This window comes from Haliotis asinina, chromosome 1 (genome assembly GCF_037392515.1).
Source record: "Haliotis asinina isolate JCU_RB_2024 chromosome 1, JCU_Hal_asi_v2, whole genome shotgun sequence".
In the NCBI taxonomy this organism is placed as follows: domain Eukaryota; kingdom Metazoa; phylum Mollusca; class Gastropoda; order Lepetellida; family Haliotidae; genus Haliotis; species Haliotis asinina.
The window spans coordinates 57,451,948-57,596,126 of NC_090280.1; the positions used below are offsets into that span (position 1 = coordinate 57,451,948).

Sequence of the window (144,179 nt, forward strand, 5' to 3'; positions counted from 1 at the left end):
CGCTCAACGTGTGACAGATTATATGAGCACTATTACGCTGCGCATGAATGACATCAAATCAGTCTATCTAAAGATTCCATGGCAACGTTTAGTACATTCCAGCGCTATGGAAATGTGAGCAGTAAGAACCATAGCGACCGCACGCTGACTTTTTCTTGTTACAGTTAACAATGATGAGGGTGCCCATGGAAATATTTGAAAGAAATAATACATTTTAAAAACCGGGAAAAAAAAGCAGTCAAACGTCAATCGTCATACTGTTCATTCCTATATTTTGATCTGAAAATAAAGAACGAGTGCATAGACACATGAAATATGTTTATTGCAAGTACATATTACACTTGCAGGCATAGAAAGTGGTACATAAGTGCTGCTAATGAAATATTAATCATTTCACGTTACCTTCGTCTATAATAGTAATTATTGTTTATTTGCCTATTTCACCCCTGGTATGTCAACATTTCCCTGAAAGATGTATTTCATGTCGTATTCTGAATATACAAGAACGTGTAGGTTAGTATCTTAGTTTAGAGATTTGAACTCGATACTAAACGTTTCGATAAAAAATCCATCATTTCATAAGTATTGACGAGTTACTTCCCTTTCAAATTCCCCCGGCAAGTGTGAAGATTGTGAAATGTGTCTGATCCCGTGATCATGTATGCACGTTTATCCTGGTGTGGCATGCTGTCGTCGACGATTGTACCCTGAGGTGAGACTGTCATACAACGTCTAGATGACTGTTTTTCCACTTGTTACAGTATTCCTGACAAAAACATGAAACTGTGAGTTTGGGTGGATACGTCCGGATTTGAGGCCCTGTTAGGGTTACGTTGTTGTTTTGCGATGCAAGGTATTCGCGTTAACGGTGAAGCTGAACTATTCGGGAAACAATGTCTTCCAAACGGTTACTGCTGACGGTGATGCCTCGCTACTCCGAACCCTTTAAATCAGGAAACACTTCTTTCCGGACTTTTGTGAGTGCGAGAAACTTACAGAAGTTCCTTCGAGCCGCTTCGACGAACATCATTTGAAATACTGCAGTTAATTTTAAACCAGAAATGTTTTCTTTGGGTTCAACGGAAACGGTGTCCTACGGCGCTCTTTGAGTCAACGCCATGTAATTCCTCTACGTTTTTCTCCCTGCGAGTTGCCCTTCAATTACTGATGCAGCGTTCTGCATTACTTACTGTCTAGGTTTCTGTGGCTGTAGTAGGCTTAACTACAAAGTGATTTTGTGACATGTACTCTATACAAAAAGCTCACGTGAAGTATCTGTAACTATGGTTTATGACTCCCTTAGACGATTCATGATAGTTATTGTCTACAGTCATGGGGTGATGGGAGCCTAATGGTTAAAGCGTCCGCTCACGGCTCGTCAATCCGAAAACCCGGGTTCGATTCCCCACATGGGTAGAATGGGTGCAGCCCATTTCTGGTGTCCCCCACCTTGATATTGATGGAATATTGATGGAATATTGATGGAATATTGCTAACAGAGGCGTAAAACTAAAGGCGTTTACGGTACATTTGCCTTGTGCACTTAAAAGACCCCATCATGATAACTGACTAGTTGACCATATAAACCATGCATATTCCAGGATTCAGTTGATTAAAAAGGCTAGCCTGTCAGATGATATTGTGACACGTACCGGTTTACACAAATCCGTAAATCAGTTATTAAGAGACCCCACCCCAACCCCCCAAGCCCCCTTTCCCTAAATCTTCAATTGCCTGATCATCGCATTACAAAGAGTAAGTGGATATTATATGAGTACCTATGTCATAGCGAGAAACGTGAAAAAGAAACGTGACGTCACACCATTGTTCATAATCACTACGACACGACATGACCACGACACTAGTTCATAAATATCGGTATACCCTGCTCTCGCTCGGGAAATACCAAAATTTAAGCACTCGTGTCGTAAACACAGTATGACATGGACCCTCATATGATGTTCTCTTTTCAACCACTTTTTGATAACTAAATAACAACATCGTAAGTTAAACGGTCCTACCATTCTCAACATTCCATATGTAAACAGTGTTTTTTTATTGGGTGACGGTGAACTGGCATAGCATAGGCAGTTTAACCTAGAATAACAGATTTCCAAGTTATGTACTTGTATATCTAGTAACACAGACAATTACAAAGGTTGGGGATATTGTATTTACAAAATTGATAAATTGCCAATGATGACGCCAAGGAGACTGATGATGAAGAGAATTTTAGGGAAATGTGACAATTTATTCCATTCCTTTGGAAATGTTTCATCTGTATGGGTAATTATACTTTACGTTTTCTCATATGCATCGGCATTGGCTAGTGGTATGCTCGCAAAATGGAATATCCCATACGTTTTTGAATGGTGTATATATAAACACTTTGGTGTATCTCGAAATAAATGCATTCGTTTTTTCTAAGGTTCAGTTTACATTTTCTTATTTTAAATGAAAGAGAAGCGTTCTTAGTAGATCCTTTAAAAGCACCCATGAACGGCTTTAGTGGGAACTATGCACTATGACTTTCACCACAAGCATGCAATTCCTACATCCACAAAATATCTATATGACAATATCATCCACATTTCAGATGTCAGAATATGTCCTATGGAACTGTGAGGACTTGCTGGTGTTCAGGACTCAACTGGCGTTGGGAGCAACGATAGATGGTGATAATTCCATCCACGAAACGGAAGACACATCTCTGTGTAAATATAGAATCCTGATTCATTTCGTCAGGATTCTTCGATACCTGTTGATTAGGATTCACCAAATGTTCTGGAACCAAACCTCTTGGTACAGCTAATGTATTGCATATATATATATATAACTTTGGGCCCATCTTTCTTTGATATCCGTATCACAAGTCTCATGTTCAACAGTTTTAAAATATTTATGAATTCTTCAAATGTTCATCCATGGAACATCCATCTCAAGACCTTAAGGACCCTCCAGTCTGCGCTGGAACTAGACGTCATCCAGTGCATCTCCAGGAACTACCCACAGAGCTGTTGGAATCCATCTTCCTCTATCTGACACCCGAGACTCTATTGTCCTGTTATCGTACTGCAGTACACTTCAGTCAAGTCATCAACTCTAGTGGCTTTTTGGACCTGTATTGCAAGAACACACTTCAAGCACCATGGGTGACATCAGACATGGTTCTGCTGACAAAGGAGGTGTTCCACAAGGTTCTCCAAATGTGGTATTTACAGAACAGTGCTCTGCATCACCCGAGTGTGATTTTCAAAAGCTGCGACAAGCTTCTTTCGATAGGAATTCTCAAATATGCAATACGAATGTGGCTGATTTCCAATTTGTCCACCTCGCATCAATTCTCCTTTGTAGATGACCACAGATCAGTCTTTCAGACAGCTGATATATACGACGAAGACGCTAAGGCTTTATTCATTAAGTTAGCAGTGCTTTTTCCTAGGTTCATTGAAATGACATTGTTTAATGTGCGAACTGTATCATGTGGTGTAGGAAATCCCTTCATTTCAGATTTTACAATGTTTAAAAATATTCTTGAAGCGGGTTATCTTGATGATTTTGATTGTAAATATCACTTTGTGATTGTGGCTAGATATCCTACAGAACACTGCAGCTGGCACCGACCATCTGTAGTGATCCTTGTGGGGAAGGATTCGTGGATAGGCTGGTGCGGTAGTTTTGATAAATTCGGATATAGATTTAATAGTACATGGGGAAGATGCAAGTTACCATTGAATGCACCAATCACTGACATCCAAAAGGCTTTCAGGGACACCTTCACGCGATTTGTCGAAATTCCTGAGAATGTTGATCTAAGTGATTATCTGTACGATTGCTTCAATGTTAACGTCAGTCTTACTCTGAATGCACTACTGGGATCTTTTGCGCAGGATGTATCACTGTGGGAGAGACAAAGATACCTAATGGAGGACCTTGCACGGAAGATTGAAAGGAAAGCTGAGAAGCTGAAACTTCCTAAAGACAGGATGATCCTATTACAAGACTACTTGGATAGCTGTTTGCAACAGGAGGCTGTCTCAAATTACAGCACAGAAAGGAAACCATCAAAGACTTGCTTCGTGGCAGTACTACGTTATCTTCACAGGATCCTGAATAACGTATTCTACCCAGAATGCATGTGGTACCTTTCTAATGTTCAGTGCTGTAGATACCTGGCACTTACGAGAACAGGAGACAGACTCATCCCAAACATCAGAAGGACACCTGCAGATACAGCTGCTAATGTTATTGAGGATTACTGTGGAGGATTTTCTGTGCATCACCTTCCCCCTAAGTTGTGGCCGACTCATCTTCTAAGTCATGCCATACAAGCAGCACCTGTATGTGCCAAATTAGTGCAGATTGATATCATGTTGTGGACGAAGGGACTTCAGCGCAGTCCCCTCACATATAATATATTACGCTTTGTTGCCGAGCAAGCGGAGGCATGTGGGCTGGAACCGCAACACTACCGTCAGCAGCTACAACATCAACAGAGTCAACAACGTCCTCCTTTGGGTGGCCTTATCAGATACTGTCACGATAGCGGCTATGGCGTATATCGGCGGCTATAATTATAACTTTGTAATGATTTGTGTGCCACAGTAATTGCTGTAACCTTATGGCAGTGATCTGTATGTAATATCCTGTGGTTGACATCATGAGTATCGGCCTACACAATTGGTATAGGGGCGGTCTTCGTCACACGGAAGACATTAGTTCGATTCCCCAGATGGGTTCAATGCGTTAAGTCCAGTTCTGGTGCCCTCCGGGGTGATACTGCTGACATTTTGCTTTAAGCGGCATATAAATACTTTCCCATCATGCTTTTGTTTGTCTCGGGATACAGACAGACAGGAAAACGGCTTTAGTTGCTGAGTTGCTGCATCGCCGTGAATATCCCGGTTAGAATTACTAACGGAATCGTGTGGTCAGGCTAGCTGACTTGGTTATCTCGTCAACATATACCTGCTGCGTAGATCGATGCTCATGATATTGCTCACTGGATTGCCTGGACCAGATTTGGTTATTTACTGGCCGCCGTCAGATAGCTGGAATACTGCTTAGTACATGTCTATTGTACATGTCCAAGAATGTCGTACATCGTTTCTCCTATACTGGGACGGTGGGGTAGCCTTGTGGTTAAAGCGTTCACTCATCACACCGAAAACTCAGGCTTCATTCCCGATATTGATACAATGTATGAAGCCCATCTGTAGTGTTCCCCGCCGTGATATTGCTGAAATATTGCTTACTGTGGCGTAAAACTAAACTCACGCACTTTCTATTTCTTTGTGGTTTTATTTGAATTTGAATTATTCAAAGGCCGCTTTTATTCATTCCCCTGAATTGTCACTGATTGTACCTTACAAAGTTGAAATGATATCCCTCACAGATGTAATTGTTCCCATTGCCCCTATGGTGTGTATACCCATGTACAATAATAAAGGGGCTACTGACATACTCATAGATATTGAGCTTTTCCATGCGACAGGGTAAGTTTATGAGTTTGTTTTCATTTCATATAACCGGTAAAATATATATTTATAAATTTACAACTTTCATAGTCACGATATGGCTCAAGTACTGCCCCAATGACTTTAAATTTAAAACTCACTCACTCCATGCTACAGAATATATACTTATGTTGGTCCGCACTAATCAGGCCTCAAATAACGTCATCATTACATGTCGTCAGGGATGAATTGCTTCATCAAAGAACTTGTTAAACTGTGGATTTGAGAGTTTCCTTTCAGTTCGTTTTACTTATTAGAAGACGTTCAACACCCAGTGAACAAGTATTTTCTTGCTTTTCAGAGGTAAATTAATTTTCTGAAAATGCTCCGAATCTAAATGTTTTTGTCACAGAGTTACCATACATATTCTCCATAGGCGCACATTCAACAGCTGTTCTCCCAAGATTATGATCAAAGTCGGTTATTGGCCCGAGCGCATAACAAAACGATGATTTGATGGCACTCTTTTCAATACCATGCAATCAGTACGTTCTAGCTGCAGATAATTCATTGTTGAAACAATCAATACAAACATTTATAGCATCAAACCGACTCAGAAATGTTTAACGCCTGGCATGATATATGTGTAGTACAATGGCTACGCATTCAGCTGTTGGATGCTCTGAATCGGAAGGTCTGGTGATTAACGATCGTTACATCGATTGCTAGCGGACATTTGTATGCTGTTTCCAACTGCAGCTATACACAGCATAGGTGTACCATCACACATGTAGTTTGGAATGAAATTAATTATTTCTATAAAACTTTGCGTCTGTTCACTGATAGCTCTTAGTGCTTACATTGTGTTCACTAATGTCGGATTGTTGGGAAGTGTTACCGAAACGAAGGTCCATCAACATTGTCCAAGTGTAAAGGTGGATGCAAGTCACAGTAGGAGACCGGTACCTTCAACGTTATATCCTGCGACATTTGAAACTGGGTTTCTTCTTTACGACAAGGAGGCCTGTTCTCGCGCAAAGAGCATATCGCTGTTGTACGCGGTAAATAGCGCACCGGGTCACTTTAAACAGAGACAATTACTCAGATCGGCATTTGCGAACGGACGTTCCTTCCTGCCAGTGACAGTGAAGACAGTTTTCTTAATTGGCCGCGCCACCAACACAACTGTAACCCGGAGGATAGTTTCGGAATTCGCCGAATTCAAGGACATCATTCAAGGGACCTTCTTGGACGACTACCGCAATTTGACATTGAAAATAACAATGGGATTGAAATGGATTTCACTATATTGTCGCAATGTGAAACTAGTGGGTAAAATTGACGATGATGTTTTTGTTAATACATATCGACTCCTGGATATGAAACATGGAATACATACACGGGAGCCTATTCACTGCGACATCGCTAATGAATCTGTTGGAAAGATTCATCGAGGTACGTCTAAATGGGCTGTCCATGGTGACGTGTTCAAATTCTATCGTCATTTCCCCTGGATATATTGTGGAGGTTATGCAGTCTTCGTCCTCGGAGAACTTATTCCTAATTTATATAAAGCTTCCCTTATATCTCCTTTTATATGGATCGATGACGTGTATTTCACTGGAATCGTCGTTTCACGGCTGATCAACGTGGAGCCCCACCAGGGGTCGTTCGTGAGAAGTGATTTTTTAATGCAGCCAAAGAAAGGGATGGAGTGCTTTCGTAAACGTGATTGCCCTGTATTAGCAACTACTGTTGAGTGTGATTATATTCCTGAGTATTGGAGACTTGTACAGGAGGCGTGGAAGGTTGTAAAAACATCATCTGGTGTAGTACACGTTTTGTGATGTCTAATGTAGTAGTTGGGATAGAGGTATGTTCATCTGTCAACCAAGTCAGCGAGCCTGATCATCCGATCCCGTCGAAGTTCGAACATATTTATTTTAGACTGTTCCAGTTTCATCACTGCCTAAGAGATGTAAAATTCAAATTTCTTCTCAGTATTCTGTTCGAGAGAAAGAAGGTTTATTGGCACCGGTTGGCAACTGTGTAGACTTAATTTGTGGACATCGTTACATGGGTTCACCTTTGTCAGTTCCACCAGCTCTTCGACATGTGCACCATGAAACAACAAGCCTGTGACAGTAAGAGCTTTGTTTAGAACATCCATTATCGACAGAGCTAAACTGAAACACATTGCAGCAAACCAATCAAATGAATATCTGTAACAGCGGGTGTATTGATAGTTAGGTATGACCTTGTAATGCAGTTTTGTTTGATTCACATCATTGAAGATACGAGTTGGTGTTGGTCGTTTAGCACCCCATGCTTGTCGCAAGAGTCAGCTACCGCAGTCAGGTGATCAGACTCAGAATAGTTACCGTCAGTTGAGTGCAGCGTTAAACAAATAAACTCACACATGTACCTTCGATGTTCGTTGAGTTCCCTCAACTCATGGGCCCCATGGGACCATTAAACAACGTATTTATCTTACCTAACACCCCAATGTTAATGTTATATTGTCTGAAGCACGGGTAGAAATAATTTTGTAGCCATCTCTAGATGTTGCAGACGACAAGAAAAACAGTTTGAGTTAACATCGATTTGCATTAACAAAACATCGGTATTTTCCGTACATCATACATGATTCAATGTTATTCGAGATAAAGAATAACTGCCACGAAGTAACAAATGAATTCCCAGCGGGGTACATATATATGCTATTGGCTTTTAAACAGGGATACTTGTAAACAATAGAAGAGCATTCAGCCAATCAGAAATCATACATTTATGTGTGAGACAAGAAAATGTATACACGTAGTTACAATGTATTTACCGGTATTTGAGTTAAAACTTTCATGCAGCATGTACTTGGAACTGTTATAGACTTGAAACTTGTATTATATGTAACTGTTGTTTACACATGAACAACACGATATGGCTGAAATATTGCCGATGTCACGTTAAATAATAACTCACTTAACTTACACATGAACAAAGAATAGAACATGTCTATGAATGTATTGATATGTCTGTAATTGTGATTTCTACCGCTTCGGTGGCAGCCTAATGCGTTGGGAGAACCAGAACAGACGCAATTGCTGTGTGTTTGTTGGAACCCTCAAGCACGTGTAAGTTCTTCAGTCACAGCCACGGTGACCCGTTAGTTTCGCCTCCTCAGTCACAGATATTGGCAAGCCCTTATAACACGTTTCGGGCAGGTGTGGGAGCCTACAGCTTAAGGCGTTCGCGCGTCACGCCGAAGCCCCAGGTTCGATTCCCCACATGGGTCCAATGTATGAAGCCTATTTCTCGTGTCCCACTCAAGATACTGCTGGAATATTGCTAAAGGCGCCGTTAACCTATATTGCTAAAGGCGTCGTTAATCTATATTGCTAAAGGCGTCGTTAACCTAGACTCACTCACTCGTTCACTCACAACAACATAGTTGTCAATTCGGCCACACGAGAGATTTCACACACATACTGCACACCCGGATCAACTATGACATCCATATGCAAGCACACAAATAAGTTGGTTGACATTCAATATACCATCAGAACGTGTCTAATATGGCAAAAATATATGGAAAACAGCGTTTCCATAATCAGAGGAAATATCTTTTCAAAGCTATTGCACGATCCAAACGCACATCATGGTAAGACAACTGCAAAATATGAGGGTGAATTCACAACTGAGTTGGATCAGATATTTCCTCCATGCAAGATTTCAATGTGTCAGAGTTAAAGGGCAATGTATCGGACATGAAGGTTATAAATACAGGAGGACCGCAAGGTTGTGCTATGTCACCAGTCCTGTTCACTCTATACACCGCTGCACTAGCGTAGAAAATAGCTGTGTTAATGTGGGGCTTGCTGATGATACAGCCATTGTTGGTCAGATGTATGATTACGAATCAGAGCGACGATACAGAGTTAGGGTAAAGAATTTCATATCATGGTGTACAGAGAATCAATGGGATTTAAATGTGAAAAAGACTGCGTAATAATTTCAGGACTAACTCCCCCAACAGTACCACCCTTGTTAGTAGTAAAGAACCAATTTAGACAATCATTGAGTACAAGTACCTTGGAACGTTAATTGATAGCAGGTTAACATGGAATAACAACACAGAAACCCTATACAGTAAATGTCAACAACGCCTCCATCTACTGCGCAAACTGCAGTCTTTTAATGTTTCCCGAACTGTTATGAGGTTGTTTTAAATCACCTTTGTTCAGGGTATGCTCACTTTTTCTTCTCAGTGCTGGTTCGGGTCTCTATCAGCAAAAACATAAAGAAACTTGCGGGGTCACTTGCGAAGATCTTTCATTTCTCTATGTGCGGCAAGTACTATCAACGTCTGAAAAAAATTATTAATGACCCAAACTGTTTTTAATACCATACTGTTTTTAAGAGTATAAGTTTTTACCATCTGGCCGCCACACTTTACCAATCACCAGTACTAAACGAGCTCGAACTTCTTTTGAACCTGAAATTATTGCAATTTTGAAGACATATTATCATCTTATTTATTTAATTATTTAAAATACATATTTATCTCTTTTTATGTTTTAGTAATGGTCAAATCGCGCGTGTCGCATGTACCTTTTTGGCATACTCGCAACTGACAAAAATTCTAATTTCATTCACTCGAGCTCAGTTCATGTACAATTTCAATGTCAGACACAAACACGTGGAGATGTGCCAGGAAGTGCCTTTGGGTTATAGAGAACACGATCCAACTGTGCCATTTTACCACGATGCAATCAGCTCAACAAGGTTGTACCGTGATAGATTATGACCCTTTCAAGTGTGCGAAATAGTATTCAAATGTTCCTATCAAGTCGGGCTAGCTACAGTATGCATAAAAGTTACTAGCCCAGAAAATAATTCACTCGCCCGAACTTTGAGTGTAGAAACTAAGCAAAGATAACAAACACAGATAAAAGATAAGACTAAGATATATGTTGACATGTCATGGGGTTTCATCAGTAAATGTCTAATCTGGTGATGTTCAAAACTTGCACAATTTTAAAGTGTATTATAACTTAAAAAGTCGGAGAGAGTAAATGTATTTACAAAATAACCCCATGACAAATTCACAAATCCTTTTAGTGACTGTGGAGATTTACTGGGCCTAATGGAATTTTACAAGCTACAGACTAGCGGTCCAGTGGCTGTTCGCACATTACCCCTTTCTACTACTATAGTTTCTTAAGGCTCCTTCATACGTATCTCGAATTGACGGGAATCAAGCAGAATCAGCTAGAAAAAAAAATATGCTTTCAAAATTCGAACCGCATTCGGGAGAGAATGTCAATATAAGCATTGTTTCCAGCTTTGTAAGAATACCGGTATTGGCTTCTCCCAGATCCTATCTGACGTTTCAGTGACAGGTGACCATGTTTTTATACTATTCGGCGGTATGCAAGGCTCATTTGAAGATCATTCGGGACGTGCTAACTGTATATGAGGTGCATTCGAGCTGTATTCCAGCTGCACTCGAAATAACCTGTTTCATTAGAAGGTTTCTCCACCTGAATTCCAGCAGCACATTTCCACTCATTCGAGGTGCATTCGAGACAGTCTGACAGGATTTGAAGTGCCTTGCCTTTTTCGTGATTCGCCATTGGATATGTTCAGAATGAACGAAGTAAGAATATATAGAATGCAGTAAAAATACGTAAATGCTCTTAGAATGCAGTAAGAATACTTAAAATGCTCTTAGAATACCCCTCAATAACGTTGTTCAGTATTTTCCCACTTCGAATGTACCTCGAAAGATTTTAACATGTCCAAAACATTCGTGCATGATGCAACAATTGACCTGAATAGTAAGAATGCATTCGGAATGCAGTAAGAAACTTCAAAGTCGAGTTTGAATTTCCTGGAATCCCTAGGAAGTTTTATTCCGACAGCATTCCGGCTCATTCTCTTTAGTGTGAATGAATATTTTATGAACAATTAACGTTGGTCGCTGACATATTGGACATATTCCACTGGAGAGTCGGTTTCCGGTCGGACCGTCTTTACTGATGCTTACAGTAATAAAAGGTTTATGGAGTAGCAACTGATCCCATTCACTGCTCATCCATCCCAACAACGCTTACTCCTATGTGAGTGACATAGAGAAACCAGGAGACATTCGGCGTGAACTGGCTTTCTGAAAACCACATTATATATTTCGATAGGTTTTGTGGTGCCCAAGGGACGCAAATCTGTACAACGGATATGCTGCTCTTGTTTGAATACCAACTTGAATAGCGTACCTTATTCTAAATCCATGACTTGCATAAACAGCCTTGATAAAACGGTGACAGTTTGACTATTATAGCTGTGAGATAGCGTCTCGTGGATCTAGCCTCAACATCCTCGCATGAACCTGTTTTGCCCTACTGCCCTAGAATCAATACTTACACAGTCGCCACGAGCAATTTTGCTTATTAATACGCTGTCGACATTGGTTGTCGTGATTTCTTCTTCAGTTTCGTAGCAAGGTCGTTTTGTTTATTACACGGAGCGTACGCGGTTGTGTGTCCAAGAAAGTCCACCACAAGCGGTGATCGCATGTACTGATCAAAATGGAAGGTCAGGGGTAAGTACGTCTTTCCCTTATTCCGGGTCAGTGCAGAGTTTTTTTCCGTGGCCATCCTTTTTGTCTAATGAGATCAAAGTGACGAGTATACGCGTGTATACCGTCAGCTACAGAAAAGTGATAGTTAAACTAAACTTGCAGAGAAATTGCAACAGCAACATGTCTTTCACTATTGCATTCATTTAATTTATCACATGCGACTATCACTCAACTAAAGACACATTGCTGCGTCTCTTTTGAGGATCCAGGGTGTCGAAACCAGGTTCGAGAAGAATATCTATACTTGCTTCGTGTGCAGAATAGTCAATTTTGTAGGTAACACTAAGAAGGGTTCTCACACAAATGAATCCAAACCGTCAAAAAATGGCGGTAAATCATCCCCAAACGGTGATTTATTTGTAGGAATCCAAAGATTCTGGACTACCGCAATGAGAATGGTCATGGATGGTCATTCTATGAAAAAGACGGTCTTCTTCTCACAATTGTTACAACCCTTGAAGATGACATGGAAATGATCAGAAATATTCAAAAACTGGAACTTAGGGACGATGACGTTTTGATTGCGGCATATCCCAAATGTGGTAAGAACTTTCACCATTTTCTGTATAAAGTAGTAATCAGTTATTTCAATGAATTTGTTTGAACATTGCAATAAGCGCACAAAAATAAAATGATGACTAAAAAAAGAGATCAGTTTGTAAAGTTCATGTTTACAAAAGATGATATTTTAACAAAGATTGTAAATCCTGTTCCCAAGGATCCCAGGTGTATTCTCTGTCACTTCAGTTGGCTATAAGTGGATTTTGATTAACAGTTCAGTGCTTGCAAACTTATAGTCTGTTCGAGTAAGTGGAGTTCACTCACCACAGTTCACTCACTGACCATACTCGACACAGTTCATAGTTATTTATTTATTTTGGTGTCATGTGTATAAATATATATAAATACATATAAAGTTATTATCAACACACCGGGCCATTACTGGCCCAAAAGACAACTAGATATGGAGTTACAGACAAATATTCTTTTGAAAGGGCACATTCAAGAAACTGAATTTCTCCTTTCACACCTTTCGCATCATCCAACTACAGATATACCAACTCCAACAGTCAGCCCAGCCGCTTTCTCTACTCGGTTATCTACATTATCCGCAATCACAATGGCTAATACACAATATCTTCTCATCCTGCCATATAGCGTGGACCAGTAAGGGGTTACATATGAAACCCAACATATCATAACCAAATATAATTAGGGGTAGGATTGCAGTCTTATAGTACACATTAAAAACAAACACAAAAAGAACCAAAACACAACAAACAAACAAACAAAACCAAACACAAAACACACATTGGAGATTCAAAACAGGTTGGACGTAGCTATCAAAGGACTTAGTGAACACATTGTGCCTTAAACCACTCATGTTATTGAACTTGGCTGTCACTGCCCCAAGGGTTCATTCTGCTGCTTTGCAAACTTCAGCCAGGGATTTCTTATAGTTGTAGTTTTCCTTCAACCACATGCCGAAATATTTATATTCTACTCAATAATCAACATCACGAAAATGACATGTAAACTGGTAGGTTCCCATAGAAGTGGATACAGTTTTCTCTTGATTTAAGGAAAGTTTCCAATATTTTGACCAATCTGAGAGACAGTTTAGAAGTTACCGCATTCTGTGCACAATATCATCCGCCTATATAAGTGATGTGATGTTCGTGTTATCTATATCAACACAACAATTCAGTTCACTGAGCGTGTCTACTAGGTCATTGATATACATTGAGAATAGAGTTGGTGAAAGGTAGCATCCTTGTTTCACACCAGTTGAGACGTCAAACCAGTCAGTTGTTACTGTATTTACTTTTTACACAGCATCGAACAGTACAGTGACTGAATGGCATTAAGAATCAACCCTTGAATTCCAAATTGTTGCTACTGAGCCACTGTAAAATTCTCTCTGCAGAGTGAAATACCTACTTCATATCAACAAAGCACAAACATGTTGATAACCTGGATATCTTTCTGTTTTATGGTATTTGTGTTAAGGACTGTACGTGACTTGGCGTGAGCGTCCGTTGCGAATTCCATTCTGCAGTTCTGTTGGATAATTATTGCCTTCTAACAGTTACTTAGTCTTCAAGGATTTCAGCGTATATTTTGTATGGGACACACAGCAAAATAATACCTCTGTAATTTGTAGGTACTGTTTGATCACCTTTTCCAGATTTGGGGATAGGATTTTATGTTCCCACTTTTCCATAGTTCCGGCACCAGCTAAACAGTTTCTGTACATCATTAACACTCATGGGATTCTTATCAATTCCAGGTGATTTTTACAGTTTAGTAAGGAGAACCGCTCTATAAACTTCTTCTCCTATGGGTTGATTAAGAACTCAGCAGTAATACTCGTGTAGTCATTGTATTTCCAGGTCAACATCCCGCTCAACAATGTAATGTGTGAATGAGTAAGAAACTCATGATCTGGAGTGAACCGATCCATCTACCAACATTGCGTAACCTAAACCGATTTGTGAGCATACACTGTGTGGGTCATGCTGATTGAAGCACAAATATCAATCAACCAGGTGTAAACCCCAAATCACTCACACTTTTCTGTCTATGCTGATCTCCCCAGGTACCCATTGGTTGTGGGAAATCGTCAACATGCTCAGGGCAGGTAACTCTAAGTACAACAAGAAGGGAAAGCAAATCGCCATGTTGGGGATGCCAAAGTTTTCGCGGCCTGATGAACTCCCCTCCCCGAGAGTTCTAAATTCCCACCAATATTTCCGTCATCTGCCAGAAACGCTGGCGGAGAAGAAAATTAAAACAATCTTCATCATGCGAAATCCCAAAGATGTCAGCGTATCGTATTATAACCACGTGAATGGACTAAAACTGAGCATTGGGTTTGATGGGACGTATTCCGAGTTTCTGGATCTGTTTCTAGATGGAAAAGGTGAGTACACAGATGTCATACGTCATATCAAGCCTCATTTATTATAACAAAGTCGGCTGGTATGGTGCTCTCACGGATCATGCCCGCCTAGCCCAAAACTGGCTGTAACTACTCTGGAGATATCAGTGTGGGCCAAGATTTTCTCAAGTGCTACTGAGTGAATGTTGGATCAGATGCCCTGAGATACTACTGTTTGAATATAAGTGCATATGACCTGAAGTGCAACTGTTCGAATGTAGACCCTGTTGCCCTGAAGTGCAATTGTTTGAATGTGGACCCATGTTCCCGGAAGTGCAACTGTGTGAATGTGGACCCGGGTGCCAGGAAGTGCAACAGTGTGAATGTGGACCCGGGTGCCAGGAAGTGCAACTGTGTGAATGTGGACCCATGTGCCCTGAAGTGCAACTGTGTGAATGTAGACTCATATACCGGAGAGTGCAACTGTGTAAAGGTTTGTTAAGATGCCCTGATGTGTCACAGTGTGAATGTCGATTCAAATGCCCTGATCTGGTGTTGCAGTCTGTGTCCTGGTTCAGATGCTCTGATCTGGTACGGTGCGTGTGAATGGGTATATACGTGCTTTCAAATGCTGATGTCACAGGGGCTACTTTGCTTCTGTCACAGTGTAATCTCATGTGCTTCAGAATGCTGGCTTGAAATGTTGCGGTGTCAGATCGTTGCTTGAACTTTGCTTTAATTTTTACAGACACATCCGTATATATACATACATGCCACATAGCTATGTATAGCATCTCTCCCATGTTCCAGTTCCCTGGGGTGATTACGTTGACTACGTGAAGGATTGGTTGCAAGTGAAACAGGTCCACCCGGAACTACCTATGCTGACATTGTTTTATGAAAACTTGAAAAAGGTTTGTAGTTGACCTGGGTACTCCGAAATGGTGTGCTGGGTGCACACTTTGAAGAATTGAATGTAAACGCTGACGATCAGCTAGAACATCCAATTCGCAGATAAATGCGTCTTGTGTACTGTTGAGTTGCTCGTTGATATGATGCGCGTGATACTGATGATAATGCCAGCACCAAGAGCATCAACATCGATCATCAATGTCTTGCTCATTTTAAATACCATGAAACATAAGTGCCTAAGTCCGCCTATGTATCAGTTGCAAGGTGCTGCTGTCACAGAGTTTAAAGGAAATGGGCGAGAGTTTTGTTAGTTGGCATTTCTTGTTTAACAATCTTGTGATATATGGAAGTTCCCTAGGTGTATCATTATATATATTTAGTCAACTACGACGGAGCTTATTTGTTATTTAAACGTGCATTTACCTTTAGTATACTGGACTCTCCATGATTTTCTATAACATTTTGTTGGTATTTTGGTTGGTTGATGTTAGGATCCTGTTAAAAACATCAGAGTGGTTGCCGACTTCATTGGAGTCTCCGTCAGCGATGAACTATGTGAGGAAATAGCAGAAGCGTGCAGCTTTAAGAAGATGCGGACGGCAGACAAGGACAAAGAGCACGTCAGAAAACGGTCCGAGTTGTGGAAGGATGGTCACCAAGGAATCTATAGAAAAGGTGAGATTGGCCTTTGGTCCTCTTGGTCATTGTTGGTCACGAGTGTTTCATTTCAGTGACGACCGGGTAGAGCGTAGGTCCAAGTACTAATGCGGCTAGTTGTTGAGAGACACACGTGGGTTAGAGTAGGTCCATTTATGATTTTACCTGCTGTGAGGCACACGTGGGTTGCTGTAGACCATTTTTTTTGTCTCTGGAGCCTTGTGCTTATGGGTCCAACCAACAACCTCGCTCTTGCATCCTCCTTGTCGAAAGGATTACGAGCATGCATAATAACATTTTCAGAACGTTCAACGGCGAGGTTAACGTGATGCCTGCTCCGCATCCCGGTAGTTACTCGTGAACCTCCTGGTCTTTGTTCATACAGTTCCGGCGGTTTGGTACAACTGCATTAGCCGCCCAACATCAGAGTGATGGAGATTAAAGTGAACCATTTTTTTGTCTGTGGAGCCTTGTGCATATGGGTCTTGCACATGGTATATGCTGTTGCATCCTCCTTGTCGAAAGGGATTATGAGCAAGCATAATAACATTTTCAGAACGTTCAATGGCGTGGTTAGCGTGATTCTCGCTCTGCATCCGGGTAGTTACTCGTGAACCTCCCGGTCTCTGTGTATACAGTTCCGGCCGTTGGTTTCATACAATTGCGTTAGCCGCCCAACACCATAGTTATGGAGATTAAAGTGAACCTCACGAATGACATACTTTAGGAGGTAATCAAGTATTACCTACTGTACTGACCTTATCGTGCTTAACTGATCTTTGGACCTCGGAACTTATGTGCTGTTGTTGTTTCAGGTGACGTTGGGGATTGGAAAAACTGGATAACAGTTGCCCAGAGCGAAAAAATTGATGACGTGATTGGGCGTCGATTTGAAGGAACGGGCATTGTGTTCACGTATGAATAACGGGTGTTATAGTGATCGCGTGGTTGTGGACGAAATATTATCCAGAATATATCTATGAACTTTTACCGTTGTTTTGTATGTTCATTTCAAACCACACAGTTTAACCTCGGGCCCTGTCACATTATATTGTTGACACTGAAACCCAAGTTTGGATGAATCAATCAATGTGATTCAAGATAGACGGTTGTAAAGGCGTAAGCCAGGGAGAAACTTATCACCCTTCCTTTCGTCACTATTTATTAATGACATTGAATGCTTTTAGCGACTAATACCTGCGAGGGTGTAAACATGATGATATATTTGGATTTGTAAAGATCTTTGTACTGATCTATGCTGATAACATGGTCTTATTTGCTGAAAGTCCGACTGAGTTACAGAGTAGTATTGTGTAAAGTGGAAGCTAAAATTCAATACCGAAATGAATAAAGTGGTCGTATTTAGCTCTGGAACTCTAAGGATGATTTTTCAAAAATCTTATTTTGGTGACGTACCTTTGAACATTCCTGACACTTATACCTAACATGGAATAAATTAATTTTTTTTTTTCATAAGAATTGGTAGTACAATACTACCATTAAAAGAGAACAAGGCCTGGAAGTAATGTTTTCTTCGTTAGCTAAAGCAAGTAATTTGACCGCCAGTATGTTTGTGTAGTTGTGAGATATGGGGTCCTACGTTTGAAAAGTTAGAATTAGTTCATAGGTTATTATTAAAGTGTTTCATCTACGTAAATGTACCCTGGCTTTTATACTCTTAAAAAAGTAGGGGAACCTCAACTTTGGAGTCAAGTAGAAAGAAAACCCATTGATGAACGTTACAATGACATTCATCTTGTGCATGCAGCATCATTTCACGTTATCACCACACGCAAACCCAATGCATGGGAAACATATGCACAACGTGGGACCCTCCTACACGTGCATCATGTGTCATTATGAATCTTGACGTTTTTCAGGCAGGTCAATAAATAACTGCAAACCATTTTTTTCCGATAAATAATCTTCCAAAACCCTGAGCATGTTCAGGGTTTTCAGGATGAAATCACACACTACTGACTGAAAATTGTAAACGTGAAATTTTCATATGATACTCCAGTCACCTAACAAGGGGGATAACTGAACGACCAGCTTTGCTTCGAATGAAATCCATGTGGTGATGCATTCTCAAAACATCCATTATTATTATATCAACATTAATTCGATACCATATATTTCCCTATTTCGACGATCGTACATTGAAAGTACAGTTCCCGTACTTTTTTTGGAACAGTGTATGTTATCCGGCAAAACGGGAAGGCTGTCTTTAAGTATTATTGTTAAAAGGGGACATAGAGAAGCTAGGAGACATTGGCTTTCTGAAAACCACATTATATATTTGGATAGGTTTTGTGGTGTCCAAGGGACGCAACTCTGTACAACGAATATGTTACTCTTGTTTGAATACCAACTTGAATAGCGTACCTTATTCTAAATCCATGACTTGCATAAACAGCCTTGATAACAGCGTGACAGTTTGACTATTATAGTTGTGAGATACCCTTTCGTGGATCTAGCCTCAACACCCTTGCGCACCCCTGTCTTTGCCCTACTGCCCTAGAGTCAACACTTACACAGTCGCCACGAGCAAAATTGCTTATTAATACGCTGTCGACATTGGTTGTCGTGATTTCTTCTTCAGTTTCGTAGCAAGGTCGTTTTGTTTATTACACGGAGCGTACACGATTGTGTGTCCAAGAAAGTCCACCACAAGCGTTGATCGCATGTACTGATCAAAATGGAAGGTCAGGGGTAAGTACGTCTTTCCCTTATTCTGGGTCAGTGCAGAGTTTTTTTCCGTGGCCATCTTTTTTTTGTCTAATGAGGTCAATGTGACGAATATACGCGTGTATACCGTCAGCTACAGAAAAGTGATCGTTAAACTAAACTTGCAGAGAAATTGCAACAGCAACTTGCCTTTCACTATTGCATTCATTTAATTTATCACATGCGACTATCACTCAACTAAAGACACATTGCTGCGTCTCTTTCGAGGTCTAGAATCCAGCATGTCGAAACCAGGTTTGAGAACACTATTTATACATGGTTCGTGTGCAGAATAGTCAATTTTGTAGGTAACACTAAGAAGTGTTCTCACACAAATGAATCCAAACCGTCAAAAAATGGCGGTAAATCAACCCCAACCGGTGATTTCTTTGTAGGAATCCAAAGATTCTGGACTACCGCAATGAGAATGGTCATGGATGGTCATTCTATGAAAAAGACGGTCTTCTTCTCACAATTGTTACAACCCTTGAAGATGACATGGAAATGATAAGAAAAGTTCAGAAACTGGAACTTAGGGACGATGACGTTTTGATTGCGGCATATCCCAAATGTGGTAAGAACTTTCACCATTTTCTGTATAAAGCAGTAATCAGTTGTTTCAATGAATGCATTGAATCGTGACTGGGGAATTGGCTCGCTTGGCAAGAGGTATGACTATACCAACCCATGCACAACACAACAACTGAGTAAAACAAACGAGGAGTTTAATGCACTGCAGTCACAGGGTCATTTTACACGATAATTCAATAGTAATATGTTACAATTATAGCTACTACTCAGCTTTCAAAGAGTACAAACATCATACGTAGATTCGTTATACATACTACGCCACGGCACACATTCAAACGTATACAACGTAATGTCATCGTTAAATACTCTACACATCAAGCCAGATAGTGTTTTCACAATCTACATAGTACACAGTTACAAAACAGCATAGTATTCACAACGTAATACAATAGATAAAAGTTACTAGACAGCCACACCCTGATTTGTGACTGTCGTCCGTATTATATACCTATATCAGCTATCGCGGATTATCGCATTTACAGATAAAACTCACGATAATGTTGTTATTGTGAACCTGGGATTATGTCATTTAGATGGACCAAGGCACCGATGGTCAGTCGTGAGTATACCACGAAGGTATGCGTGGCACGCACGTGATTTGACCAGCGTAGAGACAGATACATGCATTGCACCTTGGTTCTGTTAGCTTTAGAGATGTCGATCACGGATTCAGTCCGATACTCGTTATCACTGTGACCCTTGACAGGTTTAAGATTGAGGACCGTGGTCAGCTGGTCTGTAGATTTCTAGTTTTCAATAACACATGCCGTTATAAAATATTGCTAAAATTTTGTCCCATTTTCCCGTGTTGATAAATGCGTTTGAACTCTGCAATGAGCACACTAAAATAAAATGATGATTAAAAAGGAGATCAGTTTGTAAAGTTCATGTTTACAAATTTTGTAAAAATGATATTTTAACAAAGATTGTAAAGCCTGTTCCCAAGGATCCCAGGTGTATTCTCTGTCACTTCAGTTGGCTATAAGCGGAGTTCACTCACTGACCATACTGGACACAGTACATAGTATGTATTTATTTTGGTGTCATGTATATAAATAAAAAAATAATACATGTATAGTTATTATCAACACACCGGACCATTACTGGCCAAAAAGACATCTAGATATGGAGTTACAGACAAATATTCTTTTGAAAGGGCTCATTCAAGAAACTGAACTTCTCCTTTCACACCTTTCGCATCATCCAACTATAGATATACCAACTCCAACAGTCAGCCCAGCCGCTTTCTCTACTCGGTTATCTACATTATCCGCAATCACAATGGCTAATACATAATATTTTCTCATCCTGGCATACCAGTAAGAGGTTACATATGAAATCCAACATATCATAAACAAATGTAATTAGGGGTAGGATTGCTTTAGCAGTTTCATAGTACACATTAAAAAACCCAAACAAACAAGAAAATAAACACAAAAAAACCCAAAAACAGAAAAAAACGACCACCCGCAAAAAAAACCCCACAAAACAAAAAACAAAGCAAACACACACAATATAAAAGAAGAAAAAAAACCCAGCAACCACCCGCCCACCCCCTCCGCCCCCCCCCAAAACCAAACCAAACAAAAACAAAAACAAAACAACCACAAACAAAGCACACACTGGCGATGTAATTTAAAACAGGTTGGACGTAGCTATCAAAGAACTTATTGAACACATTGTACCTTAAACCACTCGTGTTATTGAACTTTGTTACATTTACCCCAAGGGCTCGGTTTGCAATTGCTTCTTTACAAATTTCAGCCACAGATTTCTTATAGTTGCAGTGTTCGTTTAACCAGATGCCGAAATATTTATGTTCTAATAATTAAATTTTTATTGTGTTCATTTAAATTCTGGCAATCTGACTGGTTAACTGGGAACATTTCTTTTGATTTCATTTCCCAATGAATCTGAAAAAAATAAGCCACACCCACCGAACCGGACTACTTTCGGACCTGAGGAATGTCGGGGGAATTCCCTTGCAGTCGGGTACCTTAATGAACTTTGGGTAAACATTGAAGTGATACATTGTGGTTAACATAAACAAACAACTCAAAATTATCCGTGAACGTTAATAAGGTTGCAACGCCTCGACAAGAGCATGCGCACGTTGGAACATCAGTTCATGGCATCCCAGTCACATCACAGCCTCTTTCTACTTGCGCAAATACTACAATCTCAGTTCCACTAACTTCATATCATCGGGTTTCATTTCCATTTCTCACTTTTCAAACTGTCTCTTTCAGTTCGCAGGTAGGAATTCAAACGTTTGAACTTGAAACTTTGCCGATACCGGGACGCGTCACGTTGAGTTGTTCCACTCTGATTCGCCGACCGATGTTAGCTTGGTTGATTGACAGCTGTTTGGGGGTGCTCTATGCTGATTGGCTAATGGCTTGGCAGGCGTGTCATTTTATGTAAATGAGTCACCTGAGTCATGTCACGCCATTACCGAATTCTTACACCGAAAATGTTAATCGGTGGTAGCAAAGATATCTGTTTCGATGAATTTGATTATGTTTAAAGACAATATTGTTGACAGGGTATAGTATTCGTTGCTGAATTTAATTATAAGGATTGACTGTGTATTTCTTTCTTTGCATTGAAGTATGAAACTAAAAACCAATATTCTACACAATAATTCAACATTAAGACCGTGGCATGTAAACTGGTAGGTTCCTGTAGGAGTGGATACAGTTTTTCTCTTGATTTACCAAAAGTTTCCAATATTTTGACCATTCTGAGAGACAGTTTAGAAGTTACCGCATTCTGTGCACAATATCATCCGTCTATATAAGTGATGTGATGTTCGTGTTATCTATATCAACACCACACTTCAGTTCTCTGAGCGTGTCTACTAGGTCATTGATATACATTGAGAATAGAGTTGGTGAAAGGTAGCATCCTTGTTTCACACCAACTGAGACGTCAAACTAGTCAGTTCTTTCTGTACTTACTTTTACACAGCATCGAACAGTACATTGACTGAATGGCATTAAATATCAGCCCTTGAAATCCAAAGTGTTGCTTCAGTTTGAGCCACAGTAAATTTCTCTGCCTTCTTCATATCAACAGAACCGCTTTATAAACTTCTTCTTCCCTTATAGGTTGATTAAGAACTCAGCAGTAATATTCGTGTAGTCATTGTATTTCCAGGTCAACACCCCACTCAACAATGTAATGTGTGAATGAGTAAGAAACTCATGATCTGGAGTGAACCCATCCATCTACCAACATTGCTTAACCTAAACCGATTTGTGAGCTATACACTGTGTGGGTCATTCTGATCGAAGCACAAATACCAGTCAACCAGGTGTAAACCCCATTCATTCACTCACACTTTTCTGTGTATTCTGATCCCTCCAGGTACCCATTGGTTGTGGGAAATCGTCAACATGCTCAGGGCAGGTAACTCTAAGTACAACAAGAAAGGAAAGGAAATCGCCATGTTGGGGATGCCAAAGTTTTCGCGGCCTGATGAACTCCCCTCCCCGAGAGTTCTAAATTCCCACCAATATTTCCGTCATCTGCCAGAAACGCTGGCGGAGAAGAAAATTAAAACAATCTTCATCATGCGAAATCCCAAAGATGTCAGCGTATCCTATTATAATCATGTCAACGGTCTAAAGCTGAGCGTCGGGTTTGATGGGACGTATTCCGAGTTTTTGGATCTGTTTCTAGATGGAAAAGGTAAGTACACAGATGTCATACGTCATACCAAACCTCATGATCATGACGAGCATAACCGTATCTTTAGCCTTCCCGTTACCTCCCTCATTAGCTCTCTTGGGAGAACCGAAATTTACATTTTAGCCTTTCCGGGACTTCTGAAAAATAGATTTTAGCTTTCCGGGTACGACACCATCATAACAGAGTCGGATGGTATGGTGTTCTCACACACGAATCACATCCCATAAGAACCGACAGCTTAAAACAACACATAATATGATCCACTGCACAAGTTGTTTTCACCTGCGGCTGCTGAATGGTTTTGCCCACTTTGCCCACCGCTTTAAGCCTTACGTGTGTCAGAGGAAAACAACACTGAAGACAATTGCCCTATAAAAATGATGTCAGGATGTCAAACTCTATCAATGTTTATACGCAAATTGTTTTGAAATATATAGCCATCTGATGATGTAATTTGGACAAACTTTACAACAACATTCTAATAGTGCCCAATCAAAAAAGTGTCTTTTCGCATGTTTCATTGCATACTTATCAATGTAAATAAGAAACAGTCATTAAGAAAATTCCTAAAATATATTTGAGTATTCTCATTTTTTTCTCTTTTTCCGTTAACTTTATGCCAAACAGGTTCGCGTGTTGCTCACAATAACAAAGTTAGATTCTGACCCAGAGACCGCGACGTTTTATACAATTAATGGAAATTAGGTGAGATATATGCGAATCAGCATACATATGTCATTTATTCCGATTTAGCAAAAAGCATAAAACAAGCCAAGACATGAACTAAAATCTTGAAACCATATTTTAGTTAGCTGACGCCGTCGGTTCCAAATGCATTCCCGTACTTCAAATACTCAATAACACCCGGAAATTGGCCAACACATGATGTTTATCGATATTGTAAACAAAAAAGTAAACCAAAGGGGTTTTACTGTCTGCACTCGTTTACGTCGAGTATGAGTACAGCAGTAAAGTGTCATCAGCTAGCCGTTTCAGCTGGTTCCCATGGTAGCATCTGGAGTTGCTCATTTGTGACGTCATTCTAACTTTACGTCACAATATGATTTAAATGACGTCACCACTGTTGATGACACAACAAAACAATTGTTTACGTGTAAATACGCAGTGAATAGTCTTGCAGTTTCCGTGAATCTAATACCATTTGATCATGTTTTTCAACCAATCAGATTACAGAACACAGTGACTTTTGGTTTACAATATTCCGTAAATAAAGATGCAACATTTGTAGGCAAATAGGAAAATATCAAGCATCAAGCTACTGTACAATTGTCAGTTTAAGCATGTAGTTCTTTTGGGAAAGCTGGTGTTCTGTGCTTATTCCATGCCATGCATCTGCTCAGATTATTAATCCCCAATTAATCTCTGTGGTGAATATGGGATGTAGTTCTAATGTTAGTAGACTGAATGTATAATATGTTGATTATCATATATTGTTAAAGCATATTTGTATTCCGTCAAAGCAAAACAAGCTCCAAATAAGCGCCTTATCGGCGTATTATAGATACAAATTATGCAAGATATGGTATGAAAAACACAGCAGATACGCGCTACAGCAATGGCGTACATTCATAGAAACATTTGCAGATGTACTCATCTGTGAAAATAATGGTATATTGTTTATTGACCCGTTTACACAAGAGTAGTAATGTTGTGGTACACATATAAAAACGAATCACAATATTACTTGTTCTCTATTAAAGTTAATTCAGCACTCACAATGTAATTTAAAGTTTTCCAGGACTCCTATATAGAAACAGTAAGGAATACGTAGTCCTGATGTTCTAAAGTGCTACTGTGTGAATGGTGGATCAGATGCCCTGAGATGCTACTGTTTGAATATAAGTGCATATGACCTGAAGTGCAACTCTTTGAATGTGGACCCGGTTTCCCTGAAGCGCAACTGTGTGAATGTGGACCCGGGTGGCCGGAAGTGCCACTGTGTGAATGTGGACCCATGTGTCCTGAAGTGCAACTGTGTGAATATGAACATGGGAACCTTGAAGTGCAACTGTGTAAATGTATGTTAAGATGATCTGATGTGCCACTGTGTGAATGTAGATTCAAATGCCCTGATCTGATGTTGCATTCTATGTCCTGGTTCAGATGCTCTCATCTGGTACGGTGTGTCTGAAAGGGTATGTACATGCTGTGTAAATGCTGACGTTACGGGAACTACTTTACTCCTGTCACAATCTAATCTCATATGCTTCAAAATGCTGGCTTGAAATGTTGCCACGTCAGATCGTTGCTTCACCTGTGACATTATTTTACAGACACATCCGTATACATACATCTCTCCCATGTTCCAGTTCCCTGGGGTGATTACGTTGACTACGTGAAAGATTGGTTGCAAGTGAAACAGGTCCACCCGGAACTACCTATGCTGACATTGTTTTATGAAAACTTGAAAAAGGTTTGTAGTTGACCTAGGTACTCCGAAATGGTTTGCTGGGTGCACACTTTGAAGAATTGAATGTAAACGCTGACGATCAGCTAGAACATCCAATTCGCAGATAAATTCGTCTTGTGTACTGTTGAGTTGCTCGTTGATATGATGCGTGTGATACTGATGATAATGCCAGCGCCAAGGCATCAGCGTCGATCGTCAATTTCTTGCTCATTTTAAATACCATGAAACATAAGTGCCTAAGTCTGTGTATCAGTTGCAAGGTGCTGCTGTCACAGAGTTTGATGAAATGGGCTAGTGTTTTGTTAGTTGGCATTTCTTGTTTTACAATCTTGTGATATATGGAAGTTCCCTAGGTGTATCATTACATATCTTAACTGTAATGGAGCTTATTTGTTATTTAAACGTGCATTTACCTTTAGTACACTGGACTATCCATAATTTTCTATAACATTTTGTTGGTATTTTGGTTGGTTGATGTTAGGATCCTGTTAAAAACATCAGAATGGTTGCCGACTTCATTGGGGTCTCCGTCAGTGATGAACTATGTGAGGAAATAGCAGAAGCGTGCAGCTTTAAGAAGATGAGGACGACGGACAAGGACAAAGAGCACGCCAGACCACAGCCCGACTTGTGGAAGGATGGTCACCAAGGAATCTATAGAAAAGGCGAGATTGGCATTTGGCCCTGTCGGTCATTGTTTTCTACGTGTGTTTCATTTCAGTGACCACCGGGTAGAGCGTAGGTCCAAGTAATGCGGCTAGTTGTTGAGAGACGTGGGTTGTTATAGACCATTTTGTTTTGTCTGTTGAGCCTTGTGCATATGGGTCTTGCACATGGTATATGCTGTTGCATCCTCCTTGTCGAAAGGGATTATGAGCAAGCATAATAACATTTTCAGAACGTTCAATGGCGTGGTTAGCGTGATTCTCGCTCTGCATCCGGGTAGTTACTCGTGAACCTCCCGGTTTCTGTGTATACAGTTCCGGCCGTTGGTTTGATACAATTGCATTAGCCGCCTAACACCATAGTTATGGAGATTAAAGTGAACCTCACGAATGACATACTTTAGGAGGTAATCAAGTATTACCTACTGTACTGACCTTATCGTGCTTAACTGATCTTTGGACCTCGGAACTTATGTGCTGTTGTTGTTTCAGGTGACGTTGGGGATTGGAAAAACTGGATAACAGTTGCCCAAAGCGAAAAAATTGATGACGTGATTGGGCGTCGATTTGAAGGAACGGGCATTGTGTTCACGTATGAATAACGGGTGTTATAGTGATCGCGTGGTTGTGGACAATGTACACGAAATATTATCCAGAATATATCTGAGAACATTTATCGTTATGCTGTATGTTCATGTCAAACCACACACTTAATCATCGGACCCTGTCACATTATATTGGTGACACTGAAACCCAAGTTTGGATGAATCAGTTGAATGTGGTTGACTGAGTTGTGTTTTACGCCGTCATGAGCTGTCTTCCACATTGTCCAGAAAAACGAAGGGAAGTCTAAATAGCTGATTATTTACGATGTATTATGTATTGCTGTTTATGATAAATGAACGAAGAATAAATCATATTCATAACATGCATATTTACTCTATTGCGTTGTCGCATGGTGCAAGTTAAAAAATGTTAAACTTCTTCACAAAAGTTAGTTTGGAACTATAAATACAATGGGTATTGTGTGTTAATTTATTATTACCATCCTCATCACAACAATATGTAAAACATCACATTTTAGTTAAAACGTGCATATGTACTGACAAGCAAAGGAAAAGCGACTTTTCAAAACTAAATGCAAAATTTTCTTCTGACAGTGTGTTATGTTGTTTTCATTGTATCCTTTTGTTAACATGTTTTTCTCTCCAAATTGACGGTTATTACAATATCAGTGTGTTAATAATGCATATATGGACCAAATTTGCCTAAAAAGTCGTTTTCCTTTTATTTGTTTGTTTTGATACAATCGCCATGGTTCGAACCACGAGAGATCAGACTGAGGATTCAAGTCTTGGGACTTCGGTAGTCAGTCATTGTAATGTTATGAGAACCTACCTACTGTATGCGTGGTATCAAGTTACCAGCAGCATCATTCCACTTTCAGTAACATCACACATGTTTTGATACTGTATGGCGTGTGGGAGTTTGGCAAACGTTATAAAACCAGGAATTACTGAGAAAGTTATAAAGGTCATTTATAGATATGCATGATTATACCACGTCATGTGATTCAACAAGGTGGAAATGATTCTACCTATTTTGACGGTTGTAAAGGCGTTTGCCAAGGAGAAAGTTTATCATCCCTCCTTTTGTCACTATTTATTAATGACATTGAATGCTTTTTAGCGACTAGTACCTGCGATGGTGTAAAAATGATGTTATATTTGGATTTGTAAAGACCTTTGTACTGATCTATGCTGAAAACATGGTATTATTTGCTGAAAGTCCAGACGTTACAGATTAGTATCAATGTCTTTAGAGAATATTGTGTAAAGTGGAAGCTAAAATTCAATATCGAAAAGAGTAAGGTAGTCGTATTTAGCTCTGGGACTGTAAGGGTGACTTTTCAAAATCTTATTTTGGTGACGTACCTTTGGACGTGCCTGACACTTAGACTTACCATAAAATAAATTAAAAATTGTTTTTTTTTCATAAGAATCGGAAGTATGATACTGCCATTAAAACTTAAAGAAAACAAGGCCTGAAAGTAGTGTTTTGTTTATTAGCTAACACAAGAAATTATTTTAAGCATTCGACCAAATGGTCGTAACAGTATTATTGTGTAGTTGTGAGATATGGATTTCTGAGTTTGTAAAGTTAGACTGGTTCACAGGCTATTATTAAAGTGTTTCATTTACGTAAATGTGCCCCTGCTTATATGTTATCCTGCAATACGAGAAACCTGCCTTTAAGTATTATTGTCAAAAAGGGACATTATCGTTTTGGTGTAAGATTTTAGATAATGAAAATCTGTATCAACCGGCTATTTCATTCAATGCACGGTCGATGCAACGTGTGTATCGATGTCCATGAAGGCCATACAGACTGTGGGTTATCTTAATGGTACCCTTATGGGTGAATTTATTGGTGTGAACACTAAATGTGATTCCCAAAACTCTCTTAATCATAATATTCAAGTTTTAACTCATTCACAATCATTCGATTTGATTGTTAATTAGAGTGAATTAAAGTGTGTGCTTTAAGAAACCGCTATCGGTGCGACATTTCTTTGTGGTTCAGTGCACTGCGGGACTGTATCCTTTTTAAGTAGGAATAAAGATTGATTGAAATGAGTGGGTGAGGCAGTGACTTTCGCTTGACGCCGCTTTTAGCAATATCCCAGCAATATTATGACGGGAGGGACCAGAAATGGGCTTCACACATTGTATCTATATGGGGAATCGAACTTGGATTCACGACGTGACTAGTGAATTATTTAACCACCAGGCTACACCAATACCAGAACTTGATTGTAAAATACACACAGCTTTATTATTTTCTCCAACAGACAATGCTATTGAGATCACCACACCACCAATTGAAATACAAAAAAAACCGTTTTAATTCGATTGTTAGTCTTAGAACTGAATAAAGGTTATTTCATTCTAAGTTTTCAAAATATTAAAATAATAATAATAATAAATAAAAAGTAGTTCAATAATATTCATAAGAGGGTTATTCAGGATTTCTTCATCTTCATGCAGTCTGAAGAATTGGTTATCAAAACCGTTTCACTGCTGATGACATTGTGTCATTGTCATCAATATGTCCACTTCTATGGATACGTGACGACACAGCACGTGCAATCAGTACAATACAGAGGAGAATGAGGATAGAGAGTGCTACTGCCATGGCAACCATAGCTGCAGATATCTTCCCCGACATCGAACATTCTGAATACACAACGCCTTTGTCATCTGAAAGTAAAATAAGTTTACATTACTGTCGTGTAAGGGAAAAGGACCTCCTTTCACGAAGCACTAAGAATGGAAGTTGAGGTTAACTTTAGTAAAGGTTGCTTTGTGAAAGGAGCCCCTGGTCTTCATTAACCACGGTAACCCATCATTATTTATAACGTGTGGTCATTAAGGTCTTAAGATAGTTTATTCAATAAATCGAGTCGCTTTCTTTATGGAATTATTTGATAAAATAGATGTGGATAACAATGTCAGACTGGCCAGCATGTGCAAGAGCAAGATAATCATTGTGACACATCAGGACATAAATGTCCACAGCTATGGGGAAAATGAGACAAGAAAGGCTTTGGAGGAAGAACACAGAGGAAGTATGTGCAGCCGTTCATACAGAACAGACCTTCCGCTAAACCTTATCCTCAATCTAGACTTTAGCGTAAAACTAGACCGGGACCTTAACCTTAACCTAGTCTTGGACCTAGGCCTAGACCTAGACCTTCACCTACACTTTGACCTTCACCTACACCTTGACCTTCACCCACATTTTGACCTTCACCTACGTCTAGGCCCAGATGTAGGCCTACAGACCAGGTACTGACCTAGTTTGGTAATGGAACGTGGGTCCCGGATGCTGATTATCCTCTCAACTATGGTCTCATCAGAGGAAGCTCTTCTTCTCCGACCAAAGCCATTAGCACTTCCGGGTGGGCAGTTAACCTGTAAACACAGAGTACTGCAATGTTCTGTGACAATTTCTGACTGCCACAACTGTGTCATAACTATTGCTAAAGGGATTGTTTCGTTATCAATGCAGCAATTTGTGATGGAATTTCTAACCAAGAAACAGTCTAAATATTATTAGGGGGACGGGTGGTACAGTGGCTAAGCAATGATCATCAGGTGAAGACTTGGCTTGGTTCTTGACATAGGTGCAGTGTTTCTGGTGTCACTCGCCCAAGATAGAATGTTACTTTCAATGGCTTTATGTACATAACAAATGCTTGTCTATTCTACCCGTGAAGATCCGGGTTAAAGGCCTTCAGTAAACCATGCTTGTTACATGAAGCGACTAACTGAATCGGGTGATCAGGCCCTCTGACTTCACACATGACATCTTATCCTTTTGCGTAGACTGATGTTCATGATGTCGATATCACTGCCTGGTCCTCGATTATTTACATACCGCCGTCAAATAGTATTAATACTAATGTTGTCGAGTGCGGCGTTACACTATATACCGACCGACCGACCAACGAAACTATCCTGCAAGTTTCCAGAAGTTTCGTTTTAGGTGTATGAAAGTGGGTTTATGTTTGTTTGCTTGTTTGTTGTTAAACGCCACACTCAGAAATATTCCTTGTCTGGCCAGACAACCCAGTGATCAACATCTCGAGCATCAATCTCTTTCCATGAGTCAAACATATTGATGGGGGTTTCCTTAAGAAAAGTCCCTAGCTAAATCTAAATCAAGCAATCCAATCTTTGGCTTTCGATTATGACGGGAACACATTCTATACAATTCTGAACATATTCTTTATGATATTATCGAGGACATCCCTTTACACACCAAAAGGTACCAAAATGACATATCGTTTTCATTTTCTGCAACTATCTTACAAATAATATACCACACTGTGTTGTGATGATTCCCATCCCATGAAACACGTTACCCACATATGTGAAACTTTGGATATGGCTTTGCTAATGATCTCTTCACAATAAATTGGTAAATTTACAAACATTGGACATCGAGAATATAGTTAGGCTCACTACGTTTTTACACACACAAACCCACCGGATCACAATCGGCGGCATTAGCAGTCAGGCAAACTTTGACGACGAATTTGAACCCAACTTCTGTGTTGCCGTCAAAATGAAAGGCTCGAATCTTTAGAGTTAACTCCCTTTTGTCCGTTCCCCCTGACCCACGGGCGGCCGCTTCTACAGTGACTGGGAAGGCGTCGTTGTCCATGCAACTGCGATAGAAGAAATCAGTTAATAAAATAGAAAATGAACCTCATTTTCCGAGATATTCAAAGTGGAAAAAGGTTTTACTGAGGATTAAAACAATATAACCGAGACACAATGAAAAAAGATATGAAGTGAGGCAGTGCACGCGGGGAACGTGATCTACACACACCCAAACGCGCGCGCAGGCATACTCACACGCATGCACACTTTTGCATACCTTCCAGTGATGAGATTCAGAGTCTTTGTGCCGACAGTCAGCGTGTTGTTTGCCTCCCCGGATATGATCAACATTGAGTCGTACTCTTCTCAACATGAAACATATCATATGAGAGTCAACCCCTCACAATGCACACATGAAATTCATAATAATTAACTAAATAAACACAGTGGCCTTCAGAAAAAGGAAAACTTTTCTTGCACGTGCGTATTACAAAAGCTGTATTTACACAGTCAAGTATATCAGGCATGTCAGGTCATTGGACACAACATATACATGTAATCATGTATGTCGTTCATCCGTGAAGATCTGGGTTAGAATTTGTCTTCAGCAACCCATGCTGAGGCTACTAACAGGTGGGATGGTCAGGCTCGTAGACTTGGCGGACACGTCATTGTATACCATTTTAGTAAAACGATGCATTTGATGCTAATCACAGGATTGTGTGGACCAGAGTCGTTTATTTCCAGAACACAGTTATGCGTTTTTGCTGAGTGCGGCGAATAAAACAATGCAAACACAAACACAATGCTATTGGAGGGTCTTCTACGCCATGTGCTTGGATAAAGAAGCTAAATACGTCGGACCATTTGCATGTACTGAGTTCAACATATATCCTGTTCTTGAAATATGCACAATATGTTTATATTCGTCAGCAGAATAAATAAACTTAGGCTCAGTATCATGATGTACGCTGTCACACTAACAAATCTTATTTCAAGGTCGCGTCAGCTAACCTATGACCTTCCAACCAAATACGAGAAAGGTCGAAAGGATTTAAACAGTCTGATAACGGCTACATTTTAGGGTTCGGCGGAACTTTAAAAAAACAAATCCCGTCCACTGACTCTGATTTCCCAACAAACAAAAATCAGCTTAAAACACAGATATGTGATCTGCAATATTTCGCTTGGTTAGCATTAGATAATATTTCATCAAACAGATATCCTTGAATATTGACAGAAACACTGTTTTCAGCGACTGTTTACTCACTGTTGTGGCATGCTCCACGTTCATCACTCGGAAGCGATCGTGCGAAAATAGCATTTGCAATCGTTAGGGTACGAACCTTTTTCGAGGTAAAAGTTAAAAACGGTATGCACGAATGTCAACTGTCGCTATTTGGTAAGCTGTGTTCAGGGCCCCGTTTCACAAAAGTCTCGTAAGCCTAAGATCTCGTAACCTTCCTCGTAGCACCCGTCCCTCCTATACTGTAACATAGGAAGGTACGAATGCTACGAGAAAAGTTACGAGATCTTAGGCTTACGAGGGTTTTGTGAAACGGGGCCCTGGTCATTTGAAAAGGTTACTTGGACTGTGTCAGCTAATTGCCACAAATCTTTATCGCCTCGTACAGCCTCACAATCGTCGATGGAGCAATTACTGCTCACTCTCTCGACCCCATAAGATCCCGGTTACAACTAATCTTCAGTAACCCCTGCTTATCGTAAGAGGAGACTAACGGGGTCGGGCATCAGGCTCGCTGACTTGGTAGACACATGTCATCGGTTTTCAAATGCTTAGGTCGAGGCTCGTGATGTTGACCATTGGATCGTCTGGTCCAGACGAACAGACCACCACCATATAGCTGGAATATTACTGAATTCGGCGTAAAACTCAATTCACCTCTTTCACGCACTACTTCACACAATCAGAAATTTCTATTATTTCATTTGGATAAAATGAGTTTCGACATTTCATGATCTGTGAACGAAAATGTTTTTTTATATCGTATAACCGTATAACTCGTATAACCGTATTTCGAAAAACAAGGTGTTTATAAAATATAAAATCAGGTCGGGATACTGTGTTAACCTAAGTGATCTGACCGTTTGACCGTTTTCTGGAGGATGATAGTACATACTTATTTTTCCTACACCGGTGGAAGTACTGGAACGGTGTAAACATTTTATCATGTGCAGTCATGCCCGACCTTGTATACGTGACTCGTCTGTGATAGCCATCAGCAAATAGGATTACCCGCTTTCCATTAAGCATGACCGAGTACATCACTCTGGATGTTTAACATAGACGGGGCATTTCGAAGACTTACACCATACTTTGGATATTATCTGTGTCGCAGTGTAGGCTTTAAGTGTCCTGATATTCGCAAAGGATTGGGCCCTGGTCTTGATTCGATTCTCAGATTCACGCCGATAGTGACTACGTTAATATTAGTTAACCTGGGTATCGAGAGTGTGTTTTGAGTGAAGGTGTGTGTGAGTGAGTGAGTTTGCCTTGACACAGCATTTAATACCAATTTAACACATTTGCGGACGGTGTGTGTCGCTAAATGACGTACAAGGTTGATACTGTTGATCACTGGATTAGACTGGTTTAGACTCGATTATTTTTAGACAGGCGCCATAGAGCTGGAATACTGCCGAGTACGGCGTTAAACAACAACCAGTCAACCAAACCGACGTACAATAAGACCCCCGCTTGAGTTCACTGGAGTGTTCATCATAAAGTCAATTCCGCGATAGTGAGTTTTCTTTACATGGAAACAGAAAGAATTTTTTTTACATTGAACCAATTCTGCTGTGCACAAGAAAAATGAAAAACCACTTGAGTAATATATACCACAAGTGGATGAGTAGGGCGGCTCAAAAGTCTCGTCCAAAACATTTCTGTTTGTAGCTGACTGACACTCTTACCAGGTGATATGGCGAACGTAAACAGCAGCTCGGCTCCGACATCGACAGGGGTGGTGGTGACAGCCTGACCCCCAGTTGTGAGGGCGAGGAACACGGGGCCCAGGTAATCCTCTCTCGTGATGGTGTTCAGAGGCGATCTGGAGAAAACATGGTAGTAAATGTGGCTGGTGTGTGTAGTCGTCATGACAATGTTGAGGATGTGTGGCTCTTGCCGGTAACAGCTAACACTGTAACAAGCAGTCATTTGAGTACCCCTTGTGTGCCAAAATGGCGATTATAGTACATGGGGAAAAAAGAGAGAGAAAGTGAGTGAGCGTGCGCGTGTGTCTGTGTGCGTGTGTGTCTGAGAGAGAGTTCGAGAGAGAGAGAAAGAGAGAGAGATGAGTTAATAGATAAGAGAGGAGAGATAGGAGAGAGAATAATATAGGTAGAAAGAGGGAAGTGAGATCGGTACATGGAGTTGAAGAAAGAAAGGAGAGAGATAGGTGAATAGAGAGAGACAGAGAAGATAGAGATAAGTGATGATGATGATGATGATAATGATGATAATGATGATGATGTAAATCAGATGATGCAGAAATAGATACGAAGTGGTGTAGACTGACAGGTCGGTGGTGTCGATGGGCACGATGCTGTATGACACAGGCACTCCGCTGCCGTCCAGGACGCACTTGACGGTGTATCGGTCGTCGATGTTGAGGATGTAGTCCTGGCTGTACTGGATCACCACGTCTCTTGTGTACTCCATGTTCCCTCCGTTCTGTTGAAAGTGGCAACACCGTTATCACTTAATACAAAGCAACATAATGCTCCTGAGTGCCAGACAGAATATTCTCGTAGCATACCTAGTAAACACCGGACAGTAACATACCCAGTAAACAAAGAATTGATTGTCCAGTAACACACCCAGTAAACACAGAATTGATTGTCCAGTAACATTCCCAGTAAACACAGAACTGATTGTCCAGTAACACACTTAGTGTATTGTATAGCTCCGTAACAAACTTAATGTAAGTCACACATTTCAAGAGATACTGGATACTAGTTAGGGATATTTGTAAATTTTGAAATTATTAACAATGATGTATTTATTCATGCACACGTTGATAACATATTAGTCATAAAACTACCAACATCCATAACTCATGTTGTCCAGTACACATTGTGTAGTTATGTTGTAACTACACAATCGTAACTGATATTGCAAACACTAAACAGTCCCGTCACAAAATCTGTGAACATTGACAGGTCCATAAATACCAAGTAGACACCGAATACAAAATACAAGCACACACACGCACGCACGCACGCACGCACGCACGCACACGCACATACGCACACACGTACGCGAGCACACACACCCACACACCAACCATCCCCATCACCCCTAATATACTCAGTATACATGAATAGTACCGCAAAGCACAGCAAACACAACAGAGTCCCGTAATATTCACAATAAACGCAGACTAAGCAGTGAACATGAACTAGTCATGCAATATGTACCCTAATCATTGATGTTCCGTTTCATGCACAGTGGCTACTTCCTAGTCCGGACTATAACAGACCGTAACGGAGACAATAAAACACAGTATACATAGACTAGTTCGGACTATAACAGACCGTAACAGAGACAATAAAACACAGTCAGCATTGAATAGTCCTATCACATGCGCAGTTGACTCTAAACTCGGAGCTGAACAATATCTCGATCTATATCGTATTTGACATGTTAAGCACTCTGCCCCTCTATAAGAGTCCCAACTCCCCCAAAACGTGAATACCCAATCTCATTTAGAAAGAGGTCAGATGTAGCATGTGTTATATTTGGGATTACACTTTCTTAGTAAGGTACAGATTCTACTACTTTGGTTACGGTGAGCCCCATCGAACCTGCACCCTCAGACTCGGGCACCTAATCGCCAATCCACAAGTCAGTCGTTTAACCATCTCAGCCACCGCGACTTCCCACACAATGTACATTTGCTCCTTGTTAAGTTATCCCCTGGATGCCCCTTCCATTGGCTATATCAATACAAGTGTGTGTATTGCTTTAAATTGACTTGATTCGGGAAACGTGCTGTATGATTTTTAACGCAGTTGGCTATCCTGCTTGTGTTACTTCACGACAAACCCGTGGTGCAATATTTACCTCTCTCACATAGAGTAACAACTTCATCTCCGAAGAATCTATCAGGTCGGCAGAGACCAACATTTCTTTAGTTTGACAACCACTCTCAGTGTTTCGTGCTCATATTTCACGTTTGCAAAATGCCATCGCAAATTTCAAACACACAGAAAAATGTTTGCAGATATAAGCAGTGAAACTTCACTATATCTATACATGCACATACAAATAAACAGAATCGAATCGTGTAGCTTTCATTAACTGTAGAAATCGCTGGTTTCGAGTATCTGTGTTCATATCAGACTTCACCGGCCACTAGAGGAAAATAGCCGTCTAAATCTGACCACACACTCTAACCTGAAAAGGGTATGCGACTGAGGCACTTTTTACTTCGGATTCCGTCATGAATAGCTGCACAAACTGCTGAATATTGTGTAAAGCAATAGTCACTCAATTGCTATGGCGGTGCTACGAATGTATGGCTCTTCAGCTCTTCAGCTCTTGGACCCGTGAAGGTCCCGGGGTAGAATAGGCCTTCAGCAACCCATGCTTGCCATAAAAGGTGACTATGCTTGTCGTACGAGGCGACTAACGGGATCGGGTGGTCAGGCTTGCTGACTTGGTTGACACATGTCATCGGTTCCCAAATGCACAGATCGATGCTCATGTTGTTGATCACTGGATTGTCTGGCCCAGACTCGATTATTTACAGACCACAGCCATATAGCTGGAATATTGCTGAGCTCGGCGTAAAACTAAATTCACTCACTCACTCACTCACTTCAGCTCTTCAGCTCTTCAGAAACAAACTGTTTCATCTAGCCTAGATGTCAAGAAGACAGTATTAACTTAAAAGAAACTACAGATAGAGATGATTAAGCTGCTTACTGCAGCTGGCGTGATCGTTCCACAGTCGGGGCTGGTGTGTTCCACCTCGATGTAACGTCCCTCCCAAGTGTCGGGGATATTGTCAGACGATGACACCGACGGTACGGGGAATGACTCGCATGCCGCGGTACCTCTCTTGCCTTCAATGTAGGCGACACCGCTGAATGTGCCGTAGGGGTTGATACCGATCACCATTCTGTCAGCCAGACAGGTCACAGTGACTGCAATCAAAATAATATCATGTTTTGATAACAGTATAATTGTATAACTGATTTAATTTCATTGATTTCACGCAGCCAGCAAGGACGTGGGAGTAGATATTTTTCCACTGATACATGAAGAAATTTAAAGATTCACGATTCGTGGCACAAAACAGCATCATGGTCCCGACAATATGTTTGCATACTTTTTTTTATTATTATTTGTACTCATCCTTAGCACATCTGGTCACTAGCATTCAAGCATGACGTTACACTAGTTTGATAACATTTAAGACAGTGTGATATATGACTGCATAACTAACTTGACAACACATTTTAAAACACACACACACACACACACACACACACACACAAACACACAAACCCAAAACAACTAAACATCGCAAACAAAATCATTAACCATTTCCCTACGAAAAGTAAAATCGTGTACGTTTGAAATTCCGAAACGTCTAATATATATTATAAATACTCTTATCTAAAAACATTCCCTGTTGAGATGTTGGATGTAATCATGACACAGTTTTGATTTGTTTGTTGTGAAGAGTCGAGTCTGAACCAGACAATCCAGTGATCAACTTCACAAGCAACTGATATACGATGACATGTATGAGCCGAATCAGCGAGTCATTATTACATGATCCCGATGGTACTGGTTGCTGGCGTGTCAGTTTTAACACGGATCTTTCATCCCTTCTGAAGGCGGTGGGGTAGCCTAGTGGTGAAAGCGTTCGCTCGTCACGCAGATGACCCGAGTTCGATTCCCCATATTAGTACAATGTATGAGACCCATTTCTGGTGTTTTGTACCGTGGTATTGCTGGATTGTTGCTAAAAGCGGTGTAAATCCAAATTCACTCACTCATCCCTTCAGCAAATGAATTCTCCACGGTTCGCTGTTACGTCTTACCGCGTCATCACCTACATTCATGACGTTCCATGATTCATCTTGTACCTCCATCAACTGAATCTGATGAAGATACAAGGGGCCGTCCTGAAGCGTCGTGAATTTACAACAGCTAATATCCACAATACTTGTCATGAACCTATCACCTACATCGTTGTTCAGCGCACGTAGGGCCGTAGTAGTCGCTGGAGCAGTAACACATGCCGCCTGCCCCGTCATCGTAGCAGTCACCTTGACCAGCAACGCAAGGGTCAGTTGTAACACATGATAGAGCACCTTTAGTACCTGTAAAGAAAATCGGAAAGCTGCGTGAGACAAAGGGCATGGTGAAATAAAACGATAATGTTGCCGGGTATATATGCGAATATGTAAAACATACATGATGACAGTGTTGTTACAGTTATTCGCCTCTGAATATGTTTAGTTTTTGACGACAGCAACAGAATACCCATTGACTATTCTCTGAATTCGGACAATTATTCCATCTGGCACATTATTATTATTATTTGCAACAACCCGTTCCTTCTGTGCCAATCAATAATCAGTTGTTATATTTTCTAGAATTACATAAATCCACGGTATGGAGTGGCCATAATAGGAGCATTGCATGAAACGAAGGTCAAAACAAAATGCATAATTGTCCGAATATTTTATGAATGACAAAATTTTCTAACATGCATGTATAGCCATAGTGAGCTGGAATTATGTACTGGAATCTTGTAACACGTGGGTAATTTTGAGTTTTGAGTCTTACTGATGAGCAGGCCGCAGTCATGTCCCTCGTGGGTTGGCGAGGCACCTCCGGGACAGGTGCACGTTGGGGAGACGTAAGTGCATGTTCCGCCACTCTTGCAATCCTGGGTCGGTCGCCGGCAGTCAAATGTTGCTTGACCTAGTGCGATTGTAGACTTGTTCAATACACTTAAAATAGTTCCATGTAACAGTATGTCTGGTGGTGTATACCTTCTTTGCTTTCTTTAACGCTGCACTGAGCAATACCCTAGCTATATGAAGACGATCTATAGATAATCTACAATCCAGTGATTGACTAGGCCAGATATACCCCTGAAACCTATTGCACTGGGTGAAAAGGCACCTTTAACACTTCAAGCATATCGTTATCAGTTATATACGTTGACAGATGGTGATTATTGCGACAAATATTCTGTGGGGTCTTAAGGTATTTTGTATTCAGTGTTTGATTAATCTCCTATTATGTATACATGAACTAAAATGAAATTAATATTCTTCTGTCATCACTTTTGTCTCGTTTTTCCTAAAGTAATTCTCGACCTTTATTTTTGTTTTGTTTTTCTCGAAGTGATTCTATGTTTTACCGATTCTCAAGACGAAAGAGAAGTGCGCTCACGGGAGGGCATACAGCATAAATAATTTGTTGTGTGTCGCCTCAGTCAGCTATATCACTGGATGCACTGAGAATCAATGATGACTTCATGCCTTGTTGCAGTCCGAATGGTACACTGGACTGGTTTAACGTGATGCTAATGAACCGTCAGACAGAGTGTAGCGACAACGGTGTGATATCGTCACCTCCCATGTCTTGAATGACACAAGTAAAAAAGACTCATCTTGTAACTGATGATCTAATACATACACTGAATAGCCAGCAGGACGATTCCGAAGTTACTCAACGTATGCATAGTGTAGAACCTACAAGAAAACAGACGTGATGTAATGTTAAGGAAAGCGTCAATTTCAGCTCCTTTCATCCTTACTGACACAGTTGCTGGTATCTATATCAAGCATGTGTTCGACATATGGTTAGTTAGCTCGTTGTTTAACGCCACACTCAGCAGTATTCCAGCTACATGTATATAGCGGGGGTCTTTAAATAATTGGGTCTGGATCAGACAATCCTGTGATCAGCACGAGCATCGGTCTAAGCAGTTAGGATATAATATGCGCCAAACACGTGATCGAAACATGACCGAGAACCCGTTAGTCGCCTCTTACGACAAGTATGGTTTGCTGAAGACCAATTTCGACCCGCATCTTCTCGTGTCTCGACATATGGTTAGAATATGTAATGGTTGCAGGGAAAACACAAGGAAACAGTTCAAAATATTCTACCATCAATCTGTCAAATGACCAAGGTTAATTCATCTGAGCATTCTACCACTATACTCTATACTAGAACCACTGTTAACTGAATACAGCAATCACCCAGGCTCTTGTCAGAAACATTTTAATGGAAAAAGAGTTCTTCAGTGAGCTTTGCATTTGTTGGTTAAAAAAAACCCAGCTAAACTGTCACGTATACAGTTTTAGCTTTTTTGTCATTTAAGTGACAACAGCTGATATCACCTGGGACAGTGGGAAGTCTTTTGATTAATACGTTTGAGGACCCGGGTTCGATTCCCAACATGGGTACAAAGTAACAAACCCATTTCTGTTGTCCCCGCCTTGATATTTCTGGAATGTTGCTAAACACAGTGTAAACCTTAAATCACTCGCTCTGAGATCACCTGATACATTATTTGTGTCCATACTGTTAATTATATTCTATTTTCTGAATAAACAATAACAATTAAGAAGGTTTACCTCGTGACGTGATGCTTCTGCGTTGATACCCTGGTCACAGAGACAACCATCTCAGCAAATCATATTCCGATCAAGTACATTATAGTAAGCATTTCATATACTGATCTTTTATATTCTACTAATCAAAGCGTTGGTTGTCAAACCGTAACCTTTCCACCCAATCACAGCGTAGGTAGATATACGGATATTCACCACTAGATAATGCTGTACAACCTACCATGTCCATTGGGTGAGTTTAATGCGCTATAATTACATGATGGCCAAGATATGTAGGACTGAAAACCGGTACTATTAGAGAGAGTTTTGAAGCATTGTCAATGAACCTTATGTTCATGCAATTGTCACCTAATGTAAGGATCATGCAGGTTAATGTGATGTGCCTCGGGGAAATATATTTCATCGTTTATAACATCGTAAAATGCCCGAAAAAGATGAATATCAATAAATAACTCTTTTTTCCTTCAGTATTGTGTACAGCGCGTTGTTTACGTTCTGAAAATCTTTGATACCATAACGCATTCTTAAACTTATATTAGTGAATTTGCCATTTTATTCGATTGTATCCGATTCTATACTATCTTTATCAAAATTGCGGACAATCAACATGAATTATCGTAATGAAGATTTTGGCTAACATGATCCTGTTCTTCAACCAAACATGCATGCGAGTATGCGTTGATACGTTGAAGAAATGCGCGATCGATACAAAAACTTTACATTCAAACATGTCCGTTACTGAATGATATTATGTATGTGGTATGTATGGCTTACAGATTTACAGTCACGGCGCCTGGCAGATGACTAGAAAGGGAAACTCCTTTGATAACAACCACTTTTACCGCTGCCAATAACTACTAAAAGCTAATTTGTTTTTTTTAAAAAAAAATTCAATTAACTGTTAGATCTTATAAAATTAAATTAATCATTTATTAATAACGGAACTTTTGATACAACCGACGCTTATTATAGTGAGCTTACATTAAAGAACGACACGTGAGGATAGCTCATACATAGTCTTTATTAGACATTGAAGTACGTATAAGTTTTAACCATTCTGAGGGGCTTTGAGTGAGTGAGTGAGTTTAGTTTTACGCTGCTTTGATCAATATTGCAGCAACGTTCCTGCGGCTTAGGTGCTTAGAGGGAGTTGTCCGAGCTCATGATATCATCCACTGGGTCATTTCGTCATGACTCGAGTATTTACTGATCGTCGGAATGCGGCTAAATAAAACAAACAAATAAACAAATAAACATACATACATACATACATACATACATACATACATACATACATACATACATACATACATACATACATACATACATACATACATACATACATACATACATACATACATACACAGAAGCAAGCAAACAAACAAACATATCTGGAAGATATGTACTCCAAGTGTGACGGTAAGTACAGAGCACATTATTCCCTAAACTCCCACCCGTCAGTTAACCATGATGAACGATGACGAATCGTTCAAGACGAACAGCTTGACAAACAGGTTAAAGATTGTCTTAAGTTGTCGTGAGACGCAGTAGAGACAGGATTTAATGTCCATTAACTTTAATCTATGTTGAACTACAGGTGTGCCAGGGGATTTACTCCATACAAGTAGGCGCGTGTTACGTTTTGTACTCCGATGGCTAATACAATTACGGGGCAGCTCAGAGTAGTACTAGGCGAGTATGTTTTAAGAGAGTAACGTGTTTTAGGAAAATGGGTTTGTAAACATCGCGACCAGCCGTCATGTGAAAGAATGTGGTGGGTGTGTCGGATATGTTAAAACGATCTCACGTGGAACCCACCCATGCTCAAAGCGGCGTAAAACTGTATGAGGGCTACTTCAAAATTCACGGCTAAGGGGACGGTGGAGGGAGTAGTGGTGGTGGGTGGGGGATTAATATTCATAGGAAACGGTGGTGGGACTGCAATTGATATTGTACATGACACATGGGGGTGTAACATACTATTCTATCTTAAAACTCTGACCCATGTCCAGCTGTTGCTAACTTAAAGGCACTGGCATACAAGGAAGTTGAACAACGCAGCTTAATGCAAGCCATGGAAACAATTCTCAAATGGATTCATGTTTCTGCATCTTTTTCAGAAGAATTAAATTATCCTATTTTCGACCATGCCGAATTAAACCAATACCAGTGATTAAGATGTCCGAAAGAAAGGTTCAAATAAAATTCTGCTTTGAAAAGTCACGATTTTTAACTATTAAAACAAGAAATAACTGGTTTACAGTGAGTAAAATAATAAAAGAATCATTCGCAGTGTTTCATAATATTTTCTGCTGATTTGCTTAAGTGAAAACAAGTAACACGTGTCTTTGTTATTGTGAAAAGTGTTTAGAAACTTCTGAAATTACCTTTAACATTTGTGCTTGAAAAGTAACATTTTTCCATTTTCTGTTTACACATAGCAAAATCACTCGCCAAAACGTAGCAATAGTCAAACAGTAGTCCGGGGGGAGAAAAGGGCCTAGAAACAGGATTTCGTAGCCTCCCCAGTATTCATTTGGTTTGACACTATTTTTAGTTAGTATGATGTCTTGGGCTCATGAAATGGCCTGTAATACTCTCAGATTGTGGTATCATTCTTTTTTCACAGGCCATTTTACATGGTGGGAGTCTGTGAGCATTTACATGACATTTGGTTTGCTGCCCGACAACATCTCAAAGTTAATCATGGATAGTTTTACTACTATCAGTCTGATCACTTTCATTTTGACTTTTGTGTATTGCTAAAAGGATGTAGAATTTGACAGATTTTTGCTTTTGAAAATACATGTAATTAAAATGGCCGCCATTTTGGCCACCATCTTGAATTGTGTGTTGCCTTCTCGGCAGTTAAATTTACATAAAGATTGACACCGAATGTATCCATTTACATCCAATGTTGACACTTTTGATGTTTTTTGACACTTGTCTCTTCTAGGGTGGTGGCTTGTCGTGTCGTGGTGATATAATGTTTTACAGCTTACATTATTCTTGTAACTAGAATCAGCTGTTTTTGTTGTATCTGTGGCTGTGGTGGCTATATGTAGTGGTGCATGTGGTGGTGGTGTCCCATGCATTGGTGGATGTTTTGGTGTCCCATGTAATGCCGGTGGTGGTGCGCCATGTATTGGTGAATGTGATGGTGGTGCCTCATGTTGAGATGATTTCTCACTTTAAACAAAAAGTAAACCAGACATAGTGATATTAATATTTCGAATCCACGTAATTATTTCTTGACAATTGAAAATTTAAGTCTTAGAATTTTATTCAACCTAAGTTAAAAGCTGTTTAACAAACGATCATCGATTCAAATCGTTATTACTGGTTTGTATTGCCAGGGTTTAAGCGCAGCAGTTAGAACAGTGAAGCAAGAGCACGTGCGGTACGTGATGAGGGTTACTTTAGACCAACCAAACTTCTTCTCGGCGTTTAATTTAATGTGCATACCCCCTTGTAATACAAGCAAAAAAATTGATTCGAAATTTTGAACGTTTGTTAAACAACTTTCATCCTAAGTTCAATAAAATACTGAGAATTAAATGCTGAATTGACAAGGTAAAATTATATGAATTTGCAATCTTAAGTTCACTTTTTCTGATTTAATTTTTGTTTAAAGAGACATTCAACGGTACGTTTTCACGACAAACAGACTGTAATCAAAGAGTAACACGAGTGAGTCACGAATGCGATGAGCAGTGATAAGCACATCACAATTTACAACATTCTCACCCACGAACGACTGTTTGTTTTAATTCATTTGTATTGAATGATCTATGTCACCTATGTTGCTTTGGGTTTAACTTGTAATTTTAAATTTACAATGCGTCATACCTGTATTGTATTAGCCGTTGATTATATTTTAATTATATTGTCTTACATAAATAAATCTGTAATTAAAGACAGAAACTTTTGTTTCGTTTTGTTTCAACAAAGAATATTACCAGGTCTAACTTGGCTCACACTAAATCAGAAAACATGTCTCTGTGCTAGCACTTGTGATTGGGGTGTTTTCAATAGCTTTAACCCTTTGTTTCGGGTTCGGCGACTGGGATTAGGTTGAGTATGGTGTCTGGTTTGCCCTTTGTCGTTTCCAGCTGCACACTTTAAGCAAGCGACTGAAGTTCGCTTGGAGTCTAAGCACCGACTCACAATGATGTGAAATATTCGTCGTGGGGACAGAAAGTCTTGAAATCCTGGAGAGGTAGGACGACTTCAAGGATTCTTCGGAAGGGCGACAGAGGACTAGTCAGGCAGGTGTTTCCAACTCTATTTGGAAGACAATATAAGCGTCTTCATGAATATTTGTTTAATATACAGTGCACACTCATTCTCTCATAGTATACAGCCATTTAGGTATATATGGGAAAGGTTGATACTGGTCTCTGCATGTAAACGGAGTGGTAGTGTAGCCTAGTTGTTCAAGTGTTGGCACGCCATGTTCAGTGCCAGTGTTTGAGTCCCCTCTTAAATACTATGTCTCACGCACACCTGTGAGGCCCGTCGTTGGAATATTGCCAAAGTGGCATAAAACCACACTTACTCGCTGTTGTTTAACCAATCTACATCCGCGAGAAATGTGATTCCTGATGCTTATGCATAACTCATTTCTTTCAGACGCAGGAACCCTGGCACATTCTGGATTTGGTGTTGTGTCCCTCTAAACCCTTCCACCCGGACTTTAGTACACTGGCTTTCAGAGGGACAGATGGGATGAGCTTTTGTCTCATGGTGGCTCCATCGTACATCCGCTCTCCGCGTAGCCCCCTGCCGACTGTACATGGAGTTGGTTCGGTGCTAGGGCCTGATTGTACGGTCAGGATGGTTGTTACAGCAACCAAGCTAGTTTAGGGTTGGCACACTCTGTGGCCCCAGTCTTTTCAGCATCCCCAGTAGGCCCAATGTTGACTGCACTTGACTGGTAGATTTAGGTGGTAGTGTAGATAGGGCCCCCTTCGTGCATGCCCTGTACCATGCTATCTATAAATGGCATAACTTAGTGTTAACCCACCATTCCGTCCTTCAGTAGGTAGTTCGAGACAAAGCAAGTCCCGGATGATCACTTTGAGAGTCAGTGTACTGGTACTGGTAATATGTCAGTTTAATATTTAGGTTAAAATTTGTTTTTCACGTCCCGACATATTTGTTTTGCATTTAAATCTATGGGGATCGTCGAATAACCGAATGGTTAAAGTGTTCGCTCATGACGCTCCAAAGAACCCTAATTCGATTTCCCATATAGGAAAGATGTGTGAAGCATATATTTGTTGTTTCTCACCGTGATATAGCTGGAATATTGGTAAAAGCGGTATAAAAACAACACTCATGCAGTCTTAATATGTGTGGGAAGTATAACTGATGTAGTATACTATTTACCTTTATTAGTAGAACCGTCGCACTGAAGCAACTGTGTTTTTTCAAACGATCTTTCAAAGAAAACATAAAATGCCTCCTTGTTTACAATGACGTCTACTGCAAAGTCACAACCTGAGTTTCATGTTTGAGCTGTTTTCTCGAGGAGGCATATATTTTGCATTAATACACACAGTACCAATGATGTAAAATATGTCTACCTTTGTTATCAGGAGCGTGGATGCCATCGTTCTGGGGGCGGAAATGGACCCTGAAGTCCCCCAGAGGCAGGACGACTGTCAAGAAGACATTCCATGGACAGAAGATTCTCCTGGAACGGGATATGGATGTTTTACTGTTCGGACATTTTGTGACAATGAACTATGCGGGTCTACTACTGTAAACCCTCCAGTAGAAGAGGTGGTGTTGCGTACGTTGAGGGAACACGGTTCCAGAGTTGTTGTTTTGTTTTTTTGAAAAAAAGTTTTTTTATCTCTGGTTTTACGTGTCGGGCTTCAGTTACCTTTGGCCTGGTTCAAATCCCAAATTTGAACAAGGTCAATTTAGACACATTCTGCGGCAACAATGCTGGTGTTCGAGGATTTGGTACTGTTCCCTGTTAGGACTGATGACATTAAAACACATAATCCGCCCAGCTGGTCCAATTGTACTTGTTTGTTTTGATGCTTTGTTTTTGAAAGTTGTGAACTCGAGAAGAACGGTTTTTGTCCATGGAAATCGGATGTGCCCGACTTTATCGCCGTGTAGGAGTGCTTGATTTTGCCATGCACTGCCATACATTGCCAACACAGAAACACATCCAGAAACAAGTCCGACAAAAATGCATCAGTACACGGGCGTATTATGATATCTACAAACCAGAACTTACAATACAAAAGCCTGTCAACATTACCAGGTCGCACAGACGTTCAGTTCAATGTATGTACCAAACAATCCAGTGATGCATGTACATGAGGCAAGACATTAAATGAAAAGCTCCAACCAACATCCAGCTGTCTAGAATATCACATTGAGCAAGTAAACTACCAAGTGCATGTTTGGAAACAGTATCTGCAGCCAATCACATTCCTTCACCAGTTGACCATGGTTGGAGCATTTGTGATGGCCATCTTATCCCTTTTCTGGTGTTCTGATGTCGAGAGATTCTGCTCCCCGTGGAACTGATTCTAGTTACAAGAATAATGAAAACTTTCAATAAATAAATCACCACCAAACATTTCCATGAAAGGTCGGAGAATCGCTAAAATCCCCTGTCCCAAAGAATAAGCTGTAAAACATTATATTACCACGATATGACCATACAAAGTTACTTGTTTTGTGCACAAGCCACCACCCTAGAAGAGAAAGGGTGTCAAAAAACATCAAAAGTATCAACATTGGATCTAAATGGACACATTCGGTGTCAATCTTTATGTAAATTTAATTGCCGAGAAGGCAACACACGACAATTCAAGATGGCGGCCAAAATGGCGGCCATTTTGATTATTTTCAAAAGCAAAAATATGTCAAATTCTACATCCTTTTAGCAATACACAAAAGTCAAAATGAAAGTGATCAGATTGATAGTAGTAAAACTATCCATGATTAACTTTGAGATGTTGTCGGGCAGCAAACCAAATGTCATGAAAATGCTCACAGACCTCCACCACATAGAATGGCCTGTGAAAAGAACCTGATACCACAATCTGAGAGTATTACAGGCCTTTTCATGAGCCCAAGACATCATACTGACTGAAAATAGTGTCAAACCAAATGAGTACTGGGGAGGCTACGATATCAGATTTTTCAGCTGCCTCCTCCTGGACTACAGTGTTTGTATCCGTTTCACGCGTAGAATGATTCAGCGTGGTATAAAGAGAGACTAGCTATAGAATGCATGGTATGATACAGAAGTACGAGAACTATGCATCGTTTTACAGCTGAAGAGCGAGAGAGCGCCATCGGGATGCTGCATATGGGGTTTACGTATAATGCTGTTGCTTCGCCCTCCGATGCCAACGTATACAAAACTTATTCAGCGCTGAAGAGAGACTAGGGTAAACCATAGGCAAACCACACAACGATAGCTAAGGATAGGTGCCTCCGTCATTGAAGAAGGCGGGTAAAGTTTCTATTGGCGTTTAGTGTATATTTAATCATATGCTTACGAAAAGTGTATTATTACGAAGGCTTTGTGGATAGGGTACCAGGATCCGGAGACTACGATACGTTCGAAGCGCTATGTTATTCGTAAGCCTATGATAAGCTACGATAGGTCGTAATGTTACGAACCAGGGCCTAGATTTTCGAAGCTCTCTTAGCGCTAAGATTGTCGTAAGTGCCACGCATTAACATTAACTACGATTATCTTAGCGCTAAGAGAACTTCGAAAATCAAGGCCCGGGCTGTGTGGAAAGCGTTCCATGTCTTGACCACCTGGATGAAACACGTGTGTGGTGCTGACTGACCAACAAACAAAATAGGGGCGAGGGACCAGGGACACAACTCTACACAGAGAACTGCAATACTGGGCAGTCCTTGCCCTGGCGTCAATAATACCAACTTTGATGTTGAGAGGCGAAATCGGTTCTGAAAAAATAGAGCTTTAACCTTTTCTCCTTTTGTAAACCCGTACCGTTGGTTTATTAGTCATGCATTTGTGCAGTTACTTATGCCACAGGGGAGACAGTTCAACTTCATGCCTTGAACAAATGGTCACATAAAGCAAACTCATCGCAATACCATAACACATAAATCATAATTTATTGATACTTTTTTTACTAAGTATACTTGTTTAAGATTAAAATCATTACATATTTCATTTTCATATATGTGAGGATCTGATGTTTGTATGTGTTTACAATATTGTGATCTACATCAGCGTGTAAGTGCTGCAACTCTGGGAGGCAGCCAAACCCTTGTCATGCAGTAGGTTTAGAAAGATCGCCAAATCGAAAAGGGAGATAGCTCAAAAGCGAAACTTGCGTTTCGTAGGTATGCAATGGACACAGTGCCGTGTGTGAGTTTATTTCGAAGGTGCTGAGATAAAATGTAGATTGTCGATGTGGTATATCAAAGGTGAAAATGGATACATGAGAGTGTGAGTCCCTTTATATCAATCCTCGGTAATTATTCAACATTATAGCAGAACTGGAGAAAACTACATCTTAATGCACAGAACTGGTTGACAGAAGGGGTTTCTCTGAGACTGATCTTCAACAGCTTGTCTGTTTGCAGCGACGGTGTACCACACTCCTCACCAGCATGATCGACGACATCAACATCAAAATGACGATAACTACAGCCATTGCAGTCAGTGTGGCAATTACCTCCCCTGGCAGTGAGCAATCTTTGTTGTCGCCTTTGGAAAACAATACAGAGCACGTATTTGTTTTTATCAGTGTAAGAGTTCTTTAACTGTATATTTGTTTTTTAAGGAAATAATAAGAGACAGCTATTATATCTGAAATAACATTTGATGATTTCATCGTTGCTGCTCTGTACATATTACCTTCACTCGATCGGTTTGACTGATAAATAAGTGTCAGCGAATTCTCGTGTCAGGCAAGACCATTAGTGTTTTCTTTGGATGCGATAATTATTAATCGTATCCTTATTTTCAAGAACACCTTTATCATTTGGTATCTCTTTTAGACGCTTACCAAACAGGAAGACTTCAGCATATATAAAAACAAAGTTGTGTTCAGATACAGATTTCTTTCTGCATTTTGCAGAATTAGGCAGAAACGCTATGTAACCAGTACTGTAACCACTGTAACACCCACCTCTTTCTGTAATTAATGTGGGATTACGTATCTTGATCACGCCTTCAACAGTTGTTTCATCCGGGGCATTTCGCTTCTTCCGACCGTAACCCTTTCCTTTTCCAGCAGCACAATCAACCTTCGAATACATGGCCACGTATTACAAGATACCTGACGGCTACTAAAACTTAAACGCAAAAACATAATAAAAAAATACTTAATCTGATGTGTGCTGTACAATGGTTTTAAATTAAAAAATTTTTAAAATATTTTTTGAAATAAGTAAAACATGTCATGTTACGTTTCGGTTTTCTGAAATATATCGTCGGTGTATACACTGGTGTCATTTGAAAGAAACCCTTCAAACTTCATCTAATTGTTACTATTGTATTGAGGATGTGTTTTTTTCTGATTATGTCACACTGTTTAACATTTAGTTATTAAGGGTAACAAAAGATTAAAGCGCTGGATGGGGATTCGAACTCCGTGAACTTTGCCTGTGTTTTTTTAATATGCTAAAAGTGGGGGCTGTAATAGGGATGTTTGCTAATATGTATGAGGGGACTAGTTTGGATTTACGTTCATTTGTCTGCTGACAACGACGTTTCAAGAGGCCTCGTCTACATTTAACTTTCAACAGCTGTCAACAATCTTCAGTCAGTGCATCTAAAATATTTTAGATTTGTAACCCAGTATTAGGATTTGTGATCCAAAAGTATTTGTTAAAAATATGTACAATCAGCCATTGTATTCAATGGATTATTCGATTTTCAATTCTGAGTGAGTGAGTGGCTTTGGTTTTACGCCGCTTTAAGCAATATTCCAGCAATATCACGGTGGTGTTCACCAGACATATACATGAGCTTACACATTGTACCCATGTGAAGTATCGAACCCGAGTATTCGGCGTGACGAGCGAACGCTGTAACCACTAGGCTACCCCACTTCCCCCAATATGTAATTGAATATTATCGACTCGTATGTATTTTATTTTGCTATTTTATTAAAGGGACTCACAAGCCTTTTATAATAAGTCACAGCAGTGGGTGACGCATTACCAACCGTAAACCAGGGTGGCGTCATAACGTTTCAAATGAGCAATCAGCATTGAGAGTTGCGATGAACATATATATTATTTATTTTTATTTTTATTTATATATACTTGTATAGCGCCAATATACAGATCATTTGCCCAAAGACGCTTTGATTTCCCCTCGATCATAGGATGTCACTCTCAAACAGCACAGTTATCAATCTCAACTCACTGGGGATCATACAACTCTTGCAGCCACTAGGTGCACCGTGTTAATGTGGCTGTCTCGTCCTTACGAGGTAGATATTCACAGCATTTTTTCCAAGTTTTACTACCCGTTGCTGTACCCGCAATTAGGTGTTTGCATGTATTCGTGTGGCCACCATCTGGCTATATACCAAGGAATTCGTGGGCTCTTTTTAGAGCACAGGGTTGTGACAAAACTGAAAGAATATGCACATAAAGCTGACTCCAAGGCTTTCACACCAGGTCACAGGTGGGATCGATCCCGTCACCTTAAGCCCGCTAGGCCACTAGCCTTGCGCTTTAGCCAGCTCGCCCACCATGCCCCACATATTCAAGATTTTTCTACCTTTTTTATGTTTTATCTGAATCACTCAGCAATGTGGACGATGTTAAGGTAATAAATGAGTCCTTACAGGATCGCAATCGGCTTTGTTGACGGCCACGCACACTTTGATGCTGAAGCGGAAGGAGACACTGTCGCTGCCGACAAACTTGAACGCCATCAGCTTCAAGATGATCAAACTGCTGTCGTTCTGCGTGTCTAGGTGTGGTCCTTTCTTGACCACAGAGTAGGCATCGGGATGGACACAGCTGGAGATAGAAATGTTGGCATTATCACAACTAAACCATGATGTTATGTTCATTTGTTCAATTTGATTTATAATTAACGCCGCACTCAGCAATATTCCTGATGGTAGTCTGTAACACTATCCAGTGATCACCACCACGAGCATCCATCACGGATGCGATGACATGTGTGACAGACGTCAACGAGTCTGACCATCCGACCCCATCAGTCGGTTCTTACGACAAGCGCGGGTTGCTGTAGACCGATTCTAACCCAGATCTTCATCGGCCCAGACACGTTTCTTAACAAACGTCTAGGATGACCGACTTAGGAATGGCATGAAGTAATCGAGATGCTAAGCAAAAGCAAGAATATAATTAAGTTCCCTCCGTATGTAGTATATTTGTGTTATCAAATTCTTCTCATGTTCATGAAACATTCAGCAGGTGAACGCTCATTGCTAACACTTGAGAAAGATTTTCATAATATCTTTTTTAGTAAATGGGACGTCCAACTACATGTATTGGTTTCCACTCCCTAACCTACCATTATCTGAACATCTAAGAATGTCTACTAAACGTCTTTTGTATAATTTGGTGAAAGGACAAGGTATGGTAGGGGTGGTTTTTGGCCCACTAACAGAATTGGCTGAAAACATCTTATTTGTTTAGAGACAAGTTAGCTTTGCATAAAAATGCTATATTTTATATGTTCTGAGGTGTATTTTTTCTGCAGAAGGGCCCAAAATGGGTTTTTTCAATTCCCATGAAAAATAACAAGAAGTCTGAAATATCAGTGTGCCATAATGGCTTATTTACAACTGTTATTTTATTTACATACATATTACAGCAGTTTTACGACAGGTAGTCATGCTGAAAAACATGTCAATGTCAGTCATAATGTTTTAACTTCAAGGGGCCCAATTAGGGTTGCAAAACATTGTTAATTCAATTACTTGCCAATTGTGTCCCCAAAACTCAGTCATTATTCACAGCAATCTTTCCAAATGTAATCCATGGGTCCATTGTACAACATGTAAGCATGATAACCAATCATGTTGCACTAAGAATCACAGGGGCTTGTTTTGGATGAAGCTTCATTTTGGGCACAGCTTCATTCTAACTAGTAAGTGGTACAGGTCAGCATTTACAACCAGTTTTAGCAAATATACAGTTAACATCTCAATCATCATATGTTATTACAATAGCCAACCATGTTGCACTAAAAATCACATGTCTTGACCTCAAAGGGGCCCATTTCGGGTGAAATTTCATTGTCAGTGCAGGTTCATATCAACACCATGCACATGTTAAAGTCAGTATTCAAAAGACTTCACAGAGTAATTATTCACAACTTATCCATAACGCATGCGCAGTGATTAGGTTTGCGGAGCTTGAAACAGTATGCATGCCCAGAGTCTGAGGTCGTGAGCAGTAGTCTAATCTTGGTTGTGTACACAAACAAGTACATAATCTACTCGTTACGTCAAAAACCTTGTTGATTGTGGTAAGCAGTCTCTGTCACAGAGAAAGCTCAGTGTCTGGTTTATTCACACCTATATGTCTGCCTGTCTGTCTGCTAAAGACAACATGCAATACACAGCTTCAATCATTGACCACGTGCAATTTGAACTTAACACCTATCAGACTATACGACATAAAGAAAATAAGATGATTTATGACTCGTGCACCCGAGTCCCGTGTCTGCCACATTATGTAACTAGGCACGTGTGATACACATGACATGTTTTTATGTCTGTGGGTTGCAAACAAACTACATTCATTTTTCCCGGATGACTGGATCTGACGGAAACTGGTGCAAACTCTTGTCAGCTTCAAGTCCTGCTTTGTACTTGGACGAACGACAGTTTCCAGTTCACCAACTCTGCTGAGATAATTTTTGATTGGATCGAACGAAAATTCAGAGAACATGTATTTTGCAAACCCAACATCTCTATATACATTCTTCATGGATAACGACTTGTTTTAGTGTATATGATTTTGTTTGACAACAGTATATGAATCCATATTGAAACGACGCATCAACTACACAAAAAGAAGTTGTTATCCATAAAGAATCTTACTTTCTTGTGACTGGCTATACTTCTAACATGCCCATCAAACAGATCATCTTTCTGTACACACAATGAACCCTCGGCATATCAGCAAATGAAACAGCCAATCGGAAACCGTCGTTACACTTGAGTGCATATCCACCCGCTATGACTGGGTTCGGTCTCCCGAGGGCTTCGTTTCGGGGGAAGTAAGCCCAAGTACAAAATATTGCACTTTTGAATCGCGATTGTACGCTTATAATTCTGTTTATTTGTTTTTTTAAAAGCAGCAGTGTATATTATATGTCATGAATAAGTGATAAATGTGTTTTAATTATGTTTGATTTTTTGGTTGCATGTGACCCTTAAGAAAAAAATTACAATATTTGGATTTGATGTGAAACAGTTTAGTTAAACATTGTAGGCTTGATAAACAAACTTTGAAAAAAAGAAAGAAAAGTTACATGGATTTGAACCTGCATGTCTGATAACAAAAAAGACCTACAGTCCACTATTGAAACCATTAGGCTACATATTCCTTTGCCTCCCAGTGTGAATTTAAGCTTATATATTACACTTTACAACTATGTATGACTTGACGTCTGCTTGTGTTCATCACCTGCTAGACCTTGACACAATGTTCTTATTCTAGCTAAAACATCCTTTTCATACAGTTAAGTGTAGTCATTTTGGTTAATTGAAATCTAATATGTCATTGGAAACATCAAGGTACATAAGTTCTTGGAAAATGCATATGTTTATACATGGCAATCCTGTTGAATGACAGTGTTATTTTGACAGTGACAAGTGACTCAAAGGTGTTTGATACACAGTTGATAGAAAAACTATGATCAAATTCTTACACAATAACAAAGATTTTCACCTTTACAGTACTGCTTGATCATATTTTGAAAATCTTCAGACATCTTCTTACTTTTCTAGCAGAGACCAACAACCAAACACCAATGTTTACCTCCCATAAATCTGCCTTGTGATTGCCTTATGATATAGAAAATTTTAATAACGATGTGTATTTTAGAGCACAAAACCATTCAAAATATAATGTATCATGGCACAGAAGTGTAAGTGTTATGGATTGTTTTTAAAGATGTTAGTTTATGTCAATGTTTACTTTTTGAGATGTTGTATGGGGCAATTTCATAAACCGAAAAAAATGTACTTTTTTAAAGATTTTGATGTGAGCAAAAGCGTGACCCACCACAATTTTTTAGGTGTACATTCTAATTTACTCGCTTTATATGTGGTGAAAAAATTGGGATGGGTCACGCTTTTGCTCACACTTTTCTATCACTCTGAAAATCAGAAAATGTAGGTTTCTAGAAGATATTGTAAAATATGTTAACTTTGAGGTCTTCAAAGAGGAAAACTAACAACACTAGAAACATAAAAATGCAATTAGAGGTAACTTCGACAATTAATTTAGCTCCTTTTATGCTAAAATTATCGTGTTGTAAAATTTTGATAATCATGACATGTTGTGGGCCAGTAAGGGCCTCTATCATACCTTGTCCTTTGTGGACAAAACGTTTAATTGAGCAATTTTATTTTTAAATGAAAAGTCTGTGCTCAGGTCACAGATGTGGAACAAAATGAATTTCAGGCGGTCAAGGTATCGAGCGAAGCACCAGGAAAATCTTCCTTATTTCTCTTGAAGAATGGGTCACGTGCAATCCCTTGTCACGTAATGGCTTTTGCTGGTACCCTGTCTTGCGCTGGGAATTGTGAGGCTGAAGCGAGGACCGTCAGGCTCGGTGTCACTACATACGCTAAGTCGGAGTGGGATGGCAATGTTGATCTATGGTATTGTATTTGAATGGACTGTACTATAAATCCGGCGCAAAAACATCTGACTGTTACGCACGGAATAATATCATTTGATGCCAACTCGTGCTATTCCAGAAAGAAAAGGGCGAGTGGTAACGGATGGGTTTGGTATCTAGACGCTAAGACAATAGTTTTGACTGGGGCAAGCGAGCACTCATCGTCAGTCGTAACAAGAATGATCTGTCATCACCTGATCCTACAAAGCTGGGACAGAACCTTGAACATTGCCACTATTTCATGCCGCACTCAGCAGCAGGCAAGCTTTATGGTAGCTGTCTGTAAATAATCGAGTCGGGTCCAGACAATCCAGTGATCAACAGCATCAGCAACAATCTACATATCTCTAAATTTGGATACAATGACAAGACTTAGTGTCAACCATGATCACTGATCACTCGATCTCTTTTAGGACAAGCATGGGTTGCTGAAGATCTAATTTCAAGCCATATATTTTACGTGTCTAATGTGGATAAGAGGTTGCATGGTGAGATCCAGTTAGTGTCATTTGTATTTGTTCATGCTAACTGCCATTTGTTTGTTATACAGGCTTCGATATTTCCACGACACGAATAGTGCCGTTCACTGCGGTGTTTAACAAAACTCATTCATTCCATCAATACCTGTTTTCGATCAGCTTGAGCGTTCTGCTGCCGTTGGTCAGCATGTTGTTAGCCTCCCCTGACAGGATCCGCATGGACTTGTACTCTTTAAGCGACAAGAACAGACATACTGGCAATGATTGGATGGTCATAGGTACAAAAATACTGTCAGTGACTGGTTCCTCACTACTATTCCCTGTTAAATGACTAGTCCATTCCTACCTACTTCCCGTTAAGTGACTAGTCCTTTACTACCTACTACCTACTCCCTGTTTAATGACTGACCCATGTGTGCTCACTTCATGTTTAATGACTGGTCCCTGACTATCTACTTCTTGTTACATGTCTGGTCCCTGACTACCTACCTCCCGCTATGTTGAAGTAGAGATCGAGATCCGAGCCGACCTCAATGGCCGAATTCACCTCAACCATCTCTCCATCAGCGAAAATGTAAAGGACAACCGGTTTGATGGCATCTTCTCGGACCACTGTTTTCAGGTTCCTGGAAATGTTTAGAAAAATATGACGACACATGTGCTTATTTACGCACCAATACCCATTTGTGCGGCACATGTGCTTAGTTAGGCACCAATACCAACTAGGGTCGAGAGAGGTACGTACGCACGTATTAGTACAATACTCATTCGCGCTGACTCGTTCATATCGATGAGTAAGGTATACTCACTCATCGACATTTAAAGTTACACTCTCACAAACACAAGGCACAGGCATGTATACATGTACAGGTCCAAACAAAGACACAGATACCGATGCAAACACAATCACAGACACAGACACAGACACAGACACAGACACAGACACAGATACAGATACAGAATGATACAGATACAGATATACAGACATACACGCATGCAGGTACAAACGCAGACACAAATGGAGATACAGATATACAGACATACACATGGACAGATACAAACGCAGACACAAATGGAGATGCAGATTTACAGACATACACGTGTACAGATACAAACGCAGACACAAATGGAGATACAGATATACAGACATACACATGTACAGATACAAACACAGACACAGATACAGGCTCAGACACAATCACAAACACGGGGACAGTCACAGATACACATACATACACACATACAGATAGAAACACAGACACAGATACAGGCTCAGACACAGATACAGATACGGATATACAGACATACTCACATACAGATACAAACGCAGACACAAGTGGAAATATAGATATACACACATACACACATACAGATACAAACGCAGACGCAGATACACAAACACAATCACAAACACAGACACAGTTACAGATACACACAGATACACACACATACACACATAAAGATACAAACGCAGACGCAGATACACAGTCACAATCACAAAAACAGGCACAGTTACAGATACACAGACATACACATATACAGATACAAACACATGCACAGATACAGGCGCAGACACAATCACAAACACAGACACAGTTACAGATTCACAGACATACACACATACAGATACAAAAACAGACACAGATACAGTCACAGATACAATCACAAACACAGTTACAGATAGACAGACATGCACACATACAGATGCGAACACAAACACAGACACACACATATAGATATAGATACAAACACAAACACAAACAAAGACGAAGACAGACAATGATATGACACAGACAGATGCAGATAGAAACAGATACAGACACATACATATACACAGACACAGATGACCCGTGAAGGTCCCAGGGTAGAATAGGCCTTCAGCAACCCACGCTTGCCATAAAAGGTGACCATGCTTGTCGTAAGAGGCGCCTAACGGGATCGGATGGTCATGCTCGCTGAATTGGTTGACACATATCATCGGTTCCCAAATGCGCAGATCGCAGATGTTCATACTGTTGATCACTGGATTGTCTGGTCGAGACTCGATTATTTACATATGGCTGCCATATATCTGGAATGTTGCTGAGTGCGGCGTAAAACTAAACTCACTCACTCACAAACGCAGATACAGACAAAGACACGTATACATGTACAGACACAGATACAGATACAGACACAGATACAAATAAAGATACAGACACAAACACAGACACAGATACATATACAGACACAAATACCAAAGATACAGATACAGATACAGACACATATACACAAGCACAGACACAGATAAAGACACAAACACATACATGTACAGATACAGGTACAGATAAAGACACAAAGACAGGCACAAACACAAACACCTTCACAAACACAGGCATGCGCTTACATGCTAAACATAGAGATTTTCTGGGTTATCTTTTTATTCAGACACAGACACATACGTAAACAGACACAGATACACAGATATGGACAAAGATACAGATACAGACACAGACACACATAGATGCAGACACAGATACAAGTACAGATACAGACACAAAGACACAGACTCAAACAGATACAGACACAGAAATACACACATACATAGAGACAGACACAGACACATACATGAATACACACTGATATACAGATATGGACAAAGATCCAGATACAGACACAGACACGGATAGATACAAACAAACACAGATACAGACACAGATACAGTCACAAAGACAAAAACACAGATACAGAAACAAACAAACACACAAACAGATACGAACACAGATACAGACACAGAAGCAGACATATACTTACATATCGAACATTGAGATTTTCTGGGTTACATCTTTTTAATTTTGACTACAACGTTTCAGGTCTTGTTATGACTCCATCATTAGGTAAAACTGCACAGTGACTGTTAACACTGCCTGTGAGCTTTACCTGATGATGGGGCCAGAACACGCCTTGAAACGTCTTGTACTCAAGAATAAAAAAGACGATGCAAAAAAATCACTATGTTCATCAAAAAGCATCTTCTGAAATGCCAAGTCAAACATGTACTTACATGTTGCCGGTGTTGACCTTGGAGATGGTGTTGGAGATTGAGATGTTGGAAATAGGTAGGAAGCATGTGATGGAGAACCTCTCATCCAGCGTCGTTAGGAAGTCCATATTATACTGTATAACCACCTTCCTAGTGTACTCCATCCTCGTGTCATTCTGTAGGAGAAGAAACACACATGGCCACGTCACTTTGTACTTTCCATCTGTGAAGGTCCCAACTAGAAATGACCTTCAGCAACCCATTGCTTGTCGTTAGGGCCCTTTAACGGTGTCAGGTAGTGGGGCTCGCTGTTCTTAATAGATTCTCACGCTTCTTATTCCTGGATTGAACCAGCTTCAGTTATTGGCACGCCGGTGCCATGCAGCTTGGATATTGCTGAGTGCATGCTCTTGAGAAAGTAGGGGTGCACGCTTAATTTTAACGAGACTTTCAATACTTAATTGGTAAGCTGTCAGGACATAAGTGGTTGTGCTCATTTTATTTCATTTCTGAGGGATGTGTTAAATATATTATTGCGGTGGTATCCCATGGTATGCCCTTCAAGTGAGTTATCACCAATACACCCTGGTATATACTGTTTCAATGAAAAATGTCTGATTAGTAGATACCGCTTGAGAGATATGGGCTTCACAATCACCTAGTTTTATCAGTATTTTCAGCAGTCTATTCTTTCCACAACATTGCCCTTTCTGACCAATGGACCAATGGAGTGAGTGATTGAGTATGGATTTGCGCCGCATTTATCAATATTCCAGCAAAATCACGACGGGGAACATCAGACACGGACTTCACGCATTGTACCCATGTCGGGAATCGAACTCAGATCTTCAGCGCGACGAGCGTACCCTTTAACCATTAGACAACCCCATCGCCCCGAAAGACCCTCAAGTCGCAGATACTCCGTCCAGGTCCGGAAGCGCGGGGTCCGACTAAGCGAGTACAATTACTGAAGGTAAGTTTCGTTTCACCTAAAATTCCGGATATATGGGGGTCCGAGTAAATTGGGTTCGACTGTATTTGATTATGCTTGTGAAACACAAAACCCCACAGTTTATCAATATACGCGGTATTAACTTTACCTGGACAGGTGTGATGGCCCCGCAGACAACGTTAGAGTGCTCGACGTCGATGTACCTTCCCTTCCAGTTTTTAGGGATGTGGTTGGATGCGTTAACGCTGGAGATGAGGTTGTCCCGACACTGAGCGCTGTTTGCTTTACCCTCGATGTAGGCCATGCCACTGTAGTTGTCGTTGTTGTAGGGGTTGATGCCGATGACCATGTGATCCTCTGTACACAGGATCTGAACTGCAACAGAAGGACAGTGTAGTGACTAGCGTTCGCTCATCACCTCGCAGTGTCCAGTTCGATTCCCCACATGGGTATCATGAGAGAAATTAACCATTTCTCATGTCCCATGCCGTGATATTCCAGGAAACAAAGCGTATAAAGCTATATTCACTCACCTACTCACTCACTCAGTGAATTGCAACACAAATAAAATAACTATTTAGTACATGTCGTTGTGGTTTTGTTACCAGTATATTTCATATTTTGAAATATCAAGTTTTCTTTATTGTCATATTTTTGAAACGTGGAACTCAAAAATGTTCCCAAGAATACGACGACATCCTGCAAACAACTAGTCTACCAGGCAATCCAGTGACTGATATTATGAACGACTACCCAGTTTATCTTCCTCTTAGCAATATTTCAGCTAATTTCATCTGCCTGTAGATAATCAGTCTGGGCCAACGTAGTGACGTGACGTGACGTGACGCTACATTTGCTTACTTCTTTCTTCCTCGCATTTCAAGCCGTAGAAGTTGCTGTAACAGTAGCACTTCGTTCCAGAACCGTCGTCGTAGCAGTCTCCTTGGCCCAGGATGCAGGGGCTTGCAGTAGGACAATCTCCAGCTCCTTTCATTGCTGTGAAGTGTGAAGTGAAAACAGTTTATATCAGGTAAGAGACGTGACACACGCAGTCATGGCAATATCTCTAATAATTAACAGGCCTATCCATATACCTTTTTGCTTTTTACTTGCAATGGAATCTGATTCAGCAGATAATCGAGAATGACGCTGACGTTACATAATAAAGGTATTGCGATAATTATCAACGATTGACGGGCAATAGTAATTCTTAAAGTCTGTCATGACCTCGATAAAGCTTTCAAAACTCTGTAGTAGACGTTGTAAACATTTTCAAATTTGGCATGTCATCGACAATGATTGTGTCCGATGCAATTTCCGATTTTGACTCGTACAGTTTGTCCCGGTGACCAATTAACTTGTCTCTGCGTGTATTTGTGCTCATGATTAGTTTATCGCGAACACGTGACATATTTACTCTGTGAACGAGAGTGAGTGAGTGAGTGTGGACCAGACGTGATTAACAGTGATCAATAGTATGAGTATCAATGTGCACAATTGATATCCGTAAGTCAGCGAGTCTGATCACCCGATGATTGAGTGGGTTTATTATTACGCCTCACTCAGCAATATTCCAGCATTCCAGCTATATGGTGGTGGTCTCTCAATGATGGAATCTGGACCAGACAATCCAGTGATCAACATCATGGGCATCGATCTGTGCAACTGGGAACCGATGACATGTGTCAACAAAGTCAGTGAGTCTGACCACCCGATCTCGTTAGTCGCCTCTTACGACAAGCATATAGACACCTTTTATGGCAAGCATGGGTCGCTGAAGGCTTATTCTACCCCGGACCTTCACGGGTATCCAGCAATATCAACGTGGGGGACACCAAAAACGGGCATCATGGAACGAACACCAACGTAATCCCTCACGTTCAAAACGCTTCAGTTATCTGTTAGTACCTTATCATCGAACAGAGTGATCAAGGACCAAACACGCACCTTTGTCTAACCCACAGTCAAACCCCTCATGGGTTGACGGGCAAGAACAGGACCCGCTGTCCGAACATGTTCCATTGTTAAGACACGGCTGGTTTGGACGGAGGCAGTTGTAGGACGCATCGGCTGAAATGAATCATGTTTCAAAATAACACTCTTTCGCGGTTTACCAAAGCTGAGTACTAGTACCATTAGTTTCTCAACAACTGCTCTTGTTCGTTCTAAACGCTTTCATGTTTCGTTCGTGATGTTTCATGATACATAGCACTTACATGTATTTAAAGTTTAACGATCGTGCGCTCGTGAGCTTTAGCAAAATGACCTATTCTCCATCGGATTTTGAATGTGACTGCTATTCAGATTTGTAACATTATATTTGTTAATTGGTACATTGAAGTGAATAGATATAATTCATATCAACACTTTAAAATCACAATAGGGTTTAGAAAGCTAATGTAAACTTTTTCGTCGTTGTTACGGAACAACATTCTCCTGAATCGTTATTACGTATGTTCCAGTACATTTATAAATTTTCATATCATACTCAATTCTGATAAGTAGCAGCAAATGTCAAAGTTATTTTTTTCTTGCTGATAGAACAAGTTTGGATTTTGTTCGAGATTTTATGCCGGAAGTATATTATATGGTTAAGACGAAGGGACAAGAAGTAGCCCAGAAACGTCGTGTTATTCAGTAAACGTTGCCACTTATACATTCGGTATATATATTCACTAACTTCTAACTGCTGTTCTTTATTGTATCTACCAGATTCAATCCTAATTCATAATATTTATTGCTAATTAAAACAAGGGAAATTATTACATATGGACTCCATTACCATTTATCGTACACGTACAATGATAAGTAAGCTAAAGAGATAATTACTGTCTCCTGTTTTGCTCATGGCAGAACATTCTGAATAAGCATGTACACAGATTCTTTATAGCTAATAAACGTGATGTCAAGACAAGACCGAGTCTAAGTGAATAAAGCGAAAATGCAAACATTACAAAGGATATCCTCTGGTCTCAAAACACAAATGTTGATCACAGAAACAAACACGTTGTCTTTACATGGAAGTTTGTCTCACTTCTTCACATGTTAAACAAGAATAATTGTTTAAATATTAATTATGTTTGTTGCATACCTGAAATTAGTTTCAATATCAGCAGTAGAAGGCCGAGACCAGTCATTCTGTCTCCAAATGCATCCCCAGAATATATCTGTTCGACACAGTAAACTATTCAGGTATATAAATCAATGTGAGATTCTTATAATATATATCTGTCTATTCAACATGTCTATGTTCCGTTCTCTTTGAAGACCTGATTGTCCATACAACATAGCACAAGGGGCAGCACTTTTCATTAAAGGCGGTATTCATTCCGTATGCGGCAAAGGTTTTATTTTTATTTTACAATCGTTCACTTTTAGCTTCTTTCTTGCAAGTTTATACTCTTGTTTACTCATCGTACTGTATGTGGTCCTTGTTTGTTTAGATTGGCTGACGATCTCACGAGGCGCTTTTATAATCTGGATGTGATCAAGAGCAACATATATCTGTGACTCCACTGTGAAGGTGGGCAATCCCATTGGATGATAAAGATGATTCAACCACATGTACATAAAATATGTTATTCAGAGATTCATATCAACCATCTCAGTATATAAACTGTATTTTCCACCACTTCAATTGATATCTATAATCTTCAGGTATACCACACACATTTACCGCTTCCAGTAATGACAAACATCTTCACGTAAACAACAAACCTTTCCTACTTCAACTGATGTCAGCCATCATCACACATACAAAAAATCCTTTACTGCTTCCATTAATGTCAATCATGTTCACGTAAACAACTAACGGTTACTCTATCCATTGATATCAAACATCTTTCCGTACATAACTAAGATTTATCTGTATACATCGTAATCAACCGTCTCCATGTACACAACAAACCTTTACTGCTTCAATTGACCATCCATCTTCAACCATCTTCACGTAGGCAGCAACCGTTTACTAGATCCATTGATTTCGACCATCTTCACGTATGCAACATACATTTACTAGATCCACTGATGTCAACATTGACATCAAAGTCATAGTCACATTGACATCAAATCTTTGTTGTGTCCCTTTATATTGATATCAACCATCTTTACGCACACAATAAACCTTTACTTCCTTCCTTTGATATCAACCAGCTTCAAGAACACAACAGACTTTTACTGCTTCCTTTGATAGCAAATATCGTGTCGTATCCTGGGTTCATGCTTGAAACCATTGCGACTGACTGCCTCTCCTTCCATTGTCCATCAGCCAGCTTCGCAGAAACCTTATTCTTCCTCCTTTGGTTAACAGCTATTTCTCCGTTTCCATGTGATACTTCCCAAAGCAATCTACCGTGTTCCCGCACATCATGTTATTTCCCTTGTGCTTTTCCTTCATCATCACGTGTTCCACAGGTTCCTAATGTCACATGTCACCGCGTTCTTACTTTCTTTTACATCTTTACTTTATGTGGATAAAAGTACTTCCTCCTTTGTCCCTTTCCATCTCCGTTGATACTAGATACTTCCTCCTTTGTCATCTACTATCACCATGGATGACTTATACTTTCTCCTTCGTTTATCTACCATTTCCATAGAAAACACGTACCTCCTCGTTTGTCCATCTACCATCTACAGGGATACCACCTACTTCCTCGTTTGTCCGTCTACCATCACCGTGGATACCATTTACTTCCTCCATTGTCCACCAACCATCTCCAAGGATACCACACAATTCCTTCTTTAACCATAACCCATCTCCATTGATTCCAGATACTTTCTCCTTTGTCATCTACTAGCTCCATGGACACCACATACTTTCTCCTTTGTTTATCTACTATTTCCACAGAAAACACGTACCTCGTCCTTTGCCCATCTACCATCTCCATGGATACCATTTACTTCCTCCATCGTCCACCTACCATTTACAAAGATACCATACACTTCCTCCATTGTCCACCTACCATTTACAAAGATACCATACACTTCCTCCTTTGTCCATCCACCATCTCCATGGATACTACTTACTTTGTCCATCTACTATGTCAGTGTATACCACCTACTTCCTCCTTTGCCGATCTACCATCTCCATGGATACCAAGTACTTCCTCCTTTGTCGATCTACCATCTCCATGGATACCATTTACATCCTCCTTTGTCCATTTACGGTCTCCATGGATATCACGCACTTCCTCCTTTGTCCACCCACTGTCTCTGTGGATATCACATACTCCCTCCTTTATCCACCCACTGTCTCTGTGGATATCACATACTCCCTCCTTTGTCCACCTTCACAGATACCACATATTCCGTCTTGTGACCATATACTATTTTCAATACATACAACTTACTTGCTTCAGGAGTATTTACCTGTATTTACTTCTTTCTCTCACTCCCGTTTGTTCCTTCTTCTTTTCTACAACGGTCCCCACCGACATACCAGTTTTACGCCTATCATCTGAGGTATGTTCCCAATGTGATATATTAGGCTGGTGAATACATTAACTGACATGCTTCTGACATGCTTCTGTGATGCATGTTCATGTCTGTGACTCTCACCGTCCCGCTTTCCGTCGACACTTCTGCTATTTCCTGTCCACTACCCACAAGCCATGTGAGTTAGTGAACGCATGTTATAACAGTCGTTAATTCTCTTTAGATGCATAAAAAGACGCCCCCATAAAAAGCATCAGGATTAGCATATTAATAATTACAATGTCGTTATAATATCCATATCCAGACAATTACTGAAGACAATGTTATGATAACACCGTGGTAAGATAAGAAACATTTGCATCACCTGTTTATTCTTTCAGGAAGGGTTGTGTGGTAGTCCAGTGGTTGAAGCGTTCGCTCGTCACATCAAAGACCCGGTTCGATTCCCTACATAGTACAAAGTGTGAAAGCCATTTTTGGTGGAAATGCCGTGATGTTGCTGGAATATTGTTCAAAGCGGGAAACTAACCTCACTCTTTTTTTTTGGAATAAAATAATGATAATAATTCGCGCGTTGTCTCCATTTCAATGACAGACATCTGTTATATATTATAAAGATTTTGTGTTTCTTTTTCAAAGGTGTTATTTTGATAGTTCCGTACAATGTCATTTACATATATACCGAAAGCGATGTTGTGAAAGTAAGAACATGTACATCTTTGCAAGCTAAATACATGTATGTCATCTTTTTTATGTTAGAATGATTGACACTCGCAATGAACTTCAAAGGAACAGTGCTTCGCGTCACTGGTCACAGGGATACATGTTGCTCGCCTTTACATACGTGTGCACTGATGCGTGAACGACCAAGGTCCCAGAGTATTTAAAGAGGTGTCCAACTGAGCACGCAGCGACAAATTGTATAGACATATATATACTTGGGTGCTTTTAGCAACACCGCAGCAGTACTCTCAGTTTGTTGCTGGTTTTATGTCTGTACGCACGTGTTTTTTCAAACTTATTAACGATAATTGTACGACAAAACAATCTGCAGTATGTTTACATTCATGTGCCAGATTAGTGTGGTCTAGCGGATCTGTGGCTTATACACTCTTTAAAAGCCCAAGCGATTTTAAGAATAGTTGACTGCTGCAAATAGCAATACAAAAATACTATTTCTTCCCCAAACGTCATCTTTGAGTGATCGTAAACAGCTTCCTCGCCAAAACGTGGCACTTCTAATTTTCCCCCTTGTTTTACGAGCATTTGAAGAAATATTCTCCAAAACGTCACCAAGAAAACACGCAAAGCAAAATGCGCGTGCAAGTAAGCAGAAAAGCATGCAGTATCGATATCTATAAAAAGTACACGTTGTGTTTAAACTTGTCAGTCGTTTTTGCCTGGAAAAGGCGAAATCACTGAATGCCGCTAGTCGAAACATTGTCATAGGCTGCCTTGAACCTGTGGAGCTGTCTGCAGTTGCCCGACATTTCAATGTTCATCAAAGCACCATATCTCGATACCTGTTGTCGCCCCTGTTTTCAGAGACTTCCATCAGCGTAATCGTCGAGTACGGACCGGAACCTTAAAAACTGAAGCCGAATCTAGTTCAGTGATGAATCACGATTTCTTCTTCACCGGAGATATGAAAGACAGTGTGCATACCGTCGGAAAAAAGAGTTTAACCCTGATTGCATTCGACGGATTCGGTGAAGACAGAGTCATGGTGTGGGGTAAAATATCCAGCACACAAAGGCTGGAATTGTGTTGTATGCGGCGTTGACAAAACGCAAACGCAAGCAAAACAGACACACAAACTTTCGTTTCCTCAAGCATTTCCAGAGTCAACAAAAATATTTCCCGTATGAATACAGAGCTAGTCTGTCAACAAAAGGAAATTGGAAAAGAATGAATAGGCAGAAATTTGATTCCTTGCAATACTTAAAACATAATAAAAATATATTTACACGCGTAAAGTGATGTGAAGTTAAAAGTAAGTGCATAGAAAGTAAGTACATTGCATGCTAATTGTGAAACATGCCCTATTCACCATACAAATATTTAATAATTATTTAATACATATGTATGATCCCCCCGCTGCTGTTGAATGGAATTTAAAAGTCATTTTCTTGTTACACGGAATATTTATGGGGTGAGCCAAATACCGAAGCACTGTATAAACAGTTAACCGGTCAATCCACCCAAGATGTGTGGCATGACCTGGACATTTCTGGGTGTCGTATATGTAATATGAATAAACGAACAATAAACATGACACAAGGGATCTTTGAAGTACTGTTGTGTTGAGAGCGTATTGTCAAATTGGAATTCAAAGTTTGTTTACACTCCAAAGGTTTAAAGAAAATAAGCAAATAAAGAATATCGATTTTACCACATCTTGTTCACATAAATTTAAATTCTAAATGTCCAATATCGTTACACTACATTTAAGTGTAAATTAGACATTTTGATGTTTAAAGATTTGAAGTCGGTAATGTGCAGAAGGTTATTCTTACACTCAATTAACGTGTTCAAACTGTACTAGACTAACAGCTAGTCTCTGAAATAAACATATTTTACTGAAAAAACGTTCATAGCGAAAAAAATAATGTAATGAAGTGGAGCCCTGAGACTTTCTTCATTTTCAGCCTGAAGCTATGGAAATCTAGACTTGCCACATTTTCTAGACTTGCATGGGCTTTCTTGGATATATATACTTCAGGGTCTGTACGACAGACTAAAACTGTGCGAAAATCAGAAGACCGTTATATTTCATCATCAGATATTGTTGTGGGTCAAGACGATACTGGTGTGGTGAGTGAGTATGGTTTTACGTCGCTTTGGGTCATAATCCAGCAACATCACGGCGGGGAACATCAGAAATGGGCCTCACGCATTGTATCCATGGGCCTTTGAACACTTCAACCGCTAAGCTATCCCATAGCGTCGATACTCGTGTAGACAGTTAAAACCAATGGTGTTTCGGTAGTCGTCGGGAGCACGAATTTTGGGTCAGAATGTACAGATAAAAGGTCCGAGGTCCTCTAATGGTCTCAGATCTGGGTGACTTGTGAGAAATTGTGTGTGGTGGGTGCTGCTGACAAAGCAGGACATCCTTTTCGTGAACACCTGGTGTCATCGGTGATTTTCAGTGGTTCATTCACCTGACTTTCGGAGCTATGTTGTCTTTCGCTTAAAATCGGAAAACGGAATCAAAACGGAGTGTCAAAACTGGGTATTATACATTTATTGATTTAGTTAGCATGGCACCATCCAGCTAACCGGTTGCCATGCCAATACTGGCACCGGAAGTTTTCGGGTTCAGCATACACCATGGGTGTGTGTGAGCGGATACCTTGAAAACACCGCTGTACCTTAATTTATGTTATAAGGGGGAGGGAGGAGGAGAGAGAGCGGGGAGGGAAGGCACGGAACCGACACTGAAAAGAAAATGTGTTTCCAAGTTACACACGGGCGATACTGCACGTAAACAGAATAAGCGTCTCCTGTGTTTCATGTCATTTGATTTCTTACATTGTTGTAGCCTAATGGTTAAAGCATCCGCTCGTCACACTGGAGACCAGTGTTCGATTCCCCTTATGGGTACTTGCACAAAGTGTGAAGTCCATTTCTGGTGGCCCCGGACGGATATTGCTGGAATATAGCTAAAAGCACTCATTCACTCACTAGTATTATAAACTATATAATTCGCTTCTCATTGATAACGCTGTTTTACAGAATAACGGTTGTATTCAATAAGACGCCAATGAACTAAATGTCTTAATACAGTACTTACGACTGTGAACACTGATTAACCACCGTGTATAATTACTTTTCACTTGCGCCATATGGCACCGCACCATTGATAACAAACCAGTATAGTTCAACAATTTATTGTGCACTTATAAAGCATGACCACCACTGATACATAAACATGTTAATGTCGCGAACGCTTGGTGTCGTCACTAATTAGGTTTATGCTTTTCACACATACAGTTATTTTACTGTTTGAGTCACCTGGATTTTGTTTCTCATGATAACCATGCTTGGTCAGTTTGATAAGTTCCCGTTAAGGATTCGCTGTTCAAGCATCCCGTATATTACTATGGACAAAGTTTATTACATATGTGTATGTCAACAAATTTAATCATATTTATCAAACACACACACACACACACACACACACACACACACACACACACACACACACACGTGCTCGAAGCTTTCCACACACGCGCATGCACACATGCGTGCACGCACGCCCAGACATACAGACCAGTCTATATATTTACCTATAAGGCAACACCCCGAGAAGAATATTGATATTCACAGTAAGGCTAAATAAAAAGGTGAAATGTTTTTCAGGCATCTGCGCGTACCAATTTTTGATCGCGATTAAAAAAGAATTTTGACTTGTTCGCGTCCCGCTGATCCATTTGTCCACTTTTAGAACGAGTGTTTGCAAGAACGAGCGTGGCTGAATCCACTGCTCATTAACACGTGCTGAACCTCCCAAGCTGTATTTCTGAGAGAACAAAATAAAACATGTTTTCCTCCCGCGTCACAATTTTTTTTTCTCAAAATTTTTAAAAAGTCACAGCGCTCTCATCGCTTTTAAAAAAAATGTGCCCGAGAAACATTTATTTTTTACACAGCCTAACAGTCTTGATAGTCACACTAGTATGAAGAAAATACAATTAAACACAAATTAATATACAAATATACAAATAGAATTAATCTTATATACTCTTAATTAAAATTTATTTGCTGATATCGTGTTGACATCTTGTATGCTGATATATGTTTAAATTAAAGCAAAAATAAAAGATACATGTAACGTATAAAACATCATTGGTTCCATTGATAAGACTGTCATCGTCCTCGTGTGAGTTTGCAAGCTGACTATATCAGCGGGGGCTTCTCCGCTGGGACGGACAGGGCAGACACATCAGTCTTGGATTCACTTATGTGTCGACGCTGACGTGAGAACGCAAGGACGACGATGAGGACGACGCACACGATGAGGAGGAAGAACATCGCCAAGGCCATTACAATGAGGGTAAGGGTTATCTCCCGTGGATTACATTCCGTCTCATTGGCTGGGGGATCGGCGTCGTCGTCTACAAAAAAGGGAATGGCATTACTTCCACAACTCTCGTTCATTATACTGCTAATCCACGCTTATCTAGTCCGGCTGCCATGTAAAATAAACCAATCGCGGCATGCCAAAAGTCTAAAATTCTGAAGTAAATGCGTCGGAATTTAATTTTCGTTTCCAAGATCAGAGCTGTATGCGCTAAGTGAAGGTAAACACGAAAAGAAAAATGTAAGCCTGTTTTTGGTGGTTTATAAGCTCACTGAATTAGGGTTGGGTGGATATGGTTTGATGGGGCAGGTGACCGGACTAACGAATCCTATGTCTGAAGTGTAACTTCGGTAGAAAATGGGTACCCGGTGAGATAAGTCATGTGTGACTAAAAACCTAGCGCCTCACTGGCAGGTTGGTTTATCCAGGATAATACTAGTTAGACTGATTTCTCACTGTGAGCATCCGCCTATTGAATGGAGCTTAGCGCATTTGCTTTTCATAAATGCACAATGTTTTGCATGTTTTGGCAGTCTGCTTTACAAATTAAGACGGAAATGCAGATGAGAGGTTTCGAGTGCTGGCACAGTCAAACTGGTAAGGCTCATCCTCAGCACAGGGCCCTTGCCCCGTCAGCGAATGGGACTTCTCCCAGAAAACGCTACTTTGTCGAATCCACGAAGAACTTTCCGCAGAATATGAAGGCTCCCCAAAACTGCGGCCTTCTGCAGATCACATGACATGTTTCTTTTCAGGAGGAGTCGATGTTTTTACACCAGATTCAGATTCATTCCGCCTTCGCGCAGGTGACTGACATTTGCAGTCTGTTGACTGGCTTATTCTTCTAGATTCTGTCATAGTGATTGAATTAATGTTTTTTGTTGTAGCAGTCATCACTATGCCGGCTATATCACGGCCTCCATCACAAAACATGTTCGTTAATGAGCGACCAAAATGATCGGACGCCTTAACAACAAGAATGATTAAGGACCATCCAGTGACCTTTTGTTTTAATTCCTTTTGCACTGTACACGAGGCGATGGGGGGTAGCCTTGTGGTTAAAGAGTTTCCTTTTCACGCAGAAGACCCGAGTTCTATTTCGACATGGGTACAATGAGTAAAGTCAATATCAAGTCCCTCGCCGTGATAATACGAGGATATTCCTAAATAAAAAAGTGAAATGTTTGTCGGGCATCGGCGCCGCATTTTTATGTGCGAGTGACAAGTTTTATTGCCATTAAAAAGATACTTTTGACTACGCCGCGTCCCGATCATCCATTTATCTGCTACAAGAATGAGTAAGTGAGTGAGTGAGTTTAGTTTTACGCCACACTCAACAATATTCCAGCGATATGGCAGCGGTCTCTAAATATTGAGTCTGGACCAGACAATCCAGTGATCAACAACATGAGCGTCGATCTGCGCAATTGGGAACCGAAGACATGTGCCAACCAAGTCTGCGAGCCTGACCACCTGATCCCGTTAGTCGCTTCTCATAGTCGCCTTTTATGGCAAGGATGGGTTGCTGAAGGCCTATTCTACCCCGGAACCTACAAGAATGAGTGTCTGTAAGAACGAATATGACTGAAACGTATTAACACGTGGTAAACTCCCATTTCTGAGAGAAATAACATAAATGTGTTCCTCCCTCGTCACTTTTTTCTATCAAAAATTAAAGAAAGCCTTACAGCTCTGAAAAATATGTGCCCGAGAAACATGCAGCCTAATCTCTCACACGCTCAGTCAATCTACAACACATAATTTCAAATTATCCAGCATTTACTTTTTGATATATACCAATTTTGACTATTTTTTCACACCCAAAAATAAGCAATAATCATTCAGGCATTTCCTGTAACGGAGTATTTTCTAAATTATTATCCGACCGTCCCTCTAGCCAGAGCATAATACAACATCAAGACCTTTCAAAGGAACATCGTGAATGTAAAGTTTACCCACCTTCAGTGAGGGCCGTGTCACTTATCTTGAGGACCTGCTGCAGGGTGGTGGTGGGAGTCGCATCTCGTCTCCTCCGCCCGTAACCCATTTCCCCGTCAGTGCATGTTGCCTGTAACACGGGAAAAGAAAACACTGAGGATTTGTTAACATAGAAGGGCATTGTATAGGGACGCATTATGACACGACTCCAACGAACGAACAAGAGATGCTTATGATTAAGGTTTTGCTTTCTAAGGGACGTCTTACACTCTTCCTACACTTAACGATCATGCATAGGATAATGAATAGCATGGCATCAACGAACGATTGTGGGATGGTTATAGAGAAGTTTATTGCCAGGATGCTCATAACATCGCTCCAACGAATTTTCAGGGCAGGTGTATAGAAAGGACCATGGCATAAGACTTTGTCTTATCAGAAGTAACTGGGACATAAGGAGTTCAGATGTTCTGCAAGTCCTCTACACAACCAGATGTTGTTTTACTACAGCGAGAACCTAATATAGAACGAAGCCCCAAAACACCTAACAATGTGTTAGACAGTCGTATTTCATTGGAACAGTTTGAATTATAATAACAGTAAATATTGTTTTCTGGCAATACTCTTGACATCCATAAATCACTTCTAAATGTCATTCAAAGACTCAACCTTGGTAATATTTCCATACTTATGAGTATTGCCTAATCTTAAAATATAGTTACAACGCTAATCCAGTAAGTAAGATACTGACACAGACACACAAATTGTTGTAGAGCTAAAATGTATCATGAGACTGATACAACTGTTTCAACAATGTTTGAAAAAAAACATCCCTGCAAATAAAATAGCATTTGGAATTACGTCTGCTACACAAATATAACATCGAAATTCATTTTACATCCCGAACAAGATGGCCCGCGTGCACAAACCGCCCACTGATTTCTATGTTTCATCAGAGACTCATTAATAATATTCGATAACATATTTTCACAAAAATCTTTGCCTTGAGATTTGACCAAGTAGGCTGGATCGCCTGAAACACCTTCATCACCATGACTACTTACAGGTGCGCATGCGTCAGCATCTGCCAACACACAGACTTTGATGTCGAACCTGAAGAGCACCTCATCACTGCCTTCAAACCGGAAGGCGTAGAGATCCAGTTCGGAATGGTCTGTGACGTTAACAGAATTAGGTTTGAGCTTCGTTTTAGTCACTGGCATAGCTTGAGGGGTCATGCATCTGAAAAACATGTATATTACAGGAATAAAGGCATGAATATGAATACCAGGTGAATCACAAACACGTACATTGGCAAGTCAATTATTCATATAATGGAAATAACATAGAAATGACACGATTACAACTAATTAGTGAGTATGGTTGCAATTTCAAGCAATGGTTACGACGGGATAGAATTGTGCTTCTTACACACCAGTATGACACAATTATGTCACTGATGACACCAAGTGTAACCCATGTACTGACAGCCTGGAAACAATCAGGACAAATCTGATATCGAAAAAACGACCATCTATGACCATCTATGCAACCTTGGACACTTTTTTGACGAAACATTTACAATAATAGTGAACATTGCCTCTAGGTTTCCCTCTTACCCGTTGCGTATCAAAACGAGCGTCTTATTGGTGTTTGTCCTGTTATCCGTTGCCTCGGCGTACTCGATCCTCATGTGTGTATACACTATAAAACAGAAGGTAAATAGAACAAGGTGAACGTTATTGTCTGTTTGCAGAGAAAACGTACAGATAGATTTCACTTTTAAAAAAAGTACATCAAATAAAGTGAAATTTAGATTGCAAATCCTCAGAAATTTACCTTACCGACTTTACATTTGAATTTGAGAAGTTTATTCAACTTGAGATAAACATTGTTTGACAAACCATCATAGATTCAAATCTCTATTTTTGGTTTGTAATACAAGGGGATACGTGCTGCAGTGGGAACAGTGAAACAAACGCACGTGCAGTACATGATCAGTATTTACTTAGACACACCCCACTTATTCTCGGTGTTTGATGATGTTTAACGTTCACTGCCCCCCTCCCCCTTTGAAATACAAACCAATCATAGAAACGTGAAATTATGACCGCTTCTTAAACAAATTTTGTCATAAGTTAATTAACTTCTGAGATTGAAAGGTTCAACTGACAAGGTAAAAGTATGAGAATTCGCATTCTTAATTTCACTTTATTTCATTTCCTTTTTTTTTTTTTTTGTTTAAAGTGAAATTCACCGGTACGTGTTCCCGCCAAACTCTATAACTAAGGCGACGTCGACAGCCAATAAAAAGACAGCCAATAAAACGTCAGTCAATAAAACGTCAGCCAAGAAAACGACAGCCAATAAAACGTCAGCCAATGAAACGACAGCCAATAAAATGTCAACCAATAAAACGACAGCCAATAAAACGTCAGTCAATAAAACGTCAGCCAATAAAACGACAGCCAATTAAACGTCAGGAAAACAAATTACCGAATAGTCACGAAAATTGTTTTCGATAATTATAATTATTCTTTTAAGCCCATGACGATGACATAATCTTGAAATAGCTAAATGGTGAGGGTACATACTCGCCAAGCAAAACTACTAAACAGAATACACCATACAGGCAAAGGCTTTGTCTCTGAGTGGGAGTATCTGAGTGGGAACAGGACGTATGTGCCTATCCTGAAAGAATACCACGTTACCAGTTGAGATGGTTCAACATGGTACTTGTATTAACTAAGAATGAGTGAGTTTAGTTTTACGCCGCTTTTAGCAATGTTCCAACAATATCACGAAGGGGGACACAAGAAATGGACTTCACACATTGTACCCATGTGTTGTGACGAATCCAGGTCTTCGGCGAGATGAGTGAATGCTTTATCCACTAGCCTACTCAATCCCCAAGTTTACTGAAAGGATACTCTCTTCAACTTACATATCACAAGAAGGAAAGGCAACTTGTTTACTTGGTTCCGTCCTACTGCGCAACTTAGTGCGATAACCAGTCCAGAGGTTTCAGACATTTGATTGGATGCATAAATGTTAAACTGTATGATTTGATAAGTCTAAGCACTTGTATATTGCAACACTACTCTCCTTCCAACCCTTGCAAACACGCCATACAGCGTGCACTGTCGTACAGCTAGCTATGACAAACGGAAACCTGGAAATCGTGAAAAATTCCAAACATGGTTCTGCCGCTAGAAGTTTGGTATGGAAACTTATTGTGCGTTACAGTACTACACTGAATAAGCGTAAACCCTCCACCTTCCAAACACACAACAAAATTAACATTCATTTGTCAATACCATCTTCAAATGAAACAAGGAATTGGCATTCAGTTTAACCAGAGTTGTTTGTGGTGTCTGTTTTCACTTTCGTTTTCACATTCATTGCCCGAATAGGTTAATGAAACTTATGGCTCGGTATGAAATCGGATTGAGTCGGGATTCTAGCACAAATTAGGATTATTCTGGCGTGACCAAAGAGCGCAATACTGCACAGAAAATGGCTTCATTTTACGAGACTGGGTTACCAGTGCGCAACGTTCACCTCCGCCCGATTCATTTCAAACAGTATGTATCCGTACAAACCTCCTTCAAGTCCAATGACAAAGTGTAGTTCCTCTCCAATAACAATCGGTTTGCCGTTGGCAAGGGAATTGGTGACCGGAAACCCGTTACTTATTATGTAGAGTCTGGCCACTCCAAGGGGGTTCCAAACCGGCACAGGGTTTAGACCAGCGCTGGCGAAAAGAGAAGAGGACATCTTAATTAATAATAAAAAAATCTGAATATTCAGTTTAGCAAAATCGTTACAATCCAGTTGTAAATACATAACAAGTATCCGTGATCGACATCGGGTTGGTAGGGTGACTTGACTGACACAGATCATCCTATCCCAGATCCGTAGAGCGACGCTCTTGCTGTTGACCATTGGATTGACTGGTCCAGGCTCGATTGCATACAGACCGCCACCATATAGCTAAACCAAAACAATGTTCTATTGAAGCAAACCAAAACAATGTTCTATTGAAAATACATCACATATTTTGACAAGATATTTTATTGATTAAGCTTCATTAACGTTTCTGGATCATTGCAATAATAAATATTAATGCTAAACAATAGAGTTGAAATTTGAATTGTAACTACACAATGACTGATTATTTAGCGTGCATTCATTATCACTTTTATTACTCGCCCGTGGAAGATACTGAAGTGTAATATTTTACGGCAATACTACACTAGTGTAATACCGCTAGATGTATGACGTCATAGGGGGTTCAGAGTTATGACGTCACAATGCAAATGCCGTTGTCGCAGTGGTACTGGATCTTGTTTGATTCGAGGACAACTGGGAGTCCTCACACTGTAGCTGCAGTTTCTATCAGTTTATGTTGGAAGTAATAGACAGAATACTATACTCGCTTCCGTGAAATATAATTTTCATTAAGCTCGTGAAAGATAAGCATCACACTCGCTTTCGCTCGTTTGATACCAAATCATTCACTAATAAAAATGGTATTACTCGGAATGTCGTTTAGTATGCTCTATATACTGTACTCTTCCTTGTGTATTGTGGTGTCAGATACATCGTGACGTCATAATGCATGCGCAGTCATGACATAATAGTATCGACGTCATGGTCTCAACAGTCACTGCACCCAATGGAGGGAGCTGTAATGGTCCCGGAAAGCAGTCTAAGTAAACATAGTCTGTGTATTATTCATTACACCCCTATACTGTGTCTAACAAACCCTGAAAGGAGGTCGCGTCAGGTAACCTTTGAGGGACCTATGCCCGTCCAGTCAAATGCGAGACAGCCGAATGGATTTGACCAATCAGACAACGGCTACTGTTTAAGGTTTGGGGCGACTTTCAAAATTCCCCAGTCACTGACACTGATCTCTCAACAAACGAAACTCCTCACAAAACACTGATATTTGACATGCAGTAGATACGCCTTGGACTTTCTGATGACATGGTTTTCATTAGCTAACATTTCCTCAAGCTAACATCATTTAATATTAACAAAAGCGCTATTTTCAGTGACTGTTTACTCACTGTGCTCCTTGTACATCACTTGAAAGCAAACGTACGTACGGAAAACGCTTTCAGAATTTTTCGTGTAAAAACGTTTTGGAGGTAAAAGTTCAAAAGGTATGTACGAATATCAACTTTCGCAAATTTGGTAAGCAGTGTTCTGATTGGTCAGGTGCAATGGTTAGCTGACGCGACCTTCGACTAGGGATTGGTAGACTCAGTATAAGAAGTGTAACGACTAATACTGAGCCAAAGTTTACATAGACTGTCCCAAAACGTTGAGTGGGAAAGAACAAAGAATCTTAAACTTCTAAATGCCGCTAAAAGACATCAAATGTTTCTTTCATGCCTGACTAGTACTGTCGGGTAGCCTAGTGGTTAAAGCGTTCGTTCGACACTCCGAGCACCCGGGTTCGATTCCGCACATGGGTACAAAATGTGAGGTCCATTTCCGGTGTGCACGCCGTGGTATTGCTGGATTGTTGCCATAAGCGACGTACAACTAAACTCCCTCACGTATTCATCCATAACTCTGCAATATCAAAGCTATATCTCGTCGTCCTGAAAGATATTTATTTCATCAAAACGAAATGAGCCAGTGGTGGAAAGTATGAGCACCGTCCAACGCCATGTACTACTACTGTTCAAGCAGCATATGGAGACCCGATTACTCACTGAGATGTGCTGAGTGTGATAGCTCCAGTTACAGTTATGTTGTTCTCCATCACGCATCTGACGGTGAGGAAGTCATCCACGTGGAGGATCATATCAGTGTTGTAACGAATGACGGCGTTCCTGATAAACTCCATTGTTCCATTGCCATACTGTTTGCCATGAAAAATTTTAGAAAAAACACAATGTCAAAATCAAAATGTTAACGAACAGTTGCAGACAATATACAGTGCCATACCATTGCATTTGTTACGTTTATTAGTCATGACAATATCTACACTCGTCTTCAGCTCCGTGTCATTCTCAGCTCCGTGGGAAGTATGACTTGACAATCTCACAATCACACGAATTATGTTCTTGCTGGGTGATATAGATAAATAAATAAATAAATAAATAAATAAATAAATAAATAAATAAATAAATAAATAAATATTTTTTCATCTTTTAAATGTAAAATGCATTCACTTACGTCTACAGTGACGGCAGAACCGCAATCACTGCTGTTATGCAGCACCTCAATATAACCGCCTTCGTCCCAGGTATCTGGCAGCTGATCATCTTGGGATGCATTCGCTGGTACTGGGATAGATTGGCATCCTGGCATCCCCCTCATTCCCTCAATGTAAGCAATGCCGGCGAACGTGCCGTAAGGGTTAATACCAATGACCATCAGACTCTCCGTGCAGTACACATCGACTTGAAATAAAAACGACAAACCCTGTCTATTGTATAATTCCAAGTATATCAATAATATGTGTATATTAACATGTGTATATTATATACTGTATATTAATTACAATCAAATTATAGTAATTCCAGGGGTGTAGCCTGCTCCACAAGGGTCACCTGTCACAAACACATGGAAAGGCAAAGCAATTTTTTACGTGGAAAAGTTTGACGTGGATTTTTGTTTTTAAAAAAACGTAATAACCAACTGGGCCACCAAACAACAGCATCGATATGTGCAAAGGGGATACGATGACATGTGTGAACCAAGTCAACGAGTCTGATCACCCGATTCCGTCAGTCGCCTTTTATGACAAGCATGGGCTACTGAAGACCAGTTCTAACCCCGATCTTCACGAGTCTACCGTTATAGTATCAGTGAAGGTGGACTTGACATATGCTTATTTCCACGATCACGTTTCTAATTATGTGTTTATGTGTGTCACCGTAAATATACAAGATCTCACTATTGTGTTATTTCAACACACCTAGTCACTGTAAACACTCCAAATATTTCGCTGCTACCTTAGCGAACATTTCTAAGACTGATTTTAGAACGACTGTTCCTAAATTACGCCATATTTCATGAACGTGTCACGCAAGGTTAATGTCTGCCAGTGAAGATCTGGGTTAGAATTGGTCTCAACAACCAACACTTAAATGCTTAAAAACTCAGATTCGCTGACTTGGTTGGCACATGTCAGCGAATCCCAATTGCGTAGATCGGTCCTCATGCTGTTGATCGCTGGATTGTCTGATCCACATTCGATTCTAATTTGCAGCTGAATATATCAAGTCCTTTCAGGGTGCCACTGCCATTGTCATTAGGTATAACTTACATCTCTTTCGATCGCATGATGCGCCATAGTACTCCTTGCCACAGTAGCACCTCTCTGCACCCCCGTCAGTGTAGCAGGTGCCCTGGCCGGCCGTGCAGGTGGTACAGTTGATTTTAGCACCTGGAACCGCCAGATATACATGAGAAACAAGAAGTTGTGTTCATTCATCTAAATAAATCGTCAAATTTTATTCGAGGATGAAAATAGCGAAATCGTATTGTACACGAATGCAATGATAACCTTCTCTGTGAAAATATATACTCTGGCTAAAAATAATAGTTTTACAGCTTGGAAGCAAGCTTGTATATTTAACAAATTTTTAAAAAGGTTTCTAAATTTGGATGTCCCTGTGAATAATATTAGTTTTTAAAACCATATTAGGAATATGTTAGTTTCTAGTGTTTGTTAAAAATTTGGCAAATTCATAAAAAGAGACATAAATGTACGGACTATACAGTGAAACTGGTATGATGTCTTTTTGTCTTTTGTTCACATTGGATGTTGTCAAAACATCAGCTGCAGGTATAAATATAACATGGATTACCACCTTAAGCGTATGGGCAATACATATTTACAATATGCAGATACTGGCAGAGTAAAACCATAGAGTATATATGCTTACTTGTGTTTAGGGCACAGTCGTACCCCTCGAACCCAGTCGCCTGGCAATCGCACAGGGGTTGACCAAGGGGGCACATTCCATTAACACAATTCTGAGATGCTCGTCGGCAGTCGAAGGTTGCCCCCACTAGAAATGAAGTGTTAGTTTGTCACTTCTCTTCAATATAAATTGTAACGTTCATAACGTTATAGATTTTAATGTTTCGCGGAAGTACATAAAAGTATAGTTACTACGCTTATCTCGAACACGTTCATACCGAACTAACAAATATGTCGAACTGTTTGGAGGTTTCTGCTATATTTTAGTCGGAATGCGTGTACCTTTCATAATGATCGAAAATTCAAGTCCCTTTGAGTTGGTTCTAATTGAAGTTTACTGGAATTGGATACAAATGAAGGATGATATCATTGGCATAGTTTGAAGACCATATCTCCGTGGTTACGATGTATTTATCCGTAAACTGTAATTTAGACGGAATTTTGTCCTGTGAAATACCTGTTGGGCATTACTCTGGCCTTACCCAGTACACTTGAGGAAGCTGGATCTTTACATGTTATAAAACAAAATCTGCTGATATTACACGTCACTTGATGAGAAAACTGGATCCTTACATGTTATAAAACAAAAGCTGTTGATGTTACACGTCACTTGATGAGAAAACTGGATCTTTACATGTTATAAACACAAAATCTGCTGATATTACACGTCACTTGATGAGAAAACTGGATCTTTACGTGTTATAAAACACAAAATCTGCTGATGTTACACGTCACTTGATGAGAAAACCGGATCATTACATGTTATAAAACAAAAGCTGTTGATGTTACACGTCACTTGATGAGAAAACTGGATCTTTACATGTTATAAACACAAAATCTGCTGATATTACACGTCACTTGATGAGAAAACTGGATCTTTACGTGTTATAAAACACACAATCTGCTGATGTTACACGTCACTTGATGAGAAAAATGGATCTTTACATGTTATAAACACAAAATCTGCTGATATTACACGTCACTTGATGAGAAAACTGGATCTTTACGTGTTATAAAACACAATATGCTGATATTACACGTCACTTGATGAGAAAACTGGATCTTTACATGTTATAAAACACAATCTGCTGATGTTACACGTCACTCTCATATCACATAATAACGTTAAACGTATATAACCTCACGTGATAACGATTATATAACACATCTCTTGATGAAATGCATATCACGCGTCACTTGTTTAAAACGTCACCACTCATAGTTATAACAGGTATATTGACGAAATGTTTGCTCAGGGTGTTGAGCTGGTAAAAAGAATGACAGAAAAAAGACCTTTGATCAAGGGAACACCCAAGCTAACAACTACGTGGAAATATCCTGTCTTAACATATCATCATCAGTATCAACGACGTAGTGTCATAATATCTCAATAACCCACTCACTCACTCACTCACTCACTCACTCACACACTCACTCACTGACGCATTCATTTGCATAGTCAACATATGCCGGTTCAGAAAGGTAATATTACCTGGCTGCAAAGCAAGCAACAGTATCCACGCAACCAAAGATCTCATTGTGGACAGGTTTTAACTCCCTGAAAGAAAAGCAAATCAGGTTAGTATATGAAATTGGAATAATTCTTAAGTATAAGTATCATTTATGGTAAACATCTATGACATCATGAAAGGGTAAGTGTGAAAGTATTATACTCATCGGGAAAAGAGGATACCCGAAAGCTTAAAGTTACAAAACTTAAGAAACCTGTCTCTATTAGCACTTTTATTACTGTAATGAACGCGGGGAGGTGTGTGCGTGCGTGCGTGCGTGCGTACGTGCGTGCGTGCGTGCGTTCACTATAACCGGTAATGAAGTCAGATTATGGTCTGACATCCAACGATTTTGAAGAATGACTTGTGAAAATTTGAAATTTTAAACTTAACGGTTCTTGACCAGTAGTTATAAAAGCCTTAATTTGTCAAACACGTATGCACACGAAGCAGCCTGCAAATGAATTTCAAAATGAACATTTGAAGAAGTCTGAAACACATATTTGAAGGGCTTGGTCAAGCTCAGCCAACATGCACGACGACCTGTGACAATAACACCCACGTTTCTCTATCATTAAATAGGTCTCGGTTGGAAATGACTTAGCCCATTGTTGGTAATTTAATGATACTTTATAGAGGTTAGCACGCCTGTTTAAGATTGTACATATCCTGTATTAGGAAAACCACTTATATACTGAACAGCAGAAGAAACTCGATTTTGGAAAAACAATCTCATAAAAAATAAGCGTTCATATTAATGACCTCCATTTAAAAACTTCACAAAAAACAGAGGCGGAATCTTGTGTTTTTCTGTATGTCCTATTCCTGAGGACTTGCTCAAGCCATATATATTCCAAATGAAAGACATACTAACCATAACGTACCTACGATCACTGCCTTCTCCGATCCCAAATGCTCCAACATCGCATCTCGTGGATGTTTTTATTGAGACACGACTTACAGTAAATCTGCCCTTGCTGATTGAATCTATATAACAAACTATTGAATCAAACTATTCAGCAAATAGACCTAGAAGTATGCTTGAGGTAAGCGAAGCTCGGTTGATTGTAGTGAGGTATTCCTGCTGTGACATTCATCATCATCAAACGAGATTGGAAGTATAAGAACTGCTCAGGTAGCTCTAAACGCCGCGTGTTATGAAACTGTTGCTATTGTTTGAGGCAGAGAGTGAGAACTTGAAAGCATATTATTTTGCTTGAACATTAACAGCTCTACCACTCGTAGGAAACACTCTGAAACAGTTTTGGCAAGGCTAAAATGAAACGGAATATTCATAAGTGAATCACATCAAAGACGCTAATTACAGGTGGCAAATAACATCTTTTAATAAGTGCATTTAGTTGAATACGTTATGAATATGCATATGATAATAATACCATATGTGGAGATTTGCATAGCGCCAATATCCAGATGTGCCTTCACCTATGTTATATTCAAACATGTCTTCACCGAACATCTGTAACTGTATGCAGAGCATGTCTTCACCGACGCTATATTCAAATATACCCTCAGAGACCACTGACCATTCCAAGTATTACACGTGCGTACCATGTCTTCGCCGACTCTAGTTATAACACCTGTATCCATGACTTCATAGACCCTGGTTATAACTGACCCTTGTTATGATACACGTATACCATGTCTTCACCGACCCCAGTTATAACATATGTATACCATGCCTGCCCCCAGCCAAAGTTATAACAAATGTATACCATGTTTTAACACGTACTTAGACACGAGTCCACCTGATCTCAGTTGATTGTGACATAGCTGTTATCGTGTGTTCCCGGACGTACAATTTACAAGTATATTTTACTTTTCCATTTTTATTCATCTGACGAAGGGCACAGAAAAGTTGTGTGTGAATCTGGTAGCATGTGTTCCATTCAACAGAAATATTTCTCCTAGAGTGAGTGAGTGAGCGAGTGAGTGAGTGAGAGAGTGAGTGAGTATCGTCTTAAGCAACATTCCAGCAATATCACGGCGGGTGAGGCCAGATATGATCTTTGCTGGGTGTGAGTAGGTCAATGGAAGTCTAACCAACGCCGTATTTTTAGCACTCTAACCAAAACAGCGTAACAAATATGTCATGTTTATCGAATGAGCTGTGACCCATGGTTTCCATTTTGAACAAATGGTTGACAGACAGATGACCTTGAAATGCTATCTATAAAAACAACTACCTCCAAAAATCTGACTCAACATTTCAGAGTTCAATAGGCATGTTTAAGCAACAACTCAGTGATAAGTCTCGACTGAATGGCTCTACCACTATCCTTGTCTATTTTAAAAACGTGTACCTTTTGAACCTACTCGAATCAGTACCCTACAAGAAATTGTTTTTATACTAAGCTATCGGACATATATTTAAACTATGTTTTGTCGTCAATTTCGGTGAGATTTCATGTATTTTTTAAATATTGTAATTGTTGAATGACATGAGTTAGTGAGTTTTACGCCGCACTCAACAATAATACAGTAATGTGTAACTGTAAAAAACTTACTCACGTATAAATGTAAAAGCATTTAGTGATGCATAACTTTAAAGGCATTTCTTATGTAAATGTAAAAGCATTTAGTGATACACATTTGTAAAAAAAAACATTTACTGATGAATATTGATAATATTGCAAAAGCAATGACATAATCATTTACGATTACGTGAAATTGATTATTTCCCAAACATGCTCGCCTCGTCTTTGTACATACACAATGAAAGTGCATGTGGATTATGGTACTGGATGTCAAATAATAATAAGCCCTAACAAACCCTATATTCATCAAACGAAGCAACGAAGGTCCTTTCAACACATAATATATATAAGGTTTGGTAATTCGGTATCCATTGTTCTCAAAACCACGAGAAAAGTCTTTAAATATAATAGTTATTCCTAATACAATATACCATCCCCAGACACAATCATGCAATAACCAATATTCAATATTATTTATTAGTAACGTCCGTTTTCTAAGACGTCTAACAGCTACGCAGATAATCTGACAAATTATTTCGACATTGAAACTCATTATGGACAGTTTTCCTCCAATTTCGGAAACCATCATGAAGACCGGTGTTGTGCCGTAATGGAAACAAGATTCGAACTGTTTGAGGACCAGTTTTGGTGGAAATAACTTCTCAGTAAATGTTTTACTGGTCTCCCAGAAATGGAAGGGAAAGTCTCTGTCCGTTCTCCAGTGACGGGTTACTGTAACCCGCTGGTGTCATGGACGTCAGTCTTGGACTCTGCTACGACGTCGGCGACGAGACAGGACAGTGATGACAATGAGGCCGCTAGACAGGACGATGAGGAAGAAGATGGCCACAGCCATGACGATCAGAGATATTGTCACCTGCCAAGATGTCTCGCACATTGTGATGTCAGGAATTGTTCTTGGGTTGAAGTCTTCTGTGAAAAAAGTGAGTGAGTATAGTTTTACGCCGCCTTTAGCAATACTCCTGCAATATCGCGGCGGCAACAACAGAAATGGGCTTCACATATTGCACCCATTAGGGGAATAGAATGCGGATCTTAGGCGTGACGAGTCAACGCTTAACCACTGGGCTACCCAGCGCCCCTCAGATATTGAGGTGGGCTAGGCAGCAGCAAGTAGAGCTGTGCGTCAATGAAAACGATGTTTGTGACGCAGATGCAAGCGACGTGACGTGCGAACCCTCTAACCACTAGGCTACCTCATTGCCCTTTCTTTGAAGGAGATATGTAGTGTCGGTAAACTCACTCTAATGCAGCGGCCAACATACTCTGAAATCATAGCACGTTTCTCCCTATGATACAATTTACTGATAAGACTATCGTATACAACGTTGCCATTGACATGCATATGTCAAAGTACACGCCTTGCATAGCTGAGCACATGTACGAATCTCAGCCTGTTCCTCAGTCCAGACTGTCACTATAAATTCAACCTCAAAGTTAAGCCAAATTCGAATTTGTGCGGCCATATCGTGATGTGTATAACATTTACGAAACTGTTTTTCTTTGTGAATATTGTCAGAATGAATAAGGGAGATAACTCGTATACAATGTTACATGTCCGTCACCTTCATGACGTCCTCCACCCCCACTGCGTATCTTCACCGTCTTGAAGAGCTGCACCTCACTCCCCACTTCTCTCTTCCTTCTGCCGTAGTCACCGTCAGGCGCTGTACAGTTGACCTGTCACAGATGGTGTGAAATGTGAGTTATATACTCGTAAAAAAGTTGAAGAACTTAATTTTGAATTTACTATTGAATAAAATTGAGAGTTGTGTCTTGTCAGTGTTGCTGGGATAATAACGACTGTTTTGAGCGTACACCACTACTTGCCATGACCGAAAGTATTTGCACTGTAATCGCTCTTGAAAGATGACTGGCCTATGACGTGAAATTTGCACATGTACAATTTTCATTTTCAAAAAGAAAGAAATAAAAAAAAATAAAATATAATATAAATATAAAAAATCAATAAACAGACTAAACTAAAAGAAAATAAGAAAATTAAAAAACACGAACAACTGTGCGATAGAAGAGTATTGTCAGAATTAAAGGTCCACAGTGATTTATCGACCTTCTTGAAAATTGTCAAAATCAAGAATGACACCCCATGCACGTGTATGGGGCTATCTAATTGTGCACGTGCATCCAGCTGTGTTTACGGTGGCGATAAAGAGGAAATGTGGTGCGTTCTTTAGATGTCTGTCTTTGAAAATATTGTTGCCCGTTATAGTTCCTATAAAGATTGAAAGGCCAGGTTCCCCTACTTGTTTTGAAGAGTATAATGTATAAAATTGATCCTCCTGAGAATACATTGACATCATTCGGTGAGATAATATTAGGAACAAAATATGACATTTTGGAGGCCTGTTTTAGTTCCAGTTCTGAAGATAATATGCCAGTGAATGGTATTAGGTCTTTTGGTGGTACTTCCTGGGACAAAGTAACTATCACTACGTTTGCTCGAGCTCTACACACTACAAATCACTCCGTAGGTTATAGACACTATAATGATGCTATGTTTGTCAGTATAGGCATGGAGAACAAGTAAGTGGGTGCAGTTTTACAATGTTTGTCACCATAGGCATGGAGAACAAGTGAGTGGGTGCAGTTTTACAATGTTTGTCAGCATGGGCATGGAGAACAAGTAAGTGGGTGCAGTTTTACAATGTTTGTCAGCATGGGCATGAAGAACAAGTGAGTGGGTGCAGTTTTACAATGTTTGTCAGCATGGGCATGGAGAACAAGTGAGTGGGTGCAGTTTTACAATGTTTGTCAGCATGGGCATGGAGAACAAGTGAGTGGGTGCAGTTTTACAATGTTTGTCAGCATGGGCATGAAGAACAAGTGAGTGGGTGCAATTTTACAATGTTTGTCACCATAGGCATGGAGAACAAGTGAGTGGGTGCAGTTTTACAATGTTTGTCAGCATGGGCATGGAGAACAAGTGAGTGGGTGCAGTTTTACAATGTTTGTCAGCATGGGCATGGAGAACAAGTGAGCGGGTGCAGTTTTCCACTTCTTTTGGCAATATTCCAGCAATTTCAAGGCATCAGACACCAGAATCAGGAATCACATATTGTGCTCAAGAGGGTAATGAACCCTGGTCTTCTGTGTGACAAGAGACTGTGTTAACCACTATGTTCATATCAGTTAACGGATCATTCCATTTCTTGGAGTTTTGGATGTATACTTAACAACAAAAGAAACGCTTGTTTCGAAAAGATAAAATCTCATAAAAGTAGGCGTTCATGTTTACGTCTTCTATCTCTAAACTTGACAAAAGCCAGAGTTGCATTTCTTTCGTTGTTTAGTATAGTTGTCTCGTTCAGTGTCATTGCAGTTAAATGCCATCATCCACCTACAGGGTCACAGGTTGAACTATCTGCCGCCACACAAACTCTGACCCAGAAGGAGAAAATCACTTCGTCATTTCCGTCGAAATGGAAAGCTCGTATTCTCAGAGTGAACTCCCTGCTATTGGAAGGGTCAGGGGTGACTGCTTCTGCGATGACAGGGTACCCGTCAGTGTGCATACAACTGAAACATGTAGACGAAATGAGACTATTCTTAGAGTAAAGCTCTCTGAAACAATATATATATTTACCGAAATCCAAAATTCCATGAATATTGAAATGCTTGAACAATGTATGACGTTTTGATACCCAAACCTGTAAAATACCTGCACTTACTTTATTTAGAGCCTTTGGATTACAGAAAGACTGGGTGAAGGGGGAAAGAATGTAGTTCAGGTACTTTACTGCTTGTTTATCGTTTAACGCCGTACTGTACGTCAGGGGCCGTAAGTACATGTAAAACACAATACCACGACGTGTAGTGAATGAGTGAGTTTAGTTTAACGGCGCACACATCAATATTTAAACTGTGCGATGGCGGTCTGTATATAATGGAGGTTGGCCCAGACAGCCTAGTGATCAACAACATGAGAACAATTTTAATCTTCTCACATCATTATCTTATTATCATTTATCATTTGTTGAAGTATTTCATATCGAACATCTTGTCACTTTCCTAGGTTGAGGCAGAAGACGCTACCTGCCTTGCCTCTATCAGATACAGGGTCCATGTGTCTTTGCAGACACTGCCTACCTTGCTTCTATCGCTTCAGCGTCTTTGTGTCATCGAAGAGACTGCCTGCTTTGCTTGTATCAACTTCAGTGTCTCTGTGTCCTTTAAGACACTACCTATCTTGCCTCTAACAGGTTCAGCGTCTTTGTGTTATCGAAGAGACTACCTGCTTTGCTTGTATCAGCTTCAGTGTCTCTGTGTCTTTGAAGACACACCAATTTGTTGAAGTATTTCATATCGAACATCTTGTCACTTTCCTAGGTTGAGACAGAAGACGCTACCTACCTTGCCTCTATCAGATACAGCGTCCATGTGTCCTTGAAGACACTACCTGACCAGCCTCGAACAGATTCAGCGTCTTTGTGTCATCGAAGAGATTACCTGCTTTGCTTGTATCAGCTTCGGTGTCTCTGTGTCCTTGCAGACACTACCTGCCTTCTTCTACCAGCTTCAGCGTCTTTATGTTCTTGCAGACACTACCTACCTTGCTTCTATCAGCTTCAGCGTTTTTGTATCGTTGGCGATGGTATTGTTGGCTTCTCCTTCCTCCACCCGTAACGTCGTGTATACTGTGAAAATAATGAGAGTGTGAAAAAGTGAATTTAGTTTTACGCCGCATTCAGCAATATTCCAGTTATTTGGCTGCGGTTTGTAAATCGAGTCTGGATCACAGAGTCCGCTGATAAACATCATGAACATCAACCTGCACAGTTGGGATACGATGTCATGTGTCAACCAAGTCAGCGAGCCTGACCACCACATCCCAGTTACGTAGAAAGATACTCATACCGTAGATACCTGGATATTAAAGACCGCCACCATATAGACGGAACATCACTGAGTGCGGCTTTAACAATCAACAGACAAATAAATACCAAATTACTGCGTTACGAAAGTATACCTCAGCGATAGCTGCATTCAAGTGATCAGTTCCCTGACGTGTTCAGTGAAATATTAGTGGTCGTAAACTTTGTCGTGTCTTGAACCAAAGACGATTCATGAACATTATTATCTTATACATAAGACCAAACTTTTAATATATGCATTGACTCATCGGAATATTTTCTTGGAGTATGGGGATACGATAAAATCTATAAGGCTTTGACGATTTAAAAAGACTCACTTTCTAGAGATATTGCCTGGTGAAAATGGAAACAGTACCTCCTTGCACGCCAAACACGAATTGAAGTTCTGTGCCGACATCAAGAGGATCACCGTTGTAGAGACCTCCACCAACCAATAGATAGAAGTCCACGGCCTTAGCCACGTCCTCGCGTGACACCACGTGTTGGCTATTCCTGAGAATATGCAAGTATATACTTTCCAATTACAAGTTAACACTGACAGATTCGAGTGTACATACCTACTGATTGACCAAACGACAAAAAAAAAAAAAAAAAAAATCACGTCGAAGGTGATACTATTTCGCCTCTGGTTATACGTTAACTGAACCGATACCATAAACAGTTCAAGGACATAACGATTTTATTTTACTTTTATTTTATGTTTGGAATGTCCATGTGTCATCAGAAACAAGTACCCACTATGCTCCATGAGGTTATCTCGAGATTCAAGAAGGACACAATATGTGTAAAATGGCAAGCCCAAATCTGATCATTGTTTTATAGGAGGCAATCATAAATGTATGTGATTTCAATATGAAAACGTAGAAAGGCCAGGGTGAATCAAAAGTAAATGTAGTGGAAATTGTGATATGGTGTATGTCATTATAATGGTAGCATATGCTCACCCCTTCGGTGATATACTGTATGATGACTGACATTTCATCAGATTGTCAATGAATAAATAGATCATCACTCATCATTTCACCCGTGAAGGTCCCGGGGTAGAATAGGCCTTCAACAACCCATGCTTGCCATAAAAGGCGACTGTGTTTGTCGCAAGGGGCGAGTAACGGGATCGGGTGGTCAGGCTCGCTGACTTTGGTTGACACATGTCATCGGTTCCCAAATGCGCAGATCGATGGTCATGTTGTTCATCACTGGATGGTCTGGACCAGACTCGATTATTTACAGACCACCGCCATATAGCTGGAATATTGCTGAGTGCGGGGTAAAATTAAACTCACTCATCATTTCAAAAATTTACATATATCCCTAACCACGTTTGTCCAGCATGCTTACAAGGAAATCGTAATCATTCAGTGAACTGTCCTTTAAGCCTAAATGCGTTATGAGACGTCCCGATATTTCGATCTGTTTGGTCAAATGAGTCTTTCCTGTTACAATCGTGATCTTGACAAGATTTGATTTTAGGAAACTCGACATGCTCAGGAATTTTTTAAAACCGTGCTCCTTAAATGACATCTGTACGAAACACTTGCACAGAATCATTTATATTATTACCATACCCTAGGTTGCTCGTGAGGTGACCTTGAACTCTACTTACATGCCTCAGACGCTGTATTTAACGCCCGTGACGTTGTGTTAAAAATATGCGTACACGCAAGTGACGTTATGTTAAAAACGTCCGTGGCGTTGTGTTCTGATATAGTTACACGCCCGTGACGTTGTATTCTACATGTACTTACACGCTTGTGACGTTGATCATGACGACTGTGCTATCCACGGCTACATTGTTCTCCAGGATACACTTTACGTTGAAGCGGTCGTCGATGTCGGTCAGTAGATTCGGGCTGTATTTCACCACCACTACACGGTTAAATTCCTTCTTTCTGCCGATCTATATGAAGAAGACAACAGCACACTAATTTAATTTTATCGTTGATACACACGCCAAATCAATATTCACTACTAGTATCTGGACTTTTCTCCTACCAAGATCACCTGGGGGTGTCTGAACAGTCGAGTTTGGACCAGATTATCCAATAAGTGAGTGAGTTTGGTTTTACGCCGCTTTTAGCAATATTCCAGCGATATCACGGCGGGGGGCGCCAGAAAATGGGCCTCACACATTGTACCCATGTGGGGAATCGAACCCCGGGTCTTTGGCGTGACGAGCGAACGCTTTAACCACTAGGCTACCCCACCGCCCCCTATCCAATAAGAAGCATCACAGACATTATTAGGATAATGTGACATACATGAATCAAGTCACTGAACCTCATCCATCCATTACCACAATAATAATAATAAGCCAGAAATAGTGAGTGAGTTTAGTTTTACGCCGCACTCGAAAATATTCCAGCTATATGGCAGCGGTCTGTAAATAATCGAGTCTCGACCAGACAATCCAGTGATCAACAACATGAGCATCGATCTGCGCAATTGGGAACCGATGACATGTGTCAACCAAGTCAGCGAGCCTGACGACCCGATCCCGTTAGTCGCCCCTTACGACAAGCTGAGTCGCCTTTTATGGCAAGCATGGGTTGTTGAAGGCCTATTCTACCCCGGGACCTTCACGGATCCAGAAATACAATATGATCCCTGAATAGTATTGAACACCTATTCAAATCCCATTTAAGCGTTTCAGTGTAAGAGATTGAATAAACCGTTTTATCACATACGTAGAAGATACGTAACTTTTTTTCTCCACTTATGACATTATAATCGTACGTATTGTAACTGAGACCGTTGTGTGGTGTTTTAAAGGTACCGACGTATTTGGGCTCCATTTATACAAACAAAAACGTGTACGGTACGGTATGAACTAATTTATGAAACGTAGAAGATGCGGATCACAGCAATTGTGTACGGTCTTAGAATCATTTGCAGACGCATGTATCTGAAACATGTCAAACTGATTTCCAGCAGTGTCCCATCTTTGAATTTACGTGATAGCAACACAGTTGCCTTGTTGTGATCTGGGAATCCCGGTTGCTAAGGAAACCGGTTAACGCACCGAACAATCTCTATCAAATTTGATTGGTCAAAATTGCGCACGTGTGTGCAAACATGGCGGCACAGAAACAATTTACAAGACAGTGCCTCGACGACTTGTAACTGACAAGTAATCAAGTTACTGTACAAATAATAAGCTGACTACCAACGAGGAAAAATTATGTATCTGGAGCCTTGTCTGATTTAGTTTAGATAGACGTTGGATATGGATCATTTGAACATAATGATTAAAAATGATTAAAAATGGACCTTTATGTTTCAAATACCATATCGCATATCATTATCCACCGACGACAAAACCCACGAGAAAGCGTTCTTGTTTCATTGAAGATGACCCTACATCTCTTGAGTCTCGCAGTATGTGTTGACTGACGATATAATTAACTTGGTATGGGCTCTTCTGTTGATAATGTCATGGGTTTCTCGTCAATAAATGTCTGCCCCATTGGATGCTTGTTATACGTACATGTCGTTATGTTGGGTTCAGATACGTTGATAAAGTGAGTGAGTGAGTGAGTGATCCTTTTAGCAATATTCCACTAACATCACAGCGGGGACATAAGAAATGTAACCATCTGAAGTATCGAACCCGTGTCGTCCGCATAAGGAGCGGACGCTTTACCCTTTCAGCCACCCCTTCCGACACTTTGATAACGAGATCGTTGTTGGTCATAGACATTTTGTATAATTATGTATGTTTTGTCCTTACAATCACGGGTACACTGGGGCCGCAGGCTGCATTGTCATGTTCCACTTGGATGTAATGCCCCTCCCAGCTGTCAGGGATCTTGTCGAACGTGGATACCGGATTGGGCACTGCCTGGGAGCCACAGCCAGAAACTCCCTGTTTGTCCTCCACGAAAGCCTCGTACCCAGAAGCACTGTACGGATTGATCCCGATTATCATCAAGTCCGCTACGCATGTCAGGGAGACTGAAGTGGATCAGTGTTTAGAAAATGATACCATTGTGCCATTAATTTACGAAGTGTTGTTTATATGTTTGGAAGTATCTTAAGAGGCCGTATGCCACATAGCAGTTGGCTTTGTGCTTTGAAATATTACTAAGATAACATTGGTGCGTAGCATGTTGCTACTCTTTTTGAAATGTGTTGAAATATGCTAAGGTAACGTATGCTATATAGCATGTTGTTAATCTTTTTCGAATGTGTTATGAAAACGTGTGATATGTAGCATGTTAAGTAAAAACTTTACGACATGCTTGTCAGGGATACAAAAACGTCGGATCACCTGAAAGAAATTGTTCATCCATAACATTTCTCCTTGTGGGATTCGCCAACTTGTAAGTAAGTCACTCAAAGAAGATTTTACATGTAGTTAATCTCAGCATTCGGTAGAACTCCCTCCCCTACAGACAGGGACGAGTTATTTTCAACACAACCTGCCAGATTCTCAAAATAAAACCAACCAACCAACCAACCAACCAACCAACCAACCAACCAACCAACCAACCAACCAATCAATCAATCAATCAATTTTGAAATATGCTAAGATAACTTTTGATATATAGCATGATGTTTATATGTAGTTAAATATGCCAAGATAACGTTTCATATATAGCATGACGTTTATATGTTGTTAAATATGCTAAGATAACGTATGATATATAGCATGATGTTTATATGTTGTTAAATATGCTAAGATAACGTATGCTATATAGCATGATGTTTATATGTTGTTCAATATGCTAAGATAACGTATGATATGTAGCATGGCGTTAGTTTTTGCGTAAATATGTTAAGATAACGAATCATATATAAACTGACCGGAAATGAAAGTATACCAAAAATTACCATTTCGCAAATTGTAAAGAAAGGTTTTGTGTAGTTGTATTCTACACTGAAACCTGTCGCCCCAACGTAGCAATTTGATACCTGCAGAGAAAGACACGTGCACAACGTCAATAAAACGTCGAAATGGTCAATTTATAAACCGTGATTTTTGGCCCTTCTCAGAGTTTCACATGCACTAGGGGTATAAAAGTTAGTGTACGGAAAAAATCACAACAGATGCAATGGGTGGACATACAGGTTGCTAGAGTGATGGTAGTGAGCATTTATTGTGCAGAACTCAGTGCCTGATTATCGTCTATGTGTTTGAAAACTGGTTTTCAGGACCCCAAGTGAAAATGGGCATGAGTGGCGCCGCGTGTTTCTGTAGAGTGCCCGTGATTGAGTTGTGTAAAGATATTTTAACACCACTGTATTATATATTTTTGTGTCTAGATTCTCTGGCGTAATTATAATAACCGTTTGAAAAATCTTGAAAACTTTCTTGTAACGGTCAGTTTAGTATGTTGTTCCTTTGTTATTAAATATGCTCAGATAACGTATTATACATAGCATGTTGTTAATCTATTTTAAAAACGCAAAGATAACATATGATATAGCACTACAGGCTTACATCGATCTTTTTCACACATGTCGCCGTAGTGTTCGCTGTCGCAGTAACATTTGGCTCCGGTACCGTCGTCGTAACAGGTGCTGCCACTGACACACGTTGTTGCGGTACAGTTGTTCTGATTAACTTTATCTGACAAAAACAAAAGTGACAAAATGAAACAATGGAACCTAACTGAGCATACTTCTTTGTTACATGTGCTAGTTCTTATCGTCTTCCTGAACAATGGGGCTAATTTTATTTTGCTGCGACAGTTTTTGATCCAGTAGATTTACTTATGTCTATGCATGTTAAGTTAAGTTGGTCGTTCACAACATCCGGGGGTTTTCGCATCATAAACCATATGTGTATATGTGTGCCTTTACACTGCTTCCGCCCGGTTGATGACATATCAGAGGAACATGATGTCATTGCGATATAGTAGTGATTCATAACAACATTCTTGTGATATGTAATTTAATGTTGGTGTAACAATTTGTACTTGTTAAAACTGGCAGGTCTTTTACAACATCCTGCGTCGCTGTCGAGTGAGTGAGTTTGGTTTTACACCATCTTTAGCTGTATAACAGCAATCATCACGACATGACGACACACGACAGGATTTCTGTTTGGTAGGAGGTAAATTAAAGAGTGTTTGAGCTGATATTTCATATGACCTTCAGTCATGTGAGGGCATCTGTTCGTACGACAGTAAATAACCTAAAATTATACACTGCTGAGTGAGTGAGATTGGTTTTATTTCACCTTTTGCAATATTCCAGCAATTTCACCATGAGGGACACCAGAAATGGGTTTTACACATTGTACCCACGTGAGGAATCCATCGCCGACAGACAAGGGATATGGCACTGTAACTAAAACCTATCTGTCATTCTATATTGCAATAAATGAACCAAACAGAAACCTTTGCCTGTATTCTGCCAGGAAACCTTTCCATGACACGACTTAATTACATAAGAGTACTAGTGATGCCATAGAACATTGACATCAAACGATGCCATAATGATCACATAAAAGTAATGTTACATAGAATATTGACATCAAACGATGCCATAATGATCACATAAAAGTAATGTAATATAGAATATTGACATCAAACGATGCCATAATGATCACATAAAAGTAATGTAATATAGAATATTGACATCAAACGATGCCATAATGATCACGTAAAAGCAATGTTATATAGAATATTGACATCAAACGATGTCAAAATGATCACATAAAAGCAATGTTATCTAGAATATTGACATCAAACGATGTCATAATGATCACATAAAAGTAATGTTATATAGAATATTGACATCATTAACGAGGCGATTTAAATCATTCCCATCAGAGGATCATTCGACAAAAAAGATAAACACTGTCTCTGATATTCACCCAATACAAGGCCACAGTCATAGCCTGTGTATTCTGTAGTGCAGATGCAGTCTGCCGAAGTGAAGGTGCAGTTCCCGCCGTTCAGGCAGTCCTGGTTAGGACGTCGACAGTCAAACGTGGCATGAGCTACAAAGTGCAGTGTGATCGAATTCAATAGATTTCAGATGATCTTTTCTGAGATTCATTTTACGGAAATTGTAAGTGGAGCATATTGGTTTTATTGGTGAAAGTGAACAAATTAGGTGAACACTTATGACAATGAACCCATACTTTCAGTTGAATATATAAAAAAGCCACAATGTATAAATGTTTTGAAAACATTTTAATGCCACGAATAAACAAAGCAAATTATTTAAACGAACCTATATTATATAGAAAATGTCAGCTTGTAAAAATAACTTCATTATTTAAATGTCAGCATTAATGCAGACAATATCCATATGTCAGTGTATTAATGTTACTCACCAAAGCCAAGTGACAATAGCAGAACCAAAGTCAGAGGAACTAGCATGATGGCAACTGGAACACCAACAGAAGACACTGTCCGTTGCATATTGCCAGACACAGAAAAAAGCAGATTCCAAACACTTTAAGAAAACCGAATATTCCTAACCAGAACCTGTCCTTCTCTTAATTATAGTCTAAATATACATTTTACATAATAAACGCATATTCAAACAGTGCGCATAGCCACACAGCTCGTACATGCTCCAGGGGCTGGTATTTCTTGGCCTCCATCATTGGATGTCAATCTCAGGGTCATAAAGTATTATCAATTATCCATTCCCTGTAGAGTTATCAACTCTTGTGGTCACTACACGGACCGAGTTATTGTGGCTTTCACATCTTAACGAGCAGTCATTCACAGCTGAGTGGACTTACTCATGTGGTCACTATCAGGTCATATGACCAACGGATTTCGTGGGTTCTCTTAAGTGTACTGTGCAGTATAAACAGTCATTCCTCGACACTCGCTAGGCATTGTCTACATGTACATTTAAATGAATAACAGGCATGTGGTGTAAATATATAATGTAGTTAGGATGAAAAACTTTGAAAAACTTCGCAGCAGAATGATGCTATGAGTCATCGTAACTGTCATGGACAAAGACTTATCGGCCAACTAGCTGGAGCCTAGATCATATATAAGATTTAGTTGAAAAATTTAAATCTTCAGAGTTCAATGTACAATGCTAAAAACCGCATTCATTAAAGTATGGTCATTGACACAATACAATCAAGCTAAATTTAAATGGGCGCACATTTCCAAACATTTATTCCAGTCATGTCAAGATATAATGATCTATACGCGGAGAAGCACTGACACAGACCTTATGGTCTGTTTGCTAATCCCATTTCCATTTTGCTGTCAGGGAATATGAAAACTGTAAACCGTAATGGAAATAAGATATTGTTTAAATCACATTTCCAAACAGATATACCACTGAAAGAAAGACTTTCCATAAAGATACGACTTTACTAATATGGCAGATTTAATTTTACAAGTCCTTTGTGGATTATCAACAAACTCAAAAGAATGGCTGAAACAGTTGCAAAGACCACATGAAGTAAGTTCAGTCATATCGAAACATCAGACATGCAGCAAATAAGACGTTCCTTTTGGAATGTCCTCATATTCAAGTTTATACAAGCATAGCAAGGATTCCAATCTCTTTCACTAAATGTAGTATGCGTAGTAATAGCGTATTAGTCTATATCATACGTCCCTGTCGCCATGATCTCTGGATTATGGTAGTTTGCTCAAATGTTATATCAACCACAATGTTCAGTTTGAATAAGCAAGGTAAAATTTGTCAGACTAATTTGAACAATCCTAGTAGCTGTCAACGAATGACCTGAGCTGGGTGTCTAGAAACAAGCCTACAGATTGTGCAAAGTATCATAGGGCTTACCTATTTCAGATCAAGGTGTTTGTTGACCGGAACATTAACGAGTGCGCAAACAAATGTTCTCTTATCCAATTTATACTATCATTTTAAAAACAAGTTGACAATAACGTTGCTGGAAATATATTGTGTGTGATACGTAATTGAAGGGCAATATTAAAAGTACCTTTCACAAGAGGGGGACTGTGGGATATCAAGAAAAGACGACGTGTGCTTTTTCAAACAGTGTGTGTTATGAGAAATATATTATTTACATATTTTATTTCGGCGTGACAAAATTAAACCCCCTATAGGTTGATGGCACTTGTCGGGTATGAGCATAGCTTCAAAGTTCGTACATCTGACAAGGATCTAGCACCTAAAGGGTTAAGTAATGGTTTCAACAAACATCGCCCGTATGTATGGATGGTTTGGTTGATTGGTTGTAAAACGCCGCACCCACCAATATTCCAGCTATATTGAGGCCGCCTGTAAATAATCGAGATTGGCAATTGAGTGATCAACAGCATGAACATCGAAGTGCTCAGCTTGGTACCGATGACATGTTTCTACCAAGTCAGCGAACCTTTACCACTCGACAAGCATAGGGTGCTGAAGATCAATTCTTACTCGGATTTTCACGGCTACATAATGTATTGACAAAACGTTTTAATCGGGTTAATACGAGATGCACATCAGTGGAGGCCATGCAGGAGGATACTTGCAGTGTGTGTCATCAAAACATCAAACGGTTGCCTTAACGCACGTCACAGGTACATGTGATTTGGCAGAGTTGCGTTCCTGGCCGTAAAATTTGTGTCATTTCGCGAAATGAATGATTTCACAACACACGCACGCATGCATACACCATGTGTGTGCAATATATATTATGTGATATCACCTTACGAGACAATGGGAGGGTGTGCCAAAATTATCTATAGACCGTAATTTCACGCAATGTCGGTCCTCAAACTGATCGACTGCCTAAGATGCAAAGAACGCAATACTGTTTAGAAACAACACTGTCATACTTACAATGTATGTTACTCAAACGAAACATTCTATTAGTTAAGTTATCCTACTACCGACAGACATGAGATGGCTGTAATCAAACAAGACCGTCATCGTTTCATGAACAGACATGTAACCAATTGATCAAACAATTTCGGACGAAGATACGCTCAGTTTTGAAAAAAAAAACTTTACCTGAACCAAAATTGCACACAGGTATGTTCTTTGGTCATTTTGTCGGTGCTCTGTTATACATTTAACAATACCTGTTGCCTGGAAATGCACATTTCATTCTTGAAGTCTAAATGAAAACATTTTTTTTGTGCAACTTATGATTTCGAAGCCGCGCTTTATAATCACGCATGGATAAAATGGATATAACAAAATCTTTTTGGCTTACATAACTATTTTTATAAAAATAACTGTTACTTATCATTTGGAAAAGAAAACTCTTAGCTAGTACACTGTCAGCTCTTAGTTAGTACACTGTCAGCTCTTAGCTAGTACACTGTCAGCTCTTAGCTAGCTAGTACACTGTCAGCTCTTAGTTAGTACACTGTCAGCTCTTAGCTAGTACACTGTCAGCTCTTAGCTAGTACACTGTCAGCTCTTAGTTAGTACACTGGCAGCTCTTAGCTAGTACACTGTCACCTCTTAGCTAGTACACTGTCAGCTCTTAGCTAGTACACTGTCAGCTCTTAGTTAGTACACTGTCAGCTCTTAGTTAGTACACTGTCAGCTCTTAGCTAGTACACTGTCAGCTCTTAGTTAGTACACTGTCAGCTCTTAGCTAGTACACTGTCAGCTCTTAGTTAGTACACTGTCAGCTCTTAGCTAGTACACTGTCAGCTCTTAGCTAGTACACTGTCAGCTCTTAGCTAGTACACCGTCAGCTCTTAGCTAGTACACTGTCAGCTCTTAGCTAGTACACTGTCAGCTCTTAGTTAGTACACTGTCAGCTCTTAGTTAGTACACTGTCAGCTCTTAGCTAGTACACTGTCAGCTCTTAGCTAGTACACTGTCAGCTCTTAGTACACTGTCAGCTCTTAGCTAGTACACTGTCAGCTCTTAGCTAGTACACTGTCAGCTATTAGCTAGTACACTGTCAGCTCTTAGCTAGTACACTGTCAGCTCTTAGCTAGTACACCGTCAGCTCTTAGCTAGTACACTGTCACCTCTTAGCTAATACACTGTCAGCTCTTAGTTAGTACACTGTCAGCTCTTAGCTAGTACACTGTCAGTTCTTAGTTAGTACACTGTCACCTCTTAGCTAGTACACTGTCAGCTCTTAGCTAGTACACTGTCAGCTCTTAGCTAGTACACTGTCAGCTCTTAGTACACTGTCAGCTCTTAGCTAGTACACTGTCAGCTCTTAGCTAGTACACTGTCAGCTCTTAGCTAGTACACTGTCAGCTCTTAGCTAGTACACTGTCAGCTCTTAGCTAGTACACTGTCAGCTCTTAGCTAGTACTCTGTCAGCTCTTAGCTAGTACACTGTCAGCTCTTAGCTAGTACACTGTCACCTCTTAGCTAGTACACTGTCACCTCTTAGCTAGTACTCTGTCAGCTCTTAGCTAGTACACTGTGTTGATTGGGATATCCATGATAACCTGTGCCATGACATGTCAGAAGACTAACAAGTAAACTAGCGTTTGTCTGGTTCAGTACGCACACGCACGCGCACGCGCACACGCACACGCACACGCACACGCACACGCACACGCACATTTATATTCTCGTCGTTATATACTGGAAAAGTCATATCCACAGCCTCAATCGGTTTCTGAAAGGTTGCGTTTGCTGTTCCCATGGTCATAAATCAGACGTCAAAAGGTGTTCCAATACCTCTTCATAATACCTGTTTATCGTCATATTTGAACATTAACCTCAACCTAGTGCTTATGTCAGTCGGCAAATATCTACAAGTTGTAAGGGAAGCAATATCTCCAAGATGAATCTTGCTGCATCGGGATGTATTCACACTTGCAGGATCGTCATAAATATGATTTGCATTTTTTGTGTGCTATATATTGATCTGTTACTGTCTCAATTAGCTTTTCTCACTGGAATGGCAAGTTTAAAGTGGATAAAATTCCGAGAAGAATGTTAAGTGAACATTCAGTCAACTAATACAAGGATATGTATTTCTGTCTGTCTCCGGGGTTTAATGAAGCTTTAGGATCCAGTATGAAAGAGGACGTATCTACAGTTACCGTGTTGTTTCGGATTTTTCAATTACTTAAAGAGGTTTCGCGGTTTGTGTGCATACCGTGTGCGACTGGATGTGACAATAGGAGAGCGTATTTATGTTACGCAGTTATTTCCCTTGAACTTGCTTCTAATCAGACTTCATGACATTTTGGCAACACAGGTGCAAGCATTTATCTTGAGTAAATATGGACAGGAGTTATCTCCCCTTATCAAATAAAATTTAAGCATGCTGTTTTAGTTGGTTATAATGTTGATATCCTTTGGTAACATATCTTTTTTAACTTTTGAGTCTTTATATAGTGTGAATTTACTATATTAAAATATATTTTATGGAAAAATATTTATTACATTTCTTTCATTAATGAATCAATGTTTTCTTTTTTTTAAAAATAATGTTAGAAGTTAATCAAAGTGTCAAATCCTACATTTTGTTTTGAAGACTGATTTCCCTGCTTTATTTCATATAAGTATTGAAATATCACACACTGAATAATTTTGTTGACATATTACTTTTTATGGACGGTGCCACAAGGGGCGCCACTTGTCCAACAAATACCGTGGTGACTTGCTGTTTTTATTACATAATCAGATTAGGGACAATTTTCTACAAAATGATAACATTGTAGCTGCATGGACGAACATCTGCAGAACGTTCTTCACAAGGCTCTATATATCTGTAACAAAACAATTCTTTTATATTTCTGATGTTTTCAAATAAAATTGAGGAAGGCATTTTATAATTTAAGTATCCTCTGGAAAGTAAAAAAGAAGCATCTTTATTCTAATCATTTGCGAATTACCATTCTCGGTAGCTGATGACCTTGCATACATACACGTACCAATCTTGGATTCCCAGCTGCAATGTAGCTGATGAGAAAGATAATGATGACGATGAGGACAGCAGAGATGAAGATAAGGATGAAGATAGCCACGGCCACGACGGAGAGAGCTGTTGTAATCCCCCAAGATGTTTCACAGGCAGAGATACTAGTTTGGTCGGAGCTGTCTGTGGATAAGGGTAGATGGTGAAAATATTCACTCTACTGGTGCTCAAAATAAGCTTGTCTTTCAGTATAATTTAATCACATATTGTTAATGAGCCTCATCAACATTTTTTCATCTGATCAACGGCATTAGAACTGCACAGCCGGGTGCTATGTCATGCCTATTGCAGGTAGTTGTAAAGAATTTCCTTTACAGTACATTCTGTCGATCATTCTTTGTACAATATACTTTGTCTTGTTATTTCCATTCCACTGGTCCACCAATAGACCAATATGGAATAGTTAAAGGCTTTATATGTATTGGATAGAGTGGATTCTCATATATAGAAATAGTAGAGGTATGTTACTACTGAGGCAAATGTGAGAAACACGGACATGTTTGAGTGATAAATACAACATATCTAAAAAACACATCAGTGTTGAATTAAGTTTTGCATGGATAGTACAATAAATAGCAAAATGCATTTTTTCATAGTTGTTTGACGAATAAATACGAGTTAATACGAAAAATATGAATTATTGTTTCGTGAATGGTATGGATGTTGCTATTGCATCAGGTGTATTTTCAAATATATTTACAAAGCTACAGTAACTATAATCACTAAAACTGAGTTTTATCTCTCACCTTGGCCCCGGATTTTCACCACCTTGTACAGGTTCACCTCGTTCCCAGCATCTCTTTTCCTTCTGCCGTAGCCACGTTCTCCGTTGGATGTGGTGCAGTTTACCTTACCAACAGAAGGTGAAGACAGAAGAATACACATTATGTGTGAAACAAGATGACATGTTATCATCCTGTCTAAGATCTTTAAACAGAAGGAGAAGTGATGGTTAGGGACAGGCGGTGTGTGTCTGTATGTAGGTTTGTTTGTGTATGTGCGCGTATGTTATGTGCGCTAGTTACTTTGAGAGAGAGAGAGATCGGGTGTATTTCGATCACTAGTGTTAGATTACAGTGATTTCTCTGGAAAGGGTAACCGATGGAAATTTTTCCGGGGAGGCTTATCTTTACCTTCAGTAAGGTTATCTATTTTCAGGAAAGGTTTTGTCTGTTCATATATGTATCATTAGGGTCACATAACGAATGCCCACAACAATGGGTGCTATATCCATATTGTTCATCAGATGTGTTCGTTTTATATGATTGCAATCGCCATGGATGCTATTCCTATTCGACTGTATATGTCACTTATTCCAAATGTACCTACTCATCAAGTCTGTGTATAAGTCTTTGAATGTCATTTAGAAGTGAAAATACATAAGAATGAAGATTTTTATGGATATCAACTTACCATTGGCTTCCATCATTGTTATCTTAACTATCGGCTTCCTATCAGTGCTTGTTTATACTAGCTTCGTTAACTCATTCCACTTGTTACTTTGTTATTGTTTTACCTGTACATATAAATACACCTCTGTATCCCTTTCTCAATCACCTGATGAAGGAGTAAGCATTAACTCCGAAACGTTGTGTTCTCTCATAAAGAAGTTGATATCCATAAAAATCTTCATTCTTAAGTCTGTGTATGTGTTAACTCGCGAGTTTGGGGAATCAGCTCGCTTAGCAGCTAGGAGGTGTAACTATACCAACCCACACACAACACGAGAACCTGAGTGAATAAACAAGGAGTTTATTACGCCACAGTCACAGGATGATTTGTGACTGTGGTCGTCCCTGTTTTATACCCTTTCCCAGTTGTCATAGCTAATCGGGTTTACTGATAATATTGCTGATAAGTTGTTGTATCTAAATCCTATTGCCTAATTCGAGTACCGATAACGTACCTACTGCGAAGTTAAGTTACTCTATCTGTCAGAATTACATAAAGATTTTCATAACGTATTTGACCACAACGACGTTGACAAGCGAAAGACATGATGCATCTGCTGACACATACAAGATATTGGTCTTGGACATTCGATATCAGTGTGACCACGAGTGAAGTACACGATAAATTGGATTAGCCTATCTCTATCTGTTGACACTTACAAGATACTGGTCTTGGACCTTCGTTATCAGTGTGACCCTTGGCAGACTGAAGATGTGACACGTGTAGCATTTCGATATTTCAATAAAATATTCTGTCATAGAATCTTTATAAAATATTGTGCATTTCCACCATGTTAATATATGCATCATAAAGGGTACGTATTACCGGTTTACAGGTGATTACACAAACACAGGTTGAAGGTACGTTTTATTCTTAAACTGGTATTTTCTTCTCTTTTGCTGTATTTGATGTACCTACGCAAAGTATATGATGCTCACTGAGTGCCATTACGCTTCAGTAATGGTGAAGAAACGTTGCTACCTACCGGGTCACACGCCGAGTTGTCTGCCGCTACACAAACTTTGACCCTGAAGGAGAAAATGACTTCGTCGTTTCCGTCGAAGTGGAATGCCTTTATCAGCAGAGTGAGAAGTCTACTGTTGGAAGTGTCAGGGGTGACAGCCCCTGAGACGAAAGGGCGCCCGTCAGCGTGTACACAACTGAAACAATTGAAAGAATCAAGCACTTTATGCACTTTCTAGTACTTTCTAGCAACTCTGCAACATCTGGGCAATGTTCTTACTGAAGAGTGGAACAATCTTTCAAAACACGCAGAACATCCAAAATATTCCGTGATAGTTCGGGGTAACACCTGAGGAAAAAGCATATTTTCCATAATTTAAACAACAGCTCATTAGTAAATCTAAATTAGTAAGCATTTGGTGTCACAGTGCGAAGGATGGAACATTCCGTCCTCACTACACCAGGTATATGCTGGAACGTTATATTCTGTGGACTTCTCCTACCTTCCTTCTATCAGCTTCAGCGTCTGTGCATCGTTAGTGACGGTGTTGTTGGCTTCACCCTCCTCCACCCGTAGCGACGTGTACACTGGGAAAACATCATTCACTTACACTGTTATGGCAAAAGGCCGTAGAGTACTTCAATCACCATCTCGACATCTATAAAAGATCTTTTTTGTTGGGAACTGAGACCACGGGACATATAACACCACACATGAACACGTGCTATATATCCATCGGCTTGTTCTTGAATCACTAAACTACAAATTTATTATTTATGCTTTTCTGTATTTGGAAATTCATGACATGAACGAGAAATCAAGAAGTCTTTTGATCTATATATCTTTACCCAGTTTCCTACCAACCTTAAAACAATAGCACATATAATACAGATGTGTTATAGACATGTACATTCTAAAGCATACTGTCGGTAACATAGTCGTGTCGGTTTTAACGAACTCAGTAGGGGAAGAATGGTGGATTTGAATCTTTGTTGAACACTACCTCCTTGAACTCCAAACAAGAATTTGAGTTCCGCCCCAGCGTCAACAATATCTCCGTTGTATAAGAAGTCACCGACATACAGATAGAAGTCCACAGCCTTGGCAACATCCTCCCGAGACACTACGTGCTGGCTATCCCTGAAGATAAACCCTTTATTATGCTGATGCCGCTATATTCACAAACATGGACATACCATTTCGTCACAAGTAATTCTGAAAATGATATAACCGACCTAAATAACTATATGATTAGGGCGCTGATGTTGACTTACGTTCGCTTTGCAGAGCTTCATCTTCAACTGAGTAAAGAGAAATCGAAGTCCGATCTTCATTCAACCCCGCTATATTGTTGTGGTGAGGTAAACATGTCAGTGTGCAATACAAGAAGTTCATAATTATAATGACCTGAACTGAATGTACTGAAATCTATTAGAAACGTATAATCCTTTCATCACTGATCATGGAATACACATGATACGTGATATTGTTCTTACAATCCCGAGGTGTGTTCTGCATGTTCTTGACGGTGAGTTATAAACGTACAGACGTCAACAAGAATTGTTCTTCTTGGGCATTGACTGCTTCAAGTGTTCCGTTGATTATGAACAGTTTAGATGAACTGAGAAAGATCCTTTGTTTGTTACCCCCTGTCTTATTATCAGCGTTACACATAGGAATCAATGACGTTACATTCAATGAGTACTTACGCCCCCGTGACGTTGATCTTCACAACGCTGCTGTCAACGAAAACGTTATTCTCCAGGATACACTTAACCTTGTAACGGTCATCCATGTAGATCAGCTCACCCGGGCTATATTTGACCACCACTACACGGTCAAAGTCTTTCCTGTTTCCTGTCTGAGAGAATATGATGAAAACCAGGAATCATTAATTTCAGACCTTGCTCTACCATGTCATAATACGACAAATATTGTAATGTTGTGATCGACCTGACTTGTAACGACGTGTAAATATCTTCAAATGTAAAGTAATACTTTAAACTTAATATTTACTGAAAGTCATTAAAAACGCAATTTGACATTAATACTTTCTTTACTCACACAAATGTCAACACGTGTAGATGTAACTGGCAGATATGTTTTAAATAAACATCTGTGGAAAATGTCCAATCAGCAGCAACGTCAGTGACTCAACAACGACATCAAACAACGGCGGGGCCACTTGCAGTCAGTATCGTTTGTATCCGTCGTGCACTGCAAGGCAGTCTCTGGGGGCACTGGTAGACACAGATTTCTCAGAAACAGCGCTAACTGTGGGGTGGGGTGGTCTGCCAGTGATGTAGAAGTGCCGGTGTCAATTCAGTACTTGCCCTTGGTCATGGCACCAGCCCTTCCAAAACGACCATGTTCAGAAAAACAGTTTGGCGCAAGTCTGTGTTCTCGACATCGATTAATCCGTTGACGTCCATCTACAAAGGGTATGTTAAACCTGCGTTAAGGCATCTTCGTACCATTTGGGCACAGACATGACGTTGTCTTGTCACAGTTGTCCTCTTTGCAGCATCAGCAGCTGTTTTGAACCGATTTCGGAAGTGAAGACACGAATATTGCGGTCCTGTCGAGCTTTCGTCAAAGGTGGTGCGCCAGGACAAATGCATCACTTCCGGTGGCCCAATAACGTTGTCTGAGTTGGTCAACAGTGGATGGATGCACATTACAGAGCCTGACAATCACATCTGAAGAAACCCTTCTGACCACACCAAGAACCTGATTCTTGTCGTCTTGTGTCAAGCGTGGCGTTTTCTCAACGTGATTCGGTTTCACAATTCTTGTGCTTTTATAGGTCCTGGGCACAGGTAATGCATGTGCACAACGTGTTTCATGAATGTGGTTGTGTTTACGAGAAATGTCAAAGATTCAGTTTCAAGCATCGACGATCATAAAAGAGGAATATGCTCTGGGACTCAAACTTGAAATGAGTGAAAATATCACCCTTTTATCCCTACATCCTCTGTATCGCAAGTAAAAAATCTTCATTAGACGTTTGCAAGTTCCAGGACTACAAATACCAGTTGCGTTTTTAATGTATACACACACACACACACACACACACACACGCACGCACGCACGCATATATATATATTCATCGTGTGTGTTATCTACTTACAACCACGGGTACACTGGGGCCGCAGGCTGCGCTGTCATGTTCCACTTGAATGTAATGCCCCTCCCAGCTGTCAGGGATCTTGTCGAACGTGGATACCGGATTGGGCACTGCCTGAGAGCCACAGCCAGTAACTCCCTGTTTGTCCTCCACGAAAGCCTCGTACCCAGCAGCACTGTACGGGTTGATCCCGATGATCATCAAGTCCGCTACGCAAGACAAGGTATCTGAAGTGGATCAGAGTTACAAAATCATGTCTTGATGCAAAACTCCATTTAAAGTGCACAATGTGGGAGATTTTGATATCCAGAACTTCATTCAGAGCGTTTGCAGGAAGGGCTGGTTGGATGGATGAATGTTGTATTCCAGGCACGTTGAGTTTGTTGAGCACTACCCGAGCTATATAATCGCTATATAATATACAATATAGTGATCAACATCATGAGCATACATATATGTCGACCAAGTCCCTGAAGCCTCACCCGATCCCGTTAGTCGCCTCTTGCGACAAGCCTGTGTTACTGAAGATCAGTTCTAACCAGGATCCTTACGGATTTGTCCAGCTTTAATAATAATAGGAAACTGTTACACTAGGGCAAGGTATATGTAATTGCTTTCTTACATCGATCTTTTTCGCACCTGTCGCCGTAGTGTTCCCTGTCACAGTAGCAATTGGCTCCGGTACCGTCGTCGTAGCAGGTGCCTCCATTAACACATGTCATACTAGTACAGCTGCGCTGATCAACGATAGCTAGCAAAAGAAGTTCAAAATAGGTTCTTCATTCTGTCTGTTAAAAATGATCGTTTTCTGCAAAAGTCAGGCTGCATTTTCCAGCATATGGCTGTTTTAACATCCGTTACATACATAGGCACAAGTACATATTATGCATTTACACTTATTTTGAGCTTGTCATGTACAGCTACAACTAGGGCTTTCCGCATTGTCCTTATCATGGGTCCCGAACCATATTCCTCGGTGTGACGGTGTGATGTTTCACCAGTTGGCTCAGACATACTCTCTAGTGACTAAGAATGAATAAGTATCAATGCTAAGAAAGTGCAATCCCTATTAAAACATATGCTATGTATGAATAATAAACTGCGAAGTTTATTCAACAAGCCTTATTTAAATACATTCGACGATTACAAATGTCTTCTACTATGATCTAACCATATATACCTATATATACAAACACGCAGCGTTCATTATTAATGTGGAAATGTTAACATGCAAAAACACAAGCACAACAACCTCTATGCCAATGTCACACGTCAGTACATTATTGTAATACATTATTTAATGTCTTGAAAATGACAGACACTTAAATACGTTATGTATCATGAGCAGGTATAAGTAGAAAAGTGAAAACGGACACTTTAGTTTCAAATGGACGTACCTTTGACGACTTCGGTATAACGTAATTCTGTAATTCTTTACTTCAATGGCGTATATGAAACCGTGATAAATGTATCGTGTGTGTGTGTGTGTGTGTGTGTGTGTCCCTGTGTATGTCTGTGTGTGTGTGTGTCTGTGCCTGTGTGTGTGTGTGCAAAGACCTGCACATATGCATTCAACCATGCATGCATACATACATGGTTTAAGCAAATATTAAAATGGAACACAATATGCACTCAATAAAGACTCACCCAATTCAAGGGCACAGTCATATCCACTATATGCTGAAGTACAGATGCAGTCTGCTGAAGTGAAGGTGCAAGTTCCGCTGTTTAGACAATCCTGGTTAGGACGTCGACAGTCAAACGTGGTACGTGCTGGAATATACAGTGTATGCCAGTCGTTACAGGCACTGCGAATTACTATTTATTTTTATATAGACTATAACATAATGCAGCAGAAAAATGCTCTTTGGCTCAGACTTCTTCCAGGAAGCGCTGCCCAGCACTGCTCCTCAACGCGGCAGCCTCCTGCATTACTCTGAATGTCAGAAGGCAGCCTTCAGATCTGTGTTAAGGAAGTACCAAAACAGGGACACCGAAATCAAAAGGGAACCTGACGACAAAATACTTGGGATACAAATTGATTTCGATGAATGTAAGTGGCTGTTTGTTTTAATGTGTTGCATGATAGAATTCACGCAGAACATGACAACCACTTATTGATAGAAAGATACAACTGTATGAATAGGTGATTGTGGGTGTCCCTTAAAGTAAAAATACTAAAATATAAATGTATCAAAAACTAAAATGACCAGAAAATGTGATAAATCAGTCAAAGGAACTTGCACTTGCACTGCATTATTCAATTGTCAATACGGAGACAACATACATACACTTGAGAGTGTTCTAACGATACTCACCAAGGCCAAGAAATAATGTCAGGACCAACACAGGGAGACTGCTCATGCTGGCGCCTGGAGCATCACGAAGCATATTTATGTGTTCATATGATGAATGCCAGCCCAGAAATAAACACATATTTAACATCCCATTCCACAGACCACCGGAATCGCATCTGAAGCCAATTTCAATGGTCCGATGAGTTTCGATTAAAATTCATCCAACATTCTTGTTTTGGGGTCTCCCTCTTTTCTGTAAAATCCGATAGAAATTGATCGTCGCCAAAATCGGTAGTCGAGTATATAAGCTAATGAGCGATTACCCTGCGATGTCATAACGGACAGCAATCGGACGGTGCTAAATATCTTGTTATCCTCCCATGAGAATGGAATTGGTGCTGTGCGGCTATCGGGGCGGGCAGATCGCAGATTAAAATGAGTTGACTGTTAATCATAGGACATTTATCCGATTGCCGTCGGACGTTGGATGAACATGTCAGCACAACACAAATGACACACATTGGACTGACTCAACATTCACACTGACTCGATTTGCGACTGGAAATAGCGTCCGATGGCGAACTTATCTCTAAACTTAATTCCTTCATCGGACGATTTCGCCTGATAGTCCACAAAAACAAATCAGATTCATCGGACTGTGATACGATACTCCTCAATAAATTACGAGAAGGAAAAAGTCTTGGCTGCCGATGAGTGACCGATGAGCCAGAAATCTCTGTGGAATGGGGGTGTCAAGAAGCGGTGTACAATCAGATACCATTAGCATGTCGAATTTAGGAGACTAAAGTAAATTATTTGAGTTTTCACAAGCACTGAATACGGAATGAATACCCAGTTAGCAAGGTTTTGTTCCAGATAACACATCTTTTCTATTACTCATTCAAAACATCAAACGAGTGTAAGATGTGATTTTGAATTAGGTTCGAACACTCTCCACCATCTTCATTTCGATAACTCCTTTAATACATCTAACCAGTTTACAATTGAAGATGAAATCTCTATTTGTTTGTTGGGCATGTATATAGTTGACCATGAATATTATCATCTGATGTGGATTTAACATAAAGCAAAGCGTAAAGACGTATGTTGAGAAGTAAGACAAACCTTTACAGAAAGGAATGGCCTGAAGTCATATGGACTTACCGAGTAATGTCAGGATGTCAGATATGGTAATGTCAAGACGTCAATGCAAAAAATATCAGTCTGTAATACTGGCCAAGACGGACTGCATTGAAAAAAATTGAAAGAACGAAATAATTGAATGGTTAGTTGAAAAACATTGTTAACACCGCGTTGTCGCTAAGATATAACCGCGCATCTCTACATCTAATACTACCAGATAATATGAAAAAGTGAAAAATACTGCTTCTTAAACAGAGACAAAGATCAGGCTCAAATATTGCTGGCACTCAAAATAAAGCTGCGGTTCTGTCGTAGTTTACTGCCAAAGTCAGAAACATCTCAATGTTGAGTTGAACCAGCTTCTATTTTTGAAGCATGCTACTACTGTCAGCTACCCAAGTAATGAAAGCCTAGATACAAGGGAGCTAGCCTACTTGTGTGTCCTGGAAAGACATGCAAAATGTTAATCAAAAGACTCACCTATTTCAAATCGAGATAAAGTTCATTGTCTGTTATCCAGGAAAACAACGAATGCACAAGCATGTGTTCTCTTGCTCATTTTATCGGGTCATTTTCACATAGTTGACAATATCCATTGGCTAGAAATGTGCACAGTGTACGCTCTAACATATGTTTGAAATGAAATTGAAAGTCTGTTTACTGAAACAAGTATGTGGTTGTCCAACTGTAATAACACGTGCATTATGTACATGTTTAAACTGGATATTACAAAAGCCAGCCCTTTGATAGTTTCGTTCATACAGGGATGACGCATGCAAGATTAAAGTGTATCTTGCATAATATATTTGGCATTAAGTGCGTTGATGGTTGACAAATACTGTTCTCGATCGGTGTGGTCATATACTCATGAAAATTAATAAGGGAACATGTGTAAGCACAAGTGTCCTTTATTCTCTTTCCGAATTTTCAACCAGAGTGCAATGCAATGCTTGTGAAGTAATCTGGAAAAGAATACAGGAACACCTACGCTTTCATGTGTTCATATTCGTTTCCATGAGTATATTCCATATTTTCGATATAAATAACTAGACAATAGATGAATATTTCACATTACTCTTTTCGTTGCATACTTTGCGTGTTTTATAATCGGAACAGATTTCAATGTTTGTACAACCTAAACGACCCTTGAAAACCCAGTTTAGAACTGAACAAAGAAAATATGCCTTTCGAAAGGTGACTAATGGGCTCTACGGTCAGTCTTGCTGACCTGGTTGACATGGAAAGTTTAAAGGGCAACTCGCTGTCTTCGTCATGCCAAAACACCTATAAGATGGTACTTGTTGTTACCTTGCATGTTTCATTACCAACTCTTTCCTTGGTGCGATCAACCATGATCTCATGCGAATTCAAAGCACGTCATATACATTTTTCCACAAAAGATGGTGAGACTGGCTCACTTGGTTATCATTGTATCCCAATTACGTAGATCGATGCTCATGCCATTAATCATTGGAAACTCGAACATTTACGGATTGCTGCCATATAGCTCTAATACTGCTGACTGCAGTGTTTTAACAAACAGACAAACAGAACCTAGTCGCCCACATCAACTACGAAGAAGAAATTCTGACTGATCATGATTGCTCGTTCACAGTCTGTGGGTACAAAATAACCTCGTTGTGTCTGGACTCCTGTGAACGTCCGGGGTAGAATAGGCATTCAGCAACCCATGCGTCCTATTTAAGGCGACTGTGCCTGTCGTAAGAGGCGACTTACGGGTGGTCAGGCTCGCTGACTTGGTTGATATGTCATGGGTTCCCAGTTACGCAGATCGATGCTCATGTTGTTGATCACTGGATTGTCTGATCCAGACTTGATTATTTACAGACCACCGCCATATAGTTGGAATATTGCTGAGTGCGGCCTAAAACCCGACTCACTCACTCGTTGTGTTTGTGATAAGGAGTTGATGGATAACTTTGTGGCTTTAGTGATTTTATCGTTCGGTGTTACTCAATGACAGTTTCATTTTTCATCAGTGCACGTGAAACACCTTCTCTGACTGTGTTCTCCGTGGACACGGAGGTATAACGCATTCCAAGCTCAACTCTAGCGTATTTGCCATTCACCTAAACTATTATTTGTTTATGTAAATATTACTTACTATATGATACCTATGTGGTTCACATGCATTTCGTACGTATGTTTTTTTAAAATATTGCTAAAGATGCGACGAAACTTACTCCCTCAGTCTTGTATATTGTACTTAAATTTTAATCATCGAAGCAAAACTATACTTTTCATCGTTGTTAAGAACTGATCTTCAATAACCCTTGCATGTCGTATGAGGTGACTAACGTGATCAGGTGGTCAGACATGCTGACTTGGCTGACACATATCATCGGAAAAATTTCAATCTCTGCAACGAAGTCTAATGATCCTTGTACAATTCGCCAAGTACTAAACTGAACCAGCACCAACACTCATAACTAAAAGTAAATCTTCAGCCACACCCCTACAACCTTCCATACCTTCAACTCCCCGGCCACTGAAGATGTACATTTAAATTTACCCCCGGAGACAATGTCGGAGCGACACATCATACAATATTCTTAAGTGAGTTAAAATATAGATTGTAAATCCACCCACCTTCTCTGGTGGTCTGTCACTCACAATGCTGTGTGAGAAAAATATTCAAAACACGTATCAGACTAAGACAACTTTAAATTTATTGAAAATTATCATGTACCTTATACGCACATGTAACATCTAATACCATTACCTGTACTGCACCTGTACTAATAGTTTTGATAGCAATGGTTTGCCACTGGCATATCGTTGAACTCCACCACCAACGGGCATGCTTTCGATGCATAAAATATGATGGATATTATTACTCAAATTGTTTGTGAGGTGCTAAGAGGTTGATATCCATATGACTTATTCCACCGGGTACCCATTTTCTGCCGGGTGAACAGAGGCTAAACATGCTTTACCACCCAAGGACTGCACGTCCAACGTCCTTTAACGTCAACTGATTTGTGACCTGAGCTCAATGTATAAAATCACACAAAAACGTAAAGATACTACTACCAGTAACTTTTATTCATAAGCATTACATAGTTATATAAGCACGTTTCATGCAATAAATATCGTGAGTATATCTTCAATACAACCGCCCAGTTAATACAAATATTTCAGTCTCTAAATATTTGTAAATACATATTTGAGATGATATCATATTGTTATGATTTCACAACTTTTTATACATGCAGAATGATATGCTTTAACATGATGTTCACTTTAACAAGTGGCGACCACCTGGTGTCATCACAGACGACCTGTGACCCGTCATAACACCATCGTCACTATGACTGACGCAGTTCGAATACAACATACAGCATTCACTCACTCACTCATTCTTGGTACATTCTACAAAATCTGTAACTACAGGTGACGAGTACTAAGAAAAAAAGGAGATTTGTTCTCGTCAAGTCTTGCACCTACTTCATAATAAGGACGAAATTAGATAAGGTACTCGTATTCTTAATCACAAGGTAAACAACACTATCTAGGATACTTAGTGCATGCCCTTCTGTATGCATTCCACATAAGCAATCATGCATAATTTTGATTGGTAGTTACTGATGAATCACCGGTTCTTCTCGACGCTGAAGGGATCGATGTACACATCGACCTTGGCCTCCCTTTTGCGACGATGATGTCGAAACATGACAACGACGATGATGAGTGTGACGGCGAGGACGATGAGGAAGAAGATGGCAACAGCCATGGCTATGAGGGTTGCTGTGATCTCCCAAGATGTCTCACAGCCCGTTGGCGTAACGCCGGGGATAGTATTTGGTTTGGGGCTGGCGTTTTCTGTGAAGATGAAGATGTCATTACCTCTTTGAACACCATGACGTCTGTTATATTTAAGGTACATTACAGTTATTGACGTGTATTCTAAGAAGAGAATAATCGAAAATTGTTGTTTTCTGTCACGTTTCGAGACATGTGTTTTTTTTATTGTTAATAAGGAACTAGCTTCAAATAATGCAACATGTCTCAACAGGAGTGAGTGAATGAGTGAGTGAGTTTAGTTTTACGTCGCACTCAGCAATATTTACGTGGCGGTGGTCTGTGAATTTTCGAGTCTGGACCAGACGATCCCGTGATCAACAGCATGAGCATCGATGTGTGCAATTGGGAACCGATGATATGTGTCAACCAAGTCAGCGAGCCTGACCACCCGATCAGGTTAGTCGCCTCTTACAACAAGCGTAGTCGCCTTTTATAACAAGAATGGGTTCCTGAAGGCCTATTCTATCCCGGACCTTTACAGGTACAGGAAATATCTGAGTGTTTATGTGCGGATATTGACTTCCGATTGATAATAGTCGCACTTTTGATGAAATTCAGCCTTTCGAGTTTAAATAGATATGGTTTATATTACAGATGCCCTGTGTTCTAAACATCATGACGACTGATATAAATATATTTTGAATTACCATTAGATTGAGTTTCTCCTCCAATGCGTATCTTCACCGTCTTGAAGAGCTGCACCTCGTTGCCGACATCTCTCTTCCTTCTTCCGTAACCACCGTCAGGCGCTGTACAGGTTGCCTGAGATGTACATGAAAAATATTTAATGTCCAGCAACATGTCCAGACCTGATAATTTGTATGTCACAGGAAGTCTTGAGATCTTTCCAACTTTTCATTTCACACAGTTTAACCTAGATTGACCATCAAATATATCAGATTTAAGAAGAGAAAGAAACCAAAAATAGCTGAACAAGGGGGAAAGTTCTATGAAAATACAACTTCAGTAAATGTTAAAATGCAAACGAAATATCGCATTCATATAATATGTATAATCCGTATAACTTTCTTACTCGTTCCACCACTTAAAGAAGTATAAGACATAACTGTTACAATTATCTTTTCAACGAAACAATATTGTTTCTACAAGAAACGGTTGAGAAACAAGAAGAATCCCATATTACAGCTGATTTTAAAAAGTTCATTTTTATAGCTTGTTTCCATAGGAATTTTTTAGTTTCCAATTCAGAGTATCCCTTTATCTCCATCCATACATGATTGCCCGTTTAGCAGTATAAATGTGTATGAGTGAATGAATATTGTCGAGTGCCGCATTTCGCATTATTCTATCAAATTCCCATATTCTGTCTATGTTCATTCTGTTATGGTTGATTCAGTGAGATGAATCAACCACAAGATCATCCCACCACCCCAGATTAATGGACGTTAACCGTATAAAAGCTGGAAAGCTCTTCGAGGATTCAATGTATGTGTGTAGACGTCAGTGTTATGGCTTAAAGATGTTGACATTAGTTTGTTAAATACCATTAAGTTATAGGTGTCCACCTACCGGGTCACAGGCCGAGTTATCAGCCGCCACACAAACTCTGACCCGGAAGGAGAAAATCACTTCGTCATTTCCGTCGAAGTGGAAAGCCCGTATTCTCAGATTGAACTCCCTGCTATTGGAAGGGTCTGGTGTGACTGGCTCTGCGATGACAGGGTACCCGTCAGCGTGTACACAGCTGAAACATAGTGGGGGTGATTTATAAACGTCGTTGTACATAAGATTTTGCAAAGAAAATGGTTTTGTTGTTTCTTTAGAAGACTTGGGATTTTAATCAATCCGCATACCCTTGGGAGTTATGACAACTCAACAAACGTGTTTATGTAGCATGCAACTTGATGTAGCGAAAAAACAATTTTCGCAAAGTTGTACTAATGGATTGAGAGTGCCACTACACCACTCTTTCCTTTAATGGTAGCTGAAAACTCACACGTCTAATAATGTCTGATAATGTGAAAGTGGATCAATAATGCATTGTTATTGTCACCCATATTCCGTTCTGTGAACCACGGGAATATTTGCATTGGAATCACTTATACATTGTATATCGTAATACCTTCGCTTTTACGTTTCAGTCCATTTGAATTTTCGGTAAGGCCAAGCTGGTGTAAGCGTTTTGCTAATATGGCCGAACCTTCACGATTGTTAAACTTGAACGTTCAACATTGCAGCTTAGAGGACATTTCCAAGACAATGATTTAAAATAGTACTCAAGAAGACGTTTGGTGTCTGAAAAGCTGACTTTGACAACTACATGACTTTACCCGATGTAGCTACGTATTCCTACTCTTCACAGACATCGCATCCTTGAAGGCACCTCCTTGTTTCTATCAGCTTCAGCGTCCTTGTTTCCTTGAAGATACTACCTACTTTGCTTCTATCAGCTTCAGCGTCTTTCTTTCCTTCAAGACACTACCTACTTTGCTTCTATCAGCTTCAGCGTCTTTGTGTCTTTGAAGACACTACCTACCTTGTTTCTATCAGTTTCAGCGTCTTTGTGTCTTTGAAGACACTACCTACCTTGCTTCTATCAGCTTCAGTGTCCTTGTGTCCTTTAAGACACTACCTACCTTGCTTCTCACAGGTTCAGCGTCTTTATGTCCTTGAAGACACCACCTACCATGCTTCTCACAGGTTCAGCGTCTTTCTTTCCTTCAAGACACTACCTACCTTGCTTCTATCAGCTTCAGCGTCTTTGTGTCCTTTAAAACATTACCTACCTTGCTTCAATCAGCTTCAGTGTCTTTGTGTCCTTGAAGACACCACCTACCTTGCTTCAATCAGCTTCAGTGTCTTTGTGTCCTTGAAGACACTACCTACCTTGCTTCAATCAGCTTCAGTGTCTTTGTGTCCTTGAAGACACTACCTACCTTGCTTCAATCAGCTTCAGCGTCTTTGTGTCGTTAGCGATGGTATTGTTAGCTTCGCCTTCTTCCACCCGCATTGACGTGTAGACTAGGGAAATATTGTTCATGGTTACGTCACAGTTAAATGTTAACGGTTTCCAGAACTAACAGTGTACATCTTGGAAAAACATTTATCACACTAGTGTCAGAAACCGACCATAGTCCAGAGAGTTTCTGGAAAAATATTTTTCAGAGTTTAATTTTGACGTATTTTACTTATATCAATCAACTCAGAGTTGAATTTGTATTATAATGAATAATAAGGCCATTAGAGCATTTCAGTGTCAATAGTATCCGGTAACGTCAAGGACGTCATTGACGTCGACCGTGCAAAACTTTACATCCAGTCAGCCCATGTCTAGTCTTAAATAATCATGCATGCTATACAAACGTCTCAACACAGCGGAAATCACACGTCACAAGGCAAACAAGTATGCATGGAATATCTTTAAGAGGCATATAGAAAACATATCTATTCCATATAAAGAAGTTGTCTATCCATAAAAATGTCCCTCCTCACATCTTCTTATTCACGTAATATCTACCTCCTTGGATTCCAAACACAAATCGAAGTTCCGTCCCGACGTCAAGAGGATCACCATTGTAGATACCACCGCCAGCTAAGAGATAGAAGTCCACGGCCTTGGCAATATCCTGCCGCGACACCACGTGCTGGCTTATCCTGGCAATATGGAATTACATTCGCATACAAAGAAAAATGAAACACTCAAGAAACTGTAAAACAGTAATTTCCCTGATATTAAATCTACGTATAATACGAAGTGACGTCAAATCGGGTATTTTGTGCTCATTAATGGGCATGTGAGACAGTACCTGATTTCATATGGTATGTCGTTTTCGATCGGCTAAAATTTCATGGAAATGGAAAAGGTGAATGGCCTTGTGAACGTCATATGTTTGTTTTGTGGCCTCATGTGCTTTACATTTTAAATAGAAAATGTTTAAATCATTTTATTTAAGCACTTCATTAATTCTTAAAATTCACATTTAATCGAAAAGTCTGGAATTATGAGGGCAAATGCTAATGCAACACCTTTTACACATGCAACTTTGGATTTTTAAACTAAACTTATATGCCCTTGCGTTTCTTTGCTATGCATAATCGCACGTTATGTTATATTCTACATATGGTATAACAATAATAACAGCATTTTTAATGCGCTGAGGGGCACGCTCACAGCGTTACAATATGATCATTAGTACTATGGATAACCCAAGCTGCCTCTGAGGCGCTAGAAGGTTAATAGTCACGATACTCTTTCCACCGGGTACCCATTTCCTGAGGAAGGATATTCACATGCCCATGCTTAACGTTATGAATGAACTTATATGCTCATGAATGCACTAGCTACACACATTACATGCTGGAGATGTTGTATTCTACACATACTTACACGCCCGTGACGTTGATCTTTACGACTCTGCTATCCACGACTACATTATCCTCGAGAATACACTTGGCGTGGTAACGGTCATCTATATCGGTCAACACATTTGGGCTGTATTTGACAACCACAACACGGTCGAATTCCTTTCTTCCTGTGGTCTGTAAATTGAAAAAAAGAATCATTGCTGTGGATGGTTTGGTTGAGTTACAACACCATGATCTGACGCCCCTGGAAACCTAATATATTTCACCCGTGAACTTTGAGACTACTGATATCTACATATATTCATCAAGGAATTATATAAGAAACTAACCTATGTTTTATGTTACACAAACAGTGTCTTCGTTGTACCAAATTAAGGTGGTAGATAACCTAATATGCTACTGTTTGGTGCTTTAATACTCAACAATATTCCTGCGATATGGCATCGGTCAATCAGTAATCGAGTCTGGGACAGATAATCCAGTGATCAACTTCACTAGCATCGATCTTCGCATATGGAATACTATGACATGTGTCAGCCAAGTCACTGAGCCTGACCGCCTGATACCGTTAGTCTCCTCTTATGACAAGGATAGTCGCCTTTTATGGCATGGGCTGGTGAAGACCCCACACGGGTACCAAATGTGAAGCCAGTTTCTAGTGTTCCCCACCGTGATATTGCTAAGATATTGCAGCAGCCAACGTAAGCCCATACTCACTCACTCACTCTGTTACTTTCCTTCTGTGTTGCTGGAAGACTTGCATCCGGGTATGTACTTACAATCATGGGTACACTGGGGCCGCAGGCTGCGCTGTCATGTTCCACTTGAATGTAATGCCCTTCCCAGGTGTCAGGGATCTTGTCGAACGTGGATACCGGATTGGGCACTGCCTGGGAGCCACAGCCAGTAACTCCCTGTTTGTCCTCCACGAAAGCCTCGTAGCCAGAAGCACTGTACGGGTTGATGCCGATGATCATCAAGTCCGCTACGCATGACAGGGAGACTGAAAAAGAAATCACCAAATAGAGCATCGCTTGGATATAATTCCTGTCGAATTCTTCAAATGTTTAACCTGTGAAGATCTGGATCTGAATTCTTCTTGAGCAACCCAACTTTGTCGTAGACTCACGGGATCGAGTTGTCAGTTGTGTAGATCGATGCTCATGCTGCCGATCAGTGGATTGACTGGCCCAGACTCGATTATTTACAGAATACAGATTTAATGTTGCCATATAACTGTGATACTGCTGAATGCTGCGTAAAACTAAACTCACTCACTCACTTAAATAGAATTTAGAATATAGCCGAATAGTTGCATTCAAAACATTGTTTAAATATTAACCTGCCCTGTTCGTGGTTCGAAATGATTTGTTTTGCAGGTGATCAAAGGATGTTATGCGTGTTGTTATGAATTTGAAACCTTTTCATTACTGAAATTAAACTTTTTTGAATGACATTTTACAAATACTAAGCTCAAAAACCTTAACAGGTTCCGCTCAAAATACACAAGAACATTTGATATTTCTTTTCAGAGCTGTGTTGACAGAAGACGTATGTTTGTGGCTTACATCGATTCTTTTCACACGTATTTCCGTAGTGTTCGCTGTCGCAGTAACATTTGGCTCCGGTACCGTCGTCGTAGCAGGTACCTCCATTAAGGCACGTTGTTGGGGTGCAGCTGTTTTGATCAACGTCAGCTAGAAAGAAATAAAATGTGAAAACCTATATCAATTAATGATGAAGACCCATATACTGAATTTGATGCTGAAGACTATCCGTTCCAGCACCCGAGTTAAACACCTCATTACTTGATGAATTTAGTGAATGGTGTGACCTAAATAGTATTTTTATATCTTGATGCAAGACAAAAAGAATTTCGTATGTGAATTTTAAACCAAATCCCTTGTATTCAAATGGTAGCTTAATGAGCCACCTTCTATGAAGCAGGCTCCTACTCACTGCGTAAGTGATTATTAAGTAACCAGTATGATGTCCTTATACCTACCTAGTGTCAGGCCGCAGTCATACCCACCGTAGGCCACGTCACAGGTGCAGTCGGCGGAGATGAAGGTGCAGTTGCCGCCGTTCATGCAGGCCTGGTTAGGGCGACGACAGTCAAACGTTGCATCGGCTAAACAGGGAAGGAAAGGGGTTCCAAAGCGTAAAACGAACATATTGCATTTTAAAATTGCTTCTGCAATTAAAGAAACATGGCTACGCATGTGCACAGGAATTGCATTATCATTTAGCTAACAGTAATATGAAGGATGTTAAAATATTGTACTGAATCGAAAGGTATCCTGGATTTTATCATCCCTCCACTACAATGGACACAACATTACTAAAGCTCGTTGATCTGCTCAATGAACTTGAAACAAATACGTTTATTTCAATAACAGACACTCAAAGCGTTCACCACTAGTCCCAACGAACAGAATACCCTTATCAGACAACAGGGCTGTAGCTACCATTATTAAAAGAAAGCTTACACATGGTTTTTTGCTAAACAAAAGTAATATTTCAAATTATTGTCAAAACGTAGCTCATGAGACCAAAGATGTCTTGCAGTAATGTGGCGGTGCGCCAGTGGACACCATGGTGATGTCGGGTATGCAGGTTCCATCTGTGTAGCCAATAACGATCTCGTACACTTATTGCCCCGATTTGTCGACCAGATTCATGTCTGTCCTTAACATTATCTGTGGATACCATGTACTGACTGTGAAACGCCTGCAGGTCGCGTTACAATTTGGTGTCTTTTGCCAACTTCCAACATGGTAGGGTAGCCTAGTGGTCAAAGCGTTCGCTCGTCACGCCAAGGGCTCTGTTCGAGGCGGGTGCAATGTGTGAATCCTAGTTCTGGTGCCCCCCTCCGTAATGTTGCTGGAATATTGCTTAAAGGGGTGTAAAACTAAGTTCACTCACTCACATTTAAAATTTCATCATGTCAGTTGCACGCAGCCGTATTCCAAAGTACGTTTACTTTGGTTTAAAGCATTATCGGAATACAAGAGCTTGGTTTGTTTCACTGAAATGTACAGCACCACACTGTCACGTGTTGCTGTTAAATCATAAAGTTTACAGATAACATGTTCTTGCGATCGTCATGATAAACGTAAAATTCATGACACGTTATGAATTGAATAATCAGTTTCTAAATCCAGTTCTATCCAATTTCTACACAATCATACCAATAACTTCCAAAATAATATCACCACACGACGGAATATCCTCGAGTAGTATACGATGTGCATAAACTCTGTTTTGCTATCAAAAGCAATTATTCTGGACCTAAAAGGCGAACATGCTGTGAAAGGGAGCTAACACGTTGCATCATCAATGATGGTCACCGATCACATGCATCTTCACAGTGACTTGTTGTCATACATGTCGAGATGAGTATAGTTTGCAATATACCAGCAACATCAAGGCGGGAGACATTAGAAATTGTGCCAATGTGGGGAATCGAACCCAGGTCTTCGGCGTGTCAAACAGGCGCATTAACCACTAGGCTACCCCACCAGCCCCGCCCAGTAGTATCCTGCATGTATGTGCATGTTCTAAGAGGCGATTAATAGATTGAGGCGGTGCTCAGACTATCAACCACTGGGTTTTTGCAGACCATCATGACCTTGACGGGATACAACTGACTGCTCTGTCAAGCAGCAACTTGAAAACTTATTTACAAGAGCATGAACACATATTCAATTAATCCATATCTTGTTGTGAAATTAGAAACAAGCAAAGTATGTAATTATGTACTTACATTGCGTAAAATATATCTAAACGATATCAACTTTATTTCAACACTAGGGGAGTCCGTTTAGTGATTAATCACCGTTTGGGGGAATTAAGCAACAGTGTAATATTCTTTTTGTTTCGGTATGTGTTTAACAGGTATCTATTTTTGCTGGTTAAACAGTAATGTACGGGAAACATTATTTATAACTTGCTTAAAACATTTCAAATCTGCGAAGTCATCATCAATAGCCGCAACTTAACCGCACTTTCTAAAGTAGAAACAAAACTTACCAAAGCCAAGTGAAGCTATCAGTACCACAATGTGAAGATTCCTCATGACGATATCTGAAATAAAATGTTACTGTCTGAATGACTACGGTTTTACGCCGCTTTCGGAATATTCCAGGAATATCACAACGGGGACACCAGATAGACGCTTTACACATTGTACCCATATGGGGAATCGAACACGGTCTTCGCCGTGACGAGCGAACACTGTAAACAAATGTTTACCCCACAGCCCCTGTTATTGTCTGAAAAACTGCATAATATTATCTTAACGTGAATACCATTCAAACAAGTTCCGAACCAAAATACCCAAATTTAAAATAACTTTAAAAATTGGTGAAGCTTGCAATCAAACGTGTGTTTCATTATAAGGGCAACGTTGGTTATGTGTGTCACCTTGTTTGCCAAAAGAAATATAAAAAAAATTAATTAATTAAAAAATAAATAATAAAATAATAAAAAGCAATAAAATCTAGTTTTGTTCTCATCCTCAGAAAGCAGACAAAGAACATATGTAGCTTTGGTTTGCCTGTTTCGGAGTGACTATGGGAAATCTAACCTTGGAAAAGAACGGGAGACTAATTTGTTCCGTTATCGTTGTTATTCAGGAAAAAAGAAATATATACATCAGGACATTCTCGGATTTTGACTGCACTGCAAAAGCAACGGTAGACAAAGAAAAGGGAACTGAGATAATTGAAATAGATTGGATGAGTTGTACTGTCATAAAGTTAGACATTAAAGGTTTATTCTTTAAAATATGTAAATGAAATGTGTGAAAAAAGATTCTTAATACCTAGCGTTTAGCTTTCATGTCAATTTACATTGACGGAAACCTACACTACAGAGTCAGCTGAAATGCAAAAGTTGTTAATATTGTCTATGCGGTGTCCAGTTTAATCAGTCGGGAGGTGTGAGACACAGATATGAAAAAATGATGCCCTTAAACGCCAAATAAGCACATACATTCTGAAAAAACTCTAGAAAAGTAGATACTGACTTGGGTCAGACGAACCGCTTTTATGCGAAATTAAAAATTCGGATAAATTGAAATTGAAAGTATGTTGACCCTTTAACACATTATTAATATTTAAATTGAGTAAAATTGTGTAAAATTCCCTACAAATTAGAGAAGAGGCGTTGCAATAAGAAAAAAAAACCTATTTAGGTTACATTTAAATACATTTTAAATATGACACATAATCACTTATTTTAAGCCGTATCTGAAATGACGCAAAAAAATCTCACCTCTTCCACAAGACTGGGACCAGAAGCTGCAATAATATGGCAAGGAGTCCTTCTTTATATACAAATAGCACCGAATCCAAAACCATTGGCGGAACGCATTCTCAGCATGAGGTGAATATTCTAATATTTGCAGACAATTTCGGTACGGGATGCCTCACGACGCATCAGTAGTGTCTTAACGTGTTGGGCTTTCATACTTTGAAACCAACGCCCTCTGTCTGGTATCCTTGTTTATCGTGCTATTCATGAATCGGACCTCTTTCAAAGATCCATGGATGCTGAATGGAACGCATTGCTTTCAGACAGGTTTTCATCTACACATTGGGGCCAATTAACACAGTTCACAGTTTGACATCCATGCCAGTACATAAAAAACAGGTTTCATTGTAAGATTTTCTAAAGAAACATGTGAATCGGCGACTTCCATAATTCCACATGGACAAATAATATAGAGTCGATTGCAATGCCTATTTATACGAATTCAATTATATTTGAAAATTTATCTCCTGAGGGAGAAGGTCATTTCAGAGCGGTAATTCTATAAGTAATACGACTTACATACACACGCTCGCACGCATGCACACATTTATACATATCCAATAAAACATGAACAAATGCAATCTACAGAGTATTGTCTTTTTGGTAATAAGTATCTGGGCAGAGTTAGTTAGGATGACTAACCTATTTGATTTTCACAAATTAAACCCATTTAGAAAACAAACACCGTATCCAGCGATCTAAAACACGAAACACGAATGCGTTAATAGCGAGATTTGGATGAATGAGTATGGTTGTGTGACTGTTCAAGAAATCTTCCACCCAAACGACAGTAGGTGACACAGAATTCATACATAAGCTTCACACATTGTACCAGTGTCAGGAATCGAACCCGTGAAAAGTCAAAACTTCCACCATATGGCCATCTCACACACTTACAAAAATAGCTGGCGGACACAAGTGTGAGAATTTGAGAACAGATGACTTTGTTTATCTTATACATAAGCGATATATTGTAAATAAATCCCTGTGTTTACAATAAAGATTGGAAATAAAATTCGATCGTAATAAAAAAACGCCATAAAAAACGTTTGATTGATGTTGTGGCGTCTGTGTAGGGTGACCGCAATGCTGGAACTACGTCTTCATGGCGAAACCTCGCCATGCGCTAATACATAATATTACCCTTCCCACGTGTCGTTTCTTGTTAGCCAGTGGTACAGTTGTATGTAAGGGCGCTGATTTTCTATGTTGATATTGCAAATGTATTCGGGAATTAAAGTTTATATGAAGTATATTTGATGTCACTGTAACGCCCAATTAACATATGTCCATCGTGTGTGTTCCTGTGATGGGGTTTTGAATAGGAATGTTTGTTTTGTGATTTTTCTCCAACGTAAACATGCTTGAATGTCATATACCTAAAGGTTACTTGCACGGGACTACTTTCATTCATTCATTCATTCATTCATTCATTCATTCATTCATTCATTCGGGTGGATCGGATGGTCAATCTCGCTTGCACAGATCGTTGCTCATGATGTTGATCACTGGATTGTCTTGTCCAGACTCTAATATTTACTGATCACAGTCATATAACTGTTATCGAATCGATTCTCAGGCCGTTGATCACTGGATTGCCTGCTCTAGACTGGATTATTTCCAGACCGTAGTCATGTAGCTCGAACATTAATCGGTACGGTGTTAAACAACAAACATATCCCTGTATAATTTCGACTGCATGAAGACCCAGCGTGATGTGGATGCATGGCATCAACTGACCAAAAACATTAAGCATCAGTTGTCAAGTAGTATCAGGTGGGCCCTAAGAGTGAAAGGTTTGGGTATTTTCGAGCATCAAAATAAACGGAATTAAGTTATATCAAATAATTTGTTGCATCAGCTGGTCGCTTGGAATTAGGGGTATCTGTGACTCCTTTCGAATTAATTAACTAATCAGTTAGAGCAACTGAACGAATGAATGAATGAACGAACGGACGAACGAATGAATGAATAGTCTCATACTTTTAATAAGCAAATTACGGTTTTGCAGCCGCATGTCCGTACACAATTCCACCCTCGATCCACATTCTAACATCACGTTACCCTCCTTTGCAATGAGAAACATCGGAAGAGACAACAAACAAGCGACAACAGGGCGTTCTCGAGCCATGCATTGAAATATGGCGACGAACAATATTTGAACCCACTTCCCTTTACAATGAAACAACCAAGTGGGATTGTTTTCTCGGGTAATTTGTCACCTAGCGATAATTTTTCACGCAGGTCAAGTCACAGAGTAAACTCTGGTCCAGTGACCCAAGTGTTTTATGTTTTCGTTGACCACTAGTGTTTCTGTCAGCCAGCGTCAGAACTAAAGTGCTTTCATTAATAAACCTGTCGGCTCTCTGGTGGGTGGTCTCACAGCCTACAATGTACACGAGTGCATAAAGCTCAAATAATATGACATATTCTCACCTGTACCGTGACGGTGACAATTGTAAACCCATTTTCACAAACATCTGACTACTGAAATGTGACCAGTAATTATGTTATTCTCTGTAAGTCATCAACATTTGTTCGGGTAAGCGTGCAGTCACGTTGAGAAAATATGTGACCAGTAAGATTTTCACTGTATAGCTTAGCACTGATATTATAAAGCCCTAACAGCACCTGTTGGTACTCCTAAAATATGCAGGATAACAAAAACGACAAAAACGTGCCCGTTTTCATTCAGTGTAAATATTTTACTAGACATTGCTTTTGTTTATGACGGGTACCACCGGCGGGACAGTATACGTCTGGCTTTTCCCCTCTATCATCAGTATAGCTCAAGATCAAGTCCGCATGGTTCAGTCTGCGGGGCTGTTTGACTGTGTGTTCTTTGCGGTGCTCATAATATTAACCACTTGCTTGTCTGACATGTACTATTTACCCACAACTACTGTTCACATTCACATGAAATACTGACGCTCTACAACGTTCAATTATAAAGGAATCACGAATTTGGCAAACATGAATACAGTGATAAGTTGAAATGATGATCAATAAATAAATGACATTCGTGATCAACGATTTATTTAATCATAGGAACTGTCCACCAGACACGGATTGCATTAAAAGACTTCGACTTCATGACAGTAGTATGTTAATTTATCACTGTCAAATAGGGGTAATACAAGGTGTTGTATGCCTATGAGCATCAGTTCATGTGTAAATAGTACCTTTAAATAGTATGGAATATATTGCAAAATGCGGATTAGAACAGCTGCATGCACTTGAAGTAAGTGGCAAAATTTACACTAGGGAGCCTTAACTTTTGATACTATTGTGCAATTCAAAATCTCTCTGTTTTACCTCAATTAATGTGTTCTTTTACAGACGTTATATGGGTAGTGCGGCAAGGTGATGTTCTCACATGCTTATTGTTCATATCTAACGTAAACATGGGTATTATGCTGTACATACATAGATTTTATACATTCCATTTCAGTTATGGGTTCAGTCAAAGCAAGAACGAGCTTGACATACACAGTTACGCTATTGTTCTCAAACTTATACCCCCTGAGATAATACGCAAAAGTAAATCGACAGGTCACAATTCAAATTTCGTTTTGTGTTCATCCAGTATTCATTAAAGTGATTCCCGTGGAGAATCTTTGTACACCACTGGAATGAGGGCGTGGGTGGCCTCAAGACATTTCCCCTTTCCCAGAGGATGGGAGTGCGTTGGAATTCACCTTGCTTGTCACCTTTTGTCGTAACATGTGTAGGAATCACATTTAGTAAAGTAAAACACCATTTATCCGAAATCCTTTATCTTGAGATTGGCCTACCGAAAGTTTGTTTGAAATCTCTACATAAACGTCAAGCGTAGTTTACACATGTTGTGAATTGTTAATACCAATTTTTTTATCGGGATGAATTGTCTGTAATAACTATCTGTCTTGTTCCGTCTGTTTATTATTTCACTCGATTATACTTCCGATTTAATTTACAGTTGGCTCAGAGTAATAAATTCAGTATAAATAGGATACACTGTATCAGTTCTGATACAGGAAGAAAATTTATCTTATCTCGTTGTTTACACAACTCGTACGTGTGAAGAATGTTTTAGCAATAGGTTTTTCACATTGTCCTACTCCAAATGAAGTTAACATTCGTTATGGATTGAAAACGTGTGTAATTGACTGGATGTATCTAAATGTACATATCGCTTTAAGTTTTCATGGGAAAGATAGTGTTTTACCTGTAGTTTTAACAAAACAAAGTATAGTTTACAAATTTACGAATGGGCTCAATACTAGCTGATTATTTTTAATTCCAGTTGAACAAAATGGATTCTTGTATTTATAAAATGGAAGTATTGAACACGAATCTTTTTGGAGAACGTTTGAAAAGTTTAAAAAACACCTGGTTGTTAATAAATTGTCGCTATTAATCATGTTGTTTCATCATATTGGTTCAATCCACGAAACTTCACAGTCGATTCTCTGGGAAAGCTTAACATTCTGCTGAACCCTCGTATAGATATGTATAGTTTATTCGGCGACATTTTAAAGAACAGACTTACGGATTTGGAAATACTTAATATTTCCATTATGAAGTCATATTGTACGAGATATACAACAATCATGTCTTGGTCATGCCAAACAGATTTGTTTAATATTTCCATTATGAAGCCATATTGTATGAGATGGTCATACCAAACAGATTTGTTTAATATTTCCATTATGAAGTCATATTGTGTGAGATATATAACAATAATGTCTTGGTCATACCAAACAGATTTGTTTAATATTTCCATTAGGAAGTCATATTGTACGAGATATATAACAATAATGTCTTGGTCATACCAAACAGATTTGTTTAATATTTCCATTATGAAGTCATATTGTATGAGATATATAACAATAATGTCTTGGTCATACCAAACAGATTTGTTTAATATTTCCATTATGAAGTCATATTGTACGAGATATAGAACAATCATGTCTTGGTCATGCCGAACAGATTTGTTTAATATTTCCATTATGAAGTCATATTGTATGAGATGGTCATACCAAACAGATTTGTTTAATATTTCCATTATGAAGTCATATTGTATGAGATATATAACAATAATGTCTTGGTCATACCAAACAGATTTGTTTAATATTTCCATTATGAAGTCATATTGTATGAGATATATAACAATAATGTCTTGGTCATACCAAACAGATGTGTTTAATATTTCCATTATGAAGTCATATTGTGTGAGATATATAACAATAATGTCTTGGTCATACCAAACAGATTTGTTTAATATTTCCATTAGGAAGTCATATTGTATGAGATATATAACAATAATGTCTTGGTCATACCAAACAGGTTTGTTTAATATTTCCATTATGAAGTCATATTGTATGAGATATATAACAATAATGTCTTGGTCATACCAAAAAGATTTGTTTAATATTTCCATTATGAAGCCATGCTGCACGAACTTCTTTAGACTTTAATCCTATTTGAATACCGATAAATCATACTGTCATTTTGAACTAAGAAAGATACCACGTCAAAAGTATACCGCCATTTTTACTGGAGATAAAATATAATAGCGACATAGTTTCCTAATCAGATGCTGTTTAGAAACCACAATGTTAATATGCCCCCAGTGTGTTTTTAAATTGAAATGTTGTTGTTGAATTTAGTGTGTCTATGAATAGACGCCTTGAATCGACCCTGCGATATACATGAAGCTCCCCCTGACAACGTTACTGGAATAGCCACGAGTTATTGGGATAAGTTCTGTACAATGAAAATGAAAACGTTTCTTTCCTTAACCTGCCCTGAGTATGATTTCTGTGGTGTATACACAACCACTGTTGTATCGAACGTTTATGTGTGGAACTGTGGTTGCCTCGAAGTAAAACTTAGTCCCTGCGTATTCGATTTTAGTCATCATTGTGCGGTTGTGTCTGACCTAGGATAACCTGTAAACATTTACACAGGTCCTTCACATTCGACTACCCTGTTTGGTTGTATAAATACCCCGTGTGGACGAAAGCCCGAAATGTAGTCGGTATTGACAAACCAATGAGTAAAATCAGCCTGAATATTTAAATCAAACCTTGGATTATACCGTCCTAGAAAGTCTGGGGTGGTGGGGTAGCCTACTGGTTAAAACGTTCGCTCTGCCCGAGGAAACCGGGTTCGATTCAACATATTATGAACACGTTAAGTTCATCTTGGTTTAACTAAGATGAATAATAGAATCAGGGCTCCTTTCACAAAGCATCCTTAATTAAGGTTAACCTTAACTCCCATTCTTTAACACTGCACTAAGGCTACCTAACTCTAAGGTGAGTTAAGGTAAACCTTAATAACGGTTGGTTTGTGAAAGTAGCCCCTGATCTGGATTCATGTACATGTATCCTGTAACGCATTTCATCAAAGTCATTGTTTATTTTATTAAGCTCTTGTCATCTTACAGTGGTATCATAACAGGAAAAGGATGAGTTTCAAGTAAACTTATGCTTTTATGACTTTACGCAGCTTTTTAAAAGAAACAGATTCTCGGCTTTAAACATGATGTTGACGCTTCGTGTACTGGGAGTCACATCTGCTTTGAGAATACTGTCAGTGTATTAACACTAAGTTATCGGTGTAGGTGACGACATGAAACCACCAAATATGCACCTTAAATTTGGTTTAGCAAGTTTACGATTCTTGAGGTAAAAGTCATGATAATTATACGAAGTTTCATCTAAGCATGCAAACTAGTCATTGTTTCCTGTTTGTTGTTGCTCGCTACACAATATCCCAGCTATATGACAGCGTCCTGTAAACAAAACGGGCTAAACTTTTCAAAAGGCATTTTGTTCACATATCTTTACAGGTTTCCATGCTATTGGAGTGGTGTCGGATCCTGGACATCCGATACACTGAGTCGCATCTGGACGACCAAAACAGGTTTACTGCTCGCCAGTTCCTACCCGGATCCCCAATTGGACGAAATTGGGCTCATCTAAGTAATATATGTAATACGGCAGTTACGGCAGTGCAAGAGAATGATCCGTTAACCGTTTTTTTTTCAATGCTTCAAAAAAAAAAGTTTCAGAGAGAGAGAGAGATTATTAGGATAATTGATAATCAAAAATATAATTCAAATGAAACAAGAACTGCTAAGGAGGCGAGTTATCAGCAATGTACGTATATTTCTTCACGATTTCTACAGCTCATGTCCGTCCCTCTGTAGACACTGATCTCCACCAACCAGTGCTTGGCGTTAGAGGATAACTCTATAGTAGTTGGCATTCATCTCGTCATACACGTAGGCGTTAGGGCTGATTGGTTTGTCACAGAATGCTAAATCTGATTTTGTTGACGATATATTCAATAGGGGTTTTGTCTCAATACGCCTTCTTGAAGTAAAAAAACCAGCAAACAAATAACGCCACGTGCTAAAGTTTATTTACAAAGACTTGTACATTGCACAAAGTTAGGATTTCAACTCTGGACATCATGAATGCAGCGTCTTTAATCTCTTCATCCCTGCAAACAGAGAACGTAATATTTGAATGAATATTGTTTTACGGCGCATAAGCAATGTTACACCTATTGGGGGCGTAAAAGAAATGAAACACTGCTGTCTCTTGTTAGTGGACAAATATAACTAACATTAGTCTTAATCCTATGTGCTCTCGTTGTGAACTGTCAACATTGGTATTGTAGAAAAAAGAAACTGATTAGTACTTTGCTACTTTATGTCTTGAAGTATTTCATAAAATAAGCAAATTCTTCTTCCGCCATTTTACCATTAACAATATTGAGAAACCTACCCGGTAGGAGCCATGTTTCTGAGTTCCAATCTGGGATCCCCAATGGTTCCATCGCTGACCTGCAAAAGTCAGAACGATATATAGAGCCCCACGATTGTGCCGAGTGATAGTGAGAAGACGTTGTATTCTTTTACGAACGATTCAAACATATTTGGTTCTCTCCTCACTGAGTGTGTTTCTCTCCATGCTGACCTCCAGAGAGAAAAGACATGTTGTAATATTCCGAAACAGCTAGGAGGTGAATTTAGATATTTAAACGGATCAAACAGCAGGAACATGAATGGTTCACTGTTAAAAAAAAGTGACGACACCCGGTGTTATAGAAACGGATAAGCAAGTCATGCGCCACCGGTAGCATCCGCCATTCATACAAGTCACATGGAACGATTTTTTGGTATGTTGTGGTTCACAATAATGAATTAAAAAAACCAAGTGTACACAAAGAATTCCTGTAATGTTTACATCTTTTTTGACAGGATATGGTGTAAATTGTTTATGTTTACGTACCTTGCTGGTAAGTGTTCTGATTTCCTGGGTAGGTGTTTACATGATCAGGGTAGGTCTGGCCATGTGTTGATGGGTAGGAAGGTACAGGGTAGGTAGGGAAGCCATTGGATGGGTAGGTCTGTCTGTAACTCGGATATCCACTGATATGGGAAGGCACAGATCGTCGGTACCCTGGGCGAGGGAGAGCAGTCATTATGTTTGCATTGTTACAGCCTGGTAAATGAGTTTTTACGTCACTATTCCTGCTAAGAGTGTGACAAGAAAGCCCACAGAGATGCAGGTTACAGATATTGTAACAGACTAATAATATTTGTATAAGCTCTTAACATTACAATAAACAAGTACATTATGTATGAAACGATACATAAAACGTCATAATTAACATACACTTACATACGTTTATGCAAAACCAATGACGTCAACAGACAGAAAAAGCATGGCATAATCTGATTAATGAGTTGGCTGGAAATATTCAAACTTCACTTTTATCAAATAAAGGATGATATTTGATAACAAATACTTGCTTCTGTAATGTCCCTGAGAGCGTCCTCCCCACACATCTGGAAAAACAAAACGCTAGATTCTACACAAGGCTAGATTGTACGCAGGGTTAGATTGTATAAAAGCTAGGTTGCACTCAAGGTTAATTGCACACGGTGTACTCTGCCACTCATATGTAAGAGACTTTCTACTAAACTTTTTCAGAATATAGTCTTCAATTTCGAAATACGCTGTGCTACATTGCTACGTTTAATACAATAAAAACGCATAGAGGTTTATGTTCTAGTTCAATAAACACACAACCCCAAGCAAATGGATGCTTACGCTATCAACCTTCCTGTTTGATTAGAAACAATTACTAATGAGAAATGAAACATTGCTTGCATCAAGTTACTACTGTATTAACAGGCGTCCCGTAAGATGGTCTTAAGACTGGTACAAGGTGTTGCTTCACCTACCAGTAGGATATCTGTCAGGGTAGTAATTGCCAGGGTGGTTGTTAGGGACGTACTGATTCCTGTAGTGTACATCCGGGTACTGCCCATAAGATGGATACCGGTTGTAAACAGCACCGGAACATACAAGGGCGCATGCGCACAGCAGAGCAAGAGTTAGGATGGACATCATGGTGGAGATTCTGCAAAATAGCAACTTTCGGTTACTTGTAAAATAGAGCAATAAGATTAACGAGTTTTTGAGACTTTATGTTTGTCAGCTGCAAACGTTGATGTAGACCCAAAGCTATGAATTGGATGTGTATATACTATTATCTCATTTCGTATTTAACGAATAGTCTAATTTGACAGTGATTATGAATTTACATATCTGAATAAAATTATACATCACCTGGAAAAAACCCATATAGGATATCAAATCACCATCAGTGAGGAATATAAGCTCTCCTTAGAGTCATCTATGAGGATATATTGTACTTTGCTTTGTTCAAGACGATGGGGTAGCTTAGCGGTTAAAGCGTCCGCTCGTAACGTTGAAAACCCGAGTTCAATTCCCCATGTGGGTGCAATGTGTGAAGCCCATTTCTGGTGATATTGCTGGAATATTGCTTAAGGTGACGTAAAACTAAACTCACCCACTCACTTGTTCATTCTAAAAAAGACGCCTTACCTGAATAGCCAGCTGTGAGTTTGACACGGTGGATGTTGATCTGATGAGGCAGCACTGAAGCTCTGGACTTTATATAGAGATATACAGGAGTACGAGACAACTTTTGACGTATGGATATTATCATTTCCTTAACACACTGTTTCTGCTTTGTCATTCGCTTCAGCCAATGAGTGGCTCTGGCAAGTCCTTGACGTCATGGATGACAGACACATGGTAACGTGTTGAGTAAGTCATTAATCAGTCAAGGATTATTTCCCTGTGACACTTTGCTGACTGTTTGAGCATATATCAAAACAACGATGCTTAAAATATGCATCGGGTCTTTTTTTACATTTTCACTCTCAAGTTTTGTTGTTTATGCGCATTTTTACTTGTTTAATACGACGCAAGGCAAATTATGGACAAGCGTATGCTTGTGTTTTTTTATTTCGTTTAGAGAAAATCCAAACATAGACCAATAGGTTAATATGCTATGAACTGTTTTGTCAACATTGCAAATGTAGTAGGACACTACCGCATATACTACTGTTACTCCTCCTCTTCCTCCTACTGCTACTGCTACCACTAATAGTACAGCTACTACTACTGCTGTTGCTGCTACTGCCACCACTACCACCACCACCACTACTACTACTACTGATGCTGCTACTAATGTTATATGAACCAATCCGAATCTAATGTCTTCGGAAAAATGTAATGTAAATCGTGATATTGCAACCTCAACCTACTACTTATTACTACTATTGCCATACACGTGTGAGAGGACAGTGTTACAGATTTATTATCTGACTTTACTTAACGTATCGGTAGTTTATTAGGCATTTTAATAACCAATAATGTTAAATATAGGCAATGTGTGAGGCCCATTTTCTGGTGTCCCCCGCCGAGATATCGCTGGAATATTGCTAAAAGCGGCGTAAAACCAAACTCACTCACTCACTTTTTCGTTTTTTGGAGGGTGGGGGTGGGGGGATTATTTCTATGGAAATGAGCAATTTCCTTTAAATGTATTAAACTCATTATGAGGTGTAAAGATACAAAATCTCAAAATAAGTTTGTGCATCTTTTATGCCATTTCGATGTTGTTCTTATTTGTTTGTCATTGTTGTCATTTCACAAATACTCTTATTTTGTTATTATTATTTTCAGTGATCTATTCAAGTAACAATGTCCTCGCTAATTTCCATTTTCAGCCTTATCATCTGGACAGGATGTTTGATGTTAAATTTTGTGTTTTTGAAGGCAGGGCCAACATGTATCTGTTTGGATAGGAGATGAACTATGATCTTGTTAAATATGGAACATTACCTGAATATCATGCGTCCTAAATAGTCTCACAAGCGTCAGTAAATGTTGATAGAGCTATGACGTGGATGCAAATGCAGATATCGACATATATTTTCATCTGTCATGATATAAGACACATCCATAATGATACTGAGTATACTTTGGCCATCTTCTTGCCAATGACGTCAAAGACACCATATGATGTTTTATGTAGGACTTACTTGTATCATCACCTGTCAAACTCAGGACTTCCGTTAGATAAAATTAAACGGAAAGACGAAACAATGTTTTATTTCAGAAACCATTTTGTCGACGTACATAGCACTTCTCGTGGTGATCACTAGAGAAAAAAAAAATTTTCTGACCCATGTGATCCTTTGACTCATTAACGACAAAATGATTTGAATCCATGATGATTTTTGGTGATAATTGCTCATATTACAAAAGACAACAAGAACAACAAGAACAAGAACAACAACAACAACAACAACAACAACAACAACAAAACAACAACAAACAAAAAACACCCTGATTTTTAACAAGACCATGTCTGCACATGTTCGGCCCAAGAATGTTTAATGTTAAATTTATTGGTGATTGTGAACATTTTAAATAATGTTATTTTGCGTGTCTTAGGGTCAATATAGAGAGTAACCTCTGTATTACAGTCAGAACTCTCCTCATAATAACCCCTATCAGCCTGCAGATACTCTGAAGGAGCACCCTTCGCCATTCCTCCTTCCAATTGGACCACACCCAGTGGCACCAGCGCGTCCATCACTACTACCATTGTTGCTACCGCTTCATTTAAGAACACATGAAGAATACGAAATGTACCGTTTAATACGTGCATGTTTGCAAACGTAACATTTCAACTCACTCATAAACATTTAGCAGATGTACAAAAGTGTCATAAAATACCATGGACGGAATGAAATGGTCTTTCATTACTCTTAATATTTGCCACGGCATATCAGACGTTTCAGAGGTTGAATGAAGGAGACAGAAGCTCATTACAAAAGAGATGAAGAATGTGAAATGTGTCATTTGGTCATGTTCATAAATGCCTGTGAACGATTTTGTGGTGGGAATAATCCAACACAATTTAATACATGTGGTATATAGTGAATGTGCTCATAGAAGGCTCGTTGTCGACAAGTAGCTTCTCCCCTCGTTCGAAATCTGTCTAAACTGGTTTCACAAAGTTCATCACGAAGCTCATTATCTAATATGCCCTAGCTGGACTTGTTTTTTAACCACCGTACATGATTTAGATATATTTTGTAAAGCCGAATGGATAGGCCTGAATGACCCACTCCCCTGACCTTCAGCTATAGTCATTTCAGTATATAACGTCACACAAATCGCTAAACACGGCGAAATAGTGTTCTGTTTGAAAATGACATTACAACAAGAAGTGAAATAAAAATAATCATCAAACCCTAAAAGAACCCAAGAATGGCACTGACGAGCACCGCATTATGCAGAAGTAGTGGAGTGAGTGAGTGAGTGAGTTTAGTTTAACGCCGCTTTTTAGCAATATTCCAGCAATATCACGGCGAGGGACACCAGAAAATGGGCTTCACACATTATACCCATGTGGGGAATCGAACACGGGTCTTCGGCGTGACGAGCGAACGCTTTAACCACTAGGCTACCCCATCGCCCCAGAAGTAGTGGAGGGTTGCGAGCAAGGAGAGTTCAACGTGATTTATGTAATAATTTTGCCATCAGCAATGAATTACGAAGTAACAAAAATAGATGAGTACATATCAAACAGACGTAAGTTTATTACAATTAAGTACCGTAATACATCTTGATAGATGACCAACATGCAAATTATTTCTCCCACATGTCCGTCAGACCAGAGGTCACCAACCAGTCAGAGCCGTTGATTGGTTGTAGCCTAACTTGTGACTTAAATTGGGTTACGAGGAAATAGTGATATGAACAGCATTTCAAGCGTCTACTCACTTCTATATAAGAAGCGTTGTTTCATTACTGGGATACATCAGATCTACATCCCCGGTGTCAGGCTCACAGGTGAATTTTGGTAAGATTATTTATTCTCTTTATAGGAAATAGTAATAACAGTGTATGGTTAAGCCTTCTCCTCCTCTTCTCCTTCTCCACTTCCTCTTTTTTATCATCATCATCATCATCATCATCGTTGTCGTCGTCGTCGTCTTTAGCATGCCATTGGTCTTTCAGCTTTGCTGAACATTATTGTTAATCACTATTCACCAATCTGTAACCATTCATATAATAATATAAGTACACACAATAGGAATGTGCAATATTAAGTTCATTTTTAATTTTAAAAGTCGTCAACAACACCAATGTCCAGATGCCCTTCACCAAGACACCCTGGACAAAAGCAATACATTTTTGGGTCATTTTTATTCATCATTTAGAAGAAACAGTTTCACACTTTCGCAGAATTTCAACAATGACATCAGTCTTCTCGCTTGCTCTGCTGTGCGCATGCGCCCTTGTATGTTCCGGTGCTGTGTATAACCGATATCCATCCTACGGACAGTACCCGGATGTACACTACAGGAATCAGTACGTCCCTAACAACCACCCTGGCAACTACTACCCTGACAGGTACCCAGCTGGTAAGTGAAGCAATATGTCACCTCACTCTTCAGTACGCGTGGATGATAATATTCTAACAATATCCTGGTCCATTTGTTTGTTTATTGGACAGGAAAGTAAACTGCTATATTTTTTATTGTCTAAAAATACCAAGAGTTAAAACATAGCACATGTTCAATGAAATGTTTAAGACATATTTTGATAGGTTAAATGTATAATGCCGAATAGATGTTTAAAATCAGATTTGCGAACAATGTAGAGTAAAATCTAGCCTTGTGTCCCTTTCAGATGTGTGGGGAGGGCGCTCTCAAGGACATTTCAGAAGTAAGTGTTTGTTATCACATATTGTATATTTCATAAACGTAGTTATAAATATTTCCAGTAATTTCATTAACACGATTATGCTATGGAGTTTCTTTCTCGTGCGTTTATTTGGTTTGCTTAAACGGATCTTATAATCTGCTTATGGTTATTCTTAATATGTATAGTTTCATACATTATTAATTTAAGGGCGTACTCAAAATATCTCCTATACAATCTATAACCTGCATCCCTGTGGGCTTTCTTTGCCCACTAACTGGAGTAGTGGACGGAACACACTCACTCACTCGCTCACTCACTCATTCTCTCACTCACTCTCTCACTCAGCAAAAACAATAATTGTTTTTCTTTGACCAGGATACCGACGATCTGTGCCTTCCCATGTAAGTGGATACCCGAGTTACAGGCAGTCCTATCTGTCTAATGGCTTCCCTACCTACCCTGCACACCTACCCGTCTACCCTGATCAACTGAGCAGCTACCCCAGACATCAAGACCGTTATCAACAAGGTACCTCAAGTCAGATAATGTGTAGATTAGAATATAAACCATGATTGGTATCACAGGGCACGTTAGCAATTCTTTCAACAGAATGAGAATACACATGCGCCTCATGTAGCTATTATCAGACATGTATGCCAGTGCCCTCTCTGTTGTAAGATACATTCTTTTTACATGTATCCCCATTTTCCCTGGTCACATGCACAATACACGTGATGATCCGACAACGAAATGCTCCTGAGCTACCCGTGTATTGGGTGGCCATAATGGGAGACTATGTTCATGACGTCAGTCACATGATTGTCTGGTGCAGGCTAGATTATTTGCAGACCGCCGTCTCATGCTGGTACATTGCTGAGTGCTGCTCTAAACAGCAAACATAGAACATAAATATGACATTAACACGGCAATGGCGTTTTGTAGGTCAAAGATGGAACCAATGGGGCTCCCAGTCCGGCAGCCAGAAGTACGGCTCTTATCGGGTAAGCTTTATTCATACTTTTAAAACATGATAATGACTCGAATAGAATAAACACAGACTGTGATTTCTACGAGAGTGTTTCAACATCACTTTTGACACAACAGAATAGATATGTGTACTGTGGCGTAAACAATTATTATCCCACTCAAAAACTTTGTTGAAGATTGAGTAAACATTTATTCTTAACTCTTCTCTTTTTTCCAGGGATGAACAAGTGGCCGATGGTGTATCCGTGACTACCTGATGTGAAATCCGTTATGCAATATGAAATTAAAAAGTCATCAAAATAAACTTTGTTATGTTATTGACATAGCTGCATAAAATCGCCAAAGGAACCTTAAAAAGTCTTCAAAATAAACTTTGTTATGTTATTGACATAGCTGCATAAAATCGCCAAAGGAACCTCCCACGTCGAAGTGGCTTTGGCATGTTGCTGACTTGTGGGAAAGATGAATTATGGATTCGAAAATCCGTCAAGAAATATACTCATAGTTTAAATGGTTTAATTATCAGTTGCTAGATTTGTCGAAACTATTTTGTGGGTTTATTGTATTGAATTATGTGTTGATAGGTGATTCTAACAATACCGTTTTGATCAACTTCATATTTAGCATTACTTGATCAGCAACTGTGAAGTCACTATGATACGAACCAGACACTCGTTGTTTCAGTGTGACCTTTCGTGGCGAGCTTTAACACAGTTTAAACAAACTTGACATGGTGATTTATTGTTACAATGAGACCGGTAGTTAAAGCGTCTCTCTGTGTATGTACGCATCCGTTCTCGTGAACTTTAACAAAGTTAAACATGAAACCTGGCTTTTTAAATTTCCTCCTACGTCGAACCGATCTAACTGAAATGCTGTTCATAACGGCTTTGACACAAACTCACTCACTCACTCACTCAGATGTATGCAACTAATATCGCCAACAACAACTCCAGCAATGGTAGTTGATAGAATTGCGACACCTGCAATAAGAGTGAGTGAGTGATTTTAATTTTATGCCGCACTCAACAATATTCCAGCTATAAGGTGGCGACCTGTAAATAATCGAGTGTGGACCAGACAATACAATCATCAACACCTTGAGCATCGATCTACGCAATTGGGACACGACAACACACCTGCAATAGGAACAATTGCTCGTGGGTTTGAACCACTGTAATAATAACTGAAAAGAACTGTTTTCATTTAATCAGCCAATCCTGTATGATTTCCCGAAAAGACACGAAGAAAAGAATAAGTGATATTGATTAACACGCCACAATTTAATTCTGGACTCACAAAAGTCCAGAAACTCTCAGCACTGTGGCCACTCTCTCACAAGCGATTTCGCAAAATTAAACAGGCAGCTGTTATGTATGTGTGCTAAGGATGAAAAAATGAAAAAAAATTTTTTCGAAAACTCAAAATTTAAACTCGCTCGCCCATGGGCACGCCCATGGGCGAACAGTGGCCAATGGGTAGGCCCATGGGCAGGCCCATGGGCGAAAGTGCTTCATTTCATCCAGAATAAATGTTTTTGAGGTTGTAAATGAATGAAAAAATGTTAATAAGTATCATGACACAAATTTCAGCTTGTTGTGACTTGACTCTGCTAACTGACAGCGATTTTAAAAAATCTCGCCCATGGGTGAAAAACATATTGGCCCATGGACGAGAATAATTAATTTCATTGAAACTACATGTTTTTTTTCCAGGCTTTGCAGTTTTTCAATAAATGAACGTGTATTTATTAGTGTCTTGACACGAAAGTAAGCTTATTTTGACTTAATTCGGCTAATTTAAAGTGATTTTTCAAAACGCCTCGCCCATGGGTGAGAATATTTACTTTTACTCAAAATACACCTTTTCCCATGTTTTGGAGGTTGTGAATGGATGAAAGTAGGTTCATAAGTATCATGTCACAAAATTCAACTAATTTTGAATTAATTCCGTTAATTTAGAGCTATTTAACAAAATCTCACCCATGGGCGAAAAACATTTTGGCCCATGGGCGAGAATATTTCCTTTTACCCCAACCACATCTTTTCCAATATTTGGAGGAGGTACATGAATGAAAGTACATTTATGAGTATCATGACAGAAATTTCAACTCATTTTGGCTTACTTCCTCTAAATGAGAGCAATTTTGAAAACTCTCGCCCATGGGAGAAAGACATTTTGGCCCATGGGCGAGAATAATTGCCTTCACTCAAAATATATCTTTTCCTGTGGTTTGGAGGTTGTAAATGAATGATGATATATTTATGAGTATCATGGCACAAAATCCAACTCATTATGACTTAATTCTGCTAACTGAGACCGATTTTCAAAAACATCTCGCCCATGGGCGAAAAACATTGGGCCCATGAGCGAAAATATTTCCTTTTCACTCCAAATACATCTTTTCTAATGTTTTGGAGGATGTAAATGAATGAAAGTGCCATTGTGAGTATCATGACACAAAATTCAACTGATTTTGACTTACTTTTGCGAATTCAGGAAGATTTTTAAAAAATATGCCAGAATAATCACTTTTACTCAAAATACATCTTTTCCTGTGTTTTGGATTTTGTAAATGAATGAGGATATATTTGTAAGTATCATGGCACAAAATTCAACTCATTTTGACTTAATTCTGCTAATTTGTAACAAGTACAAGAATCTGGACTTCCACTTAAATTCTCATAGCCTTTTTTATTGTCTTGGAGGTTGTAAATATATGAATGAAAGTGTGTTTATAATTATCACGACAAAAAAAAAAAAGAAATCATTCCGGTCTTAATTCGACTAATCTCTCTCGTGGACGAAAATATTTTCGTTTCCTTGTTTTCTTTATTTTGCAAACATATGGCTTAAAAATAGATGAAATTCTAATGACAATTCAGTTTACTTTCGTGAGTTTAGTTTTATGCCGCACTCAGTAATACCCCAGCAATATGGCGGCGGTTTGTAGATAATCGAGTTTGGATCAGACAATCCAGTGATCAACAGCATGAGCATCGACCTGCACAATTGGGAACTGATGACATGTGTCAACCAAGTCAGCGAGTCTGACCACCCGATCCCGTTAGTCGCCTCTTACGACAAGCGTAGTCGCCTTTTATGGCAAGCATGGGTTGTTGAAGCCCTTTACTTCCAGCAATATATACAATACACTTAGAATACTAAGCCTTGATATTCTTTTGAATTTAGGTATTCTATAAATATACCAAAATTCAACCCGTATCTATGAAGTTGAAGTTATTTGTGAAAGCCCTAATCAAGAGTGACCAAACTCCAGTGACTATGCTGGGACACATTGATAAACGGTGTTGTGAGATCTTTAAACTGTATTGAAATATGCCTTGCCAATTCCGCTGACATTCACCAAATGTACCTACCTAGTAGTTTTAAGTGTACCTACCCAGTTTAGCATGTTTCGTTTTAATAGTGTGGTCTCCATTTTTAGTAATTCCCGTTTGCCCGTCCCGGCTTTTCTTCGTCCGAGGTTTTATGGGGTATTCTCCTATTTGTCAGACCGGAAATTATCTACAATAGGGGTAGGTCACTCGCTTGTTTTCTTTACCATTTGCACTAATTAGTATGCGCCTCCTCATGCTCCAAAGCACACAGTGACCTGATTTGTATCCATCGCAACTTAGGCAGCGTTCAACAGTACTTCAGCCAGTTTACTGTATCAGTCGAAATCTTACAATGAATGAATGAATGAATGAATGAATGAAGAGC

General features: G+C 39.7%; 12 protein-coding genes across 12 annotated transcripts; 5 read left to right on the forward strand and 7 right to left on the reverse strand.

Annotated features, from left to right (window-relative positions):
• Nucleotides 1–2,903: 2,903 nt before the first annotated feature.
• On the forward strand, nucleotides 2,904–5,466 carry LOC137294813 (uncharacterized). Its single transcript, XM_067825935.1, has one exon. It carries the CDS (start codon nucleotides 2,925–2,927, stop codon nucleotides 4,572–4,574), a length of 1,650 nt encoding a protein of 549 aa, XP_067682036.1. The 5' UTR covers nucleotides 2,904–2,924; the 3' UTR covers nucleotides 4,575–5,466.
• Nucleotides 5,467–6,256: 790 nt separating this feature from the next.
• On the forward strand, nucleotides 6,257–7,303 carry LOC137258464 (beta-1,3-galactosyltransferase 2-like). The gene has a single exon (XM_067796153.1). It carries the CDS (start codon nucleotides 6,257–6,259, stop codon nucleotides 7,301–7,303), a length of 1,047 nt encoding a protein of 348 aa, XP_067652254.1.
• A 4,737-nt stretch (nucleotides 7,304–12,040) lies between these two features.
• On the forward strand, nucleotides 12,041–17,468 carry LOC137258475 (sulfotransferase 1C2-like). Its single transcript, XM_067796164.1, has 6 exons — nucleotides 12,041–12,054; nucleotides 12,457–12,635; nucleotides 14,693–15,016; nucleotides 15,785–15,888; nucleotides 16,378–16,561; nucleotides 17,359–17,468. Exons 1-6 carry the CDS (start codon nucleotides 12,041–12,043, stop codon nucleotides 17,466–17,468), a joined length of 915 nt encoding a protein of 304 aa, XP_067652265.1.
• A 1,773-nt stretch (nucleotides 17,469–19,241) lies between these two features.
• On the forward strand, nucleotides 19,242–27,252 carry LOC137258486 (sulfotransferase 1C2-like). Its single transcript, XM_067796176.1, has 6 exons — nucleotides 19,242–19,255; nucleotides 19,666–19,844; nucleotides 23,231–23,554; nucleotides 25,885–25,988; nucleotides 26,467–26,626; nucleotides 27,143–27,252. Exons 1-6 carry the CDS (start codon nucleotides 19,242–19,244, stop codon nucleotides 27,250–27,252), a joined length of 891 nt encoding a protein of 296 aa, XP_067652277.1.
• A 2,461-nt stretch (nucleotides 27,253–29,713) lies between these two features.
• Nucleotides 29,714–40,553, reverse strand: LOC137281358 (EGF-like domain-containing protein 2). Its single transcript, XM_067812539.1, has 10 exons — nucleotides 40,508–40,553; nucleotides 39,647–39,784; nucleotides 39,043–39,177; nucleotides 37,769–37,989; nucleotides 35,358–35,512; nucleotides 34,753–34,889; nucleotides 32,096–32,180; nucleotides 31,703–31,883; nucleotides 30,507–30,624; nucleotides 29,714–29,910 (listed from the first exon to the last, which is right to left on the reverse strand). The coding sequence occupies exons 1-10, from the start codon at nucleotides 40,551–40,553 to the stop codon at nucleotides 29,714–29,716; spliced, it is 1,413 nt and encodes a 470-aa protein (XP_067668640.1).
• Nucleotides 40,554–50,033: 9,480 nt separating this feature from the next.
• LOC137294824 (EGF-like domain-containing protein 2) lies at nucleotides 50,034–63,913 on the reverse strand. Its single transcript, XM_067825946.1, has 10 exons — nucleotides 63,868–63,913; nucleotides 62,724–62,846; nucleotides 61,638–61,772; nucleotides 60,925–61,151; nucleotides 59,846–60,000; nucleotides 57,292–57,428; nucleotides 56,948–57,032; nucleotides 52,275–52,452; nucleotides 50,604–50,721; nucleotides 50,034–50,179 (listed from the first exon to the last, which is right to left on the reverse strand). The coding sequence occupies exons 1-10, from the start codon at nucleotides 63,911–63,913 to the stop codon at nucleotides 50,034–50,036; spliced, it is 1,350 nt and encodes a 449-aa protein (XP_067682047.1).
• A 7,198-nt stretch (nucleotides 63,914–71,111) lies between these two features.
• Nucleotides 71,112–82,722, reverse strand: LOC137258493 (EGF-like domain-containing protein 2). The gene is made up of 10 exons (XM_067796188.1): nucleotides 82,677–82,722; nucleotides 81,147–81,272; nucleotides 80,525–80,644; nucleotides 79,429–79,655; nucleotides 78,963–79,111; nucleotides 76,836–76,987; nucleotides 74,853–74,937; nucleotides 74,298–74,475; nucleotides 73,255–73,363; nucleotides 71,112–71,329 (listed from the first exon to the last, which is right to left on the reverse strand). Exons 1-10 carry the CDS (start codon nucleotides 82,720–82,722, stop codon nucleotides 71,112–71,114), a joined length of 1,410 nt encoding a protein of 469 aa, XP_067652289.1.
• A 3,225-nt stretch (nucleotides 82,723–85,947) lies between these two features.
• LOC137258501 (EGF-like domain-containing protein 2) lies at nucleotides 85,948–97,476 on the reverse strand. Its single transcript, XM_067796201.1, has 10 exons — nucleotides 97,389–97,476; nucleotides 96,924–97,049; nucleotides 95,544–95,672; nucleotides 93,831–94,054; nucleotides 91,849–92,000; nucleotides 90,459–90,595; nucleotides 89,782–89,866; nucleotides 88,574–88,748; nucleotides 86,777–86,891; nucleotides 85,948–86,123 (listed from the first exon to the last, which is right to left on the reverse strand). The coding sequence occupies exons 1-10, from the start codon at nucleotides 97,474–97,476 to the stop codon at nucleotides 85,948–85,950; spliced, it is 1,407 nt and encodes a 468-aa protein (XP_067652302.1).
• A 5,211-nt stretch (nucleotides 97,477–102,687) lies between these two features.
• Nucleotides 102,688–110,821, reverse strand: LOC137281363 (EGF-like domain-containing protein 2). The gene is made up of 11 exons (XM_067812550.1): nucleotides 110,776–110,821; nucleotides 110,105–110,230; nucleotides 109,080–109,208; nucleotides 108,461–108,684; nucleotides 107,040–107,191; nucleotides 106,334–106,470; nucleotides 105,833–105,917; nucleotides 105,352–105,526; nucleotides 103,656–103,763; nucleotides 102,871–103,035; nucleotides 102,688–102,705 (listed from the first exon to the last, which is right to left on the reverse strand). Exons 1-11 carry the CDS (start codon nucleotides 110,819–110,821, stop codon nucleotides 102,688–102,690), a joined length of 1,365 nt encoding a protein of 454 aa, XP_067668651.1.
• A 4,689-nt stretch (nucleotides 110,822–115,510) lies between these two features.
• On the reverse strand, nucleotides 115,511–124,126 carry LOC137258509 (EGF-like domain-containing protein 2). The gene is made up of 10 exons (XM_067796211.1): nucleotides 124,081–124,126; nucleotides 122,054–122,179; nucleotides 121,617–121,745; nucleotides 120,828–121,051; nucleotides 120,071–120,222; nucleotides 119,201–119,337; nucleotides 118,620–118,704; nucleotides 117,253–117,427; nucleotides 116,370–116,484; nucleotides 115,511–115,740 (listed from the first exon to the last, which is right to left on the reverse strand). Exons 1-10 carry the CDS (start codon nucleotides 124,124–124,126, stop codon nucleotides 115,511–115,513), a joined length of 1,419 nt encoding a protein of 472 aa, XP_067652312.1.
• An 8,634-nt stretch (nucleotides 124,127–132,760) lies between these two features.
• LOC137294935 (uncharacterized) lies at nucleotides 132,761–135,370 on the reverse strand. The gene is made up of 6 exons (XM_067826114.1): nucleotides 135,279–135,370; nucleotides 134,612–134,790; nucleotides 134,177–134,212; nucleotides 133,653–133,823; nucleotides 133,146–133,204; nucleotides 132,761–132,858 (listed from the first exon to the last, which is right to left on the reverse strand). The coding sequence occupies exons 2-6, from the start codon at nucleotides 134,778–134,780 to the stop codon at nucleotides 132,853–132,855; spliced, it is 441 nt and encodes a 146-aa protein (XP_067682215.1). The 5' UTR covers nucleotides 134,781–134,790; nucleotides 135,279–135,370; the 3' UTR covers nucleotides 132,761–132,852.
• Nucleotides 135,371–138,590: 3,220 nt separating this feature from the next.
• Nucleotides 138,591–140,676, forward strand: LOC137273951 (uncharacterized). The gene is made up of 6 exons (XM_067806879.1): nucleotides 138,591–138,618; nucleotides 139,005–139,183; nucleotides 139,452–139,487; nucleotides 139,842–139,994; nucleotides 140,409–140,467; nucleotides 140,671–140,676. The coding sequence occupies exons 2-6, from the start codon at nucleotides 139,015–139,017 to the stop codon at nucleotides 140,674–140,676; spliced, it is 423 nt and encodes a 140-aa protein (XP_067662980.1). The 5' UTR covers nucleotides 138,591–138,618; nucleotides 139,005–139,014.
• Nucleotides 140,677–144,179: the final 3,503 nt, after the last annotated feature.

Excerpts from the sequence above, each read along its gene's own strand:
- LOC137294813 (XM_067825935.1), top strand. The coding sequence starts at position 2,925 with ATGGAACATCCATCTCAAGACCTTAAGGACCCTCCAGTCTGCGCTGGA.
- LOC137258464 (XM_067796153.1), top strand. The coding sequence starts at position 6,257 with ATGAAATTAATTATTTCTATAAAACTTTGCGTCTGTTCACTGATAGCT.
- LOC137258475 (XM_067796164.1), top strand. Across the intron at positions 15,889-16,377 it reads TTTATGAAAACTTGAAAAAG|GATCCTGTTAAAAACATCAG; the intron begins GTTTGTAGTTGA and ends GGTTGATGTTAG. Across the intron at positions 16,562-17,358 it reads CCAAGGAATCTATAGAAAAG|GTGACGTTGGGGATTGGAAA; the intron begins GTGAGATTGGCC and ends TTGTTGTTTCAG.
- LOC137258486 (XM_067796176.1), top strand. Across the intron at positions 23,555-25,884 it reads TCTGTTTCTAGATGGAAAAG|TTCCCTGGGGTGATTACGTT; the intron begins GTAAGTACACAG and ends CCCATGTTCCAG. Across the intron at positions 26,627-27,142 it reads GCCCGACTTGTGGAAGGATG|GTGACGTTGGGGATTGGAAA; the intron begins GTCACCAAGGAA and ends TTGTTGTTTCAG.
- LOC137281358 (XM_067812539.1), bottom strand. The coding sequence starts at position 40,553 with ATGCATACGTTGAGTAACTTCGGAATCGTCCTGCTGGCTATTCAGT. Across the intron at positions 39,785-40,507 it reads CGTCCTGCTGGCTATTCAGT|GTCAAGCAACATTTGACTGC; the intron begins GTATGTATTAGA and ends CAATCGCACTAG. Across the intron at positions 32,181-34,752 it reads TACGTTCGCCATATCACCTG|AGTACGACTCAATGTTGATC; the intron begins GTAAGAGTGTCA and ends CATGTTGAGAAG.
- LOC137294824 (XM_067825946.1), bottom strand. The coding sequence starts at position 63,913 with ATGACTGGTCTCGGCCTTCTACTGCTGATATTGAAACTAATTTCAG. Across the intron at positions 57,033-57,291 it reads CTACTTCAACATAGCGGGAG|AGTACAAGTCCATGCGGATC; the intron begins GTAGGTAGTCAG and ends TGTCGCTTAAAG. Across the intron at positions 50,722-52,274 it reads ACAAAGCCGATTGCGATCCT|GTTGATTGTGCTGCTGGAAA; the intron begins GTAAGGACTCAT and ends ATGTATTCGAAG.
- LOC137258493 (XM_067796188.1), bottom strand. The coding sequence starts at position 82,722 with ATGAGATCTTTGGTTGCGTGGATACTGTTGCTTGCTTTGCAGCCAG. Across the intron at positions 81,273-82,676 it reads GTTGCTTGCTTTGCAGCCAG|TGGGGGCAACCTTCGACTGC; the intron begins GTAATATTACCT and ends CTTCATTTCTAG. Across the intron at positions 79,112-79,428 it reads GTTCTGCCGTCACTGTAGAC|TATGGCAATGGAACAATGGA; the intron begins GTAAGTGAATGC and ends CATGGCAAACAG.
- LOC137258501 (XM_067796201.1), bottom strand. The coding sequence starts at position 97,476 with ATGCAACGGACAGTGTCTTCTGTTGGTGTTCCAGTTGCCATCATGCTA. Across the intron at positions 94,055-95,543 it reads CATGTGTGAAAAAGATCGAT|TCTCCCTGACATGCGTAGCG; the intron begins GTAAGCCTGTAG and ends GATCCACTTCAG. Across the intron at positions 92,001-93,830 it reads GCCCCAGTGTACCCGTGATT|ATCGGCAGAAAGAAGGAATT; the intron begins GTAAGGACAAAA and ends TTCTTCATATAG.
- LOC137281363 (XM_067812550.1), bottom strand. The coding sequence starts at position 110,821 with ATGAGCAGTCTCCCTGTGTTGGTCCTGACATTATTTCTTGGCCTTG. Across the intron at positions 108,685-109,079 it reads CAGGTGCGAAAAAGATCGAT|ATACCTTGTCTTGCGTAGCG; the intron begins GTAAGAAAGCAA and ends GATCCACTTCAG. Across the intron at positions 106,471-107,039 it reads AAGATCAACGTCACGGGGGC|GGATAGCCAGCACGTAGTGT; the intron begins GTAAGTACTCAT and ends GTTTATCTTCAG.
- LOC137258509 (XM_067796211.1), bottom strand. The coding sequence starts at position 124,126 with ATGAGGAATCTTCACATTGTGGTACTGATAGCTTCACTTGGCTTTG. Across the intron at positions 118,705-119,200 it reads TGTGTTTGGAATCCAAGGAG|TCTACACGTCAATGCGGGTG; the intron begins GTAGATATTACG and ends ATATTTCCCTAG. Across the intron at positions 115,741-116,369 it reads AGGAGAAACTCAATCTAATG|AAAACGCCAGCCCCAAACCA; the intron begins GTAATTCAAAAT and ends TCATCTTCACAG.
- LOC137294935 (XM_067826114.1), bottom strand. The coding sequence starts at position 134,780 with ATGATGTCCATCCTAACTCTTGCTCTGCTGTGCGCATGCGCCCTTGTA. Across the intron at positions 134,213-134,611 it reads CCCTGACAGATATCCTACTG|ATGTGTGGGGAGGACGCTCT; the intron begins GTAGGTGAAGCA and ends TTGTTTTTCCAG. Across the intron at positions 133,205-133,652 it reads TCAGAACACTTACCAGCAAG|GTCAGCGATGGAACCATTGG; the intron begins GTACGTAAACAT and ends TGACTTTTGCAG.
- LOC137273951 (XM_067806879.1), top strand. The coding sequence starts at position 139,015 with ATGACATCAGTCTTCTCGCTTGCTCTGCTGTGCGCATGCGCCCTTGTA. Across the intron at positions 139,184-139,451 it reads CCCTGACAGGTACCCAGCTG|ATGTGTGGGGAGGGCGCTCT; the intron begins GTAAGTGAAGCA and ends TGTCCCTTTCAG. Across the intron at positions 139,488-139,841 it reads CTCTCAAGGACATTTCAGAA|GATACCGACGATCTGTGCCT; the intron begins GTAAGTGTTTGT and ends TTCTTTGACCAG.